Source organism: Lemur catta, chromosome 6 (assembly GCF_020740605.2).
Source record: "Lemur catta isolate mLemCat1 chromosome 6, mLemCat1.pri, whole genome shotgun sequence".
In the NCBI taxonomy this organism is placed as follows: Eukaryota; Metazoa; Chordata; class Mammalia; order Primates; family Lemuridae; genus Lemur; species Lemur catta.
The window spans coordinates 3,815,307-3,949,040 of NC_059133.1; the positions used below are offsets into that span (position 1 = coordinate 3,815,307).

Below are 133,734 nucleotides of genomic sequence, written 5' to 3' on the forward strand. Positions count from 1 at the left end.
GAACAGCCCCGCTACCCACCGGGCTATTTTTTTTTTTTTTTTTTGTTCCCCGGGCTAGAGTGCCGTGGCGTCAGCCTAGCTCACAGCAACCTCAAACTCCTGGACTCAAGCGATCCTCCTGCCTCAGCCTCCCAAGTAGCTGGGACTACAGGCATGCGCCACCATGCCCGGCTAATTTTTCCTATATATATTTTTAGTAGGTCAGATAATTTCTTTCTATTTTTAGTAGAGACGGGGTCTTGCTCTTGCTCAGGCCGCTCTCGAACTCCTGACCCCGAGCAATCCTCCCGCCTCGGCCTCCCAGAGTGCTAGGATTACAGGCGGGAGCCACCGTGCCTGGCCAACCGCTGGGCTATTGTTATTTATTTTTGCTAAATGCATTACTCCTGCCATAAAGCGTGGTGACCGAACTTGAAGCAGCCACAACATGATTGCCACAGACGTGTTTTGCTGAAGTTAGTGAGTTTACCCTCTAATCTTTCTTGAGTGGTTCCAGGGCACTTGAAGGTTAGCTCTGGTGCGGCGGGGTGGGTCCGGCACCTGCGGTGGCATTCCCGTCATTTAGATCAGGAGTGCCTGGGTTTCTGGAAATATTTCACTGAAGCGAGCATGCCTTTCTGCTGTATTTTCATTGATTTGTTATAGCCCATCTTGTTAGAGGTTTGGGGGGTTGTTTGTTTTGTTTCACACAGTCCCAGGGAAGGCATTCCAGGGCAAGACCTACCAGTCCAAGCGGAGCTCAGTGCCACTCCCTGGCGTCGAAATGCACGTGGCCCACGCTGCAGATAAGCGTCGTGCCAGGGCAGCCCCAGTGCGGAGGACACCCTGCAGCACAGCCTGACCTTGTCCTGCCGGCAAGCCCGGGGCGCAGAGACGGGAACAGAATTTCTCAGCTTTATATTTCAGTGTCTTAAGGAATTGTTTTCAACGCCATCAGAGATTGTTGGCTCTTTCGGTTTTGTTTTATTTTTCCCCTGTTTATACTTCCACCCTGAGTCAAGAGGCCTGAGCTGTGCCCAGACCTCTTCTTCCCAGAGGCGGTAACACAGCAAACCCGGGCCCCAGCGTCTTCATTCGTCAAATAGACACAGACTCCGCCACGCGGCGAGAGCTGACGTGTGCGGACGTCCGCAATGCCCGTCTCAAAGTGGCTTCCGTTGCTCCCAGCACAGCCAGCACCGAAAAGCACCCGGTACTGAAAAGGGCCCGTTCTACGGAGCAGTCGCCGGGCCCAGCATCGGGCTGGGTGTTTTGTGGAATGAGAAAAAGGTAACAGAATCCTTACACCGAGAGAGCGGAAAGCAGTTGTGCAGACACAACAGGAAAGAATGTGGCAAAAGTATTCTAATACGAGCAGGGTTGTCTAGGCTTCTTGAAGATGAAATGAGACCCAGTCCATATCTGGCACATCAATCCCCCAACTCTAGGACCCTCCAGACCTCTTCACCTTGGTGCTGTCTGGCTTGAGAGAGCGGTGGGCGTGTCGCACAAGGGGTGCTGCTCACATGCGTGGTCCCTCCCGGAGCCTTTGCCAAAGATGACTCGGGTAAACACGTTACCACTCTGCTATGACCCAGCCGGTACGGTCATGCCAGGCATCCAGCTCCACTCACCTGTGCAGCCCCCAGAAAATTCCCCGGCTTGTCTCCACTAGGCTCAGGCTGGAGGAGAGGGAGAGCGGCAACCGGCTCGGCCCCTCCTGGGGGGAGAAAGGGAAACGTGCAGAAAAGACAGGAGGCGGGCGCGGGGGATCCTCGTGGACACACGATAATACAAACGGGGCCAGGTACCCGGCCTGGGCTGAGAGAATGGCCGGGGACAGTCGACGTGCCTGTGCCTTCAAGGAGCTTGCGGTCTAAGGGCGGCAACACACATAAATAACGAGACTCATGTTCTCACAAAGTATAGTAAGTTCTAGAAAGAAAAACAGGAATAGGAATCCTAAAAGTTTACAAAGGGGACCTGATTTAAATTGGGAGGTCAAAATGGACAACTATAAAAGGAACATTTCCACAAAGACCTGCAGGAGCGGGAGTTGGCTGGGTGGCAAGGACAAGCACAGTAACGGAGGGAACAGCATCTAGAAGGACTTCAAGGTGAGAAAGAGTTTGGAATGTTTTAGAAGCTAAAACATTTAGAGCTGACATGGCTGAAAGTATTATGAGCAAGGGGGAGGGTGGCTTGATGCTATTATTTTGTATACAATAAATAGATATGTTCTACTCCGTTTAATAAACCCGCCGTGTGGGGAGTGCAATTTTGGGAACTAAATACCTTATTTAGTTGAATCCGGGCGTAGTGGCACCTGTCTGTAGTCCCAGAGACTCAGGAGGCTGACATGGGAGGATCACTTGAGCCTGGGAGTTCAGGAGTTCAAGACTAGCCGGGGCAATATAGCAAGACCCTGTCTCTTTAAACAACAAAAACAACAACAAAAACACCAAAACACATTGTTTAGTTGAGGCCAGCTTGGATTTGAATCCTGACCTGGCTGCTACGAACTTTGGCCTCCTGTCAGGTGGCGCTAATGACACTTGCCTCAGAGGACACGGCTCTGAGTTGAGTGAGAAAGGTCCTTGTTCCAAATATCCACCCCTCCCCTCGACTTAGGACCCCACATCCAGAATGAAAGGGCGTATTTAGTGCTACGTGTGTCTCTCCGTTGCTTTTCTTCTTAGCTTGCCCAGAACCTGGGGGAGGAGGGAGGGTATAATTTACTCAGATCCTTTTGGAAACCCCACCAAGAAAACACCCAGAGGGTGCGTGGCCTCTTTCCCTAGCTGCTCCTCACTTAGGGGAGAAACCTAACTGAGAAGCTGGGAAGAAAGCTTGTTTTAAAGAACAGGTACAAACGTTTTTAAAACTGTGGTATGTGCTTGTTTGGACAGTTGGAATGACACATGGAAGACGGCAAGGCCCCCAAGGGTGACATGCAAATTGGTGAAGCATTTCACATTTTTGGAATCCAGGAGACAATGGAATAACATCTTTAAATTGCTGAAAGAAAAAAGCCAAATAAACCCTGCCAACCTTCTGGAAGAGATATTCTTCAGAAACGAAGACTAAACAAATATGTCTTCAAATAAAAGCGGAGAGAATTCATCACCGGTGGATCCACACTCCAAGCAAGCCCGGAGCCAGTTCTCCCGGCTGGAGGTGAGGGACCTGGCAGATGCACCATACGGCAGCAAGCAATGAAGAGCACAGAAAAGCGAAAATATTAGGTAAATATACAAGCATATTGACTATTTAAAGCAATAATAAAGGAGTACGTGCTAAAACGCACAGTATCAATGGCGCCAGGGCAGGAGAGGGTGATGGAGCTGCGGAGCATTTACCAGATAGACCATCTGCCAGCCCAGAGCAAGTCCCGGCAGATTTCAAAGGGCTGAAATCACACAGGTGTTCTCTGACCACAGTGCAATTAAACAAGAAATTAATAACAGAAAGATCATTGGAAAATCCCCAAGTGTTTGGAAATTAAGCAACACTCTTCTGAGTAACCCGTGGGTCAGAGAAGAAATCACAATGGAAATTAGAAAATCTCTGAACCGAAAGACAATGATAATAAATGTATCGAAACTTGTGGGGAGCAGCTAAAGATGTGCTTAAGTGGAAATTTTTAGCTTTAAGTGCATGTATTAGAAAATAAAAAGACTGAAAAGCAACGATCTGAGCTCCTGTCTCATGAAACTAGAGGGGAAAAAAATCCCAGTAAATTAAACCTGAAGAAAGTGGAAAGAATGAACTGCAGACAGGAGTAGAAATCAGTGAACAAGAGAATGGATGTGCAACAGAGAAAACGAACAAAGCCAATTAGGTGTTTGAAAAGATTAATAAAATTGACAATTCCATCAATAATGACCAAGGGGTGGGGGGGGGGACAAAAAACTCACATTTTTTCATCCCAGTATCAAAAATAAAAAGGGCTCATCACTACAGATCCTAATGACATTTTAAATATAACTAAAGGGCTGGGTATGGTGGCTCACACCTGTAATCCTAGCATTCCAGGAGGCCGAGGCGGGAGAATCGCTTGAGCTCGGGAGTTCCAGACCAGCCTGAGCAAGAGCGAGACCCCCGTCTCTACAAAAAATAGGAAAATTAGCTGGATGAGGTGGTGAGCACCTGTAGTCGGGAGGCCGAGGGAGGAGGATCTCTTGAGCCCAGGAGTTTGAGGTTGCTGTGAGTGACAGAGCAAGACCTTATCTCAAAAAAAAAAAAAAAAAAAAGAGTAACTAGAGGGAATTACAAACAACTTTATGCCAATAAAAGTGATAAGCCGGATGAAATGAACACATTCTTTAAAAACAACACTTCAGCAAAACTAATACAAGATTAAATAGAAAATACAAAGAATCTATACAGAATTAAATCTGTAATTTAAAACCCTGTCTCAAAGAAAATTCAGACTCAGATGGATTCACTGGTAATTTTCTAAACATTTAAGAAATAATACCAATCTTATGCAAACTCACACAGAGCACAGAGAAAAAGAGAGAACCTCCCAACTCGTTCTATGAGGCCAGCAAAACCCTGATATTACAGCTGGGCAAGAACCTTACAATAACAGAAGTTTACAGGCTTACATCTCTCATGAATGTAGATGAAAAATCCAAAATAGAACATTAGTAAGTCAAATCCGGAGATATAGTAAAAGGATAAAAGCTCATGACCAAGTAAAGTTTATTCCAGAAATACAAGGTTGGTTTAGCATTTGAAAATCGATCAATATAATTTGCCTTAATAACAGAATAAAGAGGAAAAATCGTATGATCATGCCCATTGATGCAGAAAAACATTTGATCAAATTCAACACTTATTCATGATAAAAACCCTCTGCCAATTAAAAATATATTATAAAGGAACTCCCTTAATCTGTTTTTAAAAAGTGTATATGAAAAACCCTCCTGTTAACGAACTCCTGAAATACCCAGTGACGTGGGTAAATCCCACAGACATAATATTGAAGCCAGACACTGAAGAATACATACTATGTAATTGTTTTTATATGAAGCTCAAGGGTAAGCAAAATAGTGACGGGAGTTAGGGGAGCTCTGTGGGGCTGGGCACTGACAGAGAAGGGCCGTGGGAAGTGTCCTGTGTCTGGGTTGTGAGTACACAGGGGTGTATGAATACGAACATCACTTAGGCTGTACACATAAAAGATTTACGCCCTGTATGAATGTTAAACCTCACTTGAAAAAGCAGCTAAGACCCAAGTAGAGAAGTCACCTTTTATTTATTTGTTTATTTAATTTATTGTTTTGAGACAGAGTCTCCCTCTGTCACCGAGGCTGGAGTGCATTATGCGATCCTAACTCGCTTCTCAAACTCCTGGGCTCAAGCAATCCTCCTGCCTCGGCCTCCCAAAGCACTGGGATTGCAGGAATGAGCCACCGCACCTGGCCAGAAATCACCTTTTAAAGAAATTATTGTGGCTTATTAAAAAAGACCTCTATGAGCCTGCTGGAGTATTTCATTAGCAATATTGCTCATCCTCTTGCTGGGGAACAGTGCTGTCCCGGCCCCAGCATGCATGCAACCCAGGTTACACGGGCAAGGCTTGACACGCAGCGGGTCCGAGTCTGAGCTGGTTGCCTTGTGGTCCTCCTGGGCCACGAGAACGTGGAGGCTTGTGAGGAGCTGCTGCAAAACCATTTCTCACTTCCTTCCCCACCTACCAAGGAGGCTGTCATGAGACCCCGGAGATCCGGTTTCTCCCGGTTCAGAGGAGGTGGGAGGGTTGCTGCCTCCTTCCCCCTCTCCCCGATCTCTCGTGGGGCTACGAGACCTCTTAGCAGTGGCTGGAGCGGGCTCCTAAGCAGCGGAATGCCCCGTGGTTTGCGCGGTTGCCCTGCACAAGGCCCTGCGGAGCTGGCACCTGCAGCCACTCTTCCCTTCCCCGTCAGGGTGAGCAATGCACCAAGTCCACAAACAGCCCATCGCTTCTTTCCTGCTGGTCCTGTGGAGCCTTGGCTTCATCTCGCCCTGCGCTTGACACTTCTCACAGACAGGGAGTGGCCCATCCATAGTCCAGAAGAAAAGGAGAAACTAAGCCAGGGAGCCGGCGTTTACTGTGTGCTGTGTGCCGGACACTGCGCCATGCATACACCTGTAACTACATTTACCTGTCACAGGCTTGCCTTTGGTTATTTTGGACCACCATCACTTTCTTGTTTCCAAAATATTTTGTTGGCATCCTTATCCTTGCTGATGATTTTTGTGTTGCAACCGGCTGTCTGGCACGGACTGAACGTGCAGAACATCCAAGACCAGCCCGCAGGAATGAGCCCTTCTGGCTCGGCAGGATGCGGGAAGAGCACGGTGGTCATCGGCCCTTAGCGGCTGCCGTCTGCATGGATGGAGGAAAGTGCAGGGACCAGCTGAGCAGGCAGGAAGGTGTCTGGAGCATCGCTGAGCACAGTGCTGCTCAGTCCCCTTACTAGGTATCGGGTGCCCTGCTAGGGTCTAGCGTCAGTGTCCCCCACCAGTCTCAGAGAGGTTCAGCAACTTGCCCACATCACACAGCCTGTCAGCAAGAGAGCCAGGACTCAAATCCGGGCCATTCTGGCTCCACAATCTGAGTTCTTCTCACCACCGTGCTTTGGCTAGATATGTGCATCACTATTGTTAGGGTCCGTTGCCAAGGAAACGATGTCCCTTCCCTGCCTCAGGTTGGCCACAGTCACCTCCGACTCGGGAAGCAGTCCACAGACCCACCGAGTCAGGCACCAGCCAACGGGCCGGCCTGGCCTCTGTTTGCCTTTTAGTAAAACTGTGCTGTTGCTGCCTCCGAGGGCCCCTGAACCCCAGGGAAGGACAACAGCAAGTGCCCACGAGGTCCTGGTCACGGGAAGCCTTCCCCTATGCCCCATCTGTCACCAGCCACAGCTAAGCACTGTGTGGGCTCATGTGGCAGCCACCCTCCTGCCTTCCCCGGACAAGGGTGCTGCGTTTTCCTCCCTTCAGTGCCCCTGTATTCTAATGGTACCTCCCCAAACGGCTGACAAGCAAAACTGTGGATGGTGAGTGACATGACCAGTGACGGGGGGAGCGCTGTGAATGCCCGGAGGCTGCAGATAGAATAAAATGATGACAACAGCTCTGGTGCTGCAGCACGACTGCATTCGCGGTGTTTCTCCCGGCCAGGCCTGCGGCCAGCCCCGCGGGGCCGCTGCTCCAGCGCTGGGCTGCGTCCCGCTGCTTCCCCATCAGCAGCTCTGCTTGGGGACAGGGGTTTGCTCGCTCATCAGATGGCGGCGGGACTGTGTCAGCTGCGGCTGCGTGGAGTCAGCATTTCCACTCCGGACGCCTCCGGGGAGAGGCCCCCAGCACGGCTCGCCTTGGTCGGAGAGCAGATAAATCGAAAGGGGAAGCGGCTGAGTCATCCCTCTGTTAGGAAAAAGAAATTGCAGGAATTGGCCCAGCGGCCAACTTTCTGTAACACAAAAGTTTTACAATGTTCATTTTCAGGTGATTTGTTTTTTTTAATTAACCATTTTTTTATTGTGATAAAATATACATGACACAGAATGTAACATTTTAATCATTTTCAAGTGTACAATTCAGTGATACTGAGTACACTCACGTTGCCGCACAGCCATCACCGCCATCCACTTCCAGAACCTTTTGCCTCTTCCCAAACTGAAACTCTGTGCCCATAAAACACTAACTCTCCACTGCGCCTCCCCACGCCCCTGGCAGCTGCCTCTGCTTTCTGCCTCTATGAACCTCTTGTCAGTGAAATTGTACAATGTTTGCCTTTTTGTGACTGGCTTATGTCACTTAGCGTAATATCCTCAAGGTTCATCCACATTGTAGCATGTGGCAGAATTTCCTTCCTTTTTAAGGCTGAATCACTATTCCATCGTTTGTAAGCACCACGTTTTGTTGATCCAGTCATCCGTCAGTGGACCCTTGGGTCGTTTCCACTTTGGGCTATTGCGTCAGGTGATTTCTATTATGATGCTCTCTTTATCTTTTTCAAAAGTATATATAACTTATGCCTCACTTTACAAAAGGATATCAGATGACTTCCCTTTAAAAATAAACCTTAGAAGAGTATAACATAGATTAAGAAAATGGAGATCAGAAACAAAGTGGGAGGTAAAATTAAATTTAAATGTCAGAGTATTATTCAATTGGATATTAAATTTAGATTTGAGCTTCCCAGTAGCCAAAGTAAAAAGGGATACTTTGATTCTTAGGATTCTGAAAGCATATGGTACTTTATTAAAGTTAGTCAAGGCCAGGCACTGTGGCTCACACCTGTAATCCTAGCAGTTTGAAAGCTTTGAGGTAGGAGGATGGCTTGAGGTCAGGAGTTCAATACCAGCCTGAGCAACATAGCAAGACCCCTGTCTCTACCAAAAAAAAAAAAAAATAGAAAAATTAGCCAGGTGTGGTGGTGTATGCCTATAGTCCCAGCTACTCGAGAGGCTGAGGCAGGAGGATTGTTTGAGCCCAGGAGTTCAAGGTTGCTGTGAGCTATGATGATACCACTGCATTCTAGCCGGGTAATAGCGCAAGACCCTCTCTCCAAAAATGTATACATATAGATTCAAAATTAATCAAGTTAAATTATGACCAACTTCACTGGATCCTGCTTCTACAATTTATTTCTCTTATGACACTGAAATGAGGTTTGTCTTAAATAGTTTGGTAAACAGAGAGAAAACTAAGAAAATAAAAGTGATGAAAACAAAACTGAGTTCAGTAACTTTGCAGTAGATAAAGAAACTGGCTTCTGTTGGGCGTGCAGACCCCACGCCCTAAGGGCAGCCACCTTGTCTCACTCAACACTGTATCTCTGGGCCTGGCCCCTGACCTGGGTTACAGGTGACATGCAAAAAAAAAAAAAAGGAGAGTGAAGTGATACTTACTGAGAACAAAAAAAACGAGTCCCCAGGGAAGGAAGAGAAGAACAAATATTTTCTGAGCTCCCCTTCCCGGCCAGGCACTGTGCTTGTGTTTTGTAGTCAGCGTCCTGCTTCATTCTTGCAAAAGCCCTGCAAGGTAGTAATTATTAGCCCAATTTTTCAGATGGGAAAACTGATACCGATCAGGAAAACTCTTTGGGAGACTCTTGAAAGAGTTGGAGAAAAGTGCTAGACACTGGGTTTGGCCCTACCAAGGGGTAGTGGGGAAAGGGCTCTTTCCCGGTGATTTCATGCCAGACTCGCCCCCTAGAATCCCAGGAGCAGCCTCACTGGCTGAGGTGTTTCGTGTGCTCGTGCCAAGGTGGGGCCCGTCCTAGGCCTCTGTCCGTGCCTGCTGGCTGGGTGATCACTGGGCTGTTGTTTTTATTTCAGGCATATTTGTATACAGGGATTTGCACACAATAAATTTTCAATAGATATTCACCGAGTTGAACTGAGTGTTGTCTGCAAAGAGGAAGGAGGGGTTCCACGATGCCAAAGTTTAGCCAGAGCTCAGATGGAAGGCAACCTCTGCCTTGTGTCTTGGGGGGGAGAGGGGAGGGCAGTCCCAGGGCGAGAAAAATCTGGCTGTGTGCTACTCGGCGTGAGCCCCTTCATGTCTGCGGCTTATGTTTCTCCTCTGCAAAACGGTAGCAATGCACTTGACCTTGCAGTGCTGTTTGGGTGGTGAAGGCCACCTTGCTGGTGTTTCTTTAAAGTCATCCTTGTCCAGTTGGAAATGTCTTTTCCTTTTTAATCTCCGTGAGAAACAGACTCTGCTGCACGCTAGACAGCTCCCATCTCTGAGCTCTCACACCCGCACCCCCACCCCCACGGTGCCCCCCAACACCCAAGGTACCCACTCCCCAGGGTGTTACCCACCAAGCCGGGCCTGACCTCCAGCTGCAGCGATCAGCCGAAGCTCTCCGTGCCCTGATGAGCTGGCGTTGGTCTCACTGTCGTACAATAAACAGAAAAGTTGGCAGGAAAGCCACAGACCGACCTAATGAGCTTTCTCATGTTACCCTAGGTTAGTAATCGCTGCCAAACTTTTGTGGCACGGAAAGGGGAAAAAAGCCCCCTCTTTCCCCCGTGGAACCAAAGAAGTCCGGAATGTGGAAAATGCCCAGTCCTCCTAAATCCCAGCTGGACTGATTATGCCAGAGTAGAGTCCTCCTTGTTCACCAAGAGCACTAACACTCTCAACAGCGAGGCCCCAGCAGCACAGGCCAGAGCGGCTTCTCCTCGACCTCAGTGCCATTAGCATGCGGTCCCGATGCCGGAGGCTTCTCCGCTGTGATCCGGGCTCAGGGTCGACGTGCTCAGGTTTCCAGGGCGATGCTTCGGGAAGGGTTTTATTACTTCCGAACAGTAAAGGCCCAAGAGAAGCGATTGCAACCAGGGACCTCTCTAATCCAGGGAGACAACGTGGAAATAGTTTCCTTTTGCAAAACCAAACTCTTCACACTGGGGCAGGTGGGCTTCGCTCCCTGGAGCAAGAATTAAGCACCTGTTGCGTGCACAGCAGTGTATTAGGCAGAGAAGAGAGGACATTCAAGAGAGTGCTTTCTCGGGAATCCGAAGAGCTCTTCTGAGATCTGCCTGACCTTGGCGTGGAGAAATACGGAATAGGCTTCCCCCTCCCTAGGAGTGAGCCGGGGTCACTGGCTACTCAACAGACTGACTTGAGTAACTCACCCTTAAAGGACCAAGTTGGCCGGGGCATGGGATTGGGTGCTGAGAGGGAGGTCTCATGTGACAGTGAAATGTCAGGTTCAAAGCTTTTGGCTGACATTACCATCGCAGTTGACTCTGGTAACTGGTTAGATTTCCCATTTAGGATGTTGGAACTTGGTCGCTACCCCACAGAGGACTTTAGCAGTGGCATTAGATGGCCGTTTCTGCTCTGTGACATTCCAATAGCTTCTGGGTCTGCTCTCCAGGAGAATTCTTCTTCCTCGCCTCAGTTCCTGGACCTCATGCCCCTGCCACTCCCCCTTCTCAGGCACCCTGTCTTCCCCACCCCCGCAACCCCCAACCCCTCTCCACCACCTCCCACTCCTGCCTGTCCCTCTTCTCCAGTGCTCCCAGAGCCAGGGCCGGGGGCGGACTGTGTCCGCGCAGGGTGTGCGGGGCGATGGAGGGGGGCTCCACGCTTCCCTGCCGCCTGGGCGGCTGCACCACACGCTGAGGTTCTCCCAGGCGTGCAGGCAAATGCCGGAGAGCCGCCCGTAAGCAGAGACCGTGCACTCTGTCCTTGAATGTTCTGCAGAGGGAGAGAGAAAGTCAGAGGGAGGAAGGTGGAAGTCAGCTGGTTCAGGGCATGAGGTAGCTGTCTCACCACCCAGACAGCATCCCTGGGCCTGCCTCCCCCTCCATCCCCGCAGCAGCACCGCGGCACCCACCGGACCCTGCGCAGCAGGGCGGGAGGGCCCCTAGGAATCCGCGCCTGGCAGAGGAGGTGGCAGAGGCTAAGGACGGTGGTGCCGGGGAGGCGTAATTTGAAGAATCAAGTCTGACTTTTGGGGACCATTTCCCTGACCCCAGCACTTTGTCCGACAGTGCCAGGGCCCGTGACAGGCCTTTGAGCAACGCCTGGTTCCCTGAAGGCTGGGAGCCCCCCCCCCGGGTGGGGCCACAGGGGTTCCCGGAGTTGTGACCAAGCCTGGGGATCCGGAACCGGCGGGCCACAGGCACCTCAGTCCCCTGAGCCAATGTGCGGCTTTATGAATCAGGGGTGTCGGGGAAGGAACTGGACGCTGACTTTCCAGAAGCATCTCGGGAAACCAAAAGAGGGGATGGCTGAAGCCGCAAGGGAAAGCTGTGACTCTTCCCAGCCTCAAGGCGAGGAGCTGTCTTCCCCTCCCCACCTCGGCAGAGCCCCAGCTCCAAGGAACAGCCCCTGACTGACCCAACAGAGCAAACAGACAGCGGCAAGGGCCACCAGGCTCCTGGTGAGCCACTCCTGTCACCAGATGTGTGCACACCATTGGGCGGGCAACTGGGTGGGCTCTGGTACGAGGTGACCTGGCATCCCTCCAGGGCAGTGGGAGGGGGCTCCCGCTCCGCATAACCACCTCCTCTGGCTGAATTACCTGCGCACAATTAATTACGCAATTATCTAGGTTGGGTTGAGAAGAGCAATGATCAAATTGTCAAGATGGGCGGCGGGATAAGAGCGTTTCCACTCTGCAGAGAGGAAAACATTCCTTTCTCGTTTCTAAATCCCGTGTGGCTGGCCGCGGTTACAGCAGCATCTAGCACTTTGGAGTTGGCCCGGCTCAGCTGTGCAGTTATCATTTGCAAAACCTAAGCTGCAGTTACGGACGCAGCTGTCACACGAGCACTTTTCATCATTGTTGCCACTTCTCCCCAAAAGGCTGGTGGTGGTGACACAACTGGGTGGCTGCTGCTCTGGGAACATGCTGGTCCTTGTTTCTGGCCTGACGTCAGGGCCGGGCGGGGTGGGTGCAGGAGGCTGATGGGGCTCCTGGGCTTTGCCCCGTCCGACCTGCTGGGCACAGCCGTTGGGACAAAGAGGACGGCCAGTCGAGGGCTCCAAGAGCCTGGGAAGGGGAACCAATATTTCGGGCCTGGTGTGGGGAGATTTGAGCTTGGGTCCTGCATGGTGGGGTCTTGGGCCTTTAAGTGGACTCTTTTCTGAAAAGGCTGAAAGTGATGTTATGGGCAAGAAGAGGAGGACGAGGGGGGTGGATTTAGGTTAGATCTCAGAAAGAACTTCCAACAAGAAGGCTGTGAGACTGGAATATGTAAGTTCTGAGCAATCAGGAAACCTCTCTAGAAACTCTTTGCTTCCAGCTGCCCACGGTGGCTGTCGCGGTGACATTATGGGCTGCTGAATGGCTGGATGGTCCAGTGGGCGTCTCTGAGCATGACGTCCATTCCCACCTGTTTGCTGTGTTTTTATATTTTCCACCCAATAAACATTTCTTGAGAGCTATTCTGTGCCAGACATTTTGCTGGGGGGACTCCCAGGGATGGCAACGACGAGTCCCTGCCCTCAGTTGGCCCCATCTGGCAGGGGACAGACTCGTGAGTGAACACCTACGATACGGTTCTGCAAGCATCGCGCAGAATGACTCCGAAACATGACGGAGAAGAGAAGAACTAATCGCACCTGGAAACTTAAAGGCGAGTTGCTCAGAGCAGCTGGCATTTCTTTTCTTGTTGTTCATTTCAATCTAAAAATTTTTTAACTTAATATTTTTTGACTCTTTTCTTGTTTATTTTAATTAATTCAGATGTGAAAGCAATGGCATTTCCTTTTTAGAGTTTTTTTAAATTGTGGTAAAATATACATAGTATAATATTTATCATTTTAATCATTTCCAAGTACACAATTTGGTGGCATTAAACACATTCAAGATGTTGTGTAACCATCACCACTGTCTATACCCCCAATTTTTTTATCGTCCCTAATAAAACTCTGTCCCCATTAGACACTAACTCCTCATAATTCCCCGTGGCAACCTCCATTCGTTCTGTCGCTATGAATTTGTCTATTCTAAGTGCCTCTTACAAGTGGAATCATACAGTATTTGTCCTTCTGTGTCTGGTTTATTTCGTTAAGCATAATGTTTCTAGGGTCCATCCAAGTTGTAGCATATATTAAAATTTCCTCCCCTTTTAAGGCTGAATAATATTCCCTTGTATGGATACACCACGTTTTGCTTATCCACTCATCTGTCCGTGGACACTGGAGCTGTGTCCACCTTTGGCTGTTGTGAATGACGCTGCTGTGCACACGTGTGTGCAAATATCCGTTCGAGTCCCTGCTTTCAGTCTGGGGTCTGTGCCCAGAGCAGCTGGCATTTTACGCTGGGCCAGGAGGAGTCCCCAGGCGGAGACCGGGCAAAGGGTATTCCGGGCAGTGGGATCCGTGGGCACAAAGGCTCAGAGGCTTCCTCATCCGCGGCTGATGACAGAAGCAGAGCAGGTGCGCGTGTCCCCACCCTGCATAAAGCCTAGGGGTGGGGGAGTAAGGTTGGGGCCCAAATATGAACAGTCTTGTAGCCTTAAAGGAAAAGCGGTTTATCCGCTCACCACACTTCTGATACCAAATGTGTGTGCTATCCGCACCGAGCAATTCTTCAGGTCTCTGCAGACAACTCAGTGTCCCACAGTTCAGTTCAGTCTGGTACCAACCGCGCAGGGTTAGCGGGGACCCCGCAGGGGGAGGACTCAGGCCTGCCAGACTGTCCCCACTGCAGACGCTGTTGCAGGTGCTGGGTGCCAGGTTGCCCACACTGGCCTGACGCGGCTCCACATCAGGCTCCCGAGACCCCTGCTCAGGTCTGATCATTTGCTAAAATGGCTCGCGGAGCTCAGGGAAACACGTTTAGCAGTTTATTGTGACACGGATGAACAGCCAGCCAATGAGGCGCACGCAGGTGTGCTCACTAGCCCGGAATCTCTCCAGACCCTGTAGTTTAGGGAGTTTTCTGGAGGCTTCATCATGTAGGCATGATTGACTATTAACTCATCTCCAATCCCCTCCCCTCCATGGAGCACAGGGGGGAGGGGGAGGGGGGGGTGGAGCTGAAAGCTTCCTGGTGACCAGCCCCCATCCAGGAGCCACGAGAGTTACCTCGCTAGAACAAAAGACACACCTGTCACCCAGGAGATTCCAAAGCATTCAGGAGCTCTGTGTCAGGGACTGGGGAAGAAACCAAATATAGTACATATTTCTTACCATGTCACATAGCCACACCCTGAGGTTGGTGCAGGAGTCCCTGAAGGATCCATGGCCAGGACGAACTCCATCGCATCTGGGTTTTGGACAGATGATCTGGCAGCCTGGGGGAGGAACAGACAGACAGGGAAGGATAGAGGAGAACAGATTCACCTGTGGGAGGAGGTGAAATGAGTGAATGAACGAACAGGAGGAGATGGAAGGAATGGGCCCAGATGGTGTCAGTTAGTGTCAGGGACCAGGGACTGATGGGACCTGTTAGTATCAGGTCTTGCAAACAAGGCCCAGGGGGGTGGGATTGGGGCTCCTTCCTCTAAAGGAGCAAATTACCAGGAAGAGGCAGGCCCCGGAGGAGAGGGCTGGTGGAGGGACAGGATTTAGGATGCCCACTGACCGCATCTAACTAGGAAAATGTGTTTATCTCACGCGGCACCAGACACACCATCTGGAAGACAGCGCAGTGAATCCTAGCTTCCGCCCCTAAATGCCTGCAGAAAACCGACAGAAAACAAGCCAGGAGGTTTTGGTGACTCAAAGTAATCGCTTCCTTCTGACTCCTGCCATTGACCTTCTTCCCGTGCATAATTTAATGCATAATTATCCCACCATTGCTTAGTTAACTGACACCAATTCGTGCAGGACCTGCCACAGACAGTAATAAACCAGCTGTGTTAAAAATGGATCACTTATCAGCATGTGCCGAAGCCTTCTAATGCCCCATAATGTCTAATCATTAAATCGTGACACCTTGAACTTGCAGTGGACCCCAGGAGCCACAGTTGAATTCTCCAACCACGTGCAGCCACGCTACCTTCTGTGCTGCTCGCCTCCACTGAAGACACTTGATGTCATCGAAGCAGTCACATTGAGAGGATCGTTCCTTTGTGCCCTGCACCTCCTTTCTGGCAGCCAGTCCCAGGCCAACAGTGGCCTGGGGAGGGCCGCTGTCTCAAAGACGGGGACCAGGAGACCTCGAAGGCCTGTGCATCCACACTCAGGTTTGCCTTACTTTGGAAGAACACAGAAAAAGAACAGTATTGGTTCACTATCTACACTAAGAAATGTATTGATGAAGAGATATATTAATAAGAATTTTAAAAATATGTACATACACATATATGTACATACATACACAATGTTAATTTCCTAGGGCTGCTCTTACCACAAACTCGGTGGCTTAAAACAGCAGAAGTTATCCTGTCCGTGCTGGAGGCCAGGAGTCTAAGTCAAGGTGTCAGCAGGTGGGTTCCTTCCGGAGGCTCCGAGGGAGGGTCCTTCCCATAACTCTCTCCTAGCTCCCAGGGGCTGCGGGCTGTCCTTGGTCCCTTGGCTTCAGATGCAATCTCTGCCTCCATCGTCACGTGGCCTCCCTGCTGGGTCCGTGTGTCAAATCTCTCTCTCTTTTCTCTTAGGAGGACACCAGTCATCGGATTTGGGGTCCACCCTGAATGTAGGGTGACCTCCTCCTGAGATCCTTAACTCAATTACATCTGCAAAGACTCCATTTTCAAATAAGGTCACATTCACAGGTACTGGGGTTAGGACTTGGACGCACCTTTTTGAGGGGACACTCTTCAGTCCCCTGCACATAGATAAATACTACCTTCTCACTGTAAACTTGATTTCATTCACCAAGCAGAGCGGGAAGCTTGAGGGGTACAGGAGGTAGCACAGTGGGGTGCAGTTGTCCTTCCACCCCAGGAGCCGGGCCGGCCACCCCTCCTCAGTCTCCTGCCCTTTGACTTCAGCCAGACTTGGGAGCTGGTGTATAGGGGTGGGGTGGGGGTGCTGCTCACACCACTCCCCTCCCCGCTCCTGCTCAGTGTCTACCTCCTGGCTCTGACCATCTGGCCTATGAGTGGCCCAAGCCCTGCCTGGAACCTAGTGTCCACATCCGTAATCCCTGGCCAGGCCGTCCTGGGACAGTCTGAGGTCTACACTTGAAACTGTGTTGTAAAAGAGAGGTCTGCGCTCCGGGCGGCGGGAAGTCAGGGAGGGAAGCCTTAACTTAGGGAGACGCGTGTGGCCTAAGGCCTGAGATAGGAACTAGAAAAATTCCACTTTTTGTAAGCCGTGAACACAGGGTGGAGGCTCATTTTGTAAACCAGTCCCAAGGTGAATCCTTTGGTAAATGAAAAAGTCCTTTTGTGAAGGAAATAATTGCCTTGGATTTGGCCCCCAGCCCCGGGGGCAGAGCTGTGTCTTATCTCCAGATCTCCCCGGGATACTACTACATGCAGGCTGAGCTGAATTGGAAGTATAAGCCACTTGTCAGAAAATTTAAGGAATCCTTGGTAATATGGTTAGGTGTGACAGGCATGATGGTTGTGTTTTTAAAAATCCTTACCATTGGAAACTCTTTTTTCAGGTTTCTGTTTGTTTGTTTGTTTGTTTGAGACAGAGTCTCACTCTGTCGCCCTGGCTAGAGTGCAGTGGCATCATCACAGCTCACTGCAACCTCCAACTCCTGGGCTCAAGTGATCCTCCTGCCTCAGCCTCCAGACTGCTAGGATTACAGGCGTGAGCCACCACACCCAGCCAGAAATGTATTTTTTGAAGTATTTAAGTTATTTAAATATGAAGTGACATGGTGTCTTGGATTTTCTTTAAAATACTTCTGCACTCTGTCCCCAAAGAGGTGGGGCGTAACTCCTGCCCCCTTAAGTGTGGGAAGCTCCTCCTGGTGAGTGCAGAAAGGGAGGGAGGGGAAGAGCAACTTCATGGCGGAGACGCCCGACACACACACCTCAGCCAGGTGACCCAGGGCGGCACCGGCAGTGGTGAGCAATGTTGGTAGTGCATACCCCGACAGGATGTGATGAGAAGGCACTTACCTCCCCCAAACCCACAACCCCCATCTAACCATGAGAAAAACATCAGGAAAATCCCAGTTGAGGACCATTCTGCAAAATTTCTGACCAGAACTCTTCAAAACTGTCAAAGTCATCAAAAACAAGGAAAATCTGAGAAAGTGTCACAGCCAAGGGGAACCCAAGGAGACGTGATGACTAAGTGTCATGTGGGATCCTGGAACAGCAAAAGGACGTTAGGTTGGAACTAAGGAAACCAGAATAAAGTATGTGCTCAGTTGACAATACTGCACCAGTATGAGGTCATTCATGTAATAAATGTGCCACGTAACACAAGAGGTTAGTAATAGAGAAACTGGGCGCCAGGCATGTGGGAACTCTCTGCACTATCTTTGCAATTTTTCTGTAAACCTAAAACTCTTCTAAAAAATAAAATCTATTTTTAAAAAATACTCCTGAAGCCAGGTGCTGTGGCACGAGCCTGTGATCCCAGCTACTCAGGAGGCTGAGGGGACAGGATGGCTTGAGTCCAGGAGTTCAAGGCCAGCCTGGGCAACATAGTGAGACTCTGTCTCAAAAAATATATTCCTGCAAAAAGCAAGTGGGGGAGGGGAAGGATGAAAGAAGATTGGTGGAAGGCTGATCCTTGCTGAAGCTGGCGATCGATACCAGAGGTTTTATACACTCTTCTCTATACTTTGATGCATTTTAAAACTTTTACAATAAGATAGTATTTTACAAAGTTAATAGTCAGAGATCCATGATCTTGAAGGAGGAAAGATATTCACGCAGAGAGTTGCTGATATATGCTAGACTATAAAGGTTCATTTGCTTGGCAGGCATCAAGTCAATAGACACAAGCCAAGTTGGTTACAGCAAAGGGGGTTATATTACTTGGATAGTTCCCAAAGCCGTGTGTCCCCAAACAAGGGGGTTTGGCTGGTTTTATAGTCAGAGGGCCATGTGGCGGGATCTGATGGGATCTTGCGTGCGATGAGGTGCTCAGACTGGATCCTGGCAGGGGGCGATGCCAGGGCTCCGTCCAGTTGGATCCTGATGCTGCCATGCGGTGTCTGCTTCTTAATGCAGTGCCCGCTCCTCGGTCCAAGCACTTAGGTTCTGCCCACGGTTGCATGCTTGGTTCATCTGGGTATGCTCAGCTTACATGACCTTCATCCTGGGGCGCCGTGGCAACCAAAAAGCAACTTACAACTTTGTTGCATAAAAGTGAAGCCCCACTGGTCAGGCGACAGGAATGCAGGTCATTTCAGGGGATGAGACAGGCATCCCCTCAGGAGAAGGGGGTCCAGAGGTGGGCATGGCAGAGGGGCTGAAGAGGAGGTGTGTGCACCGTGAGTGTGTGTGTATGTTGGGGGATGGTGACAGAAGCGTTCCTGGCACATAGGAGGTCTTTCTTCAACAGAATGATGTGGTTATTAGTAGTGGTGACTGTCACCATGCTTCCCACAGCCTGTATTACAGGAGTTCTGCAATGACTCTATTTCTCCCTTGAGACTTCGGAAGTCATTCAAGAGGGAGTTCCCATCTCATTCCATGTCCAGGATGAAGATGAACAGCCTCCTGAAGCCCCTCTCTTCGGCATGAATGATGCTGGGAAACGGGAATGGCACTGAGGAAATGTTGCTGGCACCCAGACAGCATCTCGGGGAACAGAGAATAGCCAGGAAAGGGGACAATTATGCAAACTGTCCTGAACATGGATCTGAATTGGCCTGAATGACAGCCCAGCTGCGGTGCAGGAGGTGGCCCCAGGCAAGAACGGCCCACAGGGCAATCGTGCCCTCTCAAAGCGGGTGTCCCTGACTGAACCAGGGGAGGGCACCGCTGCTGGAGCCACGTCACGCTGAAGCACTTAGCATTATTCTTTCATAAATTCTGGAGATTCGCTGCTTCTACTGCTTGTGCACACTAGACTCTAATGAAATGTGGCATCTAATTGAATAAAAACTGACTTCTTCAATGTGTTTGTACTGATGGCACTATTTATCGGGGACCTCCTGTGTAGGGTTCTTGCAGTTTTATGTAACCATCGCATTTCATCCTTACAGTCACTCCTGTGAAGGACGTGTCATTATTTTCATTTTGTTGTAGAGAAAACCGAGGCCACACAGCCAGTAAGTGGCTGGATTTAAACTCAAGCCTGCAAAACCCAGAGTTCTTAATGTTACATTTAGTATCTCATCATATTGTCATTTCTTCAAAATGCAACTCAATCTCATAAAACGTTAGTGGCAGAATCTTGGTGGTAGGTATCCTGGCATTTGTTGTACAATTCTTTCAACTTTGCTTTATATTTGAAATTTTTCAAAACAAAATACAAGGACAGAAACAACATAACTTGAAGCTCCTCTGTACGGTAGAGTAGGTTTCCTTCACTCAAAGCAGACAGCTTTCTGGTCGAATACGACTGTAGGAGACCTCCTGGAACCTTCCCTCCACATTTCTTCTACCAGATCAGCAAAAAGGATTCAGCCTGGTGTCTCTGAGTGTTTGCCTTCTCATGCTGCTTATAAACTGCTTTGCCTTTAGCGATTCCCCTCAATTATTTTGTTCTAAGGCTGCAATTAAGGAGGGACCACTGTTACGGGGGACCCAGAGGCACCACCAGCTCCCATTAGCTGGTCCCCTAATGCAGCTGATGCGAGACTCTGACGGTAATTACTTTGCAAGTGTAATGAGACACTTACGGGTCCATCAGGTGCCCAACCGTAGCGTGATATGAAATGGGAAAAATTAGGCTCATGTGTAATTTACACAGCTGTTTACTAAGTCTCTCCTGGACGATTAGGAAAAGGAAATGCAGGCCGGGCGCGGTGGCTCACGCCTGTAATCCTAGCCCTCTGGGAGGCCGAGGCAGGTGGATCGCTCCAGGTCAGGAGTTTGAGACCAGCCCGAGCGAGACCCCGTCTCTACTAAAAATAGAAATAAAAATTATCTGGACAACTAAAAATATATATACAAAAAATTAGCGGGCATGGTGGCTCATGCCTGTAGTCCCAGCTACTCGGGAGGCTGAGGCAGGAGGATCCCTTAAGCCCAGGAGTGTGAGGTTGCTGTGAGCTAGGCTGATGCCACGGCACTCACTCTAGCCCGGGCAACAGAGCGAGACTCTGTCTCAAAAAAAAAAAAAGAAAGAAAAGAAAAGAAAAGGAAATGCAGATTACAAAGATGCCAGGCTTCCAGAGCGCATTCCTGTGGCTCGATTGACAGTGGCGACCATTAGCATCGCTCATCATCACTGTTACTTTACCGGTGAATAAGATCTCACATGCATGTGGCACTTCACAGTTTGCAAAGCCCTCTTGTGCGCATGTCGCCAACGCCCGCACTGCCATCTAGGAATTACTGCCTGCACTCTGCAGATGCAGAAACGGAGGCTGAGAAGATGGCAGCGACCCGTCCTGCTAGACCCTGCCAAGGTGAGGCTCGGTGCTGGCCGCTCACTCTGAATCAGGCAGGGGCAGGACTTGGCTCCTCCTCCTCCTCCCTGGGGCTCCTTGGGGGGGGACTCCCTGCCTGCCCCCACGTGAAGGGTTCTGATTGGACAGCTTGGGTCACGTGCTTCTGTGAGAGCCAGTCAGCAGCAGGGGGCTTGGCTCTGCCCACCAATGGCAGCTCCCACTGTTTTGGGGAGTAAGGGAAGACCCTTTCCCAGAAGCAGCCGCGGAAGCAGCCACCAGTTGTCTTCTCAGCCCAGTCCCGCCCGGCCCTCCTGAGGGGGAGCCTTCCCTTCCGGGAACCTTTGCTGAGCCGGGCCCAGAACGAACTGGCTCCTGCAGACCTGCCCCCCAGCTGCAAGTGGGCAGACAGGCCCCCGTGCGCTACCTGGTGTCCCGCCCCTGGCCTTGAGGCTTTCATTGCTGCAACTAGCTCCCAGGCCTCTTCCATGCCCCGACCCCAATTCCCTGGCATGAAGAGCTGCCAGATGTCCCCCGGGCTCGTCTTGTTTCTGGACAGGGCTGCCCGGCCTGGCCAGCCCCACACCGGGCCTCCTCCTTCCCATCAGCTCAAGCTTCCAGTCTCCAGCAGGCCTTGTGCCGGGCTGGCCCAGGCCTGGCTTCGACGGACCAGTGCCCCAAACGAGTGACCTTGGAAACGCTTTACGTCCCCAAAGGTGGCAGAGAGTTGGAGTGGGGCTGGCTGGCTCGGGCGTGGGCCTGAGATGTCAGCCAGTGCTGGGGTCCAGGCTGCTGAGGTGAACTGGGGCACAGGACGGGAGATGCTCTGAGCCGTGCGTGGGGTCCCTGCCTAGGAAGATGGGATCGGCCCAGGGGAGGACTGAGAAGAGAGGCCTGCGTGGAAACAGAGATGGATGCTCAGTCCCTGTGGGTCCCAGTGGGCCTTGGGGCATCGGGTGATCCTGGCCCCACCACTGATGCTGAGGGTGGTGTTGGTTCAGTCTGCCTGTGTCTGTGCTGACACAGGGTTTTAGAGGGCATTTGGAGTCAGATAAACTGAATTTGAATTCCTGAATTCCCTCTGTCTCTACAACAGCGTGTGGATTTTGGCAATTGTGTTCCTCTCTCCGAGCCCAGTTTGCCCATCTCACAGTCACCGTGCATGGTCACACGCACCTCACCAGACTGCCAGGAGGAATAAATGAAGCACCATGTGCACAGTGCCTGGGACTCAGTGAACACTAGTTCTGTCTCCTCCCTGCTGAAGACAGTCGTTCTCTCCCCCCAGCGATTTCTAGAGAGGATCAGAATGCACACGAGGTACACGATTGGAAGGAAGTCTCAAAGACACCAGAGCCCTGTGGCTTGTCTAGCAGGGCTGGATGTGGGCATGAAACGGACTTGAGGCGGGTTTCTTGGAGGGCTTGGTACTGGAAATGACAAGGGTAGGAAGCTTTTCTAATTCACAAGCTGGGCCCACATCCAGAACCTTGCGGAGCAGGAGGGGTTTTGAGATGGCCTGGGGAGGGGCAGATTCTCAATCCTTTTGCTGGCGGAGGACTCCTAAGCTGGCAGGAGGCCTGCTTCTCGAAAGACTCCCATGCACAGGCCATCAGGATGATCACAAAGTTGTTTATTTTCTCACCTGTAAGAAAAGATGGATGCAGGGTGCAGAGAAAACCCACCCTTCCCCTGGTGCACATACTGGGGCCACACACAAACCTAGCAGGCTGTGTCTTTACCAAGGGATTTTCCTCTGTTTCAACAGAACTGCAATTTACCTTCTAAGTGCTCCCCGAAGCATGTTGTCATGCTGCTTCTGGGGAGAATTTATCTTACATTTATGTGCTATTCTACAGCAGCCATGTCCTTAGAACATATATCTGATTGGCAAAAAAAAAGTAGCAAAATGTCAAATTTTATACAATCAGGGCAAGAACTTGCCTTCTCCTGGCATTTGGACTGGCTGCCCCCTGAAAAATGTCTTTCTTTCCTTGGTCCTTAGCAAGGCCCAGCCCACAGACAGAGAAAGGAAATAAAATTTAACCTTTGCATTAAAAAATGAGCAAGGGTTTCAACCCAACAGTTGAGCAACTGGACTCATTTTTTAAACACCAGAATACTCAGATGGACTTACTCATCTGGCTCAGCTTGATACATGTTGACCTAACACTACAAACAAATACGTAACTTTAAGAAATGTCTGAGGGGTACAAACAAAGGCTATTGCTGCATAGTCGTTGGCAGCAATGACTTGGCCTGGAGGTGCACCCTTGGCTGTGCCCCAGACCAGTCTTCAGAACCAGTACTCAGAGACGAAGATGTGGACGTTGACGACATTTCGGTGGGAGACCACACCCCCAACCACATAGTTCATCTCCAGCTTCAGGACGGCATGAAACGGGCCCACAATGGGCCGCACTTGGCGCACAACACCTGGGGAGAGAGCAGAAAGTGTGCTGGAAGTTAGCAGGGACTGTAGCAACCTGGAGATCTGGGAAGTGATTTCCCTGAAGGAATTTGAGAGCTACAAGGGGTCTCAGACCTCACTGAATCCCATGCTCAGGTCCCTTGAGTAACATCCCCTCCAAGTGGGCTCTGCTTCCACCTCCAGGGACCAGAGACAGTGAACTTGTTACTTCCTGAGATGCACAGCTCAGACTGTGAGGGACGCCGTGAGTGTGGGCTTTGCAGTGGGCGGCTCTGGGGTCAATGTCAGCTCCTGCCCTCTGAGAGCCCAGGTTTCCTGCTCTGCCACCATCTACCTGACAGGATTTGGAAGACCCTAGAAAAGGTCCTGCCTGATCCACACCTATCCCCTCCTCCTACCCCTGGGAAGAAACGAAGCAGGAATACCCTTTCCCCATGATGTTTGAGGATCGCAGTGGAGTCCCGGACACCCCTTCTCCAAGCAGAGCAGTTCTGACTGCCCAAGGGACATGCCCCTGGACCCCTTGCTGTCCACACCTCTGTGGAGGGTGACACCCACGTTCATTGTTCAGTGTTTCTGGTAATGAAATCAAGAGGTGGCTCATGCCTGTAATCCTGGCGCTCTGGGAGGCTGAGGCGGGAAGATTGTTTGAGCTCAGGAGTTCGAGACCAGCCTGAGCAAGAGCTGGACCCCATCTCTACTAAAAAAAGAAAAAAAAGAAAAAAAAAATAGCCGGGCATGGTGGCACATGCCTGCAGTCCCAGCTACTTGGGAGGCTGAGGCAGGAGGATCACTTAAGCTTAGGAGTTTGAGGTTGCAGTGAGCTATGATGACACCACTGCACTCTAGCCTCGGTGACAGAGTGAAACTCTGTCTCAAAAAAAAAAAAAAGCGGGGAGGGTGTTGGCTCAGGTGACAGAGGCTCAGAGCAGCAGCAGAATGGCCAGGGCAGTGAGAAAGAGAACAGGAGATAGAGAGAGGCAGGTGTCAGTTCTGGGGAACTGCAGGGGGTAGCAGGGAGCTCTGTTGGGACCAAAGTCTATGACCAATGGCCTCCCCTGCTGGGGTCAGAGGACAGGGCACAGACCAAGCTCAGCTACGCAAGGGCAGCAACCCCAGACACTCTGCAGATTTGAGGGGGAGCAGGATTGGTGGTGAGAGAGTAGATTCTACAACTCTCTCCCAACCTGGGCCTGGCCATCTCCACGTCTCCTGGCCAGGCCCTGGTGGCACCACCTTGCCTCTGCAGGGCACCCAAAGGCTCCCAGAGAACTCTCCCACACTCTGGGTTGGGGCTAGAGAGTGCTGCCATCCTCACTGGATTGTGGAGAAAGGGCCTCAGATTCCTCAGCAAGCAAAGGATGCCACGTCTCCCTGAGCTTTTGGACCCGGTGAGTAAACAGTACAGCGTCTGCCTGTACTTCTGCACTGCACCATCCGGATGCCCAGCCCAGCATGTGCCTAGGCATCCGCTCCAGGTGTGCAGGGCCGGCCTCTGCCAGACCAGAGGGCTCAACAATTCACCTGCTCCTGCGTACGTGCCTCGCTCAACAGGCACTGGAGCCCATTTGCATTGTTACAGAGATAGCGAACAGAATCCTGGGTTCAAAGCTGGCGGAGGATCTAGGACTAAAAGCAGGTAAGTGCTGTGCTCTGATAGAAGCCTGAGCATCGTCCAGCAGGGGAAAGAAGGGAGGTGAGGAAGGCTGGGGGAGTCAGGACAGGCTTCTTGGAGGAGGTGCCCCCCCCTGCAGAGGAAGCTGCATGAGCCAAGCCTACAGGCCAACCCCCAGGGCCTGGCCCAGAGCAGCACAGACCAGGATGTTGACAGTTATGAATGAGTGACCTCCGAGCTCCCTTCTCCACTCCACAAGTGCTGGTGTTAGGATTTGCCCGAAGTCACATGGATGCAGGGCTGTGCTGGTAACTGCTTAACAACGGGCTCTCGTATCATACCATATACAATTTCCACAGCCGATTTCAAGGTACCAACGTGACATCACTGAGAGTGAAGTTGGGGAGACGTGTGTACAAGCAGCTCTCCAGAGCCAGTGTGAGCCGGTGTGAACTGGTGTGAGCTGGCTCTGGCACACCTGCTCGGATGCTCTGTGAAAAGTAAGCATGGGGCCTGCAGCTTCATAACCACATGGTGCGAAAGAGCCACTGACTGCTACAAATCGCTGATTCTGGGCTGGTTTCTGCAAACAGCACCTCTGCAGGCTCATCCAGTGTGCACGGGGCAGCCCATCCCAGGCCTTGGTGCCTGGCACGCAGCGACCACTCGGGGAGATCTGAGGGGTGTCCAAGGCCTTCCGCACCAGCAGCTGGTTCCCAGTCAGGAATGCCAAGTTCATTTGGGCACAATGTCCCCCCTTTCACTCTCTGGGCTTAAGTTTCAATAGTGAAATGCCCAGCAGCCGGGGTGGAATTCCAGGCTATTCCCTAAGCAAACCCGGGCTTTGGCTCCAATGGAGAGATGAACACAGCCTTCTGTAGGCTGTCAGCACCCTTTCTCTGCCTGCCACCTGGCGATGACATTGCAGCTTTGTCCTGTTTGAAGGCCCAGGAACGTCTTCAGCTCCCAGCAACAGAGACGGGCTTATCACCACCCTCGGATTACCTGCAGGTCCGGATGCTGGGTCACCCTGCCCGCCCTGCCCCGGGCGGGGTCTGCCTGCCAGGGTCAGTGTGGCCTCACAGCGCTGAACCCAAGCACACTTACACTCCCATGGCCCCTGTATGTCACCTTTTCTTCTCCCCAGGCCTGAGGCCATCGCTGGCACCCACCAGCCACAGAGGCCTGGGCTACCCGCCGACTTCACTTATCCTGGGCACAGAGAAGGCTCTTACCACCCCTCCTGGTGCTCAGAGGTTTGGGGCTTAAAGAAGAAAGGCCAGAGAGCCGAGTGAGCCTGAGGACTGCTGCACGGCTGAGCGAGGGGGAATGGGGACACCTCCACAAGCCACGCACAGACCTCTTTGTGTCTGTTACTGTTCTGTTTCTGTATGTCATAAAGTTATCATATGTGATACATAACATACAACTACAAACATAATGTATATATTATATACATATATACATATATTATTGAAAATATATAAAATACATAATTTATAAATTTTGTTACAGATAAAATATATATTAGATCTAGATACATATGTTTTTAGTATTTGATATAAAATATATTTGATAAATTTATATACAATTATATACAAATATAATTGTATATAAATAATAGCTTATATATTATTTATATAAGATATATTTATGGTTTATATATCACTAAGATATATTTATAATTGCTATAGAATTTATATATAAAATATAAACATGATAAAATATCATAATTAGCATATCATTATGTTTATATTTTATTTCACACATCTACGTTTAAACAAGCCTTCCTGGCTGCGTGTGGGGTCGCATGGCATGGGCAGTGCCGTGCTCTGTGCAGGCACTGGCTGGATGGGAGTGTCGAGAAACCGAGGGTCTCTCCTGGGGGGTCAGTCTGGGGCCAGAGGAGGAAAGAGACGGTGCTGGCGCGGTAACTTGGTGTGGGCACAGGGCCCTGCCACGGTCGTTCCAAATGGACTCAGAGACCTGCAGGGCACCAACCAACCTAGGGCTGCGGTGGGGCCCCAGGTGAGTTAGTTATTTAACCTTTCTGAGTTTCCATTTCTTCTTCGGTACCCAGGGATTAAAATTAGCCACCTTCAAAATCAGAAATGAAACAAACTCGAGGTCACCCTTCTTCGTCCCCCTCAGAAATGACCGCGGGCTACAGAAAAGCACCGGGTGTTTAAACAGGATCCGACCCTATTCCTGCACGAGGGAAACTCACAGTATTTCTCTTGCACTGACTTTTAAACTCTACGAGAAGGGAAAGCCCTGGATGTGCGGAAACGTCTGCATCTAAGCACACCCTGTCAGGGCACTCGTGAGGTCCCGTCTGCAGCGCGCCGACGACTCAGACCCCATCAGCGGCGCGGCGTGACAAACACTGATGGAAGCCAAGGACCCCGCCATGGCAAAGTGCTGCAAAGAGGCGGGAGGCGGAGGCTGAATTACCAGTGTGTGTCTCAGGGCCTGGGTTTTCTCAAGGTCTCCACATTTAACAAGAAAAACAACTAAGACGGAAGCAATAGGGACGCTGTGGGGGTGAAACAAAAACTTGTGCAGTTGCACAGAGCAGGTGTACAAGGAGTGTGGGTCCCTTCCTGCCCTTCCAGAATTGGCTTCTCTATCCCTCCCCTCTGACCTGAGACCCACGTTGCATCTGCCACTGTCCACACGCCGCTCGGCCCAGGGCTCCCGTTCCCAGGCCACGGGCCCCAGCCTAGCCACGCTGCCCTGGAGCTCAGGTTTGGGGAGACACGTGTCCCCTACCCCAGGCTAGTTCAAGCCTTGCCCTCATCTTGACCACACCTACCCAGGGGCCAGGGAGGGCTTCACAAAAGAGCACCCGGGAAGTCCAGCTGGTCCCCCGTGCCTGGCACATAACAGATGCCCAATAAATGTCTGTGGAATCAAGTGGCTGGTTCTGACACCACTTCTTTGTTCACAGCTTCCTGCCCACTCATCACTGTCCCCCAACCCACCCATCTACTCAGCCACCCATCGATCCATCGTCAACCCGTCTGCTACAGTTGGGATTTCTGTTCCCTCCAAATCTCAGGTTGAGATTTGATTCCCAGTGTTGGAGGTGGGGCCTGGTGGGAGGTGTTTGGGTCACGGGGGCAGATCCCTCACGACTGGGGTAGCTCTCACTTGTTAGTTCACTGGATAGCTGGCGCCCCCTCCTCTCTCTCTCTTGCTCCCTCTCTGCCACATGACACACCTGTTCCCCCTTCACCTTCTGCCACGACTGGAAGTTCCTTGAAGCCCTGAAGCAGATGCTGGCACCATGCTTCTTGTACAGCCTGCAGAAGTGTGAGCCAAATACACCTCTTTTCTTTATAAATTACCCAGTCTCAGATATTCCTTTATAGTAATGCAAACAGGCTAATACATCATCCACCCATCCATCCACCCAATAGCGGCCACTCTGCACAGGGAGCTTTGACGAAGAAGCTTTAAGTTCCTGTACAGAGAAACTGACATTTGCACTGGGTTTTGAAGGATAAGTAGAAGCCAAGGAAGCAGGACGCACATGTGCAAAGCCCCAAATTGTGAAGGTTCAGGCCAGTTCTGGGAACAGTGTCAACCCTGGGGAGGCACAGACAGAGGAACTGCTCCAGGGGACCAGGAAGCCGTCTCTCGGCTTCCTCCCACCACCAATTCCACACCACTGCTCTTCAGAACCACCACCAACTGCCCTGCCACAGGGAGGCCGTGGGGAGGAAGGAAAGGAAGCAAGGAATGCTCACTGCCCACCTGGGGCATCACGAAGCCTCTGCTGGGGCCCGATTCCACCCATCTCGTTGATTCTACGGACATTTACTTGGCATCTGCCATGTGCCCAACACTCGGGACCGGCTAGACTGCGTAGGTCCTCTTTCCTGAAGTCTTCCCTGGTCTTCCCCCCTCCGCAGAGTCACCTGGTCTCTTTCCACTGTGACACTGCGTCTGCCCACTGCAGGGGGCATCCACAGTCGGCCCCCAGCCAGGGCCAGGGTTTGCTCTGCGTTCATCTCTGCCCGCCATCCCCAAGCCAGGGCCACGACTGCTGAGCGAGACGAAGGCAGAAGGAAGGAGAGAGGGAAGAAGGGAGATGAGTCCCTGAAGCCCCGCAACCTAGGAAGGAAGACAACACTTTGTCCTGAGGGACAGAGGGGCCACCGCAGGCTCTTAGCGAGAGAGGTTTCACGGGGGACAAGCGCTCTAGCAGCAGAACGTGGCGCACAGTGCTGGCCTGTCCCGCTCACCCGCTGGTGTTTACCTCCCCACCTTTCCGAAGCCCCAGAAAGAAAAAAAGGCCATGGTGCTGAGTACAACTGTGTTAATCTTCCAAATCCTCGTCCCTGGCATTTCTGCTTCGGGTCTCAGACGCTGCTGGTATTCCTTGGCGTGTCTGTGCCGCTTAAAGATATAATTAAGCCTTTTTTTTTTTCCGCTGTTAAAAAATGTAGGCCCCCTTAGGCACTTCACTCTCACGTCTTGCCTGTGCTTTGTAAATTGCAGCTGATGGGCGGGGGACCCAGCACCCCGGACACAAGGCGCATGGGGACAGCTTCATGCCTCTTGGGCTCCGAGGTCCACGTTCTTGGCCCCTGAAGCATCTCCCTGCTGCTGCTATTTGAAGTCGCGTGTCATAGTCCATCAGTTGTTTGAAATGATGAAAATCAGCCATGGCGCTCTTATGTCTCTGACTCGACACTGACCTCAAAAGAGACCTGCAGCCTTGGGTTCCTGCTCGGGTTCCGCACAGACCAGCTGTGCGACCTCCTGCAGGTCACCTTCCGCTCTGAAGTTCAGCTTCCAACTCGAGTCTGTGATTCTAACTGACACAGGGTAATGGAGTGAACGAGGTTGTCAAAGAGTATTTTGACAAACACGATGATGACCCAGGAGACTGCACGATAGCTCATCCCAATGGAAATTAACTGTTTTCTAAGAGACAGCAGCTTAAGTTGGAAAAAGCAGAGGTAAGACTTTGAAAGCACCGTGTCAACATGGTAAGAAGGGTAAGAAGTTGTCCCTAACGGGAGTCAGATTACAGAGTAATTGACTCCTTGGTGGTCACCTGTTTCCCCACTGCCATGTAAGGCCGAGGGCACTGTCTTGGCCACTGGTGAAGTCCTGGTTCTTGGAACATAGTAGGTCCGTGGTCCTACCCTGTGCCTGATACACAGGAGACACTCACCAAATGGTTGTTGAATGAATGGCTAAAGATTAAAGCATTAAGCACAGTTTATAAAGTTGAAAATTATCACCCACGAATCCAAGTATTGGGAAGGAATGGACAATAGCCAAAGGTCCCTGAGTTTTCAGCTATTGACCATGTGGAAGGAGAAAGGGCAACAAACAAGAGCCAGGCTCCAGTCTGGTCTCAGGGGCCACCACGTGGAGCCAGCCACAAGCAGGCAGGAAGGCAAAGTGTGGGTCTGCGTGGACAAGGTGCTGGAACGGAGGGGCTGGGAGCTCAGAGGAGACCATGGGCCCACCACAAGCACAACGGGCAACTGGAAGGAGGCAACAGTCGGCCGCACCTCAGTGGATTTACCTGGGTGGAAACCACAGTCCCTGTAGCACAGGATGTCTGGCACAGACCAAAGGCAAAGACGGAGCATGAGGTGCAGCAGCAACACTGCTGGTACATGCAGAGCAACCAACTAGCATGCGGCAGAGCGGGGAAGGCGGCTGCACGGCACGGGCGAGGGGGTGGGAACCGAGGGCCCCGTGTGCCCGCTGCTTCCTTCAGCCCCTCCACGGTGCTGTGGGGGAGAGACTGGCACCTTCCTTTCCCTGGGAAGTAAGATGACAGACTGTGCGAGTGGCACGTCCCAGGGCACAGAGCTGACAGGGCCACGGGTTCCAGGCGGCTGGGACCGAGCCCAGAGTCCAGCTCTTTCCACCCCACCATGCCCCCTCCCTCCTCACTGTGCAATGTCCAGAACGCTTCCAGAACGCACTGCCCTTAGCCGAGTCATAAATATACGGCAAGAGCGACAGAAAGGGATTAGGACCCACCAAGTGATCACATCAGGAACTGGTGGTGCAGCCGAGGGGACTGAGCTCCTGGAATCTGTCTTCTCTGCCTGCCCTGGGAACCGGGGGCAGCTGTCTGAATGCATATTTTGAATGCCGATGTCACTCAACATGTCTCAGCGAAACCCATCACCCGTATTTCTTGGTTATTATAACTGTGCTCCCTCCACAGGCCTCCTGCGAGCTATCCCAGTTTGGAGGGGACAGCTGCAGGCAGCTGAATGACAGAGAAAGCCCCCAGCGTACGCCTTCCCTTGGGGAGAAATGTCAGCTTTGGACCAAACCCCTTCAGCCTTCATCTGTGACGTGGGAGCCATTTCGTTGTAACGCTCACGTCACTGTCTCCCTCCTCATCCCCACCGCAGGCAGCAGAGCTGTCGTGGGGAGGAGGAAACAAGGCACAATGTGGCTGAGGGAGTTGCTGACGATCACACAGCCAGCAAACAGCAAACCAGAACTCGAACCCAAATCCTGGGCCACTGCCCCTTCCACCAAGCCACACGGCCTTGCCAAAGAGGCCTGGGCAGTGTTCCAAAAGGATCTGCCATCAGATGCACCAACTTTTACGAAGCCAGCCAAAACTGTGGCTGTGACGGGAGGGAAAGAAATCCTTTCCCCTCCCCTCCATGTGCTTCCTGCCCCGACCTCAGCCCCCACCCACCTGCTGGGGTCCTCCCAGACCCCAGACCCAAACTCGTCAGCCTACTCAAATCTCTCCAGACGCCCCCAGAGGGGCAACTCAAACCCAAGCACACCAAACACAGACCCACCCTCCTGCCCCAAACCCACTGCCCTACCCCCCACCTCCCACCCAGGTCCTCCCGACCCAGGAACTTGGAGTCACCCTCAACAAGCCACTTGCTCCCATCGCTCAAGTGCAATCACCACTGGGGCTGACGGGTTCAAGTCTCAGGAGTTTCAGGCCATCCTCCCTCCTCCCTCCTCCCCCGACCCCACCCTGCCTCAGCCCAGGCCTAGCTGCGTCTGCCCCGACGCTCACAACGCTCCTCCCGCCAGGCACCCTCACCGCCCTTGTCAGAGACACATCAGGATGTAAATCTGACCATAGATCCGACTGTGGGGCCTTGCTGTGGCTCTGCTGAAAACTCTGCCCCCCGCACCCCAAACCCCGGCTCACAGCAGGTGGGACGCACCCCAATGAGGCCCCCACTCCTCAGCACACAGTGCTTCAGCCATCCTGAACCCCTCGCAATCCCCCCGAGATGGGGGGCCGTGGCGGGCAGAGCGAGCCCAAGTCCTGCCAACTTGATTTAAAGACCCGGGCACAGCAGAGAGGGACACGTCTTGCCCTCTGCCTTCCAGTTCAGGCTACGCTGCCTCCTCCTACAGACGGAGAGGTTTGCACGCGCAGCATGGGGACCCCGCGCCTGCTGGAGCAGAGCCCTCTTCTTACTCATCGGACAGGCACGGCATGTTTGCTCTGGGCAGGGCTGCGCTGGGTGCGGGGGCCACGCGTTGCCTGGCCCTGGTCTGGGTCTTCATGGGGCTCGGGGGGAGGCAGGCAGGGGGGGATGGGCAGGAGAGGCTGGTGACAGTGAGCAAACGTGCTTCGGCAGAGCCGGGAGAACGCTCACCCCAGACCGCACACCGGGCGCTCCTGGAAGCTCCCCCAAGGGGTTTCCCTCGAGTGGGCTTTGAAGGACGAGGTGCCTGGCAAGAAGTTGGCCAGGGCGGGCACTTGTGCATCAGGAATGCGGGGTGCCCGCAAGTCTCCGCACATGGACAAGAATAAAAGAGAGGGGAGAGGGGGCCACAGCACAGAGCCATCCCACGCCACAAGGCCCCATCTCCCATGTCCCCTCATCCAGGCTGGTGTCCGACACGGGGCTCTTCCAGCACAGTCCTCAGGGAGAGGTCTGGCCAGCCGTCTGCTGAGCACTCATTATACGTCTACTCTGTGCACCGTGGTCATGGTTGTTGGGGACCCAAAGGTGACAACTGTGAGATTTCAGGACTGAGCCCTGCCCAAGGTCACCAGGAAGGTCATGACAACAGGAACCCACATAGAGTCCCAACACGCTGTGTGCATTCTTAGCCTGGAATCCGCTCCATGCCTCAGTTTCTGCATCTGGAGAATGGGAATAGTCACCCACAGGGTCGCTATGAGGAGCAGGTGACATAAAATGTACATATAACATGCTTGGAAGAGTGCCTGGCCCCTGGCAAGGGCCATGCGGGCTTTGCTGTTTTGCTGAGGACTATGATACTTGGGGTTCTCGGCCTTGGCCACGGATGGAAAATTCCTCACCAAGTCCCTCTGGAAACACCCCGACATTGTCCCCTGTCTGTTGAGGCTGCTGGCCTGGTGACGGTGGCCCTGAGGTCCCTTAACATATTTAAGGATGCTCACCCGAGGTTGTCAGAAGATTTATATCATCATAAGACTCTTTTTTTTCCAATTTTGCACAACATGCCTCTACTGCTGTTTGGCTAAAACATTTCATTTTTCAAAAAAGAATAATTTATGAACGTGCCCAGTGGTATCAAAGGCTTTTCAGAAGGTGCAGGCCAGCAGCATAAGAGGGTCACAAATCACTCCCCTGAGAAGCTCAGAGAGCTAAGGAGCTGCACTCGGCTTGTTTTAACCCCTTGGTGACCTGGGAGTCGGTGGGGGTGTGGGATCCTGCAGTTCCGGGTCCCTGCCAGGGCCGGGACTGGATCACCTGCTAGCGGTGCATTTGCTGTGTGTGTGTGTGTGTGTGTTACACGCATGTGCATGCGTGTGTGCATGCAAGAAACAAGGACAAACAGGGTGACAGAGGGGAGCCTCGTACAAATGAGCCCGTCAGAGGCACTTCCCTCGAGGAGCTCAGTTTGGTGCAACTGAAAGTCAAGCAAAAACCTCCCAACGCCCTGACCCCTGGCGCTTCCCTCTTTACTGCACCCTTCCTGCAGGCACCAACACTCCCGCTCCTGTTCACAGCAGATGTTCTAGAAGGAGTCTCCCAGGAGTACCCACTGCAGTGTCTTCCCCTCCGTCCACTCCACTGAAGCAGCCTCGTCGAGGCTGCCTGTGGTCTCGGCACTGCTGAAGCCAGTGGCGGACCCTTGGTCCCCATCTGACCTGACACTCGCAGCAATGACAGGCTCAGCTGCCCCTCCCCCGCCCTCTTGGAAACTTCTTCTCTTCTGGGCTTCCAGGACTTTGTGGGCACAGCAGGCCCACCCTGCCTCAGGGACTTTGCATGCGCTGTTCCCTCTGCCTGGAACCCTCTTCCTCCAGATCTCCATGTGAGTCATTTCCTCAGCTCCTGGGTCTTTGACAAATGTCACCGACCACCAGATTGAAAGTCATATTGCACTGCCACTGCACACCCTGCCCCACCGTCCTCCTCTCCTGCTGTGCACAGCACTCACCACCATCCTATGTGCATCCTATGCTGTTTCCTGTCTGCTCCTAGCCCTGGAATACAAAGTGTGCAGATTCATGTCTGTCTTGGTCACTGCTGCATCCCTTTGAGCAGGGCCTGCACCCAGGGGTACGCCCATTACTTGTTGAAAGAACGAGTATGAGGAGAGTTCCGAAACAGGCTCAGGCAGGGTGCTGTGGGAGCACACAGGAAGGGAGCACATGCTGCATGTGGAGGCATGAGGGCATCTGAGAGGAGGTGACAGCTGACCTGGGCTTTGAGGGATGAATAGGAGTTTACCAAGAGGAGAAGGTAAAGTCCAGGAGCAGAGAGAGAGGCCATGGAACGTCTGGAGTCTGGGGCATGAGCTGTTTGTGCTGGAGTGGAGCGGAGGGGAGGGGAGGGGAGGGGAGGGATAAGATGAGGGAGGCAGAGCTGAGCAGCCAGCAGGCAGACCCGGGAGCTTCACCTCTGCCTGGAGCCTAGGCAACCCTGAGCGCTGGGCCCCAGGGCCAGGGCCTGCTCTAAGGGACGCAGCAGTGACCACAATGGACAGACGTGAATCCCTACCCCGTACACTTTGCATTGCAGAGGGTAGAAGCACAGGAGGGAGATGGGCGAGTCTGGGCTGAGGACGTCTCTCTGGCCAGGCCGCAGGGATGGACGGGGAAGGCGGGGCTTCGCACGGCAGTCACAGCAACGCTGGCTGTGGGTGTGGGGAGGGGGCGGCTTCTGGCTTTAAGAACTGACTGGCTGAGCACGTTTTACCATGACATGCAAGTAGGTTGCTGAGAGAGGAAAGATGCTTTGGTTAGGCTCAGCCCATGGGACCTCACAGGCAGGTGACATTGTCTGGGAGCAGGGGACCTACAGGTCTGAGACTCAGCCCACATAGGCATATGGGTCGGTGGTGCAGGTAGGGGCTCAGTCCCTAGGAGGCTCATGAGAATGACAGCATGTTGGGGTCCCAGGACCCACGGCTGGCCTTGTCAAGAGGCCACAAGAGGGCCTCTTGTCCCTAGACTCTGCCCACATGGCCTGGCCCCAGCCCTGTGCCGGCTCCCAGTGCTCTCTGGTGGCCGAATGTCACCCACCAACAGGCATCACGGGATCCTGCCGGGCTGGGCCTCTGGCTGACTGTGGGGTGCACGGATGCACTCCCTGCGCCCTCCCTGACTCCCCAAGAGACACCTGCTCATGACCCTGCAGCCTTTCACCTGCTCAGTGCACACCTGTGTCTCCATGTACCTGCGATTCACGGTCCCTGGTGACCCAGGCATGTGTCCATGGGCACCAAGTAGGCACAGGGGATGGAAATTTCAGCTGCCGGCCAGGCAGTGAGTCCTCCAGCCCAAAGCTTGATGAGCGCCATCGCCCAGGAGCGAGGCAGGTGTCTCGAGTTTGGCCTCCTTCCACCCTCCTGCTGGGACCCCGACAGTCCCGTGTGCGGGAACACCATGAGGGCAGAGCGGTGTCACCTCCCAATCTCCTTCAGTTGCATCATCTCATCTGAGCACCACCAAGAAGGCCTGCAGAGCGGGGTGCAGCAGACCCCTGGGGGCTCCCAGGGCAGGGCGGCCTCCTTTCCCCACGGCGCCCCACTCACGTGGGCTCCAAGCAGAGACTGTGCCCTGCTGCACCCCCCAAGCCCTCCGGAGGCCGGTCCAAGCCCTGGGCTGCCGCGGGGAGGCTCACCAGCGGTGTGGCTGGGGTGACGCTGAGAGTTTCCACAGCTGTGAAATTAGGGGTTGCTGACCCTCCTCCAAGCACTTGGGAGGGACAACAGCCGCTGTTGCAGAGCAGTCACGTGGTCAGGCGCAGCACTGAGCTGATGCCGCCGACGGCACCTCTGCTCCGGGGGCGCCATGTGGAGCACACCGGGAGCACAAAGGTGTTTGTCCCTTTCTGTCCCTCTGCCTCGTCCCCTCCGAGACCCTCCTGCCCTGCCCTCTACCTCCCATCACCCCGGGAAACCACTTGGCTCCTGGCCAGGGCGTGGCCCCCGGGGTGACAGGGCTGTGCCTCCCAGAGAAGAGAAAGCGCCTAATCCCTGGGATTTGCCGTGAAAGCCGGGACAGGGCCAATCACTCATCGTCGGGCAGGGACGGCTGTGCTGTTGTTTTTAGGTGGAATTTCTGAATCTCATTTGTAATGTGTACTGATCCGGGGCCAAACCTTACAAATCAGGCTGCAGGTTGGGGTCAGCAGTGCATATTTAACCCCTTAAGAGGTAATAGTCTTAAAGAGATGATCTGAGCCCTGTTAGCTGGGACAACTGATGGTCTTAAGCTTTGACCGAGGCTTTGCCTGGCTAGGGTGGTATCTCCACTCACAAGCCCTCATATCAGGGCCACTGTGTACAGTTGAGTAGGTCGTGCACTGCACATAGACTAGGCTGTCAATTATATTCCCTAGAGTTTTGTAGTACACAACACATTCAACTGTACATGGCAGCCTTGCCACACACCACTTCTCTTTCCCTCTGGGGCATTAACAAGGACAAAACCAACTCCTGAAATACAAGCACTTTTAGCTGTGAGAAGTCACATGGCAGGTTGCTAGGGACACTGCTAGGCCACTTCTTAAAAGCAGGCTCTGTAGCCTGGATGTAAATTTGTCCCCGAGCACGCAGTGCCCCTGGCATAGAGCAATAACCCAGGATGTTCCTGTGAATGAATAAGATGATTCAAGGGTGACAGGACTCGGGAGGCACAGCCTGCTTCCAGCCAGGCGGGACTCGGCAGCCCAGGCTGGGAGCCGTGCCCGCTGAGCAGCTCCCAGGCGGGCGGAGCCGCCGGGCCGGACAGTGCTGGCACTGGGCCGTGCGCCCTCCTCTGGCCACTGCTCCCTAGGCGGGCCCTGGGCCTCCACCAGCCCTCAGCTCCGAACCGCCTCCTCCCAGCAGCTCACCTGTCATCCTAACCGCCTCTGGGCCAGACGACGCTATCTCACGTTAACATAAGCACACTGCCTTGGTCCTTGCCTTGCCTGCCACAGCAAGGCAAATGTTATCATGGCCACTTTACCGAGAAGGAAACTGAGGCCCGGAGGGGTTAGGTAAGCTGCCTAAAGCCACACGGCTAGACACAGAACAAAGCATCAAGCCCAGAACGGCCGACCACGGCCACTGAAACCCAGGTGCACTGCGCCCTAAGGGACCACCCCAGCCATCACCGCTCTTCAAACAGTAAACGTGAAATAGGGTAATAATCCTTATGTGCTAACAGATGAAATTAAAAATGCTATTTCAGAATGTAAAATCTCGCAGCTACTTTTAAGAGGGGGCATGAGAGTGCTGTAGGCGGTGTGTTGGCACACTGGCCAAACTCAGAGGCCACCTTGCATACTGCCCAGACGTGCCACAGTGAACCCACCTCAGTCCCAGTGTGTCCCCCCAGAGCTCAGGCCTGCCGGCTCCAAACCCACCAAGTAGAACTCCCCAGGGGAGACCTGCCCGGGTTATACCCTGGACCCCAATAAAGGTTTTAGTCCCACAGGTCCCCCCCTTGCGTGTGCTCCCCACCTGTTGTCCTGATGGCTCCCCCTTCCCGTCGGCCCCGCAAGGCACGCTGCCCTCTTCCCTCGGATCCGCGAGTAATACCCTGCCCTGCCATTGCCTGTGTTGTGTCGGGCTGCCTCCTCTGCGACTCACCTGACCCGCACACAGGCAGACCTCACCTACTTCCTGGTTAGGGCTGGCACTTACACAAGACCAAACTAGAAAGAATAGGCCGGGCGGGGGGGCTCACACCTGCAATCCCAGCACTTCAGGAGGGTGAGTTGGGAGGACCACCTGAGGCCAAGAGTTCGAGACCAGCCTGGGCAACGTAGTGAGACTCCATCTCTACAAAAAATTTAAAAATTATCTGGGCATGGTGGCACGTGCCTGCAGACCCAGCTACTCAGGAGGCTGAGGCAAGAGGATGGAGCGAGCCCAGGAGTTTAAGGTTACAATGAGCTATGGTCAGGCCACCACACTCTAGCCTAGGTGACAGAGCGAGACCGTCTTTAAACATAAAACATTTTTTTTAAACAAGAAAGAGCTGATACTTATAAAACACTGGGTTGTCAGTACTTACACTCTGCATCCCTACTATGCGAGAGGCCGTGCAAGGCACTTTCACACGGATCGTTTCACCCAAGTGCGTTAGTGGAGTCTAATTAGGGCATTTCCTTTCTAACCCTGATGCGGTCACCAACTCCAGGGTGAGCCGCCCGTCATTCAGCCCTCGTCCACTCAGACTTCTCTGGCTGCCGTGGTGCTCGCCCGCCTTGCCCCTGCCGGGATGAGGACACAAACCTCGGCTTCTCGGGGGAACCCTGTGCCAGCCGGGCCCTTGGACACGTCTGGGAGGCCAAGGGGACTGGGGACAAAAGAGAGCTCACATGGGACCTGCCTGGGAACCGCAGCTCCGACTCGCTGGCTGTGGGGCCCTGGGCCAGCATTCAGATCTTTGTTATATAAATGGTGACGCCAGCCAGGGTGGCCACCCCTCGAGACTGCTGGGATCCAACTGCGCAGCGGGAAGGGCTCTGTGCACGCGTGGGGTGAACGCACAGGGAGGCACCAGGGGACTCCAAAGCAAAGGTGTCAGCAAAGTCTCCAAATCCCGTCCCTGGGCCCAGGGCGGCCTCGGGCTGGGAGCATGGGATCTGGCCTTGATTCTGCAGGGCCCGCTTTCTCCAAGCCAGAAAGTATAAGTCAGCTCAGAAATCAAGCGCTGTGTACACACACTCGCCCACCCACACGCACACTCACCCCTCATATACTCACATGCACCTACGCACCCCCCACGCCCAGCCACACGCACACTCACCCCCCATATACTCACATGCACCTACGCACCCCCCACGCCCAGCCACACGCACACTCACCCCTCATATACTCACATGCACCTACGCACCCCCCACGCCCAGCCACACGCACACTCACCCCTCATATGCTCACATGCACCTACGCACCCCCCACGCCCAGCCACACGCACACTCCTCCTTCATATGCTCACATGCACCTACACACCCCCCACGCCCAGCCGCACACGCACACTGAACCAGATCAGAGGGCTTGCCCAGAAGCAAGTTTGAGAAGTGGAGTGGGACTGAATGTCTTTTTAGATGCACAGGTTGTAATTAAAGCCCGTTCCCAGCCAGGGAGGGTCCTGCCCGGCCTATAAACAACCTCCCTAAGTGGCAGCCAACTCCAGAATCTGCCCAAAGGGGTGGGTGTCACCAGGAACCACTGAGCTCCGAGGGTTCCTGGAGGCCCTGGGCCCCCTGCCAGCACCCAGCAGCAGCAGCTGGGGAGGAGGCAGGCCCGGGGGTCCCGGGCAGCAGCTTGGTACAGTTGCCAGCACTTGGCGGGTGAAGAATCGGACAGTGCTGCTCCAGGACCCCGTCGCTGCCTCAGTGTGGTGGCATTTGAATGTCACTCTTGACCACATGGACCTGAAGGGAGGTCTTTACTCACAAAGGGGTGGCCCAGGACCCAAGACCCCATGGCTGGGAGCGCTCGGACTGTTTAAAAGGAGATGCTTCACTGCTTCTCTTCTCTGGCTGGGACCCAGACCCGACTCCTGCTGGCCAGTGTAGACGCCAGCTGGCGCAGGCTGGAGAAAAATGGGGCTCCATGCAGACCATGGGGATGGGGAAGCCCTGGAGTCGGGCAGCCCCAGGAGTAACCCTGGTCCTCACACACTCCCCGGCTGGGAGAACCTGGCAAAGTGACTTAGCTCCTCTGGCCTCAGCCTTCTTGCCTGCTGAGTGGGCACAAGCGCCACTCGAGCTGCAGGAGGCAGGGGGCAGTTAAACAAAGCAGGAGGATCTAGAAGTGCCGTGGGCAGCACGAGCCTCCTGAGGAGCTTCCCAGACCTCCAGTGGCTCCCCGTGGCCCCTGGAGAACATTCATCAAGGCCTGGCCCTGCCCCTTCAGCTCCCGCTGTGTAGCGATGCCTCTTTGTCCAACTCTCGCCTACCTGGCCATCAAGGCGCAGCATTTGTGTTACCTCTTCCAAGAAGCACCCCCTGACTGCTCTGTCACACATCTGTGGCTGCAGAAAGCTATGTAGTCCACCCTGGAGGTCACCACAACCCTGCAGGCCCGAGGGTCAGGGGCCACGTGCAAAAACAAGCAGTGGCCAGAAATCCACGTCACCTGTGTGCTCTCTGGCTCCTCCTGGTTTTGGGGAGGTTTTAACAGAAATTTTGGCAAAGCAGGCCCTCATCACAGACAGGTTTTGCCCCCCTAGAAAAAGAGAGAGCTGAGAAGTGTGGTCAGGAGGCTCGGGTGCCAGCTGCAGCCCAGCGGCCCAGGGAGCCTGGGTGGGCCCCGGCTGCCTTCTGTCCCTTCCGCAGGCTGGTGATAAGATGGCCTGGGCTGCTGGGGCCCGGGCTCCTCTTAGTCATCGCTTGGGAGCTACTACTTGGAAGACCCCTTCCCGGGGCACCCCCGATTACAGCCTGTGCCCTGCAGAGCTAAGATTGAATCCAGAGCTGCATGAGGCAGGCTTTGTAGTGGCCCGAGAATGCCTCGGGCATTAATAGAGCATTTTTGCCCGGGTTGGAAATGCTTTCTTCATGTTTCATTGACAGCCGGTTAAGGAGGAATGTGTGGGGCTTTGCAGAGACACAGCTGGCCTGCCGCACAGGCTCCTGATCCCACTAAGCACTGGGCTTTGAAGGCTGCATTAGAGGAAGACCTGGCCCTTTCAGGTTCTTAGCAGACCCCGGGCATCTTCTCCCTCTTTTCCTGTTACTTTAGGAGGGCTGAACACAGTGGCCCCAGGGGCCTGGCGGCTTGTACACTAGTTGTTTTTCTGGACCACCCAAACTCTCGGCAACTCTGCCCAGGTCAGCACCGGCCATCCGTGGGCTCCAGCTCTGGGGAAGTGCAGTGTTCGGGGAAGAAACGCTTCAGGCCCACTCCAGCCTCCAGCGCCACGTGGCCTCGGGCAAGTCCCTGTCTTCTCTGGCCCTCACTCCCTTGTTCTTTAGACGGGATGATCTCCTCATGTCACTGAGTCACGGCGATGACGGAATGCCAGCCCTTGGTCATCACAGGAGCTCAGCAAATGTCATTCCTTTACCCGCAACAAGACTCAGCTCGGGCCTGGCCTCTTCCGGGGTCTCCCCGATCCTGGCTCTGCGGTGTTTCAGCCGCACAGTCTCAGGCGGCACTGAACTCAGTTCTGTCCTTTGCCCAAGGGAGACAATCGTGGCCGTCCCGGGTGGTGTTTGGAGGCACCAAAGAAGAAAGCAGGTGAAAGTGCTCGGCAATGCCAAGGAGCGGCGAGGTGAGGTGCCAGGGACCCTGTCCTCCCTGGGCAGCTCAATGCCTGGGCTCGCGTCCAGCGGCAGAACAATCCTGCACCAGGGGATAGGCCTGGAGCTGTGCTCCCCTGACGGCTGCCCCCGCAGGCCAGGAAGGCCCCGGGGTATCAGAAGTTATTCTGGCCAGAAGAGGCGGTGGGGGGGGGGGGGGAGGCCCAGGGAAGAGAGTCCAGGCAGAGGAACAAGGTCAGAGCCCAGCGGATACAGAGACAAGAGCACAACCAGAAGCCAGCCTCAGGCCCAGCCTGGCAGGACCTGGCTCCCCGGCTCTCAGTCCTCCACCAGAGAGATGACCCTGGCGCCAGGCGGTACACTCTGGGGGCCCAGCCAGACGGGACATCCTGCAAACACACTGAGTGGAAGGGGCCGGGGCTCGCCTGCAGGCTGGGCTACAGGCAGGGCGAGCTCCAGGGCCAGGCTGGGCGCTCCCCTGCACAGCCCCAGCCGGGATTCCACAGGCCAGGGCAGCCGGGACTAAGCACGCCGAGGGGAAGCCACTTGGTCCCTGCAGCCGGATCCACATTCCGTTCCCAGGAAGCCGGCTGCTGGGAATGGCACCTATAGTCACCTCTCACCCCCTGGGGCTCTGTTCCATTGCCCGCCATGCCCTGAGTCACTGTGAGAAGACTGGCAACCCTCCCGGCCTCTATAGGCCTCAGTTTACCCCCCTCCAGCAGAAGGGGTTGGAGGAGATGGTCTCTGGGAGCCTCCCTGCTCTGACAGGCCAGGATTTTCTGCCCCAGTAGGTGGGAAGCTGAGAAACCCAAGCTCCCAGGTCGGTCCTGTCCGGGCGCAGACAGGCCAGAGAGAGGCGCCGGTGGGCACTGGTTCCAGGCCCGGCTCAGGTCACCTGGGGGATTCAGCTGGGAACTGAAGATGAAAAACCGCAAGGAACCCGCCCCCGAGAGCCCCCGCAAGCTGTGGAGGCCCCGTCTCTGCGCATGCCTGTTTCAGTATCTCGGATGACATGGGCCTCGCTTCCCCGCTGGGACACAAGCCCCCATGGGCAAGGGCTACATTGTATCTACCCATCTCTGTCTCCACAAGGCCCGGCCCAGGGTCGGGTACAGACAGGAGCTCAGAAAGAGTTTAGAGCTGAAAGCATGAACGAGAGAGCTGGAAGGTTCTATGATTCCACACTCGTGGTTCCCAGAGCCGGGAGTCACCCCAGGGCTGGCCCGTGTCAGGCCAGCGGCAAGCAGGCTGGGCACGTGGAGGGCTTCTGCGGGCCAGTGCCAGGGTGCTCACCGCCCCGCGCCCGGCAGGACAGACCCCGGACCCCACCTCCTGCTGCCTGCCCGCACGCACAGGGGGCTGCAGGGCCCTGAAGGTCTCTTTGTCTAACTCTCATGTACAGCCGGGTAAAACGAGGCCCGGCGTGGGCAGTGACTCAGGGGCAAGTAGCAGCTTTGTGACTGCTGACAATGGAACTCACGCGATCCGGCTAGGGCTAATGCGCCATTAATTGTAATTAACTAATTATTCCCGCTGCCAACTAGCGGAGGCGGCGGCTGCGGGGGAGCCCTCGGATGACTCAGTCATGTTTACAACATGCAAACCCATTTAAGAGCTCGTAAAGTTGCTATAAATGGCTCTTAGGCAAGAGGCGAGTAACGACTCCCTCCCTCCGGCTGCTGCCGCGCAAGCCTTCGGGGTCGGGGGCGGACTGCGCTTCCGAGGTCCCACAGCGCCACCTGGAGGCCGCGCCGCAACACACTGCCCGGCGCCACCTGCGCGGGCGCCGGCTCCGGGCGAGACCAGACTCAGGGCCCCGAGACTACGAAGCCCACTCCCCCCATTCACCGTGGGGAAACTGAGGCCCAGGTGATGGCAAGGGCTGCCCTCCGTTGCTCAGCTGCCTTGAAAGTGTTCAGAGTATAAATTTAAACCCCAAACGGCAGATGTAACCATTTTCACTCCCCACAAATGCTGTAAGATGTGACGGTTCCGGAGAGGTGCTATGAATGACGGAAACAAGCCTGCACGGAGGGGTGGGTCTGCGTGTCTCCTCAGATGCCCAGGTTGTCATTAAAGCCCGTCCCCAGCCAGGGAGGGTCCTGCCCCGGCCCGCGCCGTCACACCCCCCCAGCCAGAGTGCGCTGAGCGGAGCTTCCCACCCACTTGGCTCTTCCCTCTGCCTGGTCAACCCCAAGTCCCCGCTCCAGCGCCACCTCCAAGAAGCACCCTTCCCCCGCCCTCCGCCCAGCTCCCCAGACACCGAATCTCCAGGGAGGGGAGCAGCGAGCACCACGTCCAGGGGGCTGTGAGCGACGGCCGGACCCTGGTCCTCTTACCAACTGACACGTGGAGAGGGGACAGCGACTCTCAAGGCCACCTGCAAGTCAAGTCAGTTCCGAGGCCGAGACAAGAACTCAGGTCCTCTGACCCCTACTTTGCTGTCCCTCCGGTCGCACCAATAAAAATCCTATTAGCTCCCACCAACTGTGGGACTGTATTGAGCCCCGGGACAAGTGCTTTGCTTGTGTAGTATCACTTGAAAGTCATGGTTGCGAGCCAGAGAGGTCTCTTTAACCTGCCCATTTTGCAGATGGGAAGACTGAGGCCCAGAGGCACCACCTGGGGTCAGATCCCAGGCTGCTCCTCCAGCTGAGACAGACCAGGGGCTGTGGGGTTCGGCACTGGGCCCTGAAGGACAGGCGGGACTGGATTTGGGAAAGGGACTCAGACGGGAGCTGTGTTGGTCCGGGGGTTCTCCCGCCCACCTGGCACAACCTCTGGGGGTGGGGGTGGGGGGCGTCTCCAGCCACTCACCCACGGTCATGCCGTCCATGTAGCGCTTGACGATGTCAAAGGAATCCCGCAGGTTCCCCTCTGTGATGTCAAAGATGATGTTGGCCTGGCTGGCAGGGTGCGGCGGCGTGATGGCCCGGAGAAAGATGATCTCTGCAGCGGGAGGTCATGGCGTGGGCAAGGGCACAGTTCCAGGCCCCAGCCCACCCCAGGAACCCACCCCAGGGGACGGAGGAGGGGTCCTGAGCTCCCAGTATCATAGCCTATCTCTGTTTGATCAGTGGGGAAACTGAGGTCTTGAGAGATCTGGGATCTTCTTGGAGGTCATGGAGCTAATCAGTGGCAGTGCCAGCACGAAGGAGTCATGACTGTGGGCCAGGGGAGGGACATGGGTGAGGGGACAAAGGGAGAGAGGGCAGGAAGGCCAAAGGAGCAGCTTCCTCCCTGCCCGCAGTGCTGCAGGCCGGAGGGGCCGCCCTCAGGGTGGGCCGGGCAGTCGGAGGCTGCGTCCATCTCCCAGACCCCCTGACAGAGGAGCTGGGCAGACCACCCTGCCTGAGAGCCATGGGCGCACACTCGCCCAAGGTCTGGGTGATCCTGGGGTGTCTTCTCCCTGCGCCTCAGTTTCCTCATCTGCAAACTGAACGAGGAAGCCAGCAGGTGCTCACTGAAGGTTAGAGTCTGGATTTCCTGGGCCCAAGATGCCAGCAGGTGTCCCTTAGTCACACCTAACTCCCTGCTGGTAGCCAACTCACAGCCCATCACTGGCCAGAGAGGCCATGAGATTGGCCGTTAGGGATTGGGAAGGGTTTGTGTGTGGTTTGGGGAAACCCCAACATTTTGCACAAGGCAAATACCAGTTTGTGATCTTCTCCCACCCAAGCCTGTGCCCACCTGTGAAGACTCTGTGTCCCTCTAGAGCCAGCATGCAGGGGAGCCGGGGCAGGGCTTGCTCCTTTGCCACCCTGTCGCCGGGGAGTCTCTCCGCCCTCCCACCGCCAGGGCCAGGTTACCCCACGTGACCATGTCATAGTGTAAATAGCGTTGTCATGTCTGCCTCAATTGTATGTCTTCCCCAAGAGCGTCAGAGGACTCTTTTCTTATGACTGTGTCCCCAGGGCCTGGCCTTGAGCCTGACACAGGGGCCTCTGTCCACACCTGCTGAGTGAATTAACGATGGCGCACCCCTCTGAAGCCCGGGCACAGAGACTCCACAAATGGGGGGTGCCTGGGGGGTGCACTGGCCCTGGCGCACAAGTGGCACGGCCTTGGAGTTGAAGCTCCAACTCCAAGTTCAGGCTCTTGCTTATCCTCCCAGCCCACCTCTTGCCAAGCTCTACCCCCCAGCCAGAAAGCTTGGCTCAGGTCCTCAAACGCCCACAGTGTCCCCTAACCCCCAGGCCTTCCCAGCTGTGTCCCACTCTGCTCAGCACCCTCCTCTCCCCTTTTCCTTCTCTCACTCAGTCGTCTACTAGTCACGACTGAGGCGTGGAGGTCACTTCTTACAGGAGGCCCTCCCTGACTCCCCAGTGCAGGGCACAGAACTGACACTTAGTGGCTGCCTGCAGAACGACTGTTACTGGTGAGAAGGGACTCCCTGGACCGAGAGCCGGGGAGGGGCTGGAGTGGTGCAGGCTGGGTGCGGGGAGCAGGGACAGAGGCCAGCAAAGGTCACATTTCCACCCCAGCCACATCCGCAAGGAAAGGCTCCTGCAGGCCAAGCCCCCGGCTCAAGCAGGAGGAGGCCCCTGGGGGCCCCGGGGCCCCACGCCAAGTCCACTCACCTTCAGGGCGGGTGAACTCGCGGAAGGTGGGCAGCGAGATGACGGTGTGGGAGATGGTGTGCACCGGGTCGAACACGCAGGTGACGTCGTTGGGGCGGCAGGACTTGATGCAACGGACGGTGTCTGTCTTCTCCTGGCGGAGCCTGAGGGGAACCACAGCACACGAGGCTGACGGCCGAGTCGAGGCCACAGCTCCAACAGGGACCGAGGTCCAGGGAGGAGCAGCAGGTGGCCCGGCTGCGGAACACCTGTCCCAGAGGCAGCTCCACCAGAGAACTGCGGCGGCCTCCACAGCCTGGCTGCTCCGCAGGGACACCTCGTGGCTCCTGCAGGCTGGACCAGGACCGCACACCGGAGACACGCCGGGTCTCCATCTGCCCCGGCTGTGGGTAAGCACAGCTTTGAGATCTGCCAGCGCCCAGACTGAGCATCTGCAACTGCCAAGCACACCCACTGACTCACTCGCCCCCAAACGTGATCTGAATGCCTGCCGGGCACCGGGTGCTGGGGACACCAAAGTGAACAGGGGAGACGTGGTCCTGCCTTCTCGGGGCCCACGGTGGGGTGGGTGGCAGGGTGAGAAACGAGGGGGCACATGTGTGGTGCAGAGCCTGGCGCCAGCACGAGGTCAGATCCACGCCATCTTGCAGCAGGGGCGGAAGAGGCTAAAGTTTATCAGTTGTCTATGTTCCAGGCGCCGTGCCAGACACATTCTTAAAACCTCTTTAACATAAAACAAAACACACAGACAGAAACTACACAGACATGAAGGTATAGGTTAATGAGTTATCATAAGGCAAACGCCTTTATAACCACCACCCAGGCCAAGAAAGAGAACGTGGCAGCCACCTGAGGCCCCTCACGTGTGCCAGACCCGGGTCCACCCCTCCTTCTGCCCCAAATCACCCCCGGCCTGGGGCCCACAGCGATCCTCTATGGGCTTCCCCTGTAGTTTTATCACACAAGTGTGTCTCCCTAGACACATCATTTACACTTGTCCATGAATGAGTTTTTGTTCTGCCTCTTACGTTCTTTTTAATTTACAGGTTTCTTCTCCATCTCTTTGTTTTCAGTACAATTTCCCTGTTAAAAACCCAAAGCATGTGAGGCGTAGAGTCTCCTGCAGCCTGCACTGTGCTGACTGCATCCCCCGGCACAGCTCAGCGCATTCCGCCGTCTCCCGGGTTTCCTGCACGTCGGCAGTCACACCCGGAGCCCGACCGGAGGAGGCGCAGCCCCTCTGGCAGGAGGACAGGTGGTGGAAGTCCCCCATCGGGGCGCGTGTGCTGGCTGCCCGTCTGCAACGCCAGCAGCTGCGGGGATGCTCAGGGCACAGCCCGCTGATTCATCGGGGATTGCTAAATGCTGACAGTCTGGTTCTGTCGCCTCACGTTCGTTTATTAGCTGGGATACTTCTGCAGAGAGATGCTTCCCTGTGTGCTGCTGCTATCTGTCACCAGGAAATACAGTTCACAGAGGACAAGCAAGATCAGCACTTAATTATTTCCTTGTATGTTCCAGTTTTCAGAAGAATGAACTAACTAGCTCTCTGTCATTCTCCAAATGATTTTTGGGGGAGAAAAAAAATCAGTATGAACTCATGATTTAACAAATTTGATGAAGCATGATCCTTTGCAATTATTACCCTTGGCTGAAATTCAAATTTTCCTGGCTTTGGCCAGAGGGAAAATGAAGTTGGTTCCCGGGTTGACCCGGCCCAAGCAGTCTTTCCTAACTTTCTTGCTATCGCATTTGACAAAACGGTCCAGCCTCATCTTAAGCTTTTACTGCCCCAGACCTGGCATCAGCCATTTCTCCAAGAAATCCTGGATTTGTTTTTTCGGTTTTTGTTTTTAGCGGGAAATGGCATGTCAAGATCACAATGTAGACACGAGGGGTGTTCGGTGCCCGTGGGTTGGGCATTGTTTCTAGCCCCCTTCAGAGGACATTTAAAAAATAATATACATCATGAGTTCACACTGATATTTCCAATTCAAAAAAAGGACCACATGATTTTTAATTTAATCTCTTCCATATTACAAAGGAATCTTTCTTCCTTCTACATCAGAATCCTGGTTCTCAAGGACACAGAGTATCCCATAATTATTCATTCAGTTTGCTCCATATTATATACATAGTAGTCTCAGAATAACAATTTTAAAATTACCACCACTAACATAATTATTAAAAATAATTTTTGTATATGCTTTCTCTACTCTGCTGTTTTTAAACAGATGTGCTGTATCTGCATTGTCTGAGCTCCATGCAGCAATTCATGCTATGCCTCCCCCTGATAACAGCTGTAGTTCTACAAGTAACCGTATGTTTAATGCGTGCGCATTCCTAATATCAATAGCGCTCTTTGTCCAGGAAGTCAGCTTTGCGGGATATAAAATCCTTGGCTTACCTTTTCTCGAGTATCCTAAGTATGCTATTTCATTTTCTTCTTGCATAAAGTGTTGTCAAAAAGTCTGATGAGAACATATTTTTCCCCTTATAAGCCACTTGCTGTTTTTGTCTAGATGTTCATAGTTTGCTTTTCCCCCTTTTAAGTCCAATAATTTCACAAGAATATGTCTCAATGTAGATATTCCCAGGTCTGCGTTGTAATCTTTCAATATGGAATCTCGAACCTCTTTTAATTTATGGAAGTTTTCCTGAATTATCATTTACAGCATTTCCCCTGCCCTGGGTTTCCGCAGTCTATTACCTGTTCGTCAGCTCTCCTTTGCATACCTTGAATACTTGTCACTGTTTCTTGGAGCCTTTATTTTGTTTGTTATTTCTTTTTTGATTTTTAAAATTTTTGTTCAACTTCTGTTTCTCTTAAGAAAGTGTTTATTCACTTTTGTGTTCCTTCTAAGTTTAGTCTTTATTTCTAAAATTATTTATTTATTTATTTATTTTTGAGACAGAGTCTCACTCTGTAGCCCAGGCTAGAGTGCCGTGACATCAGCCTAGCTCACAGCAACCTCTAACTCCCGGGCTCAAGTGATCCTCCTGCCTCATCCTCCCGAGTAGCTGGGACTACAGGCATGCACCACCATGCCCGGCTAATTTTTTCTATATATTTTTAGTTGTCCAGCTAATTTCTTTCTACTTTTTTTTTTTTTAGTAGAGATGGGGTCTCAATCTCGCTCAGGCTGGTCTCGAACTCCTGAGCTCAAATGATACACCGCCTCAGTCTCCCAGAGTGGTAGGATTACAGGCGTGAGCCACCGCACCCGGCCTGAAATTATTTTTTAAATTTTAATAATTTCTTTAGTCTATTACTTCAGTGCTCAGTTTTTCCTAGTTCTGACTTACATTATCCTTCCATGTTTTGATCACTTTCTTAACACTTTTGGTTGGTTGGAGACAGAATATGAGAGTCTTCAGTCTGTGAGCACGCTTCCATTACCCAGACAGACAGCGTTCTGTTTCTGACCCTCTTTCTTTCTTATAACAACTTTGTGTATCAGTTCGCTAGGGCTGCCACAACAAAATACCACAGACCGGTGGCTCAACCAACAGAAATGAATCGTTTCCTAGTTCTGGAGGCTGGAAGTCCAAGACCAAGATGTCGGCAGGTGGGTTTCTTCTGAGCCTTCTTTTTGGCTTGCAGAAATCTGCCTTCTCGCTGTGTCCCCACATGGTCGTCCCTCTATGCACGTCTGTGTCCTCATGTCCTGTTCTTATGAGGACTCCAGTCGTGCTGGATCAGGGCCCACGCGTATGATCTCATTTTTACCTTAATTACCTTTTTATGGGTCCTATCTCTAAATACAGTCACGGTCAGAGGTATTGAGGGCTAGGACTTCAACATCTGCATTTTGGAGGGCACCATTCAGTGCGTATCACTGTGTGGGTGCACTGGGCTGAATGGTGTCCCTCCGAAAAAGACATGTCACAGTTCTTAGCCCCCAGGACCTCAGGATATAACCTTAGTTGGACGTAGGGGGCTTGACTGTAGATACAGTCAGTCAAGGAGTTCACACTGGAGGCAGGGGCCCTAATCCAACACAGCTGGGGTCCCTGCAAGGCGGCGGCTACATGAAGACAAAGACACACAGGAAGAACGCCACGTGGTGACCGGGGTGGAGGTCGGAGTGACTTAGCTGCAAGCCCAGGAACACCACGTGCTGCCCACAAACCACCAGCGCCAGGAAAAGGTGCTGGGAAGAGAGATCCCCCTCTAGGTTTCAGGGGAAGCACCGCCTGGCTGACACATTCATTTGCGACTTCGGGCCTCCAGAAGTGCGAGACGGTACATTTCTGTTGGTTAAGCCGCGCAGTCTGCGGCATTCTCTTACAGAAACTGATAAATGAACCTGACCTTGATGCTTTTTGGGTGATCATCTTTCTGGGAAATCAGTTTTCCTGAAACGTGAGACAGAGTACAGTTCACGACAGTTTTCCTGACTTCATTGAGCTCACTAGTCTGTCTCTTTTGGCAGCTACTTTCCGATATTCCTCCGAGTTTTCCTGGACCTCCTGTTCCCAGTCTCTACTGTCTCTTTCCTCCTCAATTTTCTATTCCATTTCCAGCAGTTTCTCCCCAGTGTGAGGCCTTGACCTCGAGGGAAGCCGTGGTGGCTCCGTTGCAAAAGTTCACAAGGGCTAGACTGCTCTGGCCCCGCCCTCCATCCCTGCCCCGGGCCCTTTGCACACCCCGGCCATTGGAATGAGCAAAATGCCTGCCAGCTGTGGGACTTTGGGCAAGTTCCTCAACCTCTCTGTGCCTCCACATCCTCGCTGCGAGACGGGGACACACAGTACTTGCCTCACAAGGCTTCTGTGCAGAGCAAATGAGTTAAGTGCCTGGAAGTGTCTGGCTCTCAGCAAGCACCGCATGCGTTAGTGGTCACAATTGCTATTGTTATCATTATACTGAATACCATTAGTATTGTATTTTCTCCTTGGGAACTTGACTTACTACAGTGACTCAGCCAGAAAAGCACAGGTGTAGGAATCAGAAGTGATGTCAGCTCGACATCAGTGACCTTGGATATGTCCAAACTCTCTGCACCCTCATTCCCCATTAAATCAAGAACCACATGACCACTCAGTGACCTTCCAATGAATGGAGAAGCCAACACTGACATTTACTGCCTGCTGAATTCCAGACACTGCCCACTGTGTTATTTCATAATCTTCAAAATCACACCTGACGTGGGCCTTGGGGCTCTGAAAGGCAGGTGACTTATCCAGATTCCTGGAACTGGTAAGTGGCAAGGAGGAGATTCAAACTCTGCTCCTGTTTTGGTTTTTGGGCACCAGATGATCTCTCAGCAGAATGATCTAGGACACGAATAGAGCCCCGAGGAGCCGCGGGGCAGAGGTGAGCTCTCAGGCCATTCAGCTGTCACCCCACCCGTGCACTCAGGCACACACTGAAACCTCAGTGGGATCCCGCAGTGGAACCGGCCACCTTGGGAGGTCGGGAGTTCCACAGGCGAGGGGGAGTCCAAGCAGAGCTGGAGAGCCACTCGGTGGGACAGCTGGAGAGGGGACTCTGCCAAGCCGTGGAAGGCTACTGGGGGGACCTCTAAGGCCCTGAAGAGGTCTGTCCCCACCTCTTAACACTTCCACGGACACGAAAGTAGAAGAGCTCTTCCTGATGGGAGTCATCTGGACCATGATGAATGAATGATTGAACAGAACAACTGAATCCCTGCTGTGCCTTGCTGGAGTCACGGAGATGATGATATTTAAACTAAATCTTGAAAATGCTACTCATCCATCCAACCATCCATCCATCTGTCCACCCATCCAACCATCCGTCCATCCATCCATCCACCCACCCATCCATCCATCCGTCCATCCACCCATCCATCTGTCTGTCCACCCATCCATCCATCCGTCCACCCACCCATCCATCCAACCATCCGTCCATCCATCCATCCACCCATCCACCCACCCATCCATCCGTCCGTCCACCCATCCATCCATCCGTCCACCCACCCATCCATCCAACGATCCGTCCATCCATCCATCCATCCATCCGTCCACCCACCCATCCATATGTTTATTCAGATCTTTACTGAGCTCCTTCTTCAGGCCAAGCATTCCAAGGGTACGGAGGAGGCAGAAACTAACTAGACACAATCCTGCCTTCAAAGAGCCCCCAGTCCAGAGAGGACGATAAACAAGTAACAGCCACAAGACAATGGGGTAAATGCTCTGACACAGGATGCCTGGGTGCCAGGGGAGCTCGGACTAAGGCAGGCTTCACCTAAGGAGAATGGCAGTTTGCAGGAGGACAACATGGCACATGCTAAAGCCACAAGAAGGCACATCCAGGGAAGGGCAAGCCACCTCTGAGGTCAGAACAGGAGCAAGGGGGTGAGCTGGAGTGGGGACAGTCGCAGCTGAAAGAGTCGGCGGAGGCCAGATCAGGCAGGGCCTTGAATGCCATTCCAAGGGAGCTAGAACCATGGAAGGTTCTAAGGAGGATTAGACCAGTCAGGACCAGAGAGCCCTCTGGCTGCACCTTGGAGAATGCACTGGAAGATGGAGAGTGGACGCTGGTTCAGACTAGACATGACCAGAGAGGTCTGGGAGACAGAGTGGGAGGCTTGCAGCCAGCTGGCGGGACGGGCTCATGCTCCCGGGGCACAGTAATGGCTGCCTCTGCACAAGGTGTGGCATTACTTGTATGTCTGTCTTCCCCACTGGGCAGCAAGGTGAGGCATCCCCCACCCCGCTTACACGGAAGGGCAGGAAGGACCTCAGGACCCTGCAAAATTCTTTAGTTGATGCCACTGTGGTTCTGCCTTCCCCCTTTGGGTTCCTGCTTGGAAACAGTGCCGTAAGTCACAGCCACAGACATGCTGGAGACACAAGCCAGGGTTGGCAGAAAATCATCTACTCCCTCCACAGACGTGGACAGAGCACCTACTGTGTGCTAGGCACCTTGCCAGCAGCTGTGAACACCACCTGGCCCCTGCCTTCACGGAGCCTTCTGGAAGATGGGGAAGACAAATGCACAACACAGGTCAGTGGGAATCGCAGCCTGCTGTCAGCACCACGAGGAAGGGTTGAGAAAGACTGGCAGAGAAGGCAGGCCAGGCGTCGGGCAAGGCCTCTCTTAGGGAGGCACACAGAAGCTGAAGGTTAAGCAACATTCAGGCCAAGGGTGCAAAGCACATGCAAAGGGCCTGAGGCAGCAAAGAGCTTGGCAGTGTGGCTGGCGGGAAGTGAGCAACAGGAGAACAGTTCAAAGTCAGGCTAGAGACTGCACGCAAGGACTGAATTATCTACGGCCTCAAAAGGCACGTTGAGGATCTGGAGGCCTCAGGGTAAGTGCGAAGGAAGCCAGGAAGGGTTTACAGAGGCTAAAAAATCACCCCAGCTGCTGAGCAGCCCCGGGGAGAGCTGAATGGATGCTGGGAGACCAGCAGAGGGGAGAGGGGACAGTGGCTTAGCTGGAATCGAGGTGGGGGAGAGGGAGGCGGGTAAGGCCCACGGTGGGATACTGTTGCAAAACTGAAGGATCAGTAAACCAGGGCTTGGACGCCAGCTGTGTGACCTTGGGCAACTCACTCGTACTCTCTGTGTCTCCAAGAAGATGACACCACGCCTGCCTGGCAGGACTGGCGGTAACGCCTGCAGAGGATCCCGTGAGCCCCACAGGTGCCGTGCAGGCCATTGCCGCCTGCACAGGGCTGGGTGCTCAGTGCAGGCAACGAGCCTCATTCGGGCAAGAGCTGCATCCGAGACGGCGCGACTGAGCTCGGTGTTTCTCCACCACAGCTTTGGGCTTCTCACCAAGACAAACAGCCTCGGTTTGCATCTCAGGGCAGAGCTGTTTTAACTCAGTCAAACGCTCAGCTCCAAGTCACACGGCAAGGAGCCACGCGGGGGCCAGAAGACCTGGTTTCTTGGTCTGGCGGGGCCATGACAGTCTGTGTAACCTTGGCCAAGCCCTTCCCCTTCTCTCTGGGCCTCAGTTTCCATATTTGTAACCCAAAATGGAGAAGAGATAACACATCTGAAGTGACACGACAAGCCTGGCCTCCCAGGCAGTATATATGGGACCCCGGCGCACCCCCTCATAGAGACACTCCTCAGTCAGCCCCGGGGCACGAGGCAGTGGCAGGTGCTTGGCCCACCCGCCCCGAGAAGCAGCAGAGACTCCCAACCGCACCAAATAACACGGCAGCACTCGGCACGCTGGGGCTGGCTTGCGGAGACTTTATTACCGTCCGGAGGGAGGCTAGGAAAGCAACAGGAGGGGCCCCCCGGCCGCAAGCGCGCGCTCAGAGCTCTGCAGACACAAAGATGAAAAGCTTGGCCACAAAGGAGCTGACGGTGCCGTGGCGGTAAAGGTCCATCTTGACGGTCAGGAGCAAGTCCCTGGGCTCGGGGACAGGCTTGGTGAGGGCCACCACCCCGCTGTGGTGGCTCACCTTCCGGGTGGTGAAAAAGCCCTCCTCATTGCCGTCGGTGATGGCCAGCTGCATGCTGTCCCCGGGGACGGCACTGGAGGGGCCCATGCGGAACACCACCGCGGGCACTTGGATGTTGGTGGGGAAAGAGAGGTGGTAGTAGGTTATTCTCAGAGGCAGCTTGGAGCACTCCCGATTCTCATGGCAAGGCAAGCGCTCACAGCGGCTGCAAGAAAAGTGGGCAGAGAGACAAGAAGAGGGTTAGGGCCGACCCAGCAAGCAGAGAAACGGCAGAGCGAGGGGAAGCAGGGCTCGCGGGGTGGGGCCTCCCGCCGCCCCTCGCCGATTCGGCCCACGCCGAGAGCACCCCTCACTCACCTGGGGGAGGTGCCGTGGACCTCCGAGCGCCGACTCAGGCTCTAGCCTCCTCCAACACCCACTGGGGCGCTGGGCGGCTGGGCCAATGGCTGTGCCCAGTGGCTGTGCCCGGAGTGGGGGGGTCCCCTTCTCACTGGCAGAGCCCCGCCCGGGAGCACTCGGCAGGCGCACCCTGCCCTCTGGGTGTCGTCCAGGCTCCTGGCCCCTTGCCCAGACAGTGGCCGGGGCTACACAGGCTCGTGGGCGGGTCTCGGAGACCACCCTGGAGTGCCCGTCTCCATCACTAGCAATCAAGGCAGCTGCTGTTCCCCGAGCACTAGGCTAGTCCTCGTCATGCATTCTCTAGTGTGGTCACAACTGCACTGGGACGGTGGCTTGAGTGCCATTTTCAGAGAAGGAAGCTGAGGCTCAGAGAGAGTGGCCTTCTCACTTCCCAAGGTCACAGAGGGAGGGAGGAAACCAGATCTGTGCTCAGGCAGTGAGGTCTGCTTACTGGTCCCCGTCACTAAGCTTTGTGCTCCAGGCCCAGTTCCCCGTCTCACAGGGGCCGGCTCAGGGCTGGCAATGGAGATGGGGCAGGTCCTAACTTCCACTGATGGAGACAGGGGACAGGTCCTAAGTTCCTGAGGTGGAGATGTCCTAACTTCATGTGGTAGAGATGAGGATAGTTCCTAACTTCCTGTGACAGGATGGGGATAGGGACTAACGTCTTCCACGTCCTGAACTCCAGGTCCATCGCACTCTGAAGGCGGCTGCCTTAGGCACAGGGCCCAGCTGAGGAGCCCTGTGGGACCGGGCCAGCGCGTCCCAGGGAGCCCCGCCATCTTGACTATGCTTGGATTCCCCGGCAGGAGCATCCTGGTCCGGCCATGCCACCACCTCTCCCCCGGGGCCTTCTGGGTTGCCATGTCTGGTTGGGTTACTTAGTCTTATTTTATACTTGGCATTTATCGTGCACGGGTCTCTTTTCCCTCTAGGCTATTTATCGGGATTGACAGGAAGCTTTTTGTTTACTTGGCTGTTTATCACTGAGCTCTAGGAGGACAGCCCTGGGGACGCGCCCCACAGCGCCAAAGGCCTGCGAGGGTCAGGAACACTGACCAGGGCAGTCCTGCATGGGAGGGGCCCAGAGACAGAGGCGGGCAGGCAGGTGGGCACAGGTGCTGATGAGGGCAGCCCACCCCCAGGGACACCCAGGTCCAGGCCCAATGGGAGTGCTCCTCCTGGTCTGAGTGTTCCTCCTGGTCTAAGTACTCCCCTGGATCTGAGTGCTCCTCCTGGTCTGAGTGCTCCCTCCCAGAGAGGCCTCCAGGGAGCCAAGGAGGCTACGGAGAACTGGGGAGGAGGCTGGGGTCCCTGAACTGTGCTGCTCCGGGGCACGCGGCAGCACACTGTGGGCCTCGGGGTTCCCTTCCCTGGCTCACTGCACTGTCTGCCACTGCACACCCCACTCTCACAGCAAGGCAGAAGCTCAGCCAGGACACGGACTGTCCGCGACCCCACAGTCCATAGTCAGTGGCAGGTTTGGGGTTCAAAGTCGGCCTGTCTCACTTCAAAGTCAACACACACACACACACACACCCGCTTCAGGAACGGCCTGGATGGCCTGGTCAGCAGGTGGCGCTAGAGTCTCCCTGGCGGACGGAGCTTCCGGAGTCGGGCGCGTGGCCTGCACTGACCAAGGATGGGGGTTCTGGTTTGCCAGGTGCAGGCGTGGAAGGCAGGGAACGTGCAGTGTGCGTGATGTTTGTGCGTGACGTTCTGGGATGGCTCCCGCGACCTTCCTACGCCGGCGAGCTCCTCCCTCGCCAGGCCTTCCTCACGCTGGGAGTTTCTGGCCGGCCCCTTCCAGACCACCCGTTTCCCAGGGGAAGCTCTTCAGCTTTTACATTCTGGGCTCTGCACGGGGCTCAGCACCTACTACATGCTTAGCAGATGATCGCTGCGCAGATAAACATGTCCTTGATCCTCCTGGTCAGTCCTAACTCCAACCCTCCCGTCCTGCCCTACCCAAACCTCCTACCTGCAAATCATAAACACTGGATCTGGCAAACTGCCTGTCAGACTGCAAACGGCACTAAGATCTTGGTTAGCAGGTGTGCCTAGCTTGGGCGCGAGCTGTCATCACTGAGCCTACCACACAGCAGAGCACAGGGGACCTCGCCCTGGCCCCTGCCTGGCTCCCAGGACCCCAGGCTCTGCTTTCCACAGACGTGTCACCTCACCATACCACGCATCCCGGGTCACGGCGTGCATTAGAGAACAACGTGCCCCAGTGTCCCGGTTCAACATGTTTGACCGTAACACCCCAAGTCTATGAAATTGTCCAAAGCCGTAACACACCTGAGAAAAAGGCCCTAAGGCCTCTCCCTGCTCCTGGGAGGCACAGCTCTCCGGCCACCCCAGGCTGTGGCCGTCCACTGCCACTCCAGACCTTCACATGCTCATCACTCTGGAGACAAGCCCAGGAACTGGCCGAGGCAGGGGGGCCCTTTGTCATACCCTTGGGCCGGAAGTGTTCCCTGTGCCCCCTCCCCATGGAGTGGCAACCAAGGCCACCCAGCTTGGCTCTGGCTTTCAAGACCACAACCCATCAGGGGCCGGCCCCACTGAGGGGATAAAGAGGATGTTCCTGGTCCCATCAAAGGCTGCGGGACAGCTCTGAACACTTCCTCCTGTGGGAAGGAGGGAATCATGTGGGCAGGACGGCAACAGCCCGGTGCTGTCCACAAGGCCGGGTCTTGCGGTTTGCGGCCCAGCCTGCTGGGTCATGCTCTAGTTACCGCCCTTGGCCGCTGTGGATGCTGCCCAGACGGAAGCCGTACGATGCAGAGGCTGCGGCCCAGAGAGAGACAGGACGGCACGGAAGCACAGACTCCTAAATCCTGCCTGTCAAGACTCCCAGAACGGGCTGCTCTCGCCGGGTGTTAACCACAGAAGCGCTGGCCACTAGATCCCTGCTAAATATGGCTCTTTCAGGTTTTAGAAGTTGCTTTCCGAAAGTCAGATAATAAATTCCTTAAGAAGCTTGGATTTTTGAAGAGGAAGAAAAGGGGACACAAAATAGAAAACTCCAGCTTACAGGGTGAGCAGTGCTGCAAGGGGGTGGCCCCTTCACCCGGACCTCTGGCCCGTGTCCCACCCGTGTCGGTTTACCCCGTGCTGGCAAAGGAACAGCTCCTCTTTGTCAGCGACTTGTCACCGCAGCTCATGCTACAGCTCCCCTGACCAGGTCGGAGCAACCAGGATAAAACCCCCTGTGGCCCCTCACCTGGGCACTGCAGTCCCGGTCCCACTTCCCACACCTAACACTGGGCTCCTGGCTGGTCCGCACGCCCTCAACAGCGGCCAGCAAATGAGAAAACAGTAACCAGAGGCCTCGTGGTGAACTCACGGAGACTAAGTTCCTTCTTCATCAGCCCTGGGGAGCGGACGAACCCGTGCCACGGGGCAAACCAGGCACCCGGGGTGTCAACGCCTCACTGAGTGGGGGGCAGGGCATGGTTTTGTGCTGAACAGGCATTCACTGCCCCCATGTCCACACTCCCTCCCTGCGGCCCACCGCCACCCCTAGCCAGGTGGGCCTCTCCCACCCAGCACCCCGCCCCTGCTCCAGCCCCTGCCGCCTGCACACACTCCTGGTGGCCGGCACGGGGCTCGGTGGCCTTTGTGGGCTCACTGTCTACCCAGCTGCCTGCACATAGTAGGTCCAGCAGGAAACGATTTTCTCCAGCACTGAGGGGTGGCAGAGGCTGCCATTTCAGCCAGGACCTCACCGCGCAAGGCCAACCCACCCACCCTCGGGCTTCGAGGCATCAAGACCCCCGTGGGGGCGGCCTCTTCTTTTGGTTTCATGGGTGTGTGCCAGTTAGAAATCGAGGTCACAACCACAGCCAGCCTTCTGGAATCCTCAAACCCAGATGCCAACAAAGGCCCGGGAGTGAGTGAACTTACAATGACAAACGGCTACACAGCTTCAAAGCAAGGACATGGAACCTTCTCAGTGGCTCCGAGAGGCGCTACCACTGCCTGCCAGGCCACTGCGTAACTCGCAAGCCCTCTGGGGCGCTGTGGACTTGCAAACCCAGTTCTGCAGTGGCCTTTTCCTAACCCAAGCACAGGAAGGAAACAAGGTTTTGGGTTTTCAAGAGACAAAAAATACGCTGGGAAACAGATGAGGGAGGCAGCCGGGCCGGCGAACGAGCAGTCCCAGCCGGGAACGCGGAGCGCTGCCGGGGAGGCCAGGGCTGCAGGCCGAGCCTCAGCCGCAAGCCGGGCCAGCCACCCTCGGGCTGAGCAGTGGACACCAGAGCCCACCGCACCATCTGAGGAAGACGCTGACCCTCAGGCGGGGGCGCCAGCCGGCCAGAGCCCAAGACAGGCTCCAGGCCAGGGGGCTGAGGCCTGGGAGACACGGGCGGCCCAGCGGGTTGCTGCTTCAGCAGTTCCAACGCCGCGGGGAGGCCCCCCCGTCTACACTGGGAGAGGGGTCCCCAGCACGGCCTTTTTACTGAAACCGCCGTCAGTGGTACGAAATGAGACTCACTGGATAAAATGAGGGAGGAGGGTGGTGGTGTGAGGTAAGAACCGTGGCCGGGGGTCCTCACGACTCCCGGAGGAAGGTGCTTCCTGGACACCCAAACACCCAGGGGCTTGAGAGAGCGCAAGCTTCCCACGGCACGGGACCACACGTCCCCCAGTCAGCGTGTGGAGCCTCTGGTGCTGGTCCCACAGTCACCGGCCAGACGGAATCTGGCTTTCTGCAGGTCGCCTGACAGCGCCCCGGCACGGCACACTGGCTCCCTGGCTTTCAGCTGACACAGAGACGCTGCCACCTGCTCATCTGAATGGCAGCATTTTCTGACATCTGCATGTTACCCGGGAGGAAACTGAGGCCCAGAGAGCTTGCCCAGGGTTCCACAGAGGAAACAAGAGGCCTGTGGTCTCTGCCTGGCCTGTGAGCATGGCCGCAGACCCCAGACTCATTTCACTCACTCGGTTGGTTTTCAGAGACCAGTTTCACTGATGACGATCCTTGAGTGCCCAAGTCCCCCATGAGAGGTCACTGAGGTCACAGCTTGTCAACTACCCACCCAGGCCTGGAGCCACCAGGAAGGCCAACACAGACAGACAACGGCAGGGCCTGAGCGACTTACGTGTCTGCAGAGCGGCGGTAGTTCTCGGGGCACTCGAAGGCCAGGCAGCGGAAGCCGCCCTGGATGTTGAAGCAGGTCTCGTTGATGGAGCAGTTGTGGATGCCGGTCACACACTCATCGATATCTGCAAAGGACCCGAAAGCAGCACAGTGAAGGCCAAGGCCACAGGAGCCATCGTCCCCGTCTGCAGACAGAGGCGCCCGGGGCCCCACTAACCTGGTGGGGGCAGGGATCAGGCCATCCTTGCCCTCCACTGGCTGGTCTTTGGAGCAGCACCCTATGCCAGCTCTTTTATTTATAGGATAAATATAAATTTACATTCATAGAGTATTAACGTATTATTCGCAACTCTTTAAATGAGTGTAGCAATTATAAGAGCAAACACTGTACGAGGGGCCCCGGGAGCGCTTAGCAGGGACAACTCACTCAATCCTCCCAGGAGTCAATGAGGCGAATACTGTTACGATCCTCATTTTGTTTAGGGAGGAACTCAGAGCTTAAGGGACCTGGCCAAGGTCACTCATTTTGTAAGTGGCAGAGCAGAGCTGCAAACCCAGGCAGGCTGGCGCCAGAGTCCCGCACTAACCACCCAGCCCCTCTCCACGGCTCCCACGGCTCGTGGCCCTTCCCTCACAGGTGACTCGTAACATCCTAGGAAGGAGGGGGCAAAAGCTACTAGCTCCATGTCACGAGAAAACCAGGCTTGAAGGGATTGTATGTCCTGCCCTGTATCCTGGGGTCACAGGCTGTCCAGGCTGGATCAGAGTCACGCCCAGGACTCCTGCTCTGGGGCCGGGGCCACCTTAATGAAGGCCTCAGAGATGCGCAGCCACCTCCTTTCCCGCAGATGCTCCGGGGCAGCCAAATGGTGGGGCTCAGGGGACGTCACCAAGCCTGGGAGGCACCATTAAGAGGTGCCAAATGCCTGATCGTCGGTGGCGAAAACAACACTCCCCAATCTCATAGGCCACAGCTCAGGAATGTGTTTTTGCCGTGTCTGGGCAGGACCCCAAGCTGTGGCAAGGGAGCCTGGCCAGGAGAAGGAAAGTCATTTGCTCCGTCAGAAACTCGAAAACAAAGGGACTTCGATCCAGAGCTCCACGCACAAGCTGAGTGGGTCCCTCCCAGGAAACACCACAGCTCCTGCCTGCCTTTGGCCAAGGGCACCTTCTTCATGACCAGAAACTCTGGCGGCAGAACCCAGGGGACCCCGGAACCTCCATATGGACAGCCCTGTGTGGGCTCACGAGGAAGGGGCCGGACAGATGCCCCTGCAATTCGGCTCCTGGGGCCAGCGGGTGCACTGAGGGTCACTCGCTCACAGACACCTACCTAGCACCCCTTTCAGTGGTCACGTGGATGGTCACAGGACGCACGGTGACGCCCAGAGTGTTCTTAGAAATGGAGGCTGAGCGCAGTGTAGATGCCACTGGCCCCATCACACAGCCCACACTGGAGCTGACCCTGCAGCCATGAGTGTCCACGTGCCATCCCCAGCCAGACCACACCCATCTCCTTGCCTGGACAGTGGCAAGCACCTTGGGACAAAGGCCCAGCCATGTGCTCAGGGGCACGGCCCACAGCAAGAGTTTGTCAAATGACCAGATCAAAGATGAACAAGCAGCACTCTGCTGGGGACACGGGTCTCCAGGCACTGACTTCCTGTTTCCTCCCGGGGCGGGGGCGGGGGGGGGTGTGATCCTCCTAAAGGCTGTCAGCCCCTGCTCCGGCTGCGGAAGGTGTGGTGGGAGGGCTCAGGGGTTCCTGCCCGACAAAGCCTTCATGGGGCTCAGCAAACCCAAGGACAGGTGCGCTGGGGCCTGGGTGTGGCAGACTGGGCTGTGCGTGGACCCCCGAGACACACCCTGGAGGATGAGGCCTCTTTTCCCCAAACACACGTTATCTCATCTGTGGTGCGGCCCTGGGTCAGGGAAGCACCTCCCCCAGCCTGGCCTCAGCCCCTCGACACTGCGGAGCCCCACGCACAGCCTAAGGACCTTGGGGGGACTCCACCTGCTCACCTTGGCAGTTGCGCCCGTTGGGGGCCAGCCTGTAGCCAGACGAGGGGCAGCTGCACTGGAAGCTGCCAGGGATGTTGATGCAGCGGTAGGAGCAGATGTGGCCCCCCGTGGGCAGAGCACACTCGTCGATGTCTGCAACGGCAAAGCCCACCTCAGCGTGCCGAGCCCCGGCACACGGCCGCTGGCCGGCCTATGTCCCCCCAGGGGCAGGGCTGGGGGCTGGGAGGGCAGCATCATGTGGCCAGCTGGACACAAGGGGCCTCAGAGTGCAGGGGCTGGGGGCAGCCTCCGAGACCATCATATCAGAAGGGGAAACTGAGGCCCAGAGGGGAGACGGGCCTAGGCTAGGCTCACACAGCAAGTCCATGGTGTGCAGTATGCATGTGTGTTTGTGTGGGGGGGACATACAGGGCAATGCACTAATAAAAGACACACCCTACGTGAAAATAGTAACAATCATAATAACAGTTGCCCTTTAAAGCACCTACTATGTGGCAGGCACTGTTAAGACGTGCTTTTGAGCCGTCATCTGGGTCACTCCTCCAACAACATGGTGAGGCTGGGGTTAAGCCTCGCGTCACAGAGGAGGAAGCAGAGTTGTGAGTCAGGGATGGGGTGGTCCCCAAGCCCCCTCCTCACCTCTCAGCCACGGGCAGCCACCAAGCCCCAAGAGGTGTGGCCCAAGGTCCCAGTGCTTGTAGCGATCACCATCGTGGTATGTTTATTAAAGAACGATCGGGAAGAGGTTTGCTCCCTTCCTAGCCTCACTCTCAAGGAGGGTAAAGTGTATTCAAATAAATCTCAGTTGGAGGGAAAACAGCAAAGCACCCACTGGCCTCCGAGGGCGTAAGGGAAGGTTCACCAGGGGAGAGACCCCCGCCGGCTCTGCCCTGTAGGCTCTGAAGTGCAGAGCCCGAGGCTGCCCCGTGAGAGCCAGGCCAGGGGCCACCCCCTCATTGAGCAAGGGCACCCTCACCTTCGCAGGTGACCCCATCCACGTCGCTGAGCTGGTAGCCTCGCCGGCAGTAGCACTGGTAGGAGCCGTAGACGTTGGCGCACTCCTGGCTGCAGGGGCTGCTGTTGCACTCATTGATGTCTGAAAGAGAGAGGCCAGGAGGTCCCCACTCAGAGCCACCCCACACGCCCCTGCCGCACAGCAGCCCTCGTGCCCACAGCAGCAGGGACGGCGAAGAGAACACCCCTCCACCTCCCTGCAGTCCCCACACACGGAGAGGCGGAGGTCCCGGGGTGTGGGGCCGAGGAGGACACCCCACGGCTTGGGAGTCTGTTCTCTCGCCAGCCCGGCCCCCGCCTGCTTCACGCCGCACCATCCCCCCAGGGCGACCGTAACAGCCTCGGGCCTCGGCCTTCCAATCCCAGCCCGTTCCAGTTCTCAGAGGAAACCTGGTCCTGTGCTCCCACTCAGCTCCGCGACGGCGCCCTACGCAGATGATGGCACGAGGAGGCCCGCGGTGGCCCGGCCCGCACGCCCACACTCCCCATACGCCAGTGCTGAGCTCCTGGGCTCTCAGCAACTCCGGACCAGCCCCAGCTGCTTCCTTTGCCCAGCACAGGGGTCAGCAAAATCTGGCCTGCTACTTGGTTTTGTAAATAAAGTTTTATTGGCACGCAGCCGCGCTCACCCTTTAATGTGGTTCTCTGGCTGCTTTTGTGCTACCACAGCGGAGTTGAAAGGTTACAACAGAGACTGTGGCTGGCAAAGCCTAAAATATTTACTTTTAGAGAGAAAGCTTGCAAACCCCTGGCCTAAAAGTCCCCTCACACGTTTATTTAGAGCTTTTAGCAGGGCAGGAGGGAGCGTCCATGAGCCTTCCACCCCAGGTTCTAGCTCTGTGGCCCCCACACCTGGCCTGGCCTCTACCTGCTCATCTCTGCCCAGCGTGGCTTCTCACCGCAGCCTAGGGACGCTCCCCGGTGCAGGCACCGAGTCCTCGCTACACACCCGGGCACGCGCTTAAGAGACAGTTAGTGGAGTCACAGGCAAGGCCGGCCAGGCCCCGGCTGTGTGTCCACAACACTGTGTGTCCACAACACTGTGTGTCCACAACACTGCCCACTAACGAGGAGTGACGGGGAAGGCACAAGCCAGGAAGGCTAACAGTACTACTACTAACAACAATTCCAGCCGTGTCTGTGTCACCAGCTTTTCATCGGACACCCAGCCCCGTGACAAGCTCTGCACACGCTTCATATCTCATCTCATCCCCACAGCCCACACGGGGTTGGGCCTACTGTCCCCATGTTACTGATGAGGACACCAAGGCCCACAGGTGCTGAGTTACTTCTTAAGGCCACACAAATGGCAGAAGGGAGCTCCGAATACAGGCCCGAGATCAGGGAAGCCGAGGGCCGAGGGCCCAGAGCCCCACCCAGCCTCCAGTGTGGGAACCACGTGCACGCAGCACACGCTGGCACACCGACCCTTGTGACCATCTCCTCGGCGAGGGCTCCTTCTCAACCCAGAATTGTAAGACCTGCCTTGTCTTGGGTCTGGCTCCAGGAGCCGCCTCTGGGCCAGCGCACTGCGCCAGGCAGAGCGTGGTGGGCAAGGCGAGGGGCTGCCAAAGCTCTCTACTTCTGTTCTCAGAACCCAGTCCCCATCCAAGATGGGACACCTGCAAGCACCAGCCCTGGGCTGCACGTGCTGCTCGTGTGACCCTTTTGTCCCTGTTCATGTGACCTTTTTGTCCCATCAGCCAGGCGGCCAGTGGTGTTATCTGAGAATTGCATGAATCACTGCCCACCCCCCCACACCAGAGCCCTGCCCCAACTTCAGCACGGCTTCCACCGGCCCAAGACCACATCCCTGAGACAGGGCCCCCTTAAACCGCCTGCCTGAGGGAGCTCAATGCTGCCAAAAGATTTACTCTCAGTTCCGGCCCAGACCTGACCAGAGGCCTGACCTCCCTTTTCCTAGAAGCCTCTACTTTAGAACAACTTGCAAATCTGAATCCTTCTCTGTCCCTTTGTCCTCGGCACTCCCTCCACAACCCGGGGGTGTCTTTCTCAAGGGCCAGGGAGCCACTCCTTTGGAACGTCACCCTCGGGAAGGCTAGGGGGCCCTGAGCCTGTCTCCGTGGGAGGGTAGGGCTAAGTTCAGTGAGGGCTGGGGAGCAGGGACAGGCGGCCGAATCACGGTGGCCACAGCCTCCGACACTTCCTTTCTCGAGCTCCAGCGGTCACAAACCCTCCCTCCTTTTGCTCTGGGGGACTTGAGATCAATGTCCCCTGACGTCTGTCCCCCTGCTGCAGTGGCTGGAATGAAATCTCTTACACGGCCTTCACACAAGCGTCCAGCGCTTGTTTCTCTTTGACGCATCAGCCCATTTCCCCCGTGAGGACACAGAGGCAGGGTGAGGCCAGTCATCCCCACAGTCATATCATCAATGGGTCTCACACCCCCAAATCCCATGCTCGTGGCCACGCCCCCCACGGCCTCCGCAGCAGCTGTCAGTCCCCATGTGGCCAAGGACGGGTGTTTGCAGGGGAAACGGGGGAGGTGGGCCGTCCTCCCTAACAAGCGAGTTTTTACCCGCACTTCCCTGCTAACACGCTGGGAAATGAACGCAAACCAGCCCCAAACAGGGCTGCAGGGCGTGGGCGGCCCCCGGAAGGAGGCGGCTGGGGAAGTGCAGGGACGGGCCCTCACCTTCACACGACCGGCCGTCCACCGCGAGCCGGAACCCCACGGAGCAGCTGCAGAGGTAGGAGCCTGGCATGTTCTCGCACTTGTGGCCACACAGGCGCCCGGGGTAGCGCTGGCACTCGTTGACATCTGAAACCGAGGGCCAGGTGGCTCAGAGCAATGTCCACTCACCCTCCTGCCTCCTCCCTCCGCCTCATGTCTCAGACGACAGAGGCAAAGTGACCGTCCTAAGCACAGGGCAAGTCAGAGGACAGCTGGGACCACCCGGGTAGACCCGTCTGTCCACTGGGCGAGCCTCGTGCTCCTTCCACAGTGGCTCATCTGGACACGTGCCCTCCCGCCAGTCCTCTGTCCCAGTGCCCACAGGGAGGGCCCACCGGGATCTGACAGAGGTAGGGGCTACAGCTGCAGCCGCCAGACTCCCCCGAGCACCTCGGCTTGGTAAGGGCAGGTGTTGGCCGGCAGCGTCTGACCTCACCCCTGGTGGGTGAACTGGCCCTCACTGCCCTGGGCCAAGGACACATCTCTGGCCCCGGTGGCCCTGTAGGTTGGCCGTGAATCTCGGGGTAATCACTAACACTCTGGCATTTGTAGACCTGTCTCATCAACACTTGGAGGTCTTGGGTCAAGCAGAACACCTGTTCCACAGGTGGGGAGGGCCCTGCCAGTGGCCGCCCCTGGGCAGTGGCAGAGCCGGAACTAGAACAGGGTCTCCTAACTCGGGGTCCTCTCTCGGGTCTGCCTGCACTCAGGATTCTCTGAGATGAGGACTGGGCCATGGGCACTCCCAGTGCCACATACTGTGTACTCTCTGGTGCCACCTGGCCGGGGGCCCCCGAGGCCTGCAGGGACACCCACATACCCACACACATCCTGCTGATGCCGTCAAAATAGTAGCCAGCCTTGCACTCGCAGCGGAAACTGCCAGGGGAGTTCACACAGTGATGCCCCGTCCCACAGGGCTCTGAGGGTGGCGAACACTCATCCACATCTTGCAAGGAGAGAGAGAGAGAGACATGTTGAAAAACCTTTAGTGTGGTTTCCCCCCAAGATGATCAGAAAGGAAGGAGAAAGGAGCCCTCCTTGGAGAATGTACACTGACAAGGCCGCACTCCCGTCCTTCAACATGACTTCACAGGGCACCTACTGCGTGCCAGGCCCCATGCCCGGAGACAGCCCAGCCACAGGTAGCCCCTACCCTCAGGGAGACCCGCTCTGGCTGGCCAGCAATGGGCCTCATTAAGGCAGGAAATGCCCAGTGACCTAGGAGACACTGGGAAAGTGCCCTGGGAGTCACATGAAGCCCCTTCCCTGGCAGGGATCTGGGCAGGCTGCGTGCCCTGGATACGGAGGAAGGTAGGGGCAGGTGCACAACGGGAGTGACACAAGAGTGAAAAAACCACAAAGAAGAAAGGGCAGCGTTTGGGGAGTAGCAAGATCTATTTCATTTGGATCATAAGGTTCCTGAAGTTTGGCTAGCTTAGGACTGAACTGTAAGTAGGGACATCTGTCCTTTGTCACCAATGGGGAGCTGCTGCAGAGCTGGGAAGAGGGAGGGGTGGGAGAGCTTTGGGCTCAGGACGAAGTGGACAGACTGAAGGAGGCAAGGCTGATGCAGCGGACGGGCTGGTGTTCTACTGCAATAGTCCAGGCGAGTCCATAAAGGCCTGTGCCTGGCCTGTGCCTTGGCAACCGGATGGATGGACCGGCAGAAATGGCTTTGCTTTATGGACCAACGCTCCCCTTCCAGAGAAGGGAGGGCATGTGCTAGAAGCAGACAGAAAAATTGTTTTCTCTTTTTTTTCATCTTTTTATATACCCCAAGCAGATAAAGGATGTTTTCTTTTTTAATACCAACCAACACAGCGAGTTCCCTCCTCGTTAAGATGGTAGCCACGGCCACAGGTGGGCACGTTCTTCTGGCACGTGTAGGAGCCCTCCGTGTTGATGCATGTCTGCCCCACAGGGCACGGAGCACTGATACTTAAACACTCATTGATGTCTACATGGGGAAAGACAGAGACGACGTGGTTAAACGTGGGGGCCACTCCAGAACCCAACGACCAGATCTCCAAGGAAGCCCCGCTTCTCTCCGCTTTGCAAGACCACGAATGCAGGTGCTATGAGCCCTTCACCTTGGACCACACAGCAGGTCCCAACTGGCGCCCGAACTGCATCGCCACACCTCGCCTCTCATACCACCTCCCGGCCCTCTTCCTGCCCCAAGGCTCCGACACCGCCATGTGCTGCCGCGCCCGCTCTGCACCTGCCCGCGGGCTTCCTGCATCCACCTGCTCCTCACAGGTAGACCGAGCCCCTTCCCTGCACACCGCGGGAGACAGGTGACAGTCCACCCTGCAGCAGCACTCTGGCCGCCGGCCAGGCTCTAGGCACCTGGTGACGGGCCAGGCCACACGACACTCAGGCCCTAACACACCCACTGCTCCTGGATGGGCCACTCAGGCCCCCGACGGCTGCCCGGCAGCCAGGCCTTCCTGCCAACACCCCATATGGGCTCCATGGGGCCATGCTGACTCGGGCCACAGCACCCTCAGGTCACTGCACATTAGTCCCCTTCTTTGATTGGACATGCCTCCAACGGGGGGGACTCCGATGAACACACCATGAGCAAGTGTGACCCAGTGAATGACCCAGGAGGACTGGCCTACACATCAGTCCACTCCTTCTGCTCAAATTCAGAGTTAAAAACACACAGAGTGCACTTACTACTAGAGGTAGTCTTTGAAAAGGACCTAAGTTTTTGAAGATGACCTTGTTCAGACACTTGTTAGCATCCAGGGGCCGGGGGGACAAAGGGAAGGAAGCGACGGGGGAGGCCCCTGAGCCTAAGTCAGAAGAAGGGGCAGCTGTACCTACCTTCCTCCTGCCGGCCAAGCCCACCCTCCTCTGACATCAATGGAATCAGCCCTGACTCCTCCTCTCCCCTGGGGTCGGCCTTCACCCTGACCACGCAGCACTTTACAGTGTGCAAAAGCCTTTATGTCCATCATCGCCCTCGGCCACCGTAGCTAGCCTGCAAGTTAGGCACATCCTCCGGACGTCTGAGGGCCTTTGGGCAAGGCAATATTGTTATTATCGTCAAGGCCCAGGGAGATTAAGTAACTCTCTGGCCTCAATGAGGGATTTAGGGGGCCAACCAGGGCCCAGGTCTAGAACCCGGGTCTCCTGCCTCTCAGCCAGTTGGAGGTCCCTTAAAATCAGTGGTCAGCAAACTACAGCCCTCAGGCCAAATAAAGTTTTATTAGCACGAAGCCAGGCCCACTCTATTCCATTCTGTCCACGCACTGCTGCTTTCAGGCTGTGACAGCAGAGCTGAGTAGCTGCCACGGACACGTGATGGCCCTGAAAAGCTAATGCTTGAGTATTTTTCTTGGACAATCCAGATTTAACTAAGACTGGCTTGTGGTTAACTCGGTTTTTTGAATTTTGATAGTAACTGCAATTCAGTAAATGCTATCACTGTTTTCCCCTTCTAAAGACATGACTGGATTTAATTAGTAATGTTCAACTTTTCACAAAGACGGTAGATTGCCATCTCAGAACCTGCTGAAATTGGTTTTATAACGAGATTTGCATCACTGGTTATGTGAATATATTTAAATACCAGGGAAGTCCCTTCACTGTCTTGGAACCAAGCGAGACTTGCCGGTGGTTTAACTTGTGTTCATCATTAGCCTGTTACAGGCGAGGGCTGGAGATAGGGCAGCAACGTCTGCTTTATGCTTTTGGTCCTCACTCTGCCAGGCGAATTCCCCGTGTCTACTAAAATGCTGCCTTTTATTTATTGAAAGAATTCTAGTGTGGTTTGTGTGTTATGTCAAGTAAAGAATATTTAACACTTGGAAAAAAAAAGGGTCCCTGTTCCCTTTGTTTCACCCAGTGCTTCCCGGACTCAGCGGAACCACTCACGGCCCAGGCCCTGTGCTCGTGCCCAGGCCCGGGTGGCCCAGCACGTGGGAAGCCGTGCTCCGGCCCAGTCCCTCCTCCCACCAACGCGGGGTTGGGGGAGGGATGGATTTGCAGAAAAAGAACAAAGAAAACCTGAAGATGACATGATAGGCTCAAGGCCCTCAGTGACTCAACTGCAAGGTCCTGGAAACTTCTCCATTGTATAATAGGGAAAGGGGCCTCTGCTTTCTAAGACCCTGACCCATCCTTCGAGCCAGCCCCGTGGCACGGCCCCCCTGCCACAGGCTGCCCGCTGCGTGGCTGGAGGAGGGAGGGACAGGCTCTGCGGCCCTGAGGATGGTTCTGGGAGCCCCAGGAAATGGACTCTGGCTCCGGTGGGGTCAGCGCTTCCCTCCAGCCTCCTCCCAGACGCCCTGAAGCTACCTCCATCTTGACACACTTTTTCCTTAGAAAGAGTTATTTCTGCTGATGCAGACATTTTTTAAAAGATAACATAAAGGTGCTGACATAAAACGATTCCTAAATACATTGTCAAGTGGGGACAAAAGTTAGTGGCAGAGAAGTCCAGTCCCATCTTCATAAAAAGTAAAGAGCCGCAGGGAACAGAGCGCAGAAGGTGGCACACCCTGCCCGCGGGAGATCGGCAGCGGAGGGGCATCTACCTTCCATGTTTAGGTTGTGTTTGCTTATTTGTAAATAACGTTCGAAATAAAAAGAGGTAATTTTTTAAAAGACTGAATCCTGACCTTGGCTGCAAACACAGAGAGCACACAAAGCCTGCACCAGCCCTAGGGGACGCTCTCAGCTGTGACACTGTCACTGAGCACCCAGAGAGACGGCTCAGAAGGACCAAGTGCCACCAGGCTGGGCTTCAGCCAACGTCCCTCCCCCCAGCCCCGGGCTTCTGTGGGCAGCCGGCTCTTCCCAGCCTAAGGGAGGACAGCGAGGGCCGGTCCCTCCTTTCCACCGCTGCCGTGCCTCGGCCCTACACGGTGCTGCACACGCAGAGGCGAAAATCAGGGCTACGTTGAGACTTGCAAATGCTGTTTCTTTATGGAAATCGGGGCTGATTTTGCCATGAGTCAGGGTTTCCATCCTCAGCAGATGTCGGCCCCCTCCACGGGCCCTCTAAGCGGGCTGCAAGCCTGAGCAGGGCCCTTTCCCTGCAGGCCTGGGAGAGCGGTGGCCTCCCGAGATTGGCGAGGGGCCAACGGGCAGCCAACTGGAACGCCCCCCAACCGCCAGCTCAGAAGCCTCCCCCTCGGGATGAACGGGAAGCTGGGAGGGGAGAGGCCGGGGGGGGGGGGGGGGAGGTTCAGACAAGGCCTCTGTCCTAAGGGCTGACTGCTCCACTTGTCTTTAAATATCTCGAGGTAGTTAAGAAAGTGGGGTGCAGGGAAAAGCTTTCGATCCAAACCATTTCAAACACACGATCAATACAGAGACAACTAAGAAAAAGCTGAGACAGAAATAAGACAGAGATTTGCAGGCCCATGCTCACAGCAGGCCGGCCTCGGGAGCAGGGCTGACAGAGCCACCCGAGGTGGGGGGCGGCAGGGGGTTCTGCCTAGTGCATCTGCGGCTGGGATGCCTGGTGTCTTCTCTCGAGAAATCTCTCTGACCTTAAAGGCAGGGCCCGGAGCTTCTGCCTGGCAGAGGGAAAGGGACGCGCAGATCTGGACTCGGATGCTGACGGCAGTGACCCAGCCAGGTGGTTAAGCTGCGGGGGGAGGCAGGTAACCCAGCGGCCGGCACCCCAGCCCCCCGACGCTGCTCCTCCAGCGTGAGCACTCCTGCCCGGACCTCCCATCTCCACCCTGGGCTCTCATGGGATTTTCTCTCCTTTCACCTTGTCTTTCTCTGATACCAACTTAGTAATTTTTTCTTATTGGGGTGAAATATTCGTAACATAAAGTTTGCCACCGTCATCAGTTTAAGTGCGCAGTCCAGTGGCATCGGCACATTCACAGTGCTGTGCAGCCATCACCACCACCCTACTCCCAGCGTTTTCCATCTTCCCAGACCGAAGCTCTGCAGCCATGAAACACTGCAGGGGATCTCCCCCCGCAAGGCCATGGTAACCACCATTCATGCCACTTTCTATGAATTCAACCACTAGCAGAGGATTTTTAAAAACGAGTCTTAACAGATTACATGGCCAAGGCAGGGGATTGCTGTTTACTGAGCACTTGTCACGGACCAGGCACTTCATACGTGCTTACTTCACACTCCAGCCTGTCGGCCAGATATTATGATTATTCCCATTTCACAGAAGAGGACACTGAGGCTCGGAGGAAGTAATGTTCTTAAGTCCACCAGTTTGAAAGCAGTGTCTCTGACTCTGAAATCCAAACTCTTTCTTTCATCTGAAGTTGGTAAACTTACAGCCCTTGGGCCAAACACAGCCTGCCATCTGTTTTTGCAAATAAAGTTTTATTGGAACACGGCCACGCCCATCTGTTTACGTGTGGCCTGTGGCTGCTCTGACTATGAGACCACAAGGCCCACAATGCCTAAAATATTCGCTATCCAGCCCTTCCCAGTTTGCCAGCCCCATCCTACAGACTACGCAGACCCTCGGATGCCAGAGGCCTGGAGCAGCCCGCCAGCCCGGGCGGCAGCGTGTCTTACCAATACAGTTGCCTAGAGCATCTTGTATAAAGCCGCTCTTGCACTGTAGCTTGGGTCTGCAGCGGAAGGATCCCAGAGTATTCTGACAGATAAAATCGGGGAGGCAGTTATGAATACCACTCTCACACTCGTCAATATCTGGTACATCATAAAAAAAGGAAATTGTTAGCAAGAGTCCTGCCAGAAGCATCTCACAACACTTTAAAATCACAAGAAAGTTCTTTTTAATGCTCATTCCTCAGACTATAACCCGAAACATCCCGGTAGAGAGCTCATGCACGAAAGGGGGCTTCCGAGAGCTCAACAGTGCTCCAGTTGCTAAAGACGTAACATGCTGACTTTTTTTTTGCCAAGGCTCTTAAGAGGCAAGCTTTCTGTCACATAAATAAATTACCCAGGCATTTTCCTGGCAGATGTATGTATTATTATTCATTCGGGCTAAGTGTGTGTTTAGTTTAGCTCATAAAGCAATTATCTTAGTGGTCATAAACATAGTCTCTATAAACTTATCCATTCTGAAGTCTTCACGATATTGCAAAGTATTAACAATGGTTTTTGTCATGATAGGATGTGAAAGGCTGCCCTTCCCTTGAAGTTCATGCCTGACCAATGTGCAAATGTGTATACTCAGCTGGCTCGACCGCTGGGGTCTCGGGGTCCCCGCCGCCCAGCCAGTGCGCAGGGGTGGGGCGACTGAGCTCGCTCAAAGGCCCTCAGATGTCAGGAGGGTGCGTCCTGCTTTGAGTCACCCTCATAATTCAATAATCAACATTTTTATACAAGTGGTTTTGTCTTTCTGAAAGGTTTAAAACCCTCTGCAAAAAACCACATTCTAAAAGATCCTCATCAGAGCCTTATCTGCCAAATAACATCTCGGGCTCGGCGGGGAAAGGCTGGTAGCCAGAAATGTCATGTCTTCATGCAGTGGACGGGGATGTGCTTTGAACTTCAGGGAAGCCTGGAACCAGATGGAAGGCAGCTGTCGTGCAAAAATAGTTTGTGTTTTCTTTTGTTTTTGTTTTTTTGTAGAAAGCACATGGGAGTACTTGAAATTCATGCCTGTTTTTAACTGATCATGCACTGAGCCTTTTTAGAAATCCAGATTTGCCATCATGAACTCAGCACCGTAAGAAGGCAAATCTCTCCTGACGGTACCAGCGCATGACTGTCAATTTTTTAAACGTCCTAAATGTCACTGTCAGCACTGTCACTTCCCATCCTATCCGCCCAGGACACCCGCGTTTCGGTCACGCAGGTCTAACCACCTCCCCCTGCAGAGGAGCAGGCACAGCACCCCGAAACCAGACCCCACACCCTAGGGCCCACTGCCACCCCTCCCACCGCACCCTGTCTATACCCGGGGGAGGAGGAGTTCAAGTCGGAGAATTCTGTACCTTTGCAGTTATTGTCCTCTGTGAGCTCATAGCCAGTCCCACAGCTGCTGTCCCGCTGGCAGCGGAAAGAGCCCACTGTGTTGATGCAGGATTCTCCGAGCCGGCAGTTGTGGCTGCCCGTGATGCATTCGTTGATATCTAGGGGGAGACCAGGGTGATCCAGGAGTAACCAGCTAGAACAGACAGTCCTTGTGCTTTCTCAGAAGGCATGTGCCAAACGCCACCGTGGGCGTGCTTCCCTGCACCCATCCCGTCCTCCCTCAAACCGAGCTGATGCCACCACACGCTGATCCAGGCTGCACGAGAGCAGAGCTGCGGGGACTCGTCACCAAGTCAAAAGCAGCAATTTCTCTGCCCTGTGAAGCTTCAGCTCTCTCGCTCTAAGTGCCGGCCATGGGCTGCAGTCATGTGGTCCCCAAGAACCCCACAGGGCAGCATCTTCCCCCTCGCCCCATCTCACAGAGGAGGGGGCGGAGAGGCTGAGGGATGTGCCCAGGCCCACCGGGCAGATCCTGGGTCCGGAGCCCATGGGACCCCAAACCCAGTCCTCTTTCCCAGCCCTGGTGTTTGCATTGCCCTGGACCAGAGCCTTGGCCGGGCCGCGGCGCATGCGGCAGCCCCCAGGGAGTGCTGGAAGGCTGGTGCCAGGCTGCGCTCCACCCACGCACGGGGCCCCAGCTGTGCAAGGCAGACCCTGCTCGGACCTCCAGCAGGGATTCCTGAGTGCCAGCGACCTGCCAGTCCTGCTAGCCCCGGCTGGAGACACGTACCTTCGCAGGAGACACCGTCAGGCAGCAGCTGGTAGCCCACAAAGCAGGAGCAGACCACCTCGTCCCCGGTGTCACGGCACTGCTGCTTGCAGGGCCCGCCGCCTGGAATCAGAGCGGGCGTGAGCAGGCCCAGACACCTGTGGTTTTCTAGTTCTGTCCCGACTGGGTCAGAGAAACACCCTCAGGGCCGGCGGACGCAAGAAGGCACACTCCCTGGGCCGCAGCCTACCCCAGCCCTAACAGGAGACGGCCCCAAGCCTGGCTCTTGGAACCGCCTCAGGTCTGACAAGGCAGGTGGCAGGCAGGCGGCCTCTGCAGGTTACAGTGGAGCCGGCAGGGGTGAGGCAGAGAAGAGCACACCTGTTGCCACCAGCCATGGGCACCAAGGGAGTGGGAGGCCAGGCTCCAAACGGCCCCAAATACCTGCCCCCCACATAACCCTCAAGCTGGCCCAGATGCCCCGTCCCCAGCACCACAGCCTCAGCTCCCATGGCCACTACCTGGCTGTGGCTGCAGCCTCCCCCTACCTGGGCTCCCTGAGCATCCCAGGTACCACCCCTGCAACCACACTTCCTACAGGGCGGCCAGAGTCATGCTCAAAGTGCACATCTCACCAGGTCACACATCTGCCAGGGAAGGGTCCCACGAGATGCATCTCTAATTGCTGCCCAGGCCCCCAGGGCCCTGCCCACTCCTCTGGCCTCTCCCTCCGTCCTTCCAGCCCCACCCAGGGCACCGCACCCTTCACACAGCTGCAGGTTTCCGCTCTGCTGCCCCCAAGTCCCTTTCAGCATTATCGTCCTGGCTAATCCAGCCTCGTCTGTGGCAAACTAACTATCCGCCCCCCAGGGAGGATTACGAGGCTTTCTGGGGCTCTCCAGACCTCTGTGCCAACTGGCTGTCACTGTGCCCTGACTACATCACTTTGTGATTAAACTGGCTCCCTAATTAACACCCCAAGCACAGGGCAGGCCAGAGCAGACCTGCCAGTCTAGACATGCGGGAATGTTCCATGAAAGGGAAATAAAGTTTTATCATATGAAAAACAAACCTGCAAGGCCCTACTTACTTTGAATTTGCAAACGTCTCCCTTGTGAGACAAATGATCATTAGCAATGGCAATGGCAATACAGTCCCAGCTCCAGGGACACAAAGGCAAGTGACACTTAGCCCCCTCCCTTGAGGGACCCCCAGCCCCAGGGGAAGCTGGTGGAGGCCGGCAGTCACCACTCAGAGCCTGGGAGCTTGGTATGCCCGGTGGACGGAGGGCTTTAAGGCCAGCTCTCAGCCCTCCTCTGTAAGCGCCCCCCACCCCTCCCTGCCAGGCCCCAGCTCTGGAGGGGGCGGGATGGAGGAGCAGGGGGCCAGCAGTCCACGAGGGGCAGAAGCAGCTTCTGGTTGGGCCCAGCCACAGGGCACTGCCCAGGGTCAACCAAAGCAAAACGAGGCCCAGACTTGCAGGGAGGTCAGCACTGACTTTCCTTCAGGTTTAAGCAGCCACCAAATGGCTCACAGCAGACAGCGGCGTCTCACCTCGGCAGCGGTCATTCAGGTATGGGTCCTCCTGTTCCGCCTCGACCTCAGAAATCTTAGCTAAGGGGGAAAAGAGACCGAGACAATCTTTATCCACAGTGTCCATCTTATCTTAGAAGAAACCCCAACTACTTTCTCTTCTTGTCAAATCAGACAGTAATGCCCATTAGGAAATCTTACAAATAGCTAAGTATTAACTTTGTCCATTTTAAAATAGAATTTCACTTGTAAATGTAGATTAAATCTCTACAAGATCAATTACAAAGAAAGAACACAGGCACCGGAACTGTCATCATTAACTTCACGCTGGGCGCTGTCACACGGTCCCAACCACTGGCCACCAGCAAATACAGTCACAGCCTCACCATCCACCCAGACGCACCCTCCAAGCCTGAAGCCCTGCACCCGGGTTGAACTGTGTCCCCAGACTGACTCCACCAAACGGCCGTATTCGTTTCTAAAGGCTTAATCTCAATTTCCGTACTTGTCGCAAGCCAGCGCTGGCCTGCGGACCCTCTGCGTGGCCCCCTGGGAGCACACAGTGGGCCCACCACGCACGGCAGTGGCGGGAGGAAGGTGTGTCCCTATGGGGGGAGAGGCAGAGAAGCCACCCCAGAGGAGGGAGCATTTGAGGAAAGGCTGGGGCGGGGGTTGAAGCAGATAAAAGACCAGAGAGATAAAACATCTGGAGCCACAGAAACCCCAGCCCACGCCCCAGAGCCTGCCAACGCTGCAGACGTAAATCAGCAAAATCCTCCCGGAGACATGGGACAAATCCTCCACAAGGATGAAAAGTTTCGGTTTGTTGAATATGAAAACATCATCTCTGATTTCAAAAGCCAAGGAAGGAGCCAGAATGTGGTCCCAATCCCCCTTTACGACTGTGACATTTGAAATCACCCCGATGGCGTCCATGGGGCCTTGGAGGGCTTAAAAAAATTAAGAACAAAAAGTGAAAGATGGGTCCATTTGACGCAGGACCTCAAAGCCATGGAGATAGCAACCAGTCTTAGAGACCGCAGGTCCGTGAGCGCTCCCCTCTTAACCCCTTCCTGCACCCTCCCCCTTTTTAACAGAGTGGGGACAAAACTCAGAGAGAGGAGGGAACAGGCCTGAAGCCATACAGCAAGTTTGGGCAGGGCAGACTCCGAGTTTTTCCAGGGTTATTTCCCTACGGCACGAGAGACCACTGCGTGATTGAAAGAGATCACTCGACAACCACGAAGTCTCCTGAACCACCCGACTGAACCACGCCCCAGGGCTTCGGACCCATGGAGGACTGGGGCGGGGCAGCAGTGGTAGACGCACAGCTGGGGGCTCTCTGGAAGCGGCTCTTGGGGTCACGCACCCCTTTGCTGAGTATGTGCTGTTATTCGAAAGAGCATAGCCCACTATTAACAAGTGATGCCTGGGTTCCTCGCCGGCACACCAGCTCCAGAGGGACAGAGGGCGCGGGCCAGCACTCGGAAGGCCAGGGTTCGCCTCCTCAAGTGTTGGTCGTGTGACCTTGAGCATCAGATCCTCATCCAGGGAACAAGAGCAAGACTGGCCACCCACGCGGCCTGGGGCTGCTGGAGGGACGGGGTGAGATCGCGAGGGCAGATGCTTCTAGAGCCAGGGGCTGCCCCAAACGTGTCACACCTGTTCTCCCGCTTAATCCTCCCAGCAACCTGGCGAAGGGGGCTGCATCATCGCCACTTCACAAGTGAGGGGACTGAGGCCCAAGGGACACAAACATGTGAGCCCAGATGCCATGTGCTCAGCCCCACCCCACCATGGTGGCTCTCGGGTGAGGTAACAGACGTGAAGTGGCTCCGACAGCTAGACTCGGGCGTGTTAAGGCAGAGGTAACGGACATGCTCACTGTACCGTGACGGTCAATTGTACGTGTCAGCCTGGCTGGGCCTGGTACCCAGACATGTGGTCAGACACTAGTCTGCACGTTGCTGTGAAGGCATTTTTTGGACGAGATTAATATTTAAGTAGGTAGATTTGAGGAAAGTCAATGACCTTCCATAATGTGGTGGGGACTCATGGAATCGGCAAAGGCCTTAAGGGAAACCGGCGGCCCTCCCACAGGAGGAAGGAACCCGCCAGCAGACGGCCTCGACTCCGGCCGCCGCCTCCTCTCCTCCCCGCGGCTCCAGCCTGCCAGCTGCCCTGTGGGTTTGGGACCTGCCACCTCCACAACTGTGTGAGCCAAGTCCTTAAAACAGATCCCCCCCCAACACACACACACACATCCTGGAGAACTAAAGCTCTGCCCAGGCAGAAAGGGAGGGAAAAGTTACCCGTTTCTTGGAGGTCCCCAACGTCGCCGGGGGTGAAGTCTGCGGTCTCCTGGCCCTTGACGCAGCACGCCCTGAAGACCAGCCCGCACTGGTAGCCAACCATGAGGCTGTACTCGCAGCTCTGGCCCTGGGCCTGGGCCGCCCGCCCCAGCAGACAGCAGTGGCAGCACCTCTGCGAACACAGCGGAGACTCCAGGTGGAGGAGCTGAACAGGTGGCCCGGCAGGGGCCCACGAGGGGGCCTCAGTGGGCCTCTCTGATCCCCCTTGTCCAGGCACCCTGGACAGTGATGACTCATGTCCGACTTAGGTACCACTTCTAAATGTTGGCAGTAAATGGCAAAAGCAAGGAGGACCCCCACCCCCCCAAATCTTCCAGGTCTCAGTTTTGAAGGGACCCAGCACAAGCTCCACCTCCTCTCCCCCCATACATGACTGCCCCCAACATCCCTGCCCTGCCCAGCGGCCACGCGGCTCTGCTCACACCCCTCCAGGAAGAGGGTCATGCAGAGCTCCAAAGGGTCTGTCCTCTGCTGTGCTGGGACAATGAACAGGCACCTCGTCTCTCCCCTCTTGCGCTAGGGGGTTTGGGCGGCAGGAACTGAGTTGTGCATTTGAAAAGCACAGAACCTCAAGACAGGTCTTCAAGCAAGGGCAAGGGACAGGACCACTGCCTGTCACCTGGAGCCCAGATCCCTGAGCCCCTGTGTCCTCACACCTGAGTCCCGGGGCCGACATTTGCCCTGATGCATGAAAACCCCTAACTTTAGTCCTTACTAAAGGGTTATCCTATAGAGCACACAGAACTTTCCAGAGCCCCCCGCGGGAGCCGGGGGTTTGGTTTTCCCCTTTCTGTGGAGGCTGATGGGTCTTCCAGGCTGCTCCTTCCACCCCTCTGCTGCCAGAAGTTACGGGAGCATCAGCTACCTCGTCCCCTCCTGGGTGTGAGTAATCCTTCTCGGAAGCACAAATCACGCATCAGCCAAAGCGATCTGCTCCCTCTCCTGTTAGAATGTTCCGTGCTTTTCCCGCACCTCCCTTTCCCTCAAGTCTGGGGACACGGGCACAGCTACCTGCAGGCAGAGGCATTTGCAGGGCCAGCCCTGCCAGGGGGCAGTCACTGGATACCCGACACCGCAGCGACCCTGAAGGACCTGACCGGACTTGGGGTCCCGGGGGTGCCCAGGGAAGGGGATTATGCCCCTTAGCTTACCTTCAGTGCAGGAGCCCCTGCGGGTCCCTGACAGGACTGTTGAGAGGGCAGTTTGCAGTGTGGGCCTCTCTGGACCTCAGTTCCCTCCTCTAGGGTGGTTATGGAGGTCATGTGTTATCAGAGGCCTCAGTGAGGGCCCACTCTTAGCTCTGGGCCCTGACTAGTCTGGGGGCAGGGAAGCTTGAGGGCCTCCTGGCCTCCTAACCTGAACTGAAAAGATTCTGAAGGTCCTAGATGACCCCTGCTCTGACCTCTGCATTTTGCCTAAAGCCTGGGGGCGGGTGGTCCTCAGGGCTAGGGCCTGCTGTCTTCAGCCCTGGCTCCCCAGCACAGGGCTGGGTCCTGGGTGGAGGAGGAGGGACGCTTGAGTGGTCCTCCTGCGCCAGGCACCCCTGCTGCTCACTAGGAAAGGCGGGCTGGGGCTGGGTGCTGACAGGCAGCGCTCAGCTGGGAGGGGACCCGGGTCTGCTGGCTGGCAGGGGATGGGCAGTGCCCCCGCACGGTCCCCAGGTCCTCACCTTCACGAACATGGCCTCCAGGCTGGCGTTGTCACCCTGGGACATGGCACAGCTGTCCTGCTCGTTGGCCAGGTTGATGCCCGTGGCGCAGTGCAGCTCCTCCAGCTGGCTGTGGCAGCACTGCTCCTGGACCATCCTGCGGGGAAGGGCGGGCTGGGCCGGGGCTCTGCGGGTGGGGCCTCCCTGCCCCGCCCCCACAGACACACACACAACACCTGGCATACAGAAGGCGCTCAATACGTGTTCAGTTAGAGAGACTGAACGCAGAGTAGTGTCTGGGGTCAGAGTTGCGAGACCCAGTTGTGTCACTGCCGCGGCCGATTCACCTCCCTGAGCCCTGGGCCCACCCACAGAACGTTCCCACCTATTTAAAACCAAAACTGAGCAGGTGCCGACTCCACGCCAGACTCGCTCATCCCTTTGTCAAGTCACGCCCCACGGTCACACCAGCCTCCCGGCTTTAAATGCTGGGTCCACACTGACAGCTCCCCGTTTCCTTCTCTGGCCTCTCCCCTGCACTCCTGACCTGGGTCCCCAGCCACCCACTCGGGTCTCCACTTGGCTGTCCAAGGGGGACCTTGAACCCGACTCCACTCTCCCCTCACGCACAGCCCTCTCTCCACACCACCCCTTCCTGTCCAGGCAGATTTGGCAAACCCTGGGGCCACCTGCCTCCTCCTCTGAACCCCCGCAGGGCACTCGATGCCCTGTGAATTCCTAGGCGAGCTCCAACTCACCAGGAGCCCAAGGGCCCAGGCTGATCACTGCTGCGAACAGGGCAGAGGGGGGTGTGCAGGGGAGGGGCTGGAGGGCAGCGTACAGCACCTGGCGCTGCAGGGCAGTGACGCCGTTAGAGCCAGGCAGCTCAGGGGCCAACTCACTAAGTGGCCTCAGACAGGTACGTGGCCCCTGGTCTGTGTGCTCACTGGGACAAGCCAATCGGCCTCCCAGAGCCTCAGTGAAACAAAGGGACGGTCATTCACATTTGGTGGCCTTCAAGTGGTGTCCTGGGCATTCAGTAAGATGCTTTGGGGACACTGTAATATAGAAAGTCACAATATCCAGCGCATTTCCCGAGGCCCCATGTGATGAAGTAAGAACCAGCAGAAACACGTCAAGGGTCCCTGGAGGCTGGACTGGCTCCCTCGCTTCCCGTAAGAGAGAAGAGAGTCCCTTTCAGCCACGCAGGTGGTTTCTCACATTTCAGGAAATCTCTTAACACATGTTTGAAAGTTACCCTGGCCGAGTGTAGACCATAAAATCAACGCCCGGTGCGTAGGGAAGAGGGTATTTTCTGTGTACTCTGGGGCTCACTGGGGGTTAACGATAACTCCAAAACTTTTCGAAGACACTGGAGAGAAGTCAGTGACAAATTTAGTGGGGACTAAAACCCAAATTTACGAGCAGGGCCCAGCGCGCCCCTCACTTTCTCCATACGCACATGGAGGGGTTCACCAGGCTGATGCCTCACTTTCTAAGTCTTTGATTTCAGTAATTTAATAAGAGTGGCTCCCTGTTACGGGCGGGGCTGTGTGCCCCCAAAATTCATCTGTGGAAGTCATAATCCCTAGTGCCCCTGCATGTGACCACATTTGGAGATGGGGCCTTTAAAGGGGTGATTAGATCCTCTGGAAGTTCCCCGTGTGATGCTTGGGTGTCCCGTCCGGTATGAAAGAAAAGAGGTAATTCGGGTTAAGATGAGGTCATTAGAGTGGGCTCTAATCCAACAAGACTGCTGCCCTTAGAGGAAGAAGAGATTAGGACACAGACAGAGGGAAGACCCGGAGAGGACACGGGGAAGACAGCACCTGCTGGCCAAGGCGAGGCCCCAGAGCAGCCAGCCCTCCGACACCTTGGTGTGGACTTCCAGCCCCCAGAACTGGGAGGACACGACTGTCTGTTTAAGCCGCCCGGCCTGCAGCACTTTGCAGCCGGAGCAGGCGAATGCGCCCCCGCCGTTTGGCTGTGCCGTGCGGGTGTCACATGTTGTCTCTGATCATTATAGCAACCCTGAAAGCAAGGGATCAGGGTCCCTGTTTTACATTTGGGGAAACTGAGGCTCTAAGCTGGCTCGGGTCACCCGTCGGGAAAGCCACCCAGGTCGGTCCAGCTCCCCAGCTCCGGCCCTGCTCTGGCCAGCGCAGACAGTAAACAGTGCTTAGCGCCGGACGCCAAGCTTCGCTGCGGAGCTGCCAGCGCCCCCGGCGCTCCCAGCGCTGGGCCGTGCCGAGAGCCAGCATCGCTGCCACACTCAGCAGACGCCCCGTAAATCCCGACCACAGGGTCTTCTGGGCAATTCAAGCCGTGCGAGTTTCCTGTTTTCTCTTCCTTTGTTTGGTTTATAATGCTTTTGACTTTTCAAGAATTTCCTCAACCAGGATTTACGTCCGCCGTCACTGCTGGCAGACGGCGGCCCGTGCTGGTGCCAACACAAATGCAAACCTCAGAGTGAGGCGAACGAGACTTCCCTACATGTTCTTTCCATGACAGCTCCCCCGGCCCCGCACTCCCCAGCTGCACGTGTCAGAGCCGCCCGGACTCGGATTAGAGGCAGAGGAAACAAATGCGTCAGCTGCTGGCTGCTTTCACACACGTCTCCCAGACACCTGCCCAGGGTTCAAATCCTCATGTCGTCGTTACTAGCTGGGCACCGGGGATCAGAAACAAGGTTAAATGAGATAATATGCCTCAAATACTGGGCACAAGGTAGATGCTCCATAGTCTAGCTGTTATTTTTACTACTATTTTTATGTTGATGATCAATATTACCTATTTTCATCATTAATTCTAATTTTGAGGGACCTTGTGTCAATTTAGAGAGAGAAGAATAAAACTAGTCAATCCGGATGTTGGCTGTTGCGTAAGGCGAACAACTGCCCGGTGGAACTCTTCGCGCTGGGCCTGCCTCGTTGGCGGTCTCAGGGTCTGTTCATGTGTCCATTTGCAGAGTCACATGATCTCCTCTGCTCCCCACAACTGCCCCCATCTGGCTGCAGACCCCGATCTTCTTGCTTCCAGCCCAGTGAAGAGGACGGATGTCCCGACAATCACAGGGTGGCCAGGAAGGGTGGGCTGAGGCCCGTGCGAGGCCCCTGGGTGCACAGAGAGCAGAGCAGGGTCACCCACCGCACTGCCCACAGCCTGGGTGGATCCAGCCCGGTGCCCGGCCTCTCCCTGCGGTTCTGGCGCACACTGTCCCCACCTCCTCCGCTGTCCGCTAGGGGAACATCGTTGCAGTTAAACGGGAGCCACTGGCAAACATACCTGCATTCTTTGGACTCCGAGGCGTACGGCAGTGAGCAGTCCCTCTGCTGAGTGGCCATTCGATGTCCGTCTGCACAGCAAGCCTCCATGGGGACGTCGGTGCCCACTGTGCAAGGAAGAGAACAAGCTGAGGAGCAGCTCACCACTCACCCCATGTGGTGCCCCAGCCACCCGCACCATCAGCACACGCGCTTCCGGAGGTCTCGACAAGAGCGCCAGGCTGGCTCTGAAAGGGCGGTGGGCACGAACAGCACATCCTTTAGTCACTCTGCAAACCTGTACTGAAAACTCCACGGGGACACAACTGGGAGGACACCCCCACTCTTCCTAGAAAGACCTGAGTCCTCGACTGTTGCCTTCCAAATCCAACCTCGGACCGGATGCTGCAGCCCAGCACCCGAGTCCCAAGCACCCGCGGGCTGAACCCCTGCTCTGGCCGCACGCTGGATCTGCAGCTGCGGCCCCTGCCTTCCAGCCCAGCTGGCAGGATGGGTGGGTGCTGCTACAGAGGCCTGGCCGAGCTGCTGTCCCGCCCCGTGGTCAGGGAGCACCCAGGGTACAACTGACCCAACTCTCTCCAGAGTAGAGACTGGAAATGGGGGTTGGGGAGGACTCAAAATGCAAGGAGCCCCGTCAGGTAAGAAGGAGAGAACCCCCGTTTCTAGACCACGTCTGTGATCCACATCCACGTTCTCTCATCTCTGTAGCAACCTGTGAGGGGCATCCGTCCTCACGCCACAGATGAGGACACGGAGGCTGATGGTCTCTGCCCTTGGTTTGCCACAAGATCCTCTCTTCTACAGAGGCAGAGACCTCCGAGGAGTCTGTGAGGACAGGGCTGTCAGGGCAGGGAGTCCCGACTCAGACCAACACCAACAGCTGCCTCACCATATTAGCTCCTGCTCACAGGGAGCAGATAAAAGCCTCATGTGCAGCCAGCGGCCAGCCCACGCCCTCACGGCTAGACCAGCCAGGCCCTCGTACCCCAGCCACGGCTGTGGCCCCAGTGGGTGCACTCCCCAGCCCTTTAGCTCATGGGAGAAGACCCCACCATGACCCAAGCGAGGAGCCATGGGGTACCAAGGTGCCCACGTACTTGGCTCTCAGCTTAAGGGACTTACGTGCCGAGAAGTATTAGTACCGCCAGCCTCAGCTGCAGGGCAGGTCACCTCTCAGCAGGACATTGCACAACTGGGCTTTAAGAAACACCATGTTTTCTTACTAAGGGCTTTCTAGAACCCATGGGGTGAATCTGTCTTTTGTCCTCTTAGCCCTCAGCAGAAAAGCAAGCCAGTATGTGGCAGCCACAGAGCTGAGTGGCTCTAGCACTTTCCTGCTCTGTGACTTCTTGCAGGTGACTTCTACCCCTCCGAGCCCCAGCTTCCCCAGCGGTAGAACGGGGTGCAGAGGCGCTGAAGACGCTGAAGGTTATAAAGTTCCCAGCACAGAGCAAGCTGTCCGTAAACAGAGGCTTGATTACGTGTTAAATGATCGAAGGGGCTACCTCCCCAAAGCGAGTGAGAAATGGCAGAGGCGCAGCCCAGTCTCGGTGTGCGAGTCCCCCATGGATGAGCTGCCCCTGCCCCACCCCAGAAAGGCAAACACAGGTGCAGCGCAGGTCCCCGCAGCCCCCAGCAGGGCGGGAACTGCCAGAGCTGTAGAAACAAGCTGGAAGTGACCCCCACTGGGGAGGAGGCTGGGCACTTTGAACCTTATTCTCAGCAGGACAATCAAATAAATCCTTCGGTCAGTCTGGAAACTTGGAATGCCCCTGGAATGCAGCTCGAACGTTCTGAGCAGCCCGGAGCTGGAATTTCTGCAGAGTGGAGCTGTCTGGGGGCTGTGTCGGGGGAGCCGGGAGCCTCAGGGCTGCAGAATCAGCTCAGCCCCCTTGGGCATGAGGCTCCCGCCCGTCAGCCAAGGGAAAGCTCACACACAGCCCATCACAGAGATCATGAGCCCGGGCTGCACAGTGACAGGCAGAGGCGTGGGCAGCGGGGTAGAAGGGCTCATTGTCCTCGTCACGAACACCCAGCCCTCACCAGGCCCCGACCCAGGAGGGCACCGTGGACAAGGCCCCTCACTCACTACTCTCATCCCCCAACCCCTGAGGTTCGTTCTGCCGTCACCCTGCCTAGGACATGGCACGCAGTGTGGCCACCACACCACTGCGTAGAAGTGGCACCATTTCCTAACACATTTCTCCTGGCCTGCGATCCAGGCTGCTTCCAAGTCTTCACTACCAGGAAGGAACAAACAGCTCTGGGTGGAACGTCTTGATTCATGAATCTTTATTCCTAAAGTCAGGATTATTTGCTCAGGCTGGAACCCCAGAAGAAGAGTTGGGTCCAAGGCAGGAACATTTTCAAGATTCTTGCTAATTACGGTGGGCTGCAGCCCAAGAGGCCCCCCTGTGGGCGCAGCCCCTCAGCTCTGGGAGTGGAGCAGGAACACGGGTTTCCAGGGAGGACCTGGGGCCGATCTGCGGCCAGCCAGGGCGGCCGGCGCCACACTAGCCAAAGCTCACAGGCTCCAGGTCAAACCTGAGGTATTTGCCTGGGGACATGCTGGGAGCACCCCTCCCCCAGCACACGCAGGGCTTGGGCTGCTCCGGGGACACAGGAGCCAGGAGAACAGAGGAAGCTTCACTGCAGGCCGCCCTGGGTTTGGGCCCTGCCCTCGTACTGCTGAGCCTCTGGCTCCTAAGGCTCCTGATCTGGGAAACGGGGCTCAGACCACCCAATCGCAGGGTTACTGTGGGTGACCGGAGACGGTCCTGGGGTGCCCCACCAAACTGTCACAGGACTTCAAACGGAATCGAGAGCAGAGGAAGCGGAATGGAGTCAGGTCACCAGTGACGCAAACATGAACATTAGGTGTCCTGGTTCCCACCTGGGCCATCCGCACCCACGGACAACTGGTGCGTGGCCAGCTCTGCGCGGGGCTCGGCTGACGCTCGAGGCCCCCATGCTCCTCTGCTCGCTGCTCTCACTCACCGCTCCTCGGCCCTGGGCTCAGGCTTGGCTGGCTCTTTCTGCCTCCCCTGAATTCAGACCTCCTCTGAGGACAGGCACGGTGTCTCCCTCCTCTCACTGTGCCCACAGCACCTGCCCACGCCCAGCACAAACATCAGGGCTCAGGAAGTATTAGTTCAACAGAACCAGGGCAGGGGGCCCCTCAGCAAGACCACCCTTGAAATGCAGAGGCTGCTGGGCAGGATGTCCTGCCCCCGCAAACAAGCCTCTTCCTCCTCTTCCTCTGCCATCCTAGCGGGTGGAAGGAGGGACCCCAAGGGAACACCCACAGGCTGGAGCCAACCACAGAAAAGTGCAGGGCTGGTTAGAATTTGAGCAAGTCAGGGACCGGCTGTGGGTGGGGGGCGTCTGAGACCACAGAACTGCCACTTTCTTAGCCTTGGAGATGGGCCTCAATTTCCCTGGTGGATTCAGCACTGGTTGCCCCAACCCGTTAGGAAAACTGAACTGCAGGGAGAGGAGGGTCTTGTGGACAGAGGGGCCTACAGAACTCCCTGGCCTCACAGCTCAAGATGCCAACAAAGGCAGGCGCAGCAGGCTTGGCTTTCATAGATGCGTGTATCCCACACAAGAAAAGGACTGTTACTAACTTGTGTTCCAAAATAAGTAAAGCCACTCACATCTGCCAGCACTTCCTTGAGGTGGGGCAGGACCAGCTCTCTGAAGCACAAAAGCCAACGTGACTCCCAGCCCCCCACATGAGAGACACATTCCAATTAGAAAGGGAAAAACCCTGTCTTTGTCCCCTTTTAAATAAACAGACTTGGCCAGGCTGGTGGCCCACGCCTGTAATCCTAGCACTCTGGGAGACCAACGCAGGAGGATCGCTTGAGCTCAGGAGGAGACCAGCCTGAGCAAGAGTGAGATCCTGTCTCCACTGAAAATAGAAAAATTAGCCGGGTGTCGTAGCATGAACCTGCAGGCCCAGCTACTCGGGAGGCTGAGGCAGGAGGACCACTTGAGCCCAGGAATTCGAGGCTGCAATGAGCTGTGATCATGCCACTGTACTCTACCCAGGGCGACAGAGCAAGACCCTGTCTCAAAAAATAAATAAACAAAATATACTCGAGGTATGAAAATCAAATAAGGTCAGTAAGGCAGGTATAGTAGCCCAGGGCAAGAGTACATATGAGGTCCCTAGAGTCAAGTCCATAGACAACAATACAAAGGTGGTGTCAGAGGCTGGGCGGAGGGAGAGCGGGGAGTCAGTGTCTAACTGGCACAGAGTTCGGGTTTGGGAAGGTGAAAAGTTCTGGAGATGGAGGGTGGTGATGGTCACACAACAATGTGAATGTGCTCAATGCCACTGACTATACACTTTAAAGTGGTTAAAATGGTAAATTTTATGCATTGTATAATTTGCCGCAATAAGAAATACATTTTTACACCAAATAATTTAGTGTTTGTGGGCCATTTTGTAACGTTCTTCATTAGGAAAGGAACTGGGGGTTTTGCCCATTCACTTACGTGCCTTTTTCAGTCGATGCTGTTTTAACGCACTGATCTTAATACAAAGAGGACTGCTTAGCAAATCGGGCTTAGAACGTGACAGCGGATGCAAGGTGTCCACGGCAGGCTAGGGGACTGCCAACAGGAACAGTTAAAACTAACAAAACACACTGTAACTTTGCAACCAAAACAAAGATGATTTTAAAACTTTTAAAAAAACAAAAACAAAAAACACCCCAGGGATGGTACCTCCCCAGAGTGTCTAGAGAGGGCAGGAGGAGGGCGGTGTGGGGTGCGGGGCCCCACGGTCAGCCCCGGCTGCTCCTCCTGCCCCACCACGGGTGCTCCCACTCGCTCCTCTACCCGGGGATCGGGTCACCTTTGGGTCATCTAAAACCAGCATCCTGCACTTCGCACAAGCAGGGGGTACCTGAGCCAGCAGGTGCCCCTCTCCTCCCCCGACCGCCTGCTCATGCAAGCCACACCCCCACCCAGGCTGGGCCACCAACCCCCCACGCAGACCCCCCACCGCACGGGCACCAAGAGTTTCCCAGGGGTGGACGGCATCCAGCGAACCCTCTGCTGGGTCCCAGGCCCACCGGCAACCCCTTCCGAAGGGCATAAGGTCAAAGCAACTGGCACGCAAACCCCACCGCACCTGCGCAGTCTGGAGAGCAACTCGGAGTAAACGAGGCCTCCGCGGCTTCTTCCATCTCCCCAATCACGGACAGCTGCGCCGCTCCCAACTCCAGAAACTGCCTCAGATGAACCCCCACGGGGCGCCCACCCACGCCCGCCACGCCCTCACTGGCCACTCAGCGCCCGTCCGGGGCCGAGGGCCCTCCAGAGAGAAGCAGGGCCTCGGGCAGTCTGGAATCTTCTCCCACAGATCGTTTCCCCTTTTTTCCTGAGAAGAAACGTCAATCAACTACAGCTTTAATCTGATTCCTGTCACCTGTGTGGATTAGATCCACAAAGCATAATACTAAACATAAGCCAAGAACGAGCTCTCTCGCAAATCCTGTTAACCTGCAACCCCAGCATTCCAAGGCAAGGCCACATCGCGGGTTAAACTGCCCAGCCGCGAACCGGCTCCCACGAGTGCTACATGTCACTGAGCCTCGTCTTCCTTACCTGTAAAATGGGCTGGTAACGGAGCCTGCGGGCAGGGTTGGAAGATCAGTGTCAGACAACCACAGAAGAAAACAGCATCTTCAACATTTAGCAAGTGGGAAGGTTATCGCACCAGGACCGGGAGAACATTCCTGGTCACAGGAGTCACACACCCTCAGGCGGACATGCTGCCAGGTCCCCGACACCCCACCACGTCCATCACCCCTCTCGGGAGAGACACACCTGCCCCGAGTCACTGGTGTGCAAGTGGAGAGAGACGCGGCTTAGCTCACAGCGTCAGATAGCATTTGTCACCCGAGACAGCTGCTGAAACTACATTTCTTCCAGGTAAATTAAACCTTTGTAAAGATTATGGTGCGAACTGTGACCTGTGGTAATTACAAGGGGAAACCGACAGCACGCTACGTGTTTCCAGGCATGCGGAGGCTCACGGTTTAGAAACACAGGTAACGTGGCCCATGGGGACTATGCCCTTGACACTTATAGCCACATGTTCTTTCCAAGACTGCGGATGCCGGGCTGGTGGTCAGAGGGATTCTGTACCAGTCCTCGGGTGGAAGCTTCCAGAATGGCAGCCTGCTAGCTGTAAACACTGCAGGTGCTGTGGGCAATGCCTGAGCACGCTCCCCGGAGGCCTGTGAGCCACTGGGATCTACTACTCAGGTCCCACTGCACAGTGTCACAGTGGGGAGACCCAGAGCAGGGGGTGAAATGTCCCTTCCTTCGGGAAGTCCTCCCTAATCACCCCCAACACACACACATAGCTGTGCGCACAATCTCTTTGTTCCCTGAATGCCCCAGCACTGAGCACAAATAATTAACTCTTTACTTAGCACCACGAGGACTGGGCCAGGCTCTGTCTCCTTCCGCACCCTGCCCCACACCTGCCCCAAGCCGGTGTGGTGAATAAACGATCTCCCGTGACCCTAGTAACTCTATGAAATGGGGGGGCGGGGCATTCAGTAAGTTGCCTGATCCGTGCAGCAAATGCTGGGCAGCCTCCAAATCCAGCTTTGACTCTGAAGCTCACACCCCATTCTAAAACCCCAAAGGAAACACGGGCCTCCTGCTGAAGCTGGACTTAAAAAATCATGTCTTGAAAAGATGAGTGAGGCCATCCAGGGTCCTGGTTAGGAGAATGCGCTAGAGATGAGCTGCCCGGTTCGAGTCCTAGCGCTGCCACTGAGCAGCTGTGTGTGCGGGCACGATGCCCGGCCTCTCTGTGCCCTGCCGTCCTCCCGATCCTCCCTGCACGAGCAGGATGACGACAGCACCTCCTCGTGGGGATGGGATGAGGTAACAGGCGAAGTGGGCACAGGTGGGGCGAGAAAGTCTGTGAGGGCAGGTGCTGGGTTTCCACTCGGGACCCAGCCCCGGGCATCAGTGACTCTTAGGAACGGCATAGAGTGGGTCCGCAGATTAGCGTTAGGCCAAAACAAGAAGCAGGACTTCTTACCCAGGCAGCAAAACTTAACAGTTCAGTTTTACTACTCTAGCAGGTGACAGGATCCAAAAGGAAAAGTAAGGTTTGAGAAAAATACTGGATCACCCTTATTCACAGAGTCATCGAGGGGATTACGTTAGTTACTGAACGGAAAACATTTCAGTTTTAGTAACTACCTGGAGCAAAGCATGCGCTCATCTCGGCAATGAGCAGAAACAGATGCAGAGAGATCATGGTGTCGGTCAAGATCTCTCCAGGCACTTTCAGGATTGGGACCCACACACAGCAACCTCACCCTCTTGTAGTGCCGGCTGCAGTGCAGAACCCTCCCAAGGACAGGGGGCAGCTGGAGCAACAGGCACTCCACCCCCTCCTGACCCAGCCTCTAGTCAGGACCAGCCTGGGGGTCGGAGGCGGCAGCCCAGCCTCTGGCCCCTCTGCCTGCTCTGCAGACTCAGCAGCCTCCTCTCTTCTCAGCCCGAGGGGTCTCTGAGCCCAGGGAACTATGCAGCCACATCTGAAATCATTACCAGGAAACTGGAACTATACGGTCTTCCAAAAGCATTTATTAATCAAATTGTTGTGATTTGATATTTTGCAAAACGAAAATCTTTTGTCATAAAATATACCGGCAAAATAATTACGTGCCCTGTGAGAACTGTCTTCATAAAACTCTACCTGCAAAGCTGCCCTGCCGGCGGGCCCACTGCTCACAGAGCCCAGCCTTAACGGAGTCACGGGCAGGGTGGGGACACTGAAGAAGTGGCTGGGTGGTGGCAGTACGGTGCCCCCATCCTGAGGAGGGGACAGAACTCCTGGAAGCTCCCTGCAAGTCTCATGTTTTCTCCTGCCTAATGGGGCCTTTGCTCGTGCCATTTCCTCCCCATCCTTCTCCTCTTGCAGGTCCCAGTTTGCATGCTGCTTCCTCCAGGAAGTCCTCCCCAACTCTGCCAGCAGGGCTGGGTTCATTTTTCTCTATCTTCTGGGAATATGGGCCACATGGGGGGAAGGGCCCCTGCCACAGCCCCCAGACAGAACAGTGTCTGGCACGGAGCTGTGCCTCAGCGAATGAATGACGGAATGACTGAGGATGCCACTTGCTCGACTTTTACCAGCACGGGCTTGGCACTGACAGCTGCCGGTTCTGTGGTGCTGTTGGGCCCCCTTGCCAGCTCCTGGCTGGGAAATTCGAGAAGGAGAATTTTCAGAAGTCTTGCCGATACTGCCCTACCCTAGGAAAGGGGACAAGAATAATAGCTAATAATAATAACAACATAGCTACCTTGGTAGACATAGTCCTATGTTCACTCCCTTAATCCTCAAAGCGACCTAAGAAGTAGGTTTCTGTTATCTCCATTTGACAAATGAGAAAACCACCAAACCACCCCGTGGGCTTTTTCTGAGGGATGACAGGCAAACTGGCTTGCAGTCCCACTGGCCCGTCGCACCCTGCTGGGGCCTGACGATGAGCTAGCTGGGCTCCCCCAACTCCCGCACCCCACACCCCAGCACCCCACACCCAGGTAGTGCCGGGAGCGGGTGCCAGTGCTGCTCCCCACGGCACCCAAGTCTCATCTTCCTGCGTTCAGCACTCCGGGCCCCCACCTCCTGCCTGGGAAACTTCCAGAAGCGGCAGCGGCACAGACCACATGTTTTTAAGCCAAGTCCTCTCTGGCCTTTGTTCTCCCTCCCAACTCAACTTTCTTTTAATCCGACTTTCTTTAAATCCTCCGTAGGAAATGCTGCCCGGCTGCAGCCAGAGGCCAAGAAAGCCTTGGAGAAAACACCATCTCTTTCCCCAACACCCCCTCCTCCCCACTCCCTCCCACCCCAGCTCGTCAAAGCCCAATGGGACAGACTGACACAGGACAGACAGGCGGCTCCATCTCTGCCTCTGGCAAGAAAGATCAGAGCCCTTCTGCATTTAAGCTTAAGTGGCCAGGCCTCCCAGTCACCAAGAGTTTCAGCCAATTGGTTAAAGGGCTCATCATCTGATGGCTTTTTCTAAGATCTCTTTTAAACTGCATGTTTCCTGGTGGCCCCACAGCACTCTGAGAGCAAGGGCAGTGTCACCCGCGGCCTCATGGCTGCAGAAAGGAGCCAGGCAGTCTTCTAACTCCCTCTCCCTAAACCGCACCAAACTAAACTTGTTGAAATTCAAAATGGGTTCTCCCCCAGAGAAACAAAAGGCCCACAAGACAATCCAGCTGTTCTCATCAAACTGCAATCAAGAGGCCTTTCATACCCTTCAAGTTAGAAACTTCTCTATGGAGAAAGACAGCTGGAGTCGTGACCGCTCCAGGCCGGAGAGTCCCGGGGTGTTCATTCAAAGTTAAACATGCACAGGGAGAAACTGTTATCTTAACAGCAGGCAGAAAAGAACAGTGATGGGGGATCTGGGGACTCCCATGCTCGTGAGCTGAACTGTGCCTTCTCTCTGGCCCTCAGTTTTGTCATCTGTAAAATGCGGGGGTCTCTGAGGTCCCTTACATTTCCAACTGGAGTCTTGGGTGCCCACCCCGGCTCCAAGGTCCCCCCTTGGTTTTCCCTCCGTAATGCCTGCTGCTGCCTGGAATGCCCTTCTTCCCACACCTGCCTCCCGCCCAAGCACCCTCTCCTCCAAGAAGCCTCCGGTGAGCCCCAGGGGCCAGGACAGCTCTGGGTGCCAACACTGAGCCCCACACCTCCCCATGCTGTCTCCAACCCCGAAAACTGACCCAGGCCGTGCCCAGTGCCTGGAACACCAGAGCTCCACAGCGGTCTGCTGCGGCAAGCGGGCCAGGAAACCTCTGCAGAGCTAGCTCCCCGACACCCCCACCTCCCGGGGCAAGCATGAGCTGGGACAAGTGACCTTTTGACCAAGGAGGAGGGTGGTTATCAGCGTTTAAAAGACGCTAAAGTAAACCAGGGGCAAAGAATCTGAGGCTCCCAGGGTGGCCGGGGGCTCTCCTCTGGCCCTGGCCCCTGGCAGAACAAAGACTCCAGTAGGGCGAGGCCTGGCTAATGGCCCTGAGAAGCCATGGGGCCAGCACAGAGGTCACAGGTCATGGCTCTGCTGCCCTGTGGCTGTTCTGATCCACAGGGCCTCGTGGTCACAGGCCTTGAGGATTAGGGAAGAGAAGGCAGAGACAGCCTGGGTGGCCCCTATCCTGGTATCAGTCCCACCGCTGGGGGTGGGGTGGTTCTGGGTCACAGATGTGCTTTTAGAGACTCCATCTCCTTTGCCATAGGTGGAAGTGGTTTGCAAGTGGCCTGTCCCCAGTCCCGGAGGAGCATGGAGCCCAGCAGAACCGCAGCCTTGAGCCCACTGAGTCCCAGGAGGGAGGCAAGAGGAAGTGTCCCCTCCCTCCCTGCCCCCAGCTAAGGCCCTGAAAACCTCCAGGCTGCTTCCTTAGCTTCGGATTTGTTCCTGTCCAGCCCCTACCCCGTGCCTGGTTGTGTCTACTGGGCAAATTACCGTCTCCCCCCTCCAGGCTTCGTTTCCTCATCAGCAAGCTGGGTACAACAGCCCCTACCTGGGGATGGAGGAGAGGACGGTGGGAAAAGATAGCCCAAGGGCGCTTGGGACGCCAAGTGCATGGCACCGAGTGGGCTCAGTAGCCCCAGCCGTCGCTCCCCAGCCCCCATGGCCCAGGGTGGGGCCTTCGGGCCCCCACGACTTGCCAGGACTTGGGTAGGAGGCTGGATGTGAGAGCCACCCAGAGGATACGTTTGGGAGATGGGGGGATCCCGTCTTTAAAACAAGTCCCCCAAGCCAGGGAGGTGGGCAGGACGGACGCCGGCAGTGGGGGAGGGGAGCGGACGTCGCCTGGGCCTCGGGACGGCGCGATGCCTGCCCGGGGGCGGCGCGGGGCAGGCACGGGCTCCGGGCGCACGCCGCTCCCAAGCTGCCAAGGAGCGCGGGGCCCGAGGGGCTGGGGACCCTAAAGCGGGAGCCGTGGGCCCGGGGCGCCCCTACCTCGGGCCGCCAGCAGCGCGAAGCCGCCGAGCAGCAGCAGCGGCGGCGGGACCCGGCGCGACGGCGCGGCGCGCTCCATGGGGTCGGCGGGCGGGCGGCGGACAAAGGCGCGGGCGGCTCCTCGGGTCGGCCGGCGAGGCGGGCAGCGCGGGCTCCACGCTCCGGCCGAGCCTCCGCAGCCAACGCTGGGCCGGGCCGCGCCGTTCAATTATCCCGCCCGCGAGCAGGGCGCGGCGGAGGCGGGGCCGGGCGCCGGGTCCTCCCTCCCCGGGCCGCCCCCCGCCCGGGCGTCGGGACCCCTCCTCGCCCTGCACCGCCGCGAGGGGCGCCCCGCCCGGGTGGGGAAGCCTCCAGGACCCCAGGCTTCCCTGGAGGAGAACACAGAAGGGGGGGCGCCTTCGGGCCAGGGGCACCCCCACTCCTACCCCCTCCCTGCGCCCATGAAACCCGAGCCCCCTCCCAGGCCGGCCACAGGGCTCCGCGGAAAGGAGGGACCCTGCCGCAGGCAGCAAGGGCCTCCGCCGAGCCCGGCCTGAGGCCCCGTGGAGCGGGAATAAGGGCGGGACCCACGCGGGGCTCCCCGCGCACAGCCCGCGCCGGCCGTCTGCCCGCTTCCCGCCTGCCCGCGCCTCGCCCGGGTCCTGCGGATGGGGGCGGGGGCGACCCCAGGCCTGTTCGGGCTGGGACCCGGCTCTGCCCTCAGGGACTGCCAGTCAGGCAGCCAACAAACTGAACCAGCTGCCCGGCACCGGTAGAAGGTGCTGGGCTTGCCGGGGACACCGAGGCCCAGGGGAAGAGATTCGTTTGATCCCACGGAGGCTGCACAGGAGGAGGCCCCTGCGCTGGGCCTGTGGCGGCCACTCCTTTGTGTAGGAATTCATGGCTGCAACCGGTCAGTGGTTCCTGAGGATTAGTCTGTTGCAACCACAAATAGAATTATTTTTAAAAGAAGAAAGAAAAAGCTAGTGCAAATGAAGATGTGCTAAATGTACGGCTCCCGCAGCCAGCAGTGCTACCCCCAGGTCTACACCCAGCGGGAATGCATACACGTGTGCACCGGAAGACAAAAAGACATGTGCTAGAATGTTCGTAGCAGCACTATTTATACTCCACAGTGAATCCACACATTGGAATACCGTGAACTGTGCAGAGCGGCCGGCCCGCAACTCACGTAACAGGGACGGATCCGCAGACACGGTGCAGAGCCCTAGAGCCAGCCTCACGGGAAGGCTTACTGCGGCATTCCATTTGCCTACAAGGCACAAGCAGAAGTCAGGAGACAGATGACCCTGGGTGGGTTTGTGGCTGGAGGAAGCTGAGGGGCTTTCTGGGGACTGGTTAGGATCCGTTTTCTTAACATGGTATTGGCTTTGAGGCTGGGCTCAGTGTCTGGAAATTTACCGAGCCGTTCACTCTTCTGAATGCACGTTAAATTTAAAAATCAAAAAGACAAAAACTCATTTCCCCACGGGATGTCTTATAAGTTCATGAAAGGGGCCTGTGTGCTCACTGCCTCCGGTTAAGGAGGCCTCCCAGAAGAGGGGACAGACATGTGACCAGCCTGGCTGCTGAGAGTTGAGAAGGATGGGAAGGCTTTCCCGGGCAGGGGCAACAGCCTCTGCAACGGCCTAGAGGCTGCAGAGCTCCTGGGCAGCTCGGGAAGAGGGTCTGGTCCATCCAGCCTGGGCGTGGTGCAGGTGCCGGAAGTGCGGCAGCTGGCAAGGTGGGGGGGGGAGCTCTGAGCTGGGCACAGGTTGGAGACATGACTACTTGGTATTAATGTGACTTGTTTGAACCATGGGGGAATAAGGGTGCACTGCAGTTTAGAGGAGCAAGAGAAGGTGACTGCTGGAGGGTGGGGGTGGGGGAAGGTGGTGGGTGTAGCTTTCTCTTTGAAACTCCCCCACTCTTTTTGAGACCTGAAACCTGCACCCCTGCCTCAGGCCGGGGTTGGGAGGATCTGGGAGGCCTTTTGTTCTTGCATCCCAGGTGGGCTGGCGGAGGTCACAGCTTTGTCTTGGGCAGAGATTGGGAAGATTAGAACAGTTAACCACAATAGCCTAGAACTGAGCCGTCCTCCCTTTAAAAACTCTGTATTTCTGCTTGTGTTCAGGAAATTTGGATTTTGAGGCAGAAGTTCTGCCATTTTTCCTCCTTTGCCGGCAAATAATAAAAATTCTCTTTCTTCCTCCCCGAAACACTTGTCCTCATTCTTCTGACGCAGCCTCAAAGACATCAAGGACAAGTGCCTTTGAGTTTTCAGTAATGGGAGGAAAGGCAGAGGGGACCTGGGGGATCCAGAAACAGACTGGAAGACACAAGCAGAGCGGTGGGAGGGAACCAGAAGGCCACGATGTCTAAGAAGGGGTCAAAGAGTGATTCTGGCTGGGACTGCCCAGTGTGGCTCAGTGGTCAGTGAGGCCAGGACTGAGAAGTCTGCTGGGGATGAGGGAACAGGGACAGTTGGTGGCTGTCATTCATTCAGCTGGGCATGGGCACTGCCCTAGGCATGTCAAGGGACTAGCTGGGAGGGGAAGGCCTGAGCCAGCCTGCAGCAGTGGGACAGGGAGGCCAGAGGGGGAGAGACAGGACACAGAGACCTATCCTGCCCCAGCCCTTCCCGAAGCTTCGTGAGCTGACCCTGGTTCTAAGGCTCACCCTCTTTAGGCACTCACTCTGGTCCTGGTCCCAGGCCTGTCCTCCTCAGTCTCTCCAGATCTTCTTGTCCCTGTGGCTAGTGACTTGGAAAGTCAGCCACCAGGTGTCAAAGAAGCGGGCACCACTGTGAGAACCCCCAGGACCAGCTAGAGATTGTGACTGAGCTTTGGGAGAGAGGACAGGCTCCCAGGCCATACCACCTGAGTTCCAGTCCAGGCTTTGCCACTCCCTGGCTCTGTGGCCTTGAGTAAGTTACTGACCCTCTTTGGTGCCTCATTTCCTCATCTGTCCAGTGGGGTGATGACAGGACTTCACACGGTTCTGAGAATCAAGGAGATGCCGACACGTGTGCAGTGGTCCCGTCAGCTGCTGGGATGGTGGCGACGGTGATGTGCCTTCAGGACAGAACCAGGAAGCACCGGTCACGACCTACTCACTCTCCACCTGGCCTTGGGCAAGTCCCTTTCTGGGCCTCAGTTTCCCTACCAGCAAAATGAAGGGGATGGGCCAGGCTGCTTCCAAGGATACTTCAGACCCCAAACCCCAGGCTGACTCTAGGACCCTTCTCCAGTTCCGGTAGACCCCAGCTTTCAGAGACCCACTGAGAAATCGAAGTCCTGAGGTTTTTGGAGCCCAGGTAAGCTACACCCAGGTGTTGGGAGAGGCAATCTACCATGGGCCTGGGTGTCCCTGCACATTCTTACTGAGTATGCCCGAAGTGGCAAAGCCCCGGCCACTCTGTGTCCATGACTGAGGGCTGTATTTGCAGCAAGCAACCCGGAAGGCTGAGGTCACACGTCCCTCCAGACAAGTTTACCGTAAAAGCGGTGAATCCCCCAGCTCAGTGTTCTGTGTAGTGCGGCCCATCGTGTGTGCAGGTCTCGCCCCACCCTGAACTTGGAAGACACAAGCAACTCCTGCGAGCAGGAAGCCGAAGCTCTGGCTGCTGTTTTACCGCTAGTAATAAAGTCCCTTGTCTCTGACCCAGAAGTCTCACCACCGGACAGTGGCAGTGCCTCCATTTGATCAAGGTCATCTGACTCTCATCTGAAAGCGACTTTTCATCTAGGGTTCTGTTTTCCACAGAACATTATAGCATAAACATTGCCCTGTCTTATGAGAAATCTTCATTACGTATCTAGCGAGTGGATAGTATGAAAGTTGTATGCATGTTTACTTACTTCTATTATGGGACATTTTGGGCATTTAAATCTTTCAGGGTTATAAATCATGCTGCCGTGAAACCTGTGTGCTCTAGGCTCAGCTGGAAGAGCAATTGCTGCACCCAGACATTGACAAACACATTGAATGAGAGAGAGAGAGAGACTCAGGAGTGTGAGTCTCTCCACCTGAGGTACTTTCACAGAGAAAAGAAACAGCTATCTTGTTTCAATGTATGTTTGTAACCATCAGAGAGGCTGAACACTTTCCTTGCACTTATTAGCCATTTCTATTTCTCTCTTGGTGACTTCTTTGATAACCTTTACTCATTTATTTTTGCAGTAGCAGAATTATTTATGACAATGAAAATCTAGAAAAAAGATGCAATGTTCAATAATAACCCACTTATGATATATACAATTAGATTCAACTATATCAATATTCAGTGATTCAATGGACTATTGTACCATAGTTGAAAAGGCAAAATACATCCATGAATAGAAACATGGTATTTGTGAACTAATACTATTTGAAGAAATAGAAAACGAAATCAAGTGTGAGGGTGCAGTTACGCCTGTGTAAAAGCTGTATTCATGTAGCAAAAAATAAAAAGGAAACTAAATGAAAATGAACAGTGTGTTCGATTAGTAAAAATTTTTGTTGGTGTTGTTTTTTGTTTTAGGAAACAATTGAGGCAGGGAGGGATAATTGTGCCAAAAACCTGGAGTAACATAATTACTGCACCACACCCTGACCCTGAGCTTCTTGGCAACCAGAGCAAAATTCAAATTATGGTCACTTATACAGTTCCTGTTTTCTGACCAAAGAAAGTGCATCAGTTTATCAGGAGAGACACAGTTGTTTCTGGCACTAAATTCTAATCATTTTTCTTCTGGGTCTTTATGTAAGAGTCAGGAAACTTTATGAGCAGCACATTGGCTTGTCGTTTGCAAACAAAAAATGAGATTGCTCTTTGGGAAGGTTCCATGTGGGGAGTTAGGGGCCAGGGAGGCCCCCCACCCTCTCACCCCCCGGGTCCTGGGCAAGAGGACACACACCCGAAGGAATGTGCTCCAAGCAGGAAGTCATTCATTATGTCCCGTGTCACAGTCCAGCTTTCTCCCATCGCTGAGGAGCAGAGCAGGTCACTCTCCCCTGATAACTAATAGCTTTTCACTTGTTTGAAAGATCATTGTCGGCACATGTGGACTGTTTTTCCCCAAGTTAGGAAACAAATGGCTCTGACGCTGCCCAGCCTCTGCAGCACACGCCTCCGTTGATTTTTGCGCCTGGAGCTGGTGCTACTCCCTGCCCGTTCCCTCCCTGGTGTTTTCTGAGAGCAGTGCATGGCCTGGCCCTTGCCCACGCCCCAGGTGCATCTTGGCCTCACCCACGGCTCACCTGCAGCAGCCCCTGGGCCTTTGCACAGCTCCCAGAGGACCCAAGCCCCTGCCTCCCTTGTCTCCCTTCCCTGCCCCCTTGCTTGGCTGGCTCCTTGAGTCCTTCCGGTTTCAGCCAAAATGCCCCTCTGCAGAGAGCCTTTCCTGCCCATCCTGCTGACCAAGTCCCCAGGCCTTGGTGTCCCCTGCCCTGCACCCACCTGCCCCCTTTATTACACGTATCCCCCTCATATTCCTTTATTTCTTTGTGAACATGCTGATTTCCTCTCTGCCCACTACTCCGCAGGGTCCCGGAAGGCAGGGCTGTGTCTGCCTGTTTGTGCTGTGCCGCGCATTGAGCACATCTTTGACGCGCAGTAAATCCTGAGTGCATGAGTGGAGACTCCAAGCTATGCTCCTAGTGGCTGGCAATGCAGTATGGTAAGAAAAACATGCTTTGGGTCACAGCCATGCATAACATGACAGCCACCGCCGAGATGGGCCTTCTCCTCTCCACGTCATGGCTCAGGAAACCGCAGCAGAGACTGTGGCCTAAGAAGGTGGCAGAGACTCTGACACTTGGGGTGGCTGCCCGGACACACCCACCCCCACTGCTGGGTCTGCTTCTGAGTCCCTCCTGCAGTCCTCCACTGGGGTCTGTTCCCCACTTGGAAGGTCCTACGGACAATCACGTGACTAGGGCAAGAAATGCAGAATTCCATGCCTTGAAGAGGGCTGTGAAAGTTAGAGATTCTGAATTATTCCGTACAAACAGCCCCCAGGGAAATGTTTTCATTCAGACGTTAAGAGGGCCAGACTCTGCAAACCTGTCCCAGCTCAAACAGGCAGAGCCTGGTTGCATTTAACAGAGATTCTCTACAAATGCAAATCTCTCGCCGCCGCCCCCCCCCCCCAGACAGCCTTGCAAATATTCCTGTTTGCCCAAAGCCCTCTCAAAATGCAACAAAGAAATGAATTTGGGTTCAAATATTTCTTATTTCCTTCAACCCTAAAAAGAAAAAACCCTCAAGATATACAGCCCCTACAAAATGAGTGCATGTCAATTATAACCTTAGGATTGTAGCCTAAATAAACTCTTAAATGTTGATTACAAGTTTATCTCCACAGATGCAAATCAAGGAAGAGATGTGATCCCTCTTCTACCCACCCTGGGAAGATTCCCAACATTGCTTCCTCTACTCCTTTTTTGAATGTTCATCTTACGCAGATTTACTGGGCACCAAATACAACGCCATCAATTGCCACACTGCTCACCTCCTCCACCCCTCCCTTTTTCCTGTGTACCCCTTATTTCCTTTAAATGCAAAATCCTCAACCTCTTCTAAGGAGAGCCTCGTCCACAACAGATACTTTGTGGGCTGTGCCTTTCCTGGATGCATCCTTAAAATCTTGGCTTAATAAATCTCAATTGAATGTGACTCTCTTGGTTTCAGTCACTTATTAAACAGCATCTATCTTTTTTTCCCTAGGTTTGAAGAATTCCCCACTTACAAGCCTCATTCGGAGGCCCTGCTTTCTTCCCAATGTGGAAATGAACATCTCACTTCTCCCCCACTAGCCTCCCTTGAAGTTGGGGTGCTAGCCAGGGACCAAGGCCAGCCCATTGGACGTGGCCATCCCAGATCTTTGTCGTGGAAACTGGTGGTGGGAAGGAGCAGGGCTGGTGACCAGGCTGGTTGGTCATCAGAAGCAGTGGCAGCAGCAAGGACATGGTCTTCCCAGTGTCAGCACTGGCAGCAGAGCAAGCTGTGGCATCATGCAGCGTGGAGTGGTGGTAGCATGGTGGCATGGTGGCCGTGTCATTACCTGCCTGGCTTTGTGGCCCTGGCTGTACTGCGGAAGTCTTTGTTTAAGCCCAACTTCCAGGCTCAGTCTGTAGTATGAGTTTATGAGCTGACAAATACCATTTCAATAAATTCTTCCTACATCCATCAGCCAGAGTGTGTTTCCATTGCTTGCAACCGAGAGTCCCATTTGATGCAGGGATTGTCATAGAATTAAAGAGGAATGGACGCCCCCTAAAGATGGTGGACACTGAGAACAGGGGTCCCAGTCTCATTGCCTCTGGATGGAATAGCTGGACATGACTTTGGTTGCCTCTGGTAAAGGGAAAGTTAATATTAATAACTTGGAAGTTGTATATGAGACAGTTGTGTTGAGTTAAGCCAGAGTATGTTCGTACATATAGCAGAAAGGGTGTCTGTGTATCAGGGGCCAAGGGGTGAAATGCAGTTGGCTCCTTTGGGGAACTGTGTCCAACCCATGATTTCCTCTTCTTTGAGAACCGCACCCTTCTCACCGACCACTGGGTTGGTCCCTGGATGAAGGACTTATATTACACAGCCCTCTGTGGCTCCTGCCCCACCCCAGACCCAGCTAATTGGACTCTGTGGGATCCTTGACCACAGCGGCTCTCAACCCCGGCTGCACATTATTCTAATGTGCTCTAGGGAGCTTTGGGAAGTCCTGATACCCAGGCTGCAGCCCAACCAATTAGGCAGAATCTCTGGGGTTGGCTGTGGGGTATCCCTAGGTGACTCTAGGGTGCCACCAAGTTTGAGACCCATGCTAATTAGAACCCTTCCATTAACCCCCCTTTCTGCTTAAAGTAACTTTGTGTTCATTGCAACCAAAAGAGATTCGACTGAAACAGTGTCTCTTCGATAGCGATTCTATCAATGGCAAAATTGTCTCTCCAGTTATTCAGATATTCTTTTATATAAGTGTGTTAAAAGTTTCTGATTTTTAAAGTATAGGTCTTGCACCTTTTTCTTTATCGGTTGATTTTATTTATTTTTATTGTCTATATTTAAGGTGTACAACATGATTTTTTTTTTTTTTTTTTTTTTGAGATGGAGCCTTGCTCTGTTGCCTGGTAGAGTGCCATGGCATTAGCCTAGCTCACAGCAACCTCCAACTCCTGGGCTCAAGCGATCCTCCTGCCTCAGCCTCCCAAGTAGCTGGGACTACTGGCATACGCCACCATGCCCAGTTAATTTTTTTTTTTTAATATTTTTAGTTCCCTGGCCAAATTTCCTTCTAGCTTTTAGTAGACATGGGCATCTCACTCTTGCTCAGGCTGGTCTCAAACTCCTGAGCTCAAGCAATCCTCCCACCTCGGCCTCCCAGAGTGCTAGGATTACAGGCGTGAGCCACCGCGCCCGGCCCAGCATGATGTTTTGATATATTCACACTTACGTGTAGTGAAAGGGCTACTATAGTCAGGCAAAGGAATACACCTGTCATCTCACACAGTTACCCTTTCTGTGTGTGTGGCAAGAGCACCTAAAGTCTATTCCTTAGCAAAAACCCAGACATAGCACAATGTTATCAGCTGTCGTTCTCATGGACAGAATTCACGCCTCGATCTCTAGACTCACCCTACATAGGTGCAACTTCGTACCCTTTGACCTGCACCTGCCCATTTCCTCCTCCACCCCACCCTCATAACCACCATCTTATCCTCCATTTCTGTGTATTAGACTTTTGTTTTTAGATCCCACATATAAACGAGACCATACAGTATCTTCCTCTGTGTCTGGATTATTGCGCTTAGCATAATGTCCTCGAGGTTTACCTCTTTAGTTTGAAGCACTTTATATTTTTACTGCCATTGTGAGTGGAATATTTTTTTATATCATGTTTTCTAATTTGTTGTGGCTGATATAAAGGAAAACTATAAGATTTACATATTCATTATGTACAACTATATGTACATTGTGTTCAACTATACTTATTGCCATGAGATATATAATAGAAGCATAATCGTAAATAGAAACACAACAACTAATATGTAACACTAAGGAATAGTTAAGTAAATACAATATATCTCCACTACAGAATATCATGTAACTCTTTAAATATGTAATTATGAAGACTGTGCTAACCACGGTACTTGTTTTTAAACAAAATAAAAATTAAACACTTACATGCACATATGGAAGTAATACTCACCGGGTGTTGGGCAGGTGGTGGGGGAGGAGGGGATGGGTATAGTCACACCCAATGGTGAGATGCTCACTGTCTGGGGAACACAGCTCTGACTCGGGCAGAGGAAAGACAACATATATAACCTAAACTTTTGTAGCCCCATAATATCCTGAAATTTAAAAAAAAAGTTGTAGCTATAATTGAACCCAAAAGAAAACTTTAACAATTAGATGACTGTGGTCATGGAAAATAATAAAACATTAATTTTAAGAAAATAAAAATTAAAGTAGAACTTAAAATTATACATATACTGGGCTTTATTAAAATATATATAAATATGGATAGAACATTGTAGGAAAAAGGTAGTTTTATTAGGGTATTTGTATATCTTTCACACTGAGTATTTTTTATGCTGTACATGTATTATTTTTCATTAAAGAAAAAAAAACTTGAAGTAGACCATACCAGTGATTCTGCAGAACTTGTTTTCCCTTCAGGTCAGAAGTTCTACCCCTGCCCTAGGAAAACTAACCTTTTCCTTTCTTTGATTTTTTAAAATTTATAATGTACTTTTAACCATAACCACATAGCAGAAAGTTGGGGAAATGGAAACAAAAATTACCCTCAAGCCCGGCCTATTGAGACAACTAGAATTGTGGTGTATTCATTTCCATTATTTTATTAATATATGCATAGTTTACATAGTTCATCTCAGAGCACAGTTAACATTCTGTCGTGAACGCACCTTACGTGCTATAAAGCCTTCCTGGCCGCTCCGCGGTGGGCAATAAAATGCCGTCAAGCTGGGGAAACAGCAGCAGCACAGGCCCCTCCGTGGGGCCCCCTCCCCACCCCACCCCCGCCCATATTCGAGTCGATTCCAGTTTCTCTGCTATTATGAGAAATACTGCAAAGACCGTTTATTTGTTCATGAGCCTCTCCATAGTTGGGGTTATTTCTTTAGGACAAATTCCCAGAAGTCAGACGAATGGGTCAAAGCGCACATGCTGCTCTAATGAGCATCTCTTTCTAAGTTGGCCCAGCCACCTGCTGTTCGCTGGAAGGACAAATGGTTCTAATTAATGGTCCAAAGTTTCTTCATGGGTTCCAGCTGCAGGTACAGCCCCAGGGCCTGTACAACCAGAGCAAACTCACTAAGCTAAATTGTTGGTGCAAGGAGTCTCTGTTAGTGTTTTTTAAAGTAACCCAACAATCTGTTGTATTAACTTGTGTCTTAGGAAAATCTATGACAGCTGTGAGCCTTTGAAAGTGCCTGCTTTGCTTAGCAAGGACAGGCCCAAAAGGCCTTCCCAGGACCCTGGCCTTGGGGACCCCATCATCTCACCTCTCAAATAGCAACTCAGCATTTATGAAGTGCTTCAGTCTCTCTTTGCCTCATGTGGTCCCCATTCTACAGATGAGAAAACTGAGGCTCAAAAGGGCAAAGAGACTTGTCCGAGATCACACGGTTATTATGCAAAACCAATACTCCGACCAGCCCTCCAACTCCAGGTCTACTTCAGAATCAGTCCACATTGGACTGGGTTCATTCACCCAACCAACACTGAACCCAAACCTGGCCAGGTTCTGTGTCAGGCCCAGTCCCCTCCAGGAGCTCACAGTCTGGGGAGACAGGCTTCTGCACCAGCCATTTCAGTGCCAGGGAGTCCTGGGGGCACCCTGAGAACAGGCGGCCGGGAAGGGGCAGGGAGGACCCTCACAGGAGCTGGTGTTTGCCCAGAGCCCAGCAGAAGTTTGCCAGGTCAGGGCTGAGGACCTGAGAGGAGAGGGTGCGGTGCCTGCAGGCAGCCGGGATGCGGTGCATGCAGGGAGCCAGGGTGTGGTCCTGGCCCTGAGGAGACCCAGCTCCCGGTGTCTTGGGTAGAGACAAGCATATGCAACGAACCCTGAGGGAAAAGGGCCAGGGCTCCCTCCTATGCTTAGAGTGCCAGGGACAATGTTGGAGGCCACATGCACTGTCTCATGGCTGGCAGTGTGCCCCCGGGTCAAGAGCAAGCTTTGTCCTCACAGACCTGCATTGGAGTGCGGCCTCCACCTCTCCCCAGCCGGACGGCCTTAGGGAAGTCACTCACCTGCTCTGTGCTGCCGCTGCGGTGGTTTCCTCCTAACAAAGGACAATGGCATCACTCTCTTAAGTGGTGTTGGGAGGATTAAACTAGATAACGTATGTGAAGCTTCTAGCACCAGGCTTGGTACTTGGAACCTGTTTGGTACGTGTTAGCTCTGATGGAGGAGAGGGAGGAGGAGGGGGAGGAGGAGGAGGAGGAGAATGAGGATGTGGTAGGGAGAACTGATCTTGGAAAACTTCACGGAGATTCTGCAGACTGAGCTGGGAAGCGCTCGATGAGCCCCGCAGGCAGAGGTGGAAGGGCAGAGGCACCCGAGGCAGAAAGGACAGCAGAGGTTTGGGGGGAGACCTTGGCCTCCTCAGGTGGGCCGGGGCTGCATCACTGCTTTCAGCTACATGGAGCCACGTGCTGGCGCGTGGTCAGCTCACCGGGGCCCGGGCATCGGTGCCATTCCACAGGGGCAGGCGCGGGGGGTTCCATGTCTCCTCAGCGTCACCCAGCGAGTCCGTGCCCCCGCACCCAGCACACTCTGCCCGTGGTGCTGCGGTGGCTTCCTGCTGATGTCACAAACCTTGTCTGCTGGGCCTGGCTTCTGTGTGGCCTTGCTCCTGGCCCCCCTGCCGGCTGCTAGGTCTGCTCTTCTTTGTCTCCTGCTTGGCCTGTGGTCAGTGGGGCGGGAGAAGCCCTGGAGGCACCACACACTTTATAGCAAGACGCTGGGCCAAGCCCCTGGCTGCCCTGGAGGGCTGGGATGTTTGTGGCTGTGGTCTTGGCTGTCCCCACACCTGCCCCTCCCTTCCACAGCGCCTGGACAGTCAGGCAAGAGCAAAGGGGTCGGCCGCATGGCTGCCAGGGTCTGCAGAGCCACGCCCAGGCCTCAGCCTGCCACGAAAGGCCCCTGGGACACTGCCCTGTCTGTTTTCTTCAGTTTCATCTTGGGCCTCTCGTCTGCATGCCCAGGGAATGGCCCATTCACTCACTCACTCACCAAGTGTTTTGCTGAGCCCTACTATGCGCCAGACACCACTCCAGGTGCAGAAGTGAGCCAAACAGACGGTGATTCTGCCTCCACAGAGCTGACCCTGCAGAGGACGGAGTTTCCGCTCAAGACAGGAAATATCCTTTCTCACTCCCCTCCCCGTGCCTGCAGCCGCCATTCCCATCCCCGCAGGCCCCTCCACTCCAGCAAACCCTTTCTCGCAACTCTCTCGGGAGCACTGCAATGTGAGGGTGGGATATCTCAGCATGGAAACCGCCCTCACCACAAACAGAAGCTCTGACATCTGGGAGGCACCTTGACGTGGGGTAGAGGATCTCACCACGGAACGGGGCTCCCCCTCCATCTCTGGTCTTAGCTTCCTTCTTACTGCACTGTTTACTCTGAAACAGGAAAAAGTCAGCCCGTGTCTTGGATTTCACAATTTGCAAGGCTGACTTCATTTACGACCATGCATTGTGTGCTCTCATGTTTCAGACCACCAGATGCCTTTAACTCCCTCTGGGATGTCAGGGTTTGACGGTGTGATGTGCACCAGTGCACAGCCGGGGGGCACAGGCTGGGTGGTCTGGGGGGCATGTGGGATGCGAGCTTCCTCTCCTCTTGGCCCTCTCCTGGGTCCCCACATGTGCTTCCCTCCTAGGGCTCAGCATGTGCCAGCCCCTTCTGGCATTGCCAGTGTCAACAGAAAAAACCAAACCCGGTCTTCAATGATTTGCTCATCTGTCTCACCGCTGCATGGGGCTCCACTGTGCCTCTCAGGGTCCCCAGCTTGGGGCTCGCCCAGAGAAAGCACACATTTGTCCTGCATTCACCTATATTTAGTGTCCCACAGAAGTGTGGAAGGGCCTGACTTGTGAACGTGCCCAATCAGATTATCCCAGAACCTCCGGGGCTGTGCGTGGGTCCCTCCCCCACTGGCCCTGAGCCTCTGCGGCTGCCACGTGCTCATGCCACTCAGCTGGACTCCAGGGCTCAAATGCAGACATGGCCAAGATCTGGCAAGCCACACAGAGCCTGGCCCCGAGTCCTGCAACAGCTCTGAGAGGTGGGTGTGTCATGCCCACTTTACAGATGGACAAACTGGGGCTCAGAAAAGCCAGTAGCTTTCCAGTTGCCGTGTGGCCAGTGCGAGGCTGAGCCCACTGCTCTCCTCGCCCCAGCACTTCTGGCTCCAAGTCCAGGGCTCGATCCACCAAAGCACCAGAGAACAGACAGGAGACCCCAATGGATCAATCAGTTGATTCCCCCAAACCGTAACCTCTATAAGAGTCTTGATGAGGAAGAAGTCGGGCCAGAGGAGGGGTGAAGATTGTTCAGAAGAGCAGGGAATCACTCGGGCTGACTCAGAGCAGGTAGAGGCAGGGCAGTGGCTCAGGGACAAGAACCCAGGATGCAATCTTCAAGCAAACCCCAGGTAGAACCACAGAACTCAGCCTGCATTTCCAAAGTGATATTTTGGAAAATTCCATAAACCACATTTTTAATCATATTAAAGAAACTGAAAGCACAGAAAGAAACTGGCCCACAATTCCAGCATCCCAACCCAGCAGGCTTAACTTTCCCAGGAGCCTCTCCAGTTCTCATTCACTTGCACCCACGGTCTCCACAATTGTAGTCACAGTGTAAATGCAATTGCACATTGTGTGTTTTCACTGAAGCATGACTTTTTTTTTTTAAGCAAATATGTGGATAAGCTACCAGGAGACATTCTTTTTCTGCTTTTTAAATTAGAGTAAATAAGTGAAAAACAGGAAAATGTTCCCACTAAAAGAATTAGAAAAAAGCTGGATAAATTACAAAAATCATACTTTGAAAGGGATTAAAGAACTGTGGAAGCAAAGGGGCTTAGATTAAATTCTAGCGCTGGGAGGCCCTGAGGTGAGCTGACCATCTCCAGCCGTTGTTTTCTCTGAGGGCTGAGGATCGGGCTTCTCCTGGCAGAGAGGCTTTGCCACGAGAAAGGGAAACCAGCAGGTATTTGAGTGGTCAGGTGGGAGGGGGAGCCAGGGAATCCTGCGGGTGCTCGGATCACAGCCGTTTTCCCTGGTGGTGCATTTGCTGAGTTCCGGGGCTGTGCAGGAGGCTGGGGTCTGGGAGGAAATCTTCTAGAGGGCTGAATTGGGTGTGGGGAACAAAAGACCAGCCCGGAAGAAGACCTGCCCCAAACACACTGCCAGTGTCCCCTTCCCAGACATTTGTCAGACTTTATAGCTACTTGGGCAGAGCTGGGAGAGCCAGGCTGGAACCCCGGAAGGGCAGAGCTGCTGTCTTGTCACCTTTCAGTGCTGAGGAGACAAAGTCCCACCAGGTTCTCAACAAAAGCCTATGAGGGCATGATCTGGAAACAGGGGCACCCCAGGAGAGGCTGGGCATGACTCAAACCATAACCCAGCCCCTTTCCTGCTCAAGTTCTGACTGGAGTGAGGTGACAAGCTCCTCATAGTATTTATCCATTAGGGATATTTTTGTATTTAGCTTTCTTCACTCAAGCATGAATATTTTTAGGAGGTGAGGAGGAACCAACCCTGGAGAGAATGACATCACCTAGAGCCTCATGGCTTTTCATGCACAATGTCCAACATTCCTTTAAAATTACTAGACATGAAAAGAGCCAAGAAAATATGACAAATAACGAAAAGACAGGCAAAAAATGCAGAACCAGAGTTGATGCAGATACTGAAGTTAGTGTATAAGGACTTTAAAATAAAAATAGTTAATATGTCAAATAAAACAGAGGAACATATAGACAAAATAATAAAAGGTAGATTTTTCAATGGGAAATTGGAATCTTTGGTGAAAAAGAACCAAATTAACATTCTAGAACTAAAACATTAACAACTTCATGGAAGGGTTTAACTACATGTTAGACATAGCAGAACACAGGAAAAATGAACTCAAAGACAAGTTAACAGAAAATACATAAATTGAAGCATAGAAAAAAGAATGGAACAAACAAAACAGAGGATAAAAAGACCCGTGGGACATAGTTAAAAGGTCTAACATCCATGTCATTGCAGCCCCCAAAAAAGAGGTGAGAGAGAAAGGGACAGTGGCAACACGCAGATTATGGCCAAGAATGTCCACAAAATAATAAAAGATGCCAACTCACAGATTCAAAAGGCTCAGCTTAGCCTGAACAGGATAAACACAAAGAGAACCTGCACGCATGGTCAAACTGCTGAAAAACAAACACAGAAAAAGCAGCTGGGGATGGGGTGGGGACGGGGAGAGGAAGACACATCACCTTCAAAAGAACTGGGGTGGGCAGAGGGAGGGACAGTGGGGAGTGCCAGAGCGTCCTTTCACGTGGTTCCCGCCCACAGGAGCTGACAGGCTGGGAGGGACACACAAGATGCAACACCGTGTGATTAGTCTATGACAGGCAGATGCACAGGGGACAAGGAGAGCCCGGAGAGGAGACAGGTCACCCAGACCAGGCCTCAGGGCAGTCTTTGCAGAGAGGGAACATCTGACCAGAGTCTTGAAGAACAGGCAAAAATCTCCCAGGGAAGAGAGAAGGATGTTCCAGACGAAGCCCCTGGCAGGTCCCCTCCGCACCAACCCCACCCCTCAGCACTCACCTGCGGTGGCGTGGGCCCAGCTGTTCCGAGGGAAGAGCCGGGAGCAGGGCACAGGCCCTGCCCGGGAACTCAGCAGGGTCAAAGCTCTCTGCCTCCCCTGGCAGAAATCGCTCCCTCCAGGCCAAGCAGCTTCTTGGATTTCAAGGCCATGTCTGTTCAGAGTTTCAAAAGTCCATTTTGAAAAGACAGTGCAGCACCCTTTGCCCGGACGTGTGGCTCTTACTTCTGGGGACCCATTTACTTAACACACCTCTTAGGGGCAAATGTTTTCAGATGATCCATTTAGCTGATATCAATTAAGTACCTCGCAGTGCTGGGCACTGAGCTTGGGGCTGAAAAATTAAGAACAAATGAATTCCAGGCCTGCCCTTGGGGAAGGAAGATTCTTAATGAGAAACATTTGAGGACCAACCATCGGGTAAATTGCTTTTGAACCAATGTGCTGTAATGCTGTTTCTTTTTCTTCCCCTAATAGGGTCAGCTTTAGAAGTATGTTTGGCAAGCACTTTTAACAGCCTGCACTGCATCTCAGCACATGTTCATTATTGGCATTAAAGAACACTGGACTTGAGACTATGCAAAATGTATGAGAAAATTTGGAGGTACATATAATCTCATAATTTTATGCCTAATCTCACATGCCAGTTTTCCAGGTGTAAGTTTTGGCAAGTTAGAGTCCCAGTGGGGACTTAGATCAAACAAGTAAAAAACAAGCCCAAACTAAAAGAGAAAAGAAATGTGCATAAATTACAGGCTATCATTATCTAGCCAAGACTGAACCCTGAAATCAAAACTGAGACATTCCCCAGAGAATGCCTGCACTTTTTATGGCAGGCTTGAGACGGGCCTCATCTCTTTTTGCACATGAAAATCAATTTAATAAAACTTCCCTACACACTCACTTTCTAGAAAGAGAGCGTTTGTTGGCGATTCTGAGGTCTTATGACTTCATTCCGATGCCAGGGAAAATTCAAAATATATTTTTTAAGCTTTAACGGAAAATGAAACAGACCATAAAGATATGAGACCTACTTTAGAGAGTCAAGTAAAAATTTGTTCATAGTTACACAGAATTCATAATATTTTAGAACTGATCCAAAAAGAATTGTTTTTTAAACACTGAAGTCACCACCATGACTTAAAATGTGGAGCTGGGCTGCCCGATCCCTCCGTGCTGTAGCCACAGAGCAACGTTGCAACTGCTCTTTGGAAACACCACAGCGACAGTGCATAGGTCAAGTGTGTCTGGAAAATGCCAGTGCCCCGTGAGTGATTTTTCCCCAGCATCGAAGCTTATCCCCTCCAGTGACGAGCCTTTGTTCTTTCATTCTGACAATTTCGAATGGAAAGATTTCCAAAACAGATGTCCTTGCCTTTAGAAACAGAGCATGAGATCACTTCAATTCGTTTTTCTTGTCTTTGATGGTTTTTGGTCATTCTGTGAATGGTATGCAGTTGTTTTGTTTGTCCCTCAGCCCCCAGCATATGGCCCAGCCGAGGAATGATATGCAGAAAAGGTTTGTTGATTGACCCTTTTGCATGAGTGAAACTCAGAGGATAAAGAGATGGGAGACTGGCTCCAGCAGTCTAGGATGAAGACTGCAAGTACTTTATTTCTCTCTTTGTCACATCTTCTCAATGACTCTGCACCTCGAACACTGGGGGCTATGAGTGAAGGCAGTAAGACAACCCCGAGAGAGAATCCCAACCCGGGTGCACTTCTGGCCTGCTAGCCAGGAAGTGCTACCCAAATCCTCTGTGCTGCCAGCAAGAATCCCGCTGGGTCTGGGCCAGCAAGAACAACATTACTGGCCGGGCACGGTGGCTCACACCTGTAATCCTACCACTCTGGGAGGCCGAGGCGGGTGGATTGCTTGAGGTCAGGAGTTCAAGACCAGCCTGAGCAAGAGCAAGACCCCGTCTCTACTAAAAATAGAAAGAAATTATATGGCCAACTAAAAATCTATATAGAAAAAATTAGCCGGGCATAGTGGCACATGCCTGTAGTCCCAGCTACTCGGGAGGCTGAGGCAGTAGGATTGCTTAAGCCGAGGACTCTGAGGTTGCTGTGAGCTAGGCTGACGCCACGGCACTCACTCTAGCCCGGGCAACAAAGCGAGACTCTGTCTCAAAAAAAAAAAAAAAAAAAGAACAGCATTACTGGGCATTTCCCACCTGCCTGTACCTTTGGATAACTTTTCTGGGCAAGGGCTGCAGGATGCCATAATTCGCCCATTTTAAACATTGTAATGCTTTATTGGGAGCACGCAACCCCAGGGCAGTAAGAGGGAGAGAGAAGAGAAGAGACACAGGGGTGGACGAGGTATGTCTCTCTATTTACTTATAAATTCCTTTAATTTCTTTCATTAGTGTCAGATAGTTTTCAGTGTACAATTCCTGTACATGTTTTGTTAGATTTATGCCTAAGTATTTCATTTTTTGAGTGATTATAGATGATAATTGTATTTTTAATTTTGGTGTCCACATATTCATTGCTGGTATATAGAAATAAAGTAGATTTCTCTATGTTTATCTTGTATTCTGCAATCTTGCTGAATTCACTTATTAGTTCTAGGAGTTTTTGTTGTTTCCTTGGGATTTTCTACACAGAAAATTATGTGATTCGCAAGTAGGGACAGTTTTATTTCTTCTCTTCTAATCCATACGATTTTTTCTTTTTTTTTTTTAGTAAGATGTGCCAAGGAAAGAAAATCTGTATGTCTTTTATTTCCTCCTCTTACCTTATTGCACTGGCTAGAACTTCTAGCACTATTTCAAATAAGAACAGCGAGAGTGGAAATCCTTGTCCTATTTCTGATTTTAGGGGGAAAGCATTCAATCTTTCATTATTAAGTATACTTGTAGGTTTTTTGTAGATGCTTTTTATCAAGTCAAGGAATTGGTCCTCTATTCCTATTTTCTGAGAGGTTTTATCATGCATGACGTTGAATTTTGTTTTACACTTTTTCTGCATCAATTGATATGATCATATGATTTTTTTAGCCCATTAATATGGCAAATTGATTTTCAAGTATTAAACCAGCTTTTTATCCCTAGAATAAACTCCATGTGTTTATTTATGATGGAGTTTCTAAATACATATTTATACATTGTTAATTTTTTATACATTGCTAAATTCTAATTAGTAATATTTTGTTAAGGATTTTTTTTTTTGAGACAGAGTCTCACTCTGTTGACCAGGCTAGAGTGCCATGGCATCAGCCTAGCTCACAGCAACCTCAAACTCCTGGGCTCAAGTGATCCTACTGCCTCAGCCTCCCGAGTAGCTGGGACTACAGGCATGTGCCACCATGCCCGGCTAATTTTTCTGTATATATTTTTAGTTGTCCATATAATTCCTTTCTAGTTTTAGTAGAGACAGGGTCTCGCTCTTGCTCAGGTTGGTCTCGAACTCCTGAGCTTGAACGATCCACTCGCCTCGGCCTCCCAGAGTGCTAGGATTACAGGTGTGAGCCACCGTGCTTGGCCTCAGGGTTTTTAATATATATTTATGAGGGATATCAGTTTGTAGTTTTTGTTTATTTTGTTTGTTTGTTGTACTGGCTTTCTCTGGCTTTGGCTTCAGGTTAACACTGTGTTCATAAAATAAATTGGAAAGTATTTCTTCTATTTTCTGGAAAAGATCATGTAGAATTAATTCTTTAAACATTTGATAGAGTTTTCCAGTAAAACCACGTGGGCTGGAGGTTTCTTTTTTGGGAGTTTTCGATTATGAATTCAATTTCATTAATAGTTACAGGGGTATTGAAATGACTTATTTCATCCTGGGTGAGTTGTGATAGTCTGAGTTTTTTGAGAAATTGGTCCATCTCTTCTAATGTGCTACGTTTGTGTGTATAGAGTTGCTCATAGTGTTCCCAGTTTCATTTCAAATATTGGTAATTTGCATATTCTCTTTTTTTCTATGTCAGTATTGCTAGAGGTTTGTCAATTCATGGGTTTTCATTTCATTGGTTCTGCTCTTTATTATTTCCTTCCTTCTGCTTGCTTGGGGTTTATTTTGTTCTTTCTAGCTCTTAAGGTGAAATCTTTGCTTATTGATTTGAGGCTTTTTCTTTTTTCTAATGTGTGCATTTATTGCTATAAATTTCTCTCACAGCACTGCTTTAGCTGTGCCTCACAAATTTTGATCTATTTTCATTTTTACTCAGTTTAATGTATTTTTTTTTATTTCCCTTTAGACTTTCTCTTTGACCTATGGATTATTTAGAAGTGTGTTGTTTAGTTTCTAAGTATTTGGAGATTTTCCTGTTGTCCTTTTGTTATTAATTTCTTATTGGATTCCATTGTGATTAGAGAACATACTGTGTATGATTTCAATTATTTAAAATTTGTTGAGGTTTGTTTTGTGGCACAGGATGTGGTCTATCTTGATGTATGTTCCCTGGCACTTGAAAAGAATGTGTGTTCTGCTATTGTTAGGTGGAGTGTTCTAGAAATGCTTCTGAGATACTGTTGGTTGGTGGTGTTGAGTTCTTCTGTATTCTTGTTGATATTCTGTCCAGTTCTATAAATTATTGAGAGAGAGGTGTTAAAGTCTCCAAATACAATTTTAGATTTATCTGTTTCTCCTTTCAGTTCTCTAAGTTTTTGCTTCTCATATTTTGCAGCTCTGTTCTCTGATGCATAGACATTTAGGATTGCTATGTCTTCTTGGTGGATTGGCTCTTTTATCATTATATAATGTCCTCTCTGTCCTGGTGATTTTCTTTGCTCTGAATTTCACTTTGTCTGGTATTAACATAGCCAACAGCTTTCCTTTGAGTAATATTTGCAAGATTTATATTTTTCCATGCTTTTGCATTGACCTGCCTATATCATTGTGAGTTTCTTATAAATTGCATATAGTTTGGTCATTTTTTTTAATCCACTCTGCCAATCTGTGTCTTTTAATTGGTATATTTAGACAAGTTTTAGTTAATGTAATTATTGGTGTTAGGGCTTAAGTCTGCTGTTTTTGTTTTTGTTTTGTATTTCTTCTGTTTTTTGTTTCCCTGTTTTCTTTTTTCTGTCATCTTGAACATTTTTTAGAATTTCATTTTCATTTATCTATAGTGTTTTCAAATGCATCACTTTGTATAGCAATTTTAGTAGTTGCTCTAGGTGCTACGTTCTGTATACATAACTCATCACAGTCTATTGGTGTTGTCAGTTACCAGTTAGAGTGAAGTGTAGAAACCTGATCTCTCTTTAGGTTCTTTTATCTTCTCCCATTTATAACTGTCTTAAATATTTCCCTCGCATATATTTGGAACCACGTCAGACAGTGTTATAATTTTTATTTCAATCATCAGACATAATTTAGAAAACTCAAGAGAAGAAAAACCTATTGTATTTTCTCATAGTTTTGCTTATCTTCCTGATGTTCTAAAATTCCTTATTTTATCTTTTCCTTTATGTTTAAGAAACTTCTTTTAGCCCATTCTTTTAGGATAGGTCTGCTGGCAACAAGTTCTTTTGGTTTTCATCCATCTAATAATGTACTGGTTTTCCCTTTGTTTCTAAAGAGAATTTTTTCTTTCCATCTTGTAAATGTCAGAGACTTTCTTCTGACTTCTATAGTTTTGATAAGAAGTCTGCTGTAAGTCAAATTGTTTCTTCTATAGGTAAGGGGTCATTTCTCTCACTGCTTTCAAGATTTTCTTGTGTCTCTTGCCAAATTTGGGAAGTTTTCAGTTATTATTTCAGCTCTACCATCTTTCTTCTCTCGTTCTAGAATTCTGATGTTACAAATGTTAGATCCTTTGTTGTAGTCTCACAAATGCTTGAGGCTCTGTTCACTTTTTCTCAAGGCTATTCTCTCTCTCTTGTTCTTATTAGATAATTTCTGTTGTTCTATCTTCCTGCCACAGGTTGTTTCCTTTTTATATCTTCTATTTCTTTGTAGAGGCTTTCTTTTTTAATTTGTTTTGAGAAGATTTATAATTGCTTGTTGACATATTTTTATCACAGCTGCTTTGAAGTCTTTGCCAGATGATCTAACATCTCTGTCATCTTGCAGTTGATATCCATTGTCTTTTTAAACTCAGTTTGAGATTTTTCTGGTTCTCAGCATGATGAATGATTTTCAGTTGGAACCTGGATATTCTCATGTTACATATGAGATTCTGGATCTTATTTAAACCTCCTGTTTTAGCTGGCTTTCTCTGACACCACTCAGGCAGGGGAAGTGGGAGGCTCTGCCTTGTTACTGCCGGGCATAGGTAGAAGTCCGAGTTTGCCACAGCCTTCCTTGAAGAGAAGAAAGCCATCCACCCATACAAGTCAGGGTGCGACCAGGGGGTGGGGGCGTCCGGGACTGCAGAGGCAGGGCGTGCTCCTTATTACTGCTGGGTCGGGGGGGGGGGAGTTCCAGCTCCCCACCCAGCCTGCACTGGTCGGAAGGGATAGAAATGCCTTGTTACTTCTCCCCATCTGGAGCCACAGGGTGAAGGGGAGGGGTGGCCTTGTTACCGCTGGGGTGCAATGAAAGTCCTGACTCCCTACTAGGCCTCCTTGGGTACCAACCCAGTGGGAGGCGAGAGGTGCCCTATTCCTGCCAAGTGAGGGTGGAAGTCCAGACTCCCCATGTGTCTCCACTGACACCACGGGAGAGGGATGTCATCATCAGCTAGAGGATGAAGCCCTGGCTCCCTACGCAACCTTCTCCAATGCCAGTCCACGGAGGATGTTGCGGCACCTCATTACAGCCCGATGTGGGTGTGGGTGGGACCACTTTTTTCTCCGTGGTGTTTAGCTAAAGTAGAGCAGTTATTGTCTGAAAGTTTTCTGTCTAGCCAGGCTGCCCACTTCCTAGTCCTTTGCTTGGGGAGAGCAGGCTTCCCTGGAACTTATTTTGTCTGTGCCTGTTAGTGTTTCCAGACGCCAGCTCCAAGTTAACAATATATGAGGCAAAAGGAAAACCCAGGCAACCTACTGTCATGTTGTTCCTTGGGTCCTGAGGTCCCAGCTGACTTGTTTTCAGAGTCTTCTTGTATTTGTTTTATAAAATGTCCAGGGTTTTTAGTTGTACTTAGTGGGAGGAGTAGGGAAAAATATATATTCCCCAAAACAGAAGATTCTCTGTGCTATTTTTCTGCAACTGCCTGTGAGTCTATAATTCTTTTAAAATAAAAAGTTAAAAAGAATTTCTAATATTAGTGTCTCACAAATTTGTTCAAGTATCAGAATGCAAGAAAGATATTTATTCTAAGAGAAGAAAGCTATCATCGATTCAAATCAGTGCATGACAAATGCCAAGGGCTGGGGCAGTCCCAGGACAGCAGTTCAGAGGCAGAGCGGCCCCCACCATCGGGAGTGGGTCGTCCAGGCAGTGGGACCACGAATGGCGCCAGCAGTGCTCGGGGGCGGGGCTGGGCGGGAGGCTCAGGACGGACATGTGCAGAGGGGTCTCTGAGGATTATGAAGCACTTTTCAAATAAAAGGCATCATGACTGCTGGCCCCCTGGGGGTCTTCAAATGCCTGGCTTTGATTCTGAGGCCCCCGCAAGCCCAGGAGGCACACAGCTGTGGAGTGTTAGAGTCACAAGTGTCCACAGGGCCATCTGCCCGGCCCTCCTCTGCAGCCACACAGCGGGAGTGAGGCGGGATGGAAGCTGGACTGAAGGAGAGGCCCGAGGGGGGCCAGCTGTCCAGCCGGACTCTAGGCTGGAGGAGATGGAACCATCTGGAAAATATCATTCACTTCAACCAATCAATGTTTAAAGGCCAAACAAAGCCACAGTGAGCAGAGGCTGGGTTGGGTTTCTTTTTTCTTTCTTTTTTACTTTCCAAGTAGAACAGCCTATCTTGGAGTTTCATCTCAGCTCAGAACCATTTTCTGAGTAGGGCGTGAGCCTTTTATGATCAAAGGATATACTTCCCCATCTTTAACCCCCCAAAAGTAGACTGATTTTATAATACGAAACCAGAAATTCACATCTGCTTAAGGAAAACTGGAAATAATATTTTCATATTTCAATTTTTATTCCATTCCTGAACCACGCCCCTGGCGTGAGAGCCGGGGACTTGGACAAGCTGCCTGCCATCTTTGGAAGATGGGAAATGGGCCGAGCGCCAGAGAGAAAGAGGCCCGCCCCCCACGGAGGCCGATCAACGTGGTGACCCCTTCCTTGGGTCCCTCCCGTGACTTCACCTGCCCTGGGTCTCCTCCGGCCCCATGGCCCACAGCACCCACCCAGCCTTGCCACGTTGGTTCCGGCACTCTCGGTCTTGGCGCTGCCTCTCCCTCCACTCTCCATCCGGGCTCACCTCTTCTTCCTCTGTGGCTCCAGTCACCATGTCCTTGCTGCTGCACCCAGGTCACAGCCCCTGAGCCGGACATGCATCCAATGTCACCTCTTGGGCATTGCAGGGATTCTCAGAACTCAGCCTGTTCCAAACTGCGTGCCTGCTGTATGGGCCGAATCCTGTGTTGAGGTCCTAATCCCCAGGACCTCAGAGTGTGGCTGGACTTGGAGACAGGGTCTCTAGCGGGGTCATTAGGGCAAAATGAGGTCATTAGGGAGGGCCTAACCTAACATTACTGGTGTTCTTACAAGAAGATGAGATTAGGACACAGACACACACACAGAGGGACAACCGTGTAAGGACACAGGGGAAGACAGCCATCTGTAAGCCAAGGAGAGAGGCCTCGGAAGAAACTTACCCTGCTGGCACCTTGATCTTGGCCTTGGACTTCCAGCCTCCAGAACTGTGAGGAAATAAATCTCCCGTGTCTAAGCTGCCCAGTCTGTGGTGGTTTGTTATGGCAGCCCTAGGACACAGTACACATGCTTTCTCCCCAGACCCAGCTGACCTCCTGTGTTCCCTGCCTCTCTGAAAGATACGCCCACCCAGCCAGCTGCCTAAGCCAGAGAGAAGCTCGAGGTTCATGCTGCCCCCTCCTCTCTTACCACCCGTGGTCATCCACCGCCGTGTCGGGCAACTGGGCTTCCTAAGTAGCTCTTACATCCATTCACTTCTTCCTATCCCTGCAGACCCCACCCCCACTCCCACGGCTGACTGACCACCCTACAGGCAGAACTGCTAAGTTCAGCACTTCCCAGGACCTGTAACCCCAGCACACACAGCCAGGCAGGGCCACAGGAGGCCTGCACCTGGGTGCCCCCCAGACATTACTACATAAGCCCTGGACCACGCCCTAAGACGGGGCGGTGCTGCAGGATTGGGAAAACTGCCCTGGGAACTTGGGCATGGGACCTGGTTGACAAGGCTCACTCAGGCACTTCTGCAACCACACAAGGCAATGATGCTACAAGTTCAGAGTTAGGTGTTCGGAGATGCAGGAGGTTAGGGGTAGGGTTTCTCTGCACTGGGAAAGACCTCACCCCGGACTGACGGAATGCCCTCACTATTAACCCGAGCACGTCTCCCTTGAGGAGCCGGGAGTCTGAGACCCTGGCTCACTGCACTTCCCCAGCGGGGCGTTTCCTGGGGCGCTTTGCTGAGAACATGGCCTCTGGGTTCACTGAAGTGAATGGCACCACCCACAATACTTACGTGTCTTGGGTGCTTCCTCTCCAGGCCTCTGCAATCGCGGATGCCCAAGTGAGCATTGAAAGGTGACGAGGAGGCGCTTGCCAGGCAGCCCAGGTGGAAAAGGATAGGTGAGGGCAGCGGGGAGCAGAGAGTCCGTTCAAAGGCCCAGAGGCACAGCAGAGTGGGTGTGGGGCCCTGGAGGGGACGAGGCAGGAATCTGCCTGTGGGGCTCTGGGGGCCGTCCCTCTGCTCTGATGTTACACTGAGGGATGCCTGGAGGGACTTAGGAGAGTGAGGTGGTCAGGTTTGTTTCATAAAAGAACCTTGGCCCACAGTTGCCGTTTTCTCAAACAACAACCTCATCTTCCTCATCTGTTAAATGGGGGTAATAATAGAACCTACCTCATAGGACTGTTGTACAGATTAACCAAGTTAATACACCTGAAAGTGCTTAGAACAGTGTGTGCACTTAGTTAAGTGCTCCCTTAGACACCTTGTTACCACTTGCCGGGCCCAGAGGCTGAATTGCAGTTCAGGAGGATGGTGGCCCAGGCGCTGGCGACTGACAGTCTCCTGGCTGAAGGAAGTCAGGGCTGGCGCAGGCCGAAGCTGTTAACTGCACGCGGATGTCAGGCCGAGGGGTGAGTGGCCGCCTGGATGCCGCCCACCGCGAGCTGGCCGAGCTATGTGGGCAGAGGCCCACACCCACCCAGAGAGCCTTGCATTGGAGCGGGGGCAGCTTAGGGAGGCTTTTCCTAATTTACACCTGAAGTTCTGGGTCCCCTGGGAGTAGTCAGGAGGACGCCTATTCTCACCTCCATTTTGGGGTGAGGGCTGGAAGCTAAAAGCAGACTTCTCAGCGTCGTGCTGGGGGGAGTATATTAGGAGGGAGGTCCACCCGCCTTGAGTCCCCAGGTCAGGGCTCCTTTGGTGGAGCATAATTCCAGGAGCGACTAGTCAGATGTCCGTGGAATTCCACATTAAAATAAAATACACTGAACGTCAAAAGTGAATGTCCTGACTGCGTCTTGCTGCCAGCTCTGACCTCAGGACACACACAGGGAAGCTGTTTGGCATCGTGTTGGACACAGAACTTAGAGTGAAACAAACCTGGGTTCTGGTGTCCGTCTCCCCACACCCCTGTGAGTAAGCCAGTGGCTTGGCCTCCCTAAGGCGTGGTTTTCTCATCTACAAGATCTACAAGGTGGTATGATGAGCACAGTTCCCACAACACAGCCGGCAAGGCCTGAGTTAGGCGAATGTGTGCATGGCAACTAACAGGGCCTGGCACAGAGCAGGTGCCCATAAATACCAGCGACAAGCTAGCCGAGGTGGGGCAAACACGCATGCATACTTTCCACTGACACCTAAATTATGTTAGACAGCCATGAATTGCCGGAGGTTTATTTTAATTAGCAAGAAGCAGGAAAACTTGATTCAGGGATGTGAGTGTTTGATGATTTCTCCAGGTGGTAGGAAAAAATGTTAAATCACAAAAACAACCTGAGAAACATTCTTGAGGGGAAAAAAAGGGGAGCGAGGCCTGTTAATAGCACTGCCTAAATATAGCAACATGTATTTCTGTAGATGGCAAAAATGGTGCCCAAACCCTGGAAGCAAATACTGCTTCTTCCCAAATTTCCGTCTAGCTCTTTTTTGAATCAAGGTGGCCAGCAGTGTCCAGAAACGGCCAGCTGGAGGGGTGTTGGCCCGTAAACCCGGTGTGGGCCCAGCCCGCTGCAGAGGGAGAAGCGCTAACATTATTCCGACCCTTCCCGACTGCAAGATCTTGCTCCTTCTCACCTCCACGTTTTCAGTCTGCATTTTAAAAAGGAAGCACAGCTCCAAAAAGGGCCCTCGGGCTGGGCGCACGGTGGCTCACACCTGTAATCCTAGCCCTCTGGGAGGCCGAGGTGGGCGGGTCGCTGGAGGTCAGGAGTTCGAGACCAGCCTGAGCAAGACACCTCCCCCCCCACCGCCCCGTCTCTACTAAAAATAGAAAGACATTATCTCGACGACTAAAAATATATATAGAAAAAATTAGCCGGGCATGGTGGCACATGCCTGTAGTCCCAGCTACTCGGGAGGCTGAGGCAGGAGGATCGCTTAAGCCCAGGAGTTTGAGGTTGCTGTGAGCTAGGCTGACGCCACGGCACTCACTCTAGCCCGGGCAACAAAGTGAGACTCTGTCTCAAAAAAAAAAAAAAAAAAAGGGCCCTCGGAGGCCAAATTTGGTCAAAGCGCTTTGCAAATGCCAGGCCCTGAGCCCCTCAAGCCCCTAATTGGGAACAGGTTAGTGAAGACGCCAGCAGGGAGTAAACCATGTGGCTTCCGACAGGGCCTTCCCCACCGAGCTCTTTCTGATTTCCACACAAACCATAACAAACACCATGCAGAACCAATTACACCGTGGAGGGGGCAGCAACTGCAGTTGGGGTGGCTGGAAGTGGGCCCTTTAGGACAGGCCCCTCTGCGGGGTGCGGGACACCCCACTGTCAGTTCTGTGACCCGCCTGTGCCCAAAGCCCATGCCTGCCTTTCCAAAGGAAAACCACAAGCTGATTTACCATGGATTCGCCTAAACGTCTGAACATTTTGTGGGTGTTCAGCAGCTGACCACGGAGCCGGAGCAGAAATGGGATCCGCCTTCGGAAAGGGCAGATGGGTCCACTTGTATGAAGTGGGTGGGTAAGAGAGGACTTCCCTCCCAGATATCGATTTACAGCTGCCCAAGGGCCTTTAGTACTGGAGTCCAAAGGGGGAGCTGGCATCGGGAGGGCAGGCCTCAGCCCGGCCGGGGCTGTTCGAGTCTGGCCGAGTAAGGCTCCTGTCCCTGCACGCTTTCCGAGGACATCTGTTGAGCGCCCACTTTGTTCTGGGCTCCTCCGTACGACAGGATTCCCTTGGACTCTGTGCTGGGGTTGCTCACAGGCTCAGGTCTTTGCGCCAGCGGGAGAGGGGAGGGAAGGAGAACGTGCTGTGTGCACACGCTGTGCCGAGCAGGGAGCCAAGGCGGTACAGGAGATGCTTAGCTGATAGGGCCTCGCTTTCTCATCCGCAAATGTGAGTAATCAGAGTGTGGAGCTCACAGGTTGTTGTCAGCATCAAATAATCCAAGCAACATACTTAGAACATGGCAGGGGCTCAGCAAGCGTCAGCCATTATCACTATTCTACCAGACGGGCCGCCAAGCCGGCAAACTCGCACTAAGGTCTTGTTAGCTTTGCCCTTTGGGTTCCTCAGGCAGACTGGAAGAGGAGCCATGTTACAGAAATGGAAACCATTCATTCACCCGACAAATAATTATTTCCCAGCTGCCTTCTATAAATAAAGCAAAATGAAGCAAACACATACAAATCTGTTATTAATCAGAAACCCTGAGGCTACAACAGAAAGGCCCCTCCCAGCACCATGGCGGCGCTGGCCCAGGCCCGAGAAGCCAACTCTAGGTGAGGGACGATGGGGGGTCTCGTGCACCATCCCGATTCCCAGTGCCCAAGTGCAAAGCCCCAGTGAAAGGTAGAGCAGGTTTGGAAAGGGGGTGTGGGCGAGCTTGTGGCCTTCAGCTGTACGGCTGGAAAGCCCAGCACTGCCCATCGCCTGTCCCGCTGGTGCTGTGTCAACACCCACAGCCCATGGGCATCGGTCCAGCCTTTGGCCTGCCTTCCAGGGTCCTTCTCAGGCTGGCTCTGCCCTTGGCGGCCCCTCCTCTTGGAAACCTTCGTTTCAGTCTCTCAACTACCCATCCTCAGGCCCCATCGGCAGGGACCGCCTCTGGGTCACTGCCAAGTCCTGGGCCCCGCCCAGCACCTGCCTGCAGACCATCAGCTCCATCACCCAGGTCAGAGTGGACAGGAGGGAGACAGTCTGTGCCCCGAGTGTCCTGGTCTCAGGGCAGCTCCTGGAAGGGCGCCCCCCCTTTTACTAAGCCCTAGATATGACTTTATATTGACATCATTTATATTTTTCTTCAAAGTTAGAGTCCAAGTGGAGGAGGCCGGATTCAGGTTCCAATTCAGTTCTCAAAAAGGGCCATGGCCGAGTGGGATCTGGGTTTTTCCAAAGATCACTTTGGCAGGAAGTGGGATTGGAGGGGTGGGAGGCAGACCGCTGGGGGCCGGCAAGAGGAGGTGCTGTAATGGTCCAGGCTCCGAGGGAGGACCCCAAGCCAGGATGGGGGCCACGGGGATGGAAAGGGGGAGCCAAGTCAGAGAGAGAGGGGCGGCACTTGACTGGCATGGGGGCAGCGTGGGGAATGATCCCCAGGTTTCTCTCCCAGGGCCAGCTGGTGCCTTTTGTCACTGTGGAGCCTGCAGGTAGAAGGCAGGTCTGGGGAAAGGATGAGTTCAGTGTGGGTGTGGCCGTGAGACATCCAGGGCGAGCTTGCTGGAAGCAGAGAAGGGAGCTCAGAGGAGACACAGGGGCTGGAGGTTTGGTTTAAGCTACAGGCCATTCACCACCAGTCGGTGAAGGCTTTGCCCACCCGGCTTCACCCCACCTCCCCGATGCCGGGGAGAGGGGGAGGCAGGAGCCCCGAGTGTTGCAACATCCTGAGGTGATTTATAGGGAAAACGTCCTGTGTGTTTGTTTCTCAGCACTGCCTTCCAAGAGGGAATCTAAAACCCCACATTCTGATCCGAAGTGTAATTTCCAGTCATTTCTACCGACAACATTTGGTTCTTATTATCAAAAGATACTCACACAGATGTAGCATTAAAATCTTGGCTTCGGTGGATAAAGAAAACAAGATAATCTAAAGTATTGCAGCAACCCTCAGACATTTACGATTCCAAGAAATGGCTGTTGGATAACTCCTCCAGAATATCCGCTTCCCGATGTGTTTCTGGGTGGAAGAGAGCCGGCTGCCCGGCGACGTCAGCCCGTTCATCTGAACTCTCAACCGGGAAGGCCGATCGGACCAGCGGGTGAGGGCATTTCCCCCTGGCTCCCCCGCCCCAACCCGCATCTGGGCACACAGACAGTGCTCAGTAAGGGTAGTTGGCTGTGAAAAGAAACAGGCGAATGCCATAAGGCAGCACACGCTAGGTTTTCTCATTTGACGTTTCTTTATGAAGGTTCCAAGCACTTATTACAGGGAGGGGTAGCTTCTCTAAGACAGAAGAGGAAAAATATTTATACAGAACTCATATTTTGAACTTTAGTGAAGAACTTTATCCGACCTCCTGTTAAAGCCTATATGAGTGATTTTGGGTCCTTCCACTAACATCACTGGCCCGGTTCTCCACTCATGAGCCCTGGATCTTCCCAAAGTGTATTTTTTACTTTAAGTTCATCCTCTGTACCAGGCACTTTAATGAATTATCTCATTTAGTTCTCAGAATAATACTGGGACAACAATATGTTTATTGTTCCCATTTTATGGATGTGGGAACGTGGCCTTGGGATATGCAGGTCCTTTTTCCAAGAGCACAAGGCTGGTGAGAGGCAGAGCAGACGTCTGAGCCCACTGTTCCTGAGTCCTCCTGAGTGCCAGTGGCGACCAGGGCTGCTGGCAGGGGCCTTTTCACACATTTAGCTACTTACTCCTTTTGGTCACCCTGAGGGGTAGGTCGATGGTTTTACAGCTGGGGAAACTGAGCTTCACAGAGGTAAAGTGACGTGTCTGGAGTCCCACGAAGCAGAGGAGCCGGAACCTGGGTCTGAGAGACACCAGTTCGCTCTCTCCCAACACCCCAGGACTTCACTCCTTCTCTGCAGCCCCCCAGCCCACCCCACCTCCACCACTGCACAGGACTACACGTGCTTCCTGAGTCCCCTCAGGGCACTGAGGCTGGGAGGGGACAGCTTGGCCCTGGAGCCTGCAGGGGCCTCAGCGCAATTGTGGCTGCACTAGGCCCGGCACAGGGAAGCACAGAGAGGAGGCCAGAGCGTGGAGTGTGTGCAGCTAAAGGGCGTGAAGAAAGCCCACCCAGATCCGAGGGCTGACGCCTCGCTTTGGACCCCTCCACTGTTCATCTCGTGCACGCGGCCACATGAAAGGGACTGAGAGACTCAGTCAATTCTTTTCCTCCTCTGGGGCATGCTTGCCTGGCCGGGTTGAGTCAAGGTTGGGGAAGCCGCTCTCTTCCTTCCCTCTTGGTGCCTCAGTGACCAGCCAGCTCCCTGCCCCACCCAGCTGGGCCCAGGCCACCGGCTGGGCCTAGCACTCAACTCGGCCAACTTGCAGCCTGAGAGAGGGCTGGGCTCCTCACAAACAGCCTCAAATCATCCTGGACCCTGACAGCGTCAGGACAAACGCCCAGAGCCCTCTCCCTGTCTGCCCTCCACCCCTTCCTGGCGGTCACAGGATCCCAGGACGGCTGTCTATGGAGCCCCTCCCACGGACGGGGCCTCTGCGCACATTGCGCCAAATTCCCCCAGCAGCCCAGCCAGGCGAGCAGGTTGTGTCTGATTTACAGAGGGAAGGCAGGACTCTGAGGTGGGCTTGAGGGCCACACAGCCTGGCTTCCCTTCCCGGCTCAGTACTACCCCTGCAGCTTTGTCTGGGCCTGAACCACCACTGTGTTTCCCACCTAGATAATTCCCATAGCCTGGTCCCCTTCGATCTCTCTCTCATCCTTGCTTCCCTACACTCCAGTCTCTTCACAGAAGCCAGAAGGGTCATTTCAACATGAAAGTCAAATTGCTCCTTCACAAAACCCTCTGAAGGTGCCAGTCGGACTCCCAGTAGAAGCTGAAGCCCTTACTAAGGCTCCCACCATCCCTGCCTCCCCAGGCCCCCACTCTGCCCTCACCCACTTGGCTCCAGCCGCACAGGCCTCCTCACTGTGCCTCGGGCACCCAGCATTGTCCCTCCTCAGGGAACTTGCTGTTCCCTCGGTCTGGAAAAGGTTTTGCCTTCACCCTGCCAGGTTCTTATATAAATGTTTCCTTCTTGCTGAAGTTTCTCTGGTGTAGTGGACGTGATGTGTGGCCCAGGCTCTTCTTCAGGAAGGAAGGACTTGTTCCCTGGCTGCTGGGAGGCGGCCGCTGGCTTTCAGTCCTCCCGGAGAATCGCCTGTCCGAGGCCATACCTTCTTCTGGGGGCAGCCTCATCCAATGACTGCTCAATGCGGGGGTACAAAGGCCTGGCCTCTGCCCTGATCTGAGGCTGAAGGCTGATCTGTGTCCAGAGCTCCATGTGGGGTTGGCTGGGGCCTTTGTCGGGCCCGCACTGAAGCTCAACTTCTCCCTCTGCCCAGTCCTGCTGCATACCCTCCTCCCACACACGCTGGTCCCAGCTGCACTCCCTATTAACACCCTGTACACGGATCTCTGCAATCAGAGCCTGCTCCTCAGGGAGCTCAAACAGTGACACTTGGTCACCCCACCGCAAACTGTAGCACCCCCTCCTCAAACACACCCACTATCCCCTTCCTGCCCTGTCTTCACACCCATCGCCATCTGCATGCATAAATTTTACTTGTCTATTGGCTTACTGTCTGTCCTCCCACAGAATGTGAGCTCCATAAGGACAGGGGCATGTTTTGTTTTGTAATTCCATTGCCTAGGACAGTACCTGGCCCTATGAGCATCCAGTCAAAATTTGCTGAATGAATGAGTTATTGAACAGCCACATCATCCTTGATTTATGGTCAACAAAATCCCCCAAATCATGCTTACACAATCTGTGACTCGGACATTTTGAGTTTGTGTCATTGGTTTGGGGAACCTGATTCCAGGTCTTGACAACTTGTCTCTACTAAATTCCATTTTGCTACACTCTAGATTGTGTGAGTCCTATTTTCTGGCTCTAATCACCTGAAGACCTGAGGAGTGTATGTTTTAGAGCTTCATCCAACTCATCAATAAAAATGTTAAATAGAATGAAATCACTCTCATAGCCATTTTGCGGGGTAGCTTTTGTGTCTGTCTGAAATGATCTTGTCCATGTATTTGTTTGCTTGTTTATTTCTGTCTCCCTGCCCTGTCCCCAGCCTGCAGCTCAGGGCCTAGCACTGTGTCTGGCATGTTGTGGGCTCCTAACAAATGTGTCAAATGAATGAATAGTTCTTCTCCTTCCAGAGTGTGAGCTCCCTGGGGCAGAAGCCACGTCCAATCCGTCGAAGCGTCCTGCAGCACTAATGCATCACTTACGAGGGCTGGGCCATGCAGTTGTGATTCAGGTTGTATTGTGCTGCCTTCTTGACATGGTCTCTCCACCACTAGGAGGTGGGGTCACATTCCCTGATACCCAGGCTTGGCTGGTCATGCTCTCTGACAGCTTGGCCCACCTTTTGGTGTCACTGCAGGGTCACGTGGCCTGGTGCTCCCCATGCCTCACAGGGATGCTGCCCTCCCCTGGATCTCCAACAGGCCCCATGGAGCTGAGCCACAGCTCTCCCTGTTATCAATCGCATCATTACAATTAGGACACACTTATGTGCCTGGACTGTCATTTCCCCTAGGGTGTCTCCCTGGCAGCTCCTCAGTCATACAAATAGTCCCTCGAGGATCCTCCCTCCTTGCTCTCTAGACTGGTCCTCTGTACACCTGAACCCTGGGTGTTTAGGTTCAGGCTATGAAACTCACTAATTCATTCAAGACATGTGTGTCCCGCACTGTTGAAGGCTCTGGGAGTGGCAGTGAACAAAGCAAAGCACCTGCCCTCATAGAACTTACATCCTAGTGGTGGAGAGGACAAGTGATATGTCTATGTATCAAGTAGTAAGTGCCATGGAGAAAAATAAAACAGAGGAGGAAGAGTGCGGTGGAGGAAGGGTGTGGCCATTTTATGTAGGGGTCAGGAAAGGGTCTCACTGAGAAGGTAATTTTTGAGCTGAGTCCCTAAAGATAGCTTTGGCAGCGTGGATATCTGGAGAAAGAGCATTTAAGCAGAGGGAATGACAAGAGCAAAGCCCCTGGGGCAGGAATGTGCTTGGCATGCTGGATGAACAGCAAGGAAAGGAGTGTAGCTGCAGCAGAGTGAGCAGAGGAGAGGACAGTAGGAGAGGAGGCCAGAGGGACAGGCAGCAGGGCATGAGGTCATATGGGCCTTGTAGGCCACCAGAGGGACTTTGGCTTTACTCTGAGCTGGGAGCGTTTAGAGGGTTTGAACAAAAGGACAGATAGCCTGACTTGCATTAACTGGGTCTCTCTGACTGCTGTGTTGAGAAAGAACGTGGGTGGAAAGTGGAGAGGCAGGGACACCAGTGAGGAGACTAATGCAGTAATCCAGGCGGGAGACAGTGGCCTGGCCCAGGTGGTAGCTGTGAAGGTGGTAAGAAGGGGTCAGACGAGTTATTTATCTTGAAGTCTTGCCAAGGGGATTTGCTGATGGACTGGATGCATGAGAGAGAGAGAGAGAGAGAGAAACCCAGTGGTGAGGCCAGACTTTCTGGCCTGAGCAACTAATTGGAAGGACGGGGTTGCCACTGACGGAGACGGGAAGACTCTGCAGGGACAGGAGTGGGTGGAGGGAAACCAGTTCTGCTTGGACACACGAATGCCGACCGTCCCTCAGACATCCAAGTGGAACTGTCAAGTAGACATGTAAACACTGAGCCTGGAATTCAGGGCAGAGGTCAGGCTACAGACACCTTGGGGGGCTCTTACCACCTGGGGCCCTGCTGACTGTTACCTTGTAGGCACTCTGTCAGAGGTAGCCAGGACTTTGGTGTCAGATGCAGGCCCAATGCCTGGCTCCACTTTGAACCGGCTCTGGGACCTTGGGAAAGTTAGTTGACCTAAGCCTTAGCTGCTTATCTGGGATGTGAAACTGGTAACACTGCCTCACAGACTCCCGAGGGTTTAAGAAGATAACATATGCTGTGTCAGCATCGTGCTGGACTCAACAAGCAGCAGCTGTGAACACTGTTAGCATGTTTTGCTGGACATGTTTATGGTCCTGCAAGCCCACTGCCCTTTTCCCCTCTGGTTACACGCGGAGCCACAAGACACTTCCCCTGGGAGGATGGGGCCAGGGAAGGGGCCCTGACCCACAGACTGACCATCTGAAGAGATGACTCTGTCTAATGAGACTCTCTGGCCATGAATTTGAGTTGGGAGTGAGCAGACTGGGCCTGGAGCTGAAAAGCCACTCTGGGCCATGCACCACATGAGCAAGGACACCGAGTGACCTTGGGGAGAGACTCCCTGGGGGCCGTCTGGCTCCTGTTCGCATCCCCAGCAGGCCCTCATGGCTGCAAGTCCTGTCCTCAGGCCCTGCCAAGTCCCACTGGACATCTAGTCAACAAAGCCGCCTTTGTGAGCTCAAGGGCCCCCAGTGGGAACCTCGAGGGTGATTAATTCACAGCTCAGCCTGGCGTGGAGGACACGATGGCCCAGCTGCTGCTTTCTCCAATAGGATTGGAACATTCTGTCCCTAACTCTTGTGGACAATAGGGCTGGAGTCTTTTCTGGCTCTGTTAGAACAAGTGTATTTGGAAAGCTTTCTAGAATGTCTGGTAAAAAGAAAGACCCACTGCCTCCTAGGCATTCCATCTTCCCACATTTCCACCCATGTCCACCTTCTGGCCCACACTAGGGGTTGGCCCTGGGACTTTGGATTCATCCTTCATTCGGTGAAAGAGGAGAAGGCAGGCAGACCTACCAGACAGGGGGACAGAGCTCAGTTTGCCAGGTCTGGGCAGAGGGGAAGCAAGGTTCCAAGATGAATCTGGGGGTGGGCTGGAAGAGGTAGTGGGTAGGGGAGGAGCAAGGCCTGGGCCTTTGCTTGGTGGGGGCAGGCACAGGGGGACCCCCACCCCATGACTACCTGCTCCGTGCAGCTCACAGCCTTGCCCCACCTCAGCTTCCTCCAGCTTCTTGCCATCACTGTCTTAACATCACGTGGACACACTGCACACGGTTGATATGATGCCTCTTTGGAAAATGTACTCAGGACACCCCCGTTACCTCACCCCCCACCCCAGGCTCCCACCTGTGACCAGGCTCAGGACTCCTGCTCAGCCAGCCAAGAAGGGTGGGGGTCTGTCACCTCATTGCACCAACTCTCCGAAGTGGCCGTTGCAGCAAGTTACAATAGCAGCCTCCACGCCAGCCTCACTCTTCTGCTGAGAGCGACCAGAGGTGCATGTGGGAGCAAGAAGGCAGGGGCTGTGTGGGGAGAAGGCGAGACAGAAATGCCACCTGCTGGTGGACATCGCACGGGTAGACAGCAACACAGTCGGTTTCAGGTTTGGTAGGGGCCCTGCCTTTGCAGTCCTCATGTGCGGGAGCAGTGATTAGGTTTTCTGGTACATTCCTATCACTCCGAAAGTAGCCTCATTGACAGTGAAGTTCCCATCACCCTGGGCCAGGCAAACACTGATAGAACAGTTTTGCTGATTCTAGAACTTCCCATATACACAATTGTATGTTGTGTACTTTTTGTATCTGGTGCAATGTTTTTGATTATGGTTTCTGATTCAGCCGTTTCAATGTGTATATCAACAGTTTGTTTCTTTTAATTGGTGAGTGGTATGAATATAACATTTGTTTATCTGATCTCCTGTTGATAGATATTTTAGCTGATTCCAGTTTGGGGCTGTGATGAATAAAGATGTTATGAACATTTCTGTAAAAGTCTTTTTGTGGACATATGTTTTCAGTTCTCTTGAAGTGGCTGGGTTATAGGGTAAACATATAGTTAACTGTGCAAATATTGCGTCTTTCCCACCGATGACGGATTAAAGTTAGTTGCTCTGCTTCTTGGCCATTACTGGATATGGTCAGTCTTTTTAATTGTAGTCATTTAGTGGCTGTGTAGTGATATCTTGTGGGCTTTTTAAAATTTGAGATATAATTAACATACCATAATATTCACCCTTTTCAAGTGTTCAATTCAGTGGTTTTAAATATATTCACAGAGTTGTGCAACCACCACTCATATCTAATTTCAGAACATCTTCATCACCCCTTTAGCTACTATCCTCCAAATCCCTCGCCCCAGGAAAAACACTCATCTGCTTTTTGTCTCTATGAATTTGCCTATTCTGGACATTTCGTGTAAATGGAACCAGACATGTGGCTTCTTGTGTCTGGCTCCTTTCACTTAGCATGTTTCCAAGGTCCACCCGTCCAGTAGCACCTATCAGTATTTTTGTGGCCGAATAATATTCCATTGTATGGACAGACCACATTTTGGTTCCCCATCTGTCAGTTGAAGGACATTTGGGTTGTTGCCACTTTGTAGCTGTTATGAGTAATGCTGCTCTGAACATTCATGTACAAGTTTTTGTGTGGACATATGTTTTCAATTCTCTTGGGTACTCACCTAGGCACAGAATAGCCGGGTCATATGGTTACTTTGTCCCACCAATTCCAGCCACCTCAGCTTCTAGAGCTCAGCAAGACCAGTGTACTCTGCTTGGGGTCCCCTCCCTCTGCCAGGGTATAGTGCCTCTAGGAAGACTTCCTGGGTGATTGGCTGGGCACAGTGGTGCAGATCTGTAATTCCAGCACTTTGGGATGCCGAGGCCGGAGGATGGCTTGAGGCCAGGAGTTTGAGATCAGTCTGGGAGACTTAGTGAGACCCTGTCTCTGCAAAAAAAGAAAAAGAAAAATTAGCTGGGAGTGGTGGCACACACCTGCAGACCTAGCTACTCAGGAGACTGAGGCAGGAGGATCATAGCTACTCGGGGAGTAGGGGCTGAGGTGGGAGGGTCACTTGAGCCCAGGGGTTCAAGGTTATGGTGAGCTATGATTGTGCCACTGTACTCCAGCCTGGGCAACAGAGCATGACCCCATCTCAAAAAAAATTCCCAGTAATTGTACAGCACACTGCTCACCTTGTTTTCCTTTTCCCAGAGATTACAGTGCTGTGCAATCTGTTGTCCAATGTCTGAAAACAGTTATTTCATTTATTTGGTCCAGTTTTCTGTTGTTTAAAGCAGGCAGAGAATTCAGTGTTGGTCATTCCATCAAGGCTGCACGCAGATGTCCCTTACACTTTTTAAATAGTTGTTAATATATTTGAGAACTTCATTATCTAAAGTTCTTGGGAGATCCACATCTTGATGATTGCTTCTACTAATATTTACTCACGGTGGCTTGTTGCCTTGTGTGTTTTGTATGTTTGTGTGAACCTGTTTGTGGCTGAGTTTAATTTGGGAGAATCCTGAGGGGTCTAGGGTGGGCCTGCTTTCTTCCACAGATGATTTGTGTTAGCATCTACCAGGTACCACGGAGGCAAAACAAATCTGAGAACAGGTCAGTGTAGTTTTTCGGCTGGGGATTTCTCTCACCTCTTTGAATAAACTGGAACCCTGGGGCCATATAAGAGAGGGCATATGGGTGCGGATTCTCAAGGACCACCACCGCCATCCTCGTCCCCAGCACCATCGTATCCCAGAGCCGCAGTGAACTCGTGGGTTCCCGGCAGGCTTCGTCCTTCCCCCTTTCACCGAAGATGTAGCCGCCTCCCAAGTCCCAGGTTAATGCAGAAAGCTGTGTTGATGCTCCTCTCTTATGGAGGCTTCTCATTTTTCTCACGACGTTTAAGCCCCAAAGCTCTAAGTTCCTGGTGTCAGCCTTTGCCACCAGGTCGCTGCCAGCTTCTATTTTTTGTTACTGTTCACTCTTCTCGTTTCAGTTCACTGATTCTTCATGTGTGAATGTGACTTTTCATGGTTTTACTCTTGTGACCTCAGCAATGCATATACGGTACTTGTTATAATTTATACAGGATCTAGTTGAGTCACAGTGGACAGACTTTAGAATAGTCAATCTGCCACACAGACCATTCCACTGGAAGCAGAAGTCCCCACCTCGTGACTTTATCTGTGAAAAGGACGATAATCCTGACTTCTGAGGATTGCTGCAAGGAATTGAGATGTGTCTAAGGAATGCACTTAGCGGAGCACGTGTGCTGTATCCATCGGGACGCAGAAGGCGAGACAGAAGCGCACTAATTGTACCACAAAGCGCCGTCTGTTCCTTCCACAGACACACATCACTAGGGTAGGTCAGGCGCTCAGACCAAGAGCATCACTTCAGTGTGGGGGGTTCTTTGTCTCGGCTGGTGGTCTCTTGGTGGGCAGGTGGCCTGAGCAGTGAAGCAGAAGTCAGTGTGACCTGGGTTAGAATCCTCGCTCGGCTTCTTGTATGTTGTGCCTCTAAATCTGTCTCCTTATGCGTAGAAGAAG

At 53.7% G+C, this 133,734-nt stretch overlaps 1 protein-coding gene across 2 annotated transcripts; it reads right to left on the bottom strand.

The window, feature by feature from the left end:
- Window positions 1–22,475: 22,475 nt before the first annotated feature.
- Window positions 22,476–94,561, bottom strand: FBLN1 (fibulin 1). 2 transcript variants are annotated; one of them, XM_045552794.1, is made up of 17 exons: window positions 94,328–94,561; window positions 83,308–83,413; window positions 80,044–80,179; window positions 78,315–78,486; window positions 76,024–76,083; window positions 74,491–74,592; window positions 73,721–73,858; window positions 72,327–72,464; window positions 67,624–67,767; window positions 66,628–66,756; window positions 65,769–65,894; window positions 63,075–63,194; window positions 62,099–62,230; window positions 60,078–60,201; window positions 46,175–46,317; window positions 44,412–44,543; window positions 22,476–23,299 (listed from the first exon to the last, which is right to left on the bottom strand). In XM_045552794.1, exons 1-17 carry the CDS (start codon window positions 94,404–94,406, stop codon window positions 23,160–23,162), a joined length of 2,121 nt encoding a protein of 706 aa, XP_045408750.1. In that variant the 5' UTR covers window positions 94,407–94,561; the 3' UTR covers window positions 22,476–23,159. The 2 variants fall into 2 exon arrangements, with proteins under 2 accessions (XP_045408750.1, XP_045408751.1); XM_045552795.1 differs by lacking the exons at window positions 22,476–23,299; window positions 44,412–44,543; window positions 46,175–46,317 and adding an exon at window positions 54,330–54,769 and having other exon boundaries at window positions 94,328–94,513.
- Between the last annotated feature and the right edge of the window lie 39,173 nt (window positions 94,562–133,734).

Coding starts and splice junctions, on each gene's coding strand:
- FBLN1 (XM_045552794.1), bottom strand. CDS start 94,406: ATGGAGCGCGCCGCGCCGTCGCGCCGGGTCCCGCCGCCGCTGCTGCTG. Junction 76,084..78,314: donor TGGGGACCTCCAAGAAACGG/GTAACTTTTCCC, acceptor TTTCCCCCTTAG/CTAAGATTTCTGAGGTCGAG. Junction 67,768..72,326: donor TGCTCTAGGCAACTGTATTG/GTAAGACACGCT, acceptor TTCCCCATGTAG/ACATCAATGAGTGTTTAAGT.